At 47.3% G+C, this 143365-nt stretch overlaps 4 protein-coding genes across 17 annotated transcripts; all 4 read right to left on the reverse strand.

The window, feature by feature from the left end:
- Nucleotides 1-9620: 9620 nt before the first annotated feature.
- Nucleotides 9621-43993, reverse strand: IFT52 (intraflagellar transport 52). Its single transcript, XM_082645550.1, has 14 exons — nucleotides 43833-43993; nucleotides 40472-40596; nucleotides 39710-39797; nucleotides 35348-35477; nucleotides 34979-35054; nucleotides 33852-33923; nucleotides 28323-28449; nucleotides 24917-25003; nucleotides 23549-23617; nucleotides 19036-19190; nucleotides 15048-15135; nucleotides 13958-14066; nucleotides 11713-11858; nucleotides 9621-9891 (listed from the first exon to the last, which is right to left on the reverse strand). Exons 1-14 carry the CDS (start codon nucleotides 43851-43853, stop codon nucleotides 9844-9846), a joined length of 1341 nt encoding a protein of 446 aa, XP_082501676.1. The 5' UTR covers nucleotides 43854-43993; the 3' UTR covers nucleotides 9621-9843.
- A 3689-nt stretch (nucleotides 43994-47682) lies between these two features.
- On the reverse strand, nucleotides 47683-67958 carry SGK2 (serum/glucocorticoid regulated kinase 2; the record flags this gene model as incomplete). The annotated part of the gene is made up of 14 exons (XM_082644932.1): nucleotides 67761-67958; nucleotides 62197-62442; nucleotides 61019-61078; nucleotides 60169-60218; nucleotides 59605-59662; nucleotides 59315-59398; nucleotides 58282-58413; nucleotides 56862-56974; nucleotides 56530-56566; nucleotides 55407-55493; nucleotides 52659-52754; nucleotides 51821-51976; nucleotides 49462-49551; nucleotides 47683-47847 (listed from the first exon to the last, which is right to left on the reverse strand). The coding sequence occupies exons 3-14, from the start codon at nucleotides 61052-61054 to the stop codon at nucleotides 47683-47685; spliced, it is 1104 nt and encodes a 367-aa protein (XP_082501058.1). The 5' UTR covers nucleotides 61055-61078; nucleotides 62197-62442; nucleotides 67761-67958.
- Nucleotides 67959-75964: 8006 nt separating this feature from the next.
- On the reverse strand, nucleotides 75965-114774 carry L3MBTL1 (L3MBTL histone methyl-lysine binding protein 1). 14 transcript variants are annotated; one of them, XM_082644820.1, is made up of 22 exons: nucleotides 114749-114774; nucleotides 108404-108549; nucleotides 108006-108232; nucleotides 107531-107672; nucleotides 107059-107209; nucleotides 106795-106930; nucleotides 106039-106120; nucleotides 97539-97627; nucleotides 96720-96824; nucleotides 95724-95859; nucleotides 95294-95385; nucleotides 93659-93810; nucleotides 91537-91613; nucleotides 90889-90974; nucleotides 90595-90705; nucleotides 90003-90117; nucleotides 89109-89208; nucleotides 88730-88927; nucleotides 88590-88639; nucleotides 84199-84356; nucleotides 83704-83766; nucleotides 75965-76607 (listed from the first exon to the last, which is right to left on the reverse strand). In XM_082644820.1, exons 2-22 carry the CDS (start codon nucleotides 108537-108539, stop codon nucleotides 76410-76412), a joined length of 2604 nt encoding a protein of 867 aa, XP_082500946.1. In that variant the 5' UTR covers nucleotides 108540-108549; nucleotides 114749-114774; the 3' UTR covers nucleotides 75965-76409. The 14 variants fall into 14 exon arrangements, with proteins under 14 accessions (XP_082500946.1, XP_082500952.1, XP_082500954.1 ...); XM_082644826.1 differs by having other exon boundaries at nucleotides 95294-95520; XM_082644821.1 differs by having other exon boundaries at nucleotides 76482-78764.
- An 8765-nt stretch (nucleotides 114775-123539) lies between these two features.
- On the reverse strand, nucleotides 123540-129406 carry SRSF6 (serine and arginine rich splicing factor 6). Its single transcript, XM_082644816.1, has 6 exons — nucleotides 129142-129406; nucleotides 128768-128916; nucleotides 127350-127474; nucleotides 126991-127199; nucleotides 126667-126750; nucleotides 123540-126568 (listed from the first exon to the last, which is right to left on the reverse strand). Exons 1-6 carry the CDS (start codon nucleotides 129246-129248, stop codon nucleotides 126205-126207), a joined length of 1038 nt encoding a protein of 345 aa, XP_082500942.1. The 5' UTR covers nucleotides 129249-129406; the 3' UTR covers nucleotides 123540-126204.
- Nucleotides 129407-143365: the final 13959 nt, after the last annotated feature.

A 143365-nucleotide genomic window follows, 5' to 3' on the forward strand; every position in this document is an offset into this window, starting at 1 on the left:
GGGTTGTCTAGTTCCAGAGTATATGCTATTAATCACTACACTGGTACCTACTTTGTGGGGTGGTTTTAGGATTAAATAAACTTATATATGTAAACCACTGAGAACAATCTCTGGTACATAATAAGCACTATATTACTTTTTGTTGTTATTATTATAACTCTTCAGCTGCTCTCATGCTTGTCCTTTGAGGTCTAGGAAGCTGCTTTGCACACAGCACACATTCTCACATGGATTATTAGTCCCATTTCAGGAGAGAGACAGGACCTGCTAGCTCAGGCAAGGTATTTGCCCAAGGCAAGAGACAGGGAGCAGCTGTCTCCAGTTGCTAGCCAGTTGACCAATACACTTATCGACTGAAAAAGAATGCACAACCTAGAAGTTGAGAATTTTGTTTTCTTCAGCAGTACTACTGAGGACTTAAGCCTGGGATATAGCATCTCAGATAGCTGAGGGACTGTTCCGAAGAGGTAAGGGTGGAGCCAGGATATATAGTAGTTTTTGCAATAACGAAACAAAAAAAACCCCAAGTAGTCGGAACATCAAAAGATTACTGCTAATTAAAGAAAACCAGACATCTTAAGTTAATGAATTTAGCACTCTTCTATGTGTGGGAAGATGCAGAAGTCTGAGCTTATTGAAATTACTTGTTTGATACACACCTTAACTATCTAGGGCCAGTATCCTATTTTTCTCCATCCTGAATCCTCTCAGGGCGCACCATCAGGGGTGGCTGCAGTGGCTGCTGGCTTGATGGCCACAACATCCTTTGTTTACTGAAGTGGCAGGTGATGTTCTTTGTCCATATCAGAGTCTAAGAAGCCTGGAGTCTGCTGCGAGGCAGAGAGCAGGGACGTCACCCTGGCACCAGATGGAATCTGGTTATCTGCACAAGTGTGTCTTCTCCAGTTAACATCATGCCAACAGATACCCCTGGAGAGAAGACTCCAAGTGTCCTGGGTGCAGCCAGGAGTGGTCCCTGGGCTCAGGACTGATAACATACAGACTGCACTCTACCAGGAACCTTTTCCCGCACATGCCCACCTTGGACAGGGAGGCTTCAGTCATTTGGTCATTCCACAGTTTGCCCCACCCCAGGTTCCAGACCCAGGGCCTGCCCCCGTCTTGGGAAGGCAGCATCAAATCTATTAAATGCTCGGGATGCAGCATCAGCCTGGACACAAAACAAACACGGATTGATGACAAATAAATGATAAGTAGGATCACATGTCCCTCTGCCTGGCGTCTTCCCCTCCACTTACTGAGCACCTCCCTTTTCACCCTTGTCCTCCCACCACCTACTTCCTCTGCCCATAATTTTACTGCTCACTCAAGAGCAGACAGCCCCACATTCACATTTCAGCTTCAGATGTTGACCATAATGTTTGGCTCCAGGCAGGTACTCACAGAAGGGGTTTTACACATTTTTAATTGAATGAATGAAATGTTAAAGATAACATTTGGGCTGGAGAGTTGTTAGGAAGGCACAGAACTGGGGGAACTTGGAATGCTAGAGTTTCGACTGTGCCTTATAAGGACCATCAAAAGAGATTTTGAAACAAAGGAATGTTTTTCAGATACTTCTGCCCAAGGAATTCCCTGGCGGTCCAGTGGTTAAGACTCTGCGCTCTCAATGCCGAGGGCTCAGGTTCAATCCCTGAAGGGAACTGAGATCCTATGAGACACACCGTGCGGCTGGAAAAAAAGAAAAACGTTTTAAAAAAAAGATAACGTCTGCTGCATCCCCAAGGGCATCAGTGTAGAGGACAGAGTCATGGCAGCAGGTAAGTGGCCGGAGGCATGAGAGGTCCAGGACTAGCAGTGGAAATGGGAAACTTTCAACAACAGGGTGGATCCCAATGCAGGGAAGCAATTCAATTAACTGATTCAAGAAATCAGACCTCAACAGAGAAATTTCCTCGCCCACTTCTCAAAAGATTGAGATTTTATGAATAACTATTTGCAAAGCACCTATATTTGAGTTCCAGCAAAGGACCTGCAAAATACTCAGGTCAGAAAATAATAGCTGGATTTTACTGCGGAAGACACCATGGGCCAGGCACCATACCAAGAGCTTTGCCTTCATTTTCCATTTAATGCTCATCACTATGTGAGGCAGGTATCAATCAATAAGCTCCCCATTCTAAAGATAAGGAAACTGAGGTACACAGGTGTTAAGTTGCCATGATCACACAGCTAGTGGGCTGGTGGCTTGAAGCAAAGCACCCATACTTTGAAATGTAAATTGAGAGTACAGTTTGTGAAAATATGTCGAAATGATTGAGGCTGGGCTGCACCAGGAGCTAGTCATCAGGAGACAATCCAACATCCATACTCTCTAGAACCTCACCAGCTGATAGGAAAGACAGTGAGTAGACAGAAAACTAGATCTATCAGGGTGAAGATAAAAGCAGGGGCTGTGGGTATCAACCAAAGGGGTCACTGAAGGCTCTTCAAAGCTGGGTGATTTAGGAATTTGCAAGGTGGCCAGAGGGAAAAGCCAGTGCCTATCAAGGAGAGAAATATTAGGAAGTACTCAGACTGCCCAGAGTTGAAGTCACTTTTTTTTTTTGATTTTTAAAAAAAATTTTATTGGAATATAGTTTCTGCTGTACAGCAAAGTGAATTAGTTATGCATATATCCACTCTTTTTAGATTTCCTTCCCATTTAGGTCACCACAGAGCACTGAGTAGAGTTGAAGTCATTTTTGATTCTTCTCTCCCATCATTTAATCTGACCCATCTGCAAATCCTATTGGCTCTACTACCCTCAAACTCTACCTTCAAAATATATCCAGTGGCAAAGCACACGAAAAGATGCTCAATACTATTTCATTTGGGAAATGCAAATTTAAAACCACAATGAGATTTACACACCTATTACAATCGCTGACTAAAAAGACTAATCACGTCAAATGTTGAAGATGGGGAGTAATCAGACTTCTCAAATACTGCTGGTGGAATGTAAAACTGTACAACCACTTTGGAAACAGCTTAGCAGTTTCTTAAAAACATATACACCTACCATATGACCCAGCCATATGGAGCCAAGAAAAATGAATGCACATGTTCACACAGAGCCTTTTACATACTTTTATTTGTAATAGCCCCTAACTGGAAACACCCCAAATGTCCATCAACAGGTAAGTGGATAAACAAATTATAGATATAAAACAAATATATCCACTCTGACAATAAAAAGGAATTACTTATACAATGTGAATCTCAAAATAATTATGCTGAAAGAAGACAAAGAGTACACACTGTGTGATTCCATTTAAACACGACTCCAGAAATTGCAAACCAATCAACAGTGACAGAACCAATCTAAAGTGACAGTGGTTGTAGAGAAGGGATGACAAAGGGACACGAGGAAGTTCTGGGGGAGTGATGGATATGTTCCATTTGCCTGACTCTAGGGGTCCCTCTTCAATCACTGGAAGAAGTGTGGGGTCATTGACCACAGAACAGGGCAATCAACCCTGCGTGGGCTTGTCCAGACTCATGCCTGCCCCAGCTGTGTCCTCATTTATGCAATCGGAAAGGGTGAGAGTTTGGTCTCTTAGAAACCTCCTGGGAATTCCCTGGCGGTCCAGTGGTTAGGACTCCACACTTCCACTTCACCGGGCACGGGTTCCATCCCTGGTCAGGGTTCCATCCCTGGTCAATCGGGGAACTAATGCAAATCTCTTGCATTCCTGATGAGGGGGATGAGACTCCAAGAGAAGAGCCAGGATCCTGGACTGCTTTAATACACACACCACGTCCAGCCCACACCTCTGACTTCTTATCCTGGGCCTTCTGGGGCATCAGCTTTCACAAACATTTAGTTCTTCCTTTTGTAACATGGCCACTTGCAGTTCAGCAATCAAGCCGGAAGGAGTCGCGGATTAAGGAGTTAAGGCACAAATTCAGGGAGGGAACGAGCGACGGACACCAAGGTCTAGTCCAGAGGCGAGTGGAAACCACCTGCACGGCCCAGCCCGGCCAGGCCCCGAGGCCGCACTTGAAGGTAACATCACCCACCTCTGTGAAGATGAAGAGGGAAAATCAGGCCTTGGAGTCCACCTGGCAGTCTCTCGCCGCCCACAGTGACCAGGGACAAGAGACGTGACCTGTTTCGAGGGGTCCAACTAGTGAATAAAGGCCGAAGATCCCAGGCCCTCTGACCACAGAGCCCGCGCCTCCGCCCAGAGCGGACCCACTTGCAAGCCCGCGCTCCGGCTCAGGCTGCGCGAGAGGCATCACGGGAGTCGCACCGCCTGACGTCACTATAGGGCGCGAGCTTGGGGTTAGGTTGGAACCCGGCTGCTGGGGTGTGGAGCTCCCGCAGACTTTCTCCCGCGACGCGGTCTCGCCCGGTGACCCCGCCGGCCCCGCGCCCTCTGAGCCATACTCCCTGGGAGCCTGATCGTGAGAGGATGGGTGAAAAGCCCAGGGGAGGAGAGGGAGCAGGGCAGGTACGTCGCCGGCCTCTGACACTATGGCGGTCACGGCCCGGAGCCCGGTTGACCCCCTTCTACCTCGAGCCGTCCCTGACTCGCCGTGTGGCTCAGCAAGCCCTGCACAAGCCCCCGACACTGCAAGTTTCCTTCACGCTATTTGTCACCGTCAGCAACTCTTACGAGGTTAATTTCTCTCTCGCATTGTGAGCTGCAGGAGCGCAACCCTAGGATGAAACAATAGTGGGCTTCGTGTTAAAATTTGGTATAAGCAAGATTTATTACTCTTTTTAAAGTATATATTTCTTCCTGTCTCTTCAAGGCAGCGGAAGAAATTAATAACATTGGTTGCAGAAAGAGGAACTAAATGGCTAAAGAGGGTGAAATTCTCTTTCAACATCCTTCAGCGCCGTGCTTACGTATTACCTAAAATTTTTTAAATTAAAAAAATTTAAATTTCCTTAAGGCATACATAGCGCTCTAGGACCTTTTACAGGAGAGTTTGAAAACCTCTCATGTATGATTTTATGAATAAGAAGTAACTTAGCAAAAGCCACACAATGGATCTATGATCTATCATAAGGTAGTTCAAGTTTTCCTCCGTGCTCTTGGGGGAGGAGAGAGACCTTTTGTCACCCATACATCTCTCTCATTATGTTATCACCTCTTCGGTTTTTTTTTTTTTTTAAGATTTATTTACTTATTATTTATTTTTGGCTGCATAGGGTCTTAGTTGTGGCACACCGGCTCTTCGTGGTGGCCCGCAGGCTTCTCTCTAGTTGGGAAGTGCGGATTTTCTCTCTCTAGTTGTGGCACGCAGGCTCCAGAGAGCATGGGCTCTGTAGTTTGTGGCATGCGGGCTCTCTAGTTGAGGTGTGAGAGCTCAGTAGTTGTGGCCCGTGGGCTTAGTTGCCCTGCGGCATGTGGGAGCTTAGTTCTCCAGGACAGGGCTCGAACTGGCGTCCCCTGCATTGCAAGGTGGAGTCTCTACCACTGGGCCACCAGGGAAGTCCCTCCTCTTCGGTTTTTTTTTTTTAATAAATAAATAAATTTATTTATTTATGGCTGTGTTGGGTCTTCATTGCTGAGCGCGGGCTTTCTGTAGTTGTGGCGAGTGGAGGCTTCTCATTGTCGTGGCTTCTCTTGTTGCAGAGCACGGGCTCTAGGCGCGCAGGCTTCAGTAGTTGTGGCACGTGGGCTCAGTAGTTGTGGTGCACGGGCTTAGTTGCTTCGCGACATGTGGGATCTTCCCGGGCCAGGGATTGAACCCGTGTCCCTTGCATTGGCAGGAGGATTCTTAACCACTGTGCCACCAGGGAAGCCCCCTCCTCTTTGTTTTGATAACAACATTTCTCTGATGAGAGATTTTTTGAGTTCAACAAAGTCTCCAACTATTTTTTTTTCCGCTCCTACCTGCTAGGACTGGTACTACCACTTTATTGTTTTGTGTGTATGTGTGTGTGTTTTTTTTTTAAAGAGTAAAGTTGAAACACCTGTTCGAGTCAGTTAACTTTTTCATCTCAAGTGGCTTATGTGCCAGAAAAAGTATGTGCACATAGGTGGACAGCATCTGGGATAAAGGGCTCATGTTTGAATTTAAAAACAGCCCTGCTCGTTATCTTAACCAATTGTTTAGACTTAACTTCACTAAGAGTGGACCAATCTGACATTATACATAGCATCACCTATGAAATATTCTTGCCAAAAATGTTTAATTCAAAGCTAGCCTTTTATGTCTAACTTCCAGTATGCAGGAAATAAAGGAAATAAAGGGACAAGTTAATAGACATCAGATAAATCTAGAATGTGGGACACCTAATTTAGTCTCTTCAAAAAGCCAATGTCATTTAAAAAAAAAAAAGGAAAAAGGAACAAAAGAAAGAGGTAGGGAGACTGTATTGGATTTAAAGAAACTAAAGAGACAAATCCAATATGTGAAACTTGACTGGCTCCTGGCTTGAAAAAATATCTATAAAACATTTTGGGGACAGTTGGGAGACATCTGAATAAATATTAAATATTAGATATGATAATGGTGTATTGTAGTTATACAATGATGTATATTAAGGGGTAAAGTATTATAATGTCTGAAATTTAATTTCAGATGTTCAGTAAGAAAAATTACATACACAACAAGTATATATGGCAATATGTTAACTTGAAAGTAGGTGGTGGGTACTGGTGTTTACTGTACTATTCTTACCACTTTTCTGTATGTTTCAAGTTTTTCGTAAGAAGTTGGGGAAAAACATACATCCTTGCCACAGGTCACCCACAGACGAAGGGGAAAAGGCAGCTGACGCATGGCAGGACAGGCCTTGCTTCCTCCGAGGAACCTTCTCGAGTCAGGAGTGTAGGGGGAGAAGCTCCAGGTTAGCAGGCAGGCAGTGCTCCTCTGGACCTAGGTTTCCCTAGTCCTCTGTGTCCCAGTTGGAAAGTGAAGTTGGATTAGATTCAGATCCAAAAAGTTGCTCTAAAATTGTAGGTATGGGACTTCTCTGGTGGCGCAGTGGTTAAGAATCCGCCTGCCAATGAAGCGGACACGGATTTTAGCCCTGGTCCGGGAAGATGCTACATGCTGCAGAGCAACTGAGCCTGTGAGCCACAACTACTGAGCCTGCGCACCACAACTACTGAAGCCCACGCACCTGGAGCCCGTGCTTTGCAACAAGAGAAACCACTGCAATGAGAAGCCCGCGCACCACAACAAAGAGCAGACCCCGCTCACCGCAACTAAAAGCCCACGCACAGCAATGAAGACCCAACGCAGCCAAAAATAAATAAGTAAATTTATAAAAAGATAAAAAATAAAATTGTAGGTATGAACACGTAGATACAAAGAACAGAGCAGTGGTTACCAGAGGGGAAGAGGCAGGGGGGAGGGCAAAATGGATAAAAGGGATCAACTGTGTGGTGACAGATGGAAACTAAATTTATGGTGGTGAGCACACTGTGGGAAATAGAGGAGTAGAAATGTAATGTACACATGAAACACAGAATGTTATACACCAATGTTACCTCAATAAAAAATAAAATTGTAGTTATCTATTGCTGCATAACAGTTTACTCCAAATTAATGGCTTAAAACTGCCATTTTATTATGTTCATAGATTCTGTGGGTCAGGAATTCAGGAAGGTCAGAGCAGGGACAGCTTGTCTCTGCTCCATGATGTCTGGGAACTCAACTAGGACAACTCAGAAGACTAGGGGTGACTTCATGTTTGGAGTCCTCTTCATTCATGTGTTTAGCAGGTGATGCTCGTACAGGTTGGGACCTCTGGCTGTTGGCCAGACCATCTATACATGGCATATCCACGTAGCCTATCCAGGTGGCCACAGACTTGTATGGAGGCTCCAAGTGCCCCAAGTAAACCAGGCAGAAGCTGTATAGCCTTTTATGACCTAGCCTCAGAAGTCACAGTGTCAGTAACATAGTGCCAGATTGAGAGGGAGGGAACAGAGATCTCACCTCAATGGCAGGAGAACCAAAACCACAGTGTAAGAGAAGAGCACATGGGGGCTTCCCTGGTGGCGCAGTGGTTGACAGTCCGCCTGCCGATGCAGGGGACACGGGTTCGTGCCCCGGTCCGGGAAGATCCCACATGCCGCGGAGCGGCTGGGCCCATGAGCCATGGCCACTGAGCCTGCGCTCCGCAATGGGAGAGGCCACAACGGTGAGAGGCCCGCGTACCGCAAAAAAAAAAAAGAGCACATGGGATGGGAGGTAATTGTTGAGCACATTTTTGGAATGTATTCCAAATACATTTCCATGACACTCCCTGCTGTTCCACAGCTGCTTGTTCTCAGCTGGCCCCTAGGTTCTGCCCTTTGAGCAAAGTGGGCTCCCCCATCCCTAACACTGTGTTCTGGCTTGGCTACTCTGAATAAGCCCTGCACTAGGGCTTCAGTGAGAGAGAATGGAAGCCTACAGAGCCTTAACATGAATAAATCATTTGAAATTCAGGATGTGACTTGAGCCTTCCTCCCCAAGGTTTTAAATTTCCAAAAATGTATAAAATAGATAACTAATGAGAACCTACTACGTAGCACAGGGAACTCTACTGAATGCTCTGTGGTGACCTAAATGGGAAGGAAATCTAAAAAAGAGGAACTATATGTATACGTATAACTATTCACTTGGCTGTACAGCAGAAACTAACACAACACTGTAAAGCAACTATACTCCAATAAAAATTTTTAAAAATGAACTTCCAAAAATGTTAATTCCTCGACAGACTATTTTCCTGGCTTCAATTATCAACTCCATGTGAACAACTCAGATCTTGAGACTGGACACCTTTCCTAAGCCTTAGTTAGGTATTTCTAACTATTTACTGGTTATTACCACTTGCACGAATTGCCATTGTCTCAACTGGTTCTTATGCTCTGAAACAGCTCACCCTTCAGAATCCCCGTCTTCCAAAAACTCCACCACAGTCCCAGGCAATCAGGCGCAAAATCTTGCCAACCTGACCTCTAACGCCCGGACCAAATCTATTTCAGAATGCCACCTTTCCTACAACAGCATCTTAAATCCGTGCTCTCATTACTTCCTCTTGGAGTTATACGACACTCCCCCTAAGGGCCTTCCTTCCAAAGTTCTATCTTTACAGAACCCACCAGCTAAGCTATTCCCATTGCACCATATCCCTTACACACTGGCAGTGGTTCTGCAATCTTCTATCTGGCTTTCAGGCTTTCCCCAAAGCTGGTTCCCAGTGTATCCAGTACATTTGCACAATGCACAAATGCTGTGCATTTCCACATCAACTGCTCCATTCAAGCAGGTACAGTCTCTCCCATTGTCCTTGGGACTGATGATCACATTTTGCCCTGCATTATAACCTAAAACGATGACAAAACTGAGTGGTTCAGGAGCTCAGAGGAGAGGGACAAAGTGTGGGTGAAGGCAACAGCCTCCAAATGGTTGTGCCTGTGTGCAGCTGGGAGATGGAGTGAGTGAGCTATGTAAAGAAGATACCTATCAACTATTTTACCTTTTTCATTAGGTACAGTGGGGCAAACAGACTGTGGGTTAAGTTTGTTTTCTATCCTTTTGAGCTAGTCCAAAAGCTGTACAGCATTCATAAGCTTGAGAGTTATTTATGCTTCTGATAAAAGAGACTCAAATCTACAACTGGAGTCAAAAGAAAAGACTTCAATGAAAGACTGATGCATAAATTATAAAAGTACAGATTCAAACAGATTTAATTTTAAAAATGGAACATACCTTACAGAAGTTAGAAATGTTATCCCTCTCTGGGCACTATAGAAGACGCACAGACCTTCCACAGCTATTAGAAGAAAGACTGTATAGACAATTTTGATAAAGAATTGAGGGACAATTCAAAAAGAGTTTATAAAGAGAATCAGGAGGCAGAAAATGCTTGAAGAGGCTTGGTCCTCAGAAATTGTTCTGGAATGCCGTTTCACTTGTATCAATATCATGTTCCTGGATGAGGGAATAAGACATAGAATTTTAGAATTTCAGTTCAAAACCTGAAATGTGAACTCTTTGTTGTTTTGGACTTTGATTAGAGATTCTAAATCATCATTAATTGGGACACATAGCTAATCTCTGGGCTTTAAGGCTAAATCCAGCCCGAGGATTAAGTTTTCATGACCAGGACAGGGCTTTGACCACAGCCCACCACCCACCATGATGAATGGGAAGCAGATACATTTGAAGGTACTGATGCAGACACCACACCAGACTTCTTACCTTGGCCTTAGGGGCCTGACCCTGCCTTGCCACCAAGGTAAGTACTGTTGGGAATCTACCTGGCCCCCATCCCACATTTCAGTGCTGAGCAAGTATACCAATACCTTGCCTCTGAGTTGCTTTCCTGGTACTGATCTCAGAGCACTCTAAATGCCCAGATGTTCCTGTCTCGCTCACTGCACGTAGCTCAGGCAGACAGCAACGACTGCATTCACCGCCACAGCCCTGACATCTAGCGCCAGGCCGGCACATACGAGGTGTATATTATAGTATGAGTACACAGCAGAGCCAGCCCCCGCCAGTGGTGGCTCAGATCCTGATCAGTCTTTCTGTTCAGCATCTAAAATCGTGTGTGTGTGTGTGTGTGTGTGTGTGTGTGTGTGAGAGAGAGAGAGAGAGAGAGAGAGAGAGAGTGAAAAATGGACTTTCTCTTTATACTGTTTTATAGTCCTTTCCCTGTATCATGAATGTCTTCCTAAGTCCTTAAACATCCTTCTAAACATTCTTAATCTTATGGATGCACCCTAGGTACTTGTTCCCTACTGATGAAAGTTTTTCTTCAATTAAAACAATGCTTCACTGAGCATCCTGACTGGTAAATCTACACACATTCAGGAATATATATATATATATTTTGGCCATGCCACATGGCATGCAGGATCTTAGTTCCCTGCCCAGGGATTGAATCTGTGCCCCCTGCAGTGGAAGTGTGGAGTCTTAACCACTGGACCACCAGGGAAATTCCAGGATTATATTATTAAGACAAATTCTAAGCATTAGAATTGCTGGGTCAAAGGTATACATATATATATTTAGGGCTTCTGAACGATATTATAAAAAAATCTCCATAAAAATGGAACCAGCTTATTCTCTCATCAGTAGTATATAAATGAATGCCCATTTACCAACCTTGGTTGGACATTTAACTTTAGAAATCCTGTCCAGGGATACGCAAGATGAAGGCCAGGCATAATTTTTAAGTTCTTGGTCCTCAGCCCTGGGCATGATGATTTCTAACATAAGGCGCTGACCTCACGTCCTGCTGCTCCATCCTTGGTTCAGTTACCTCCAGCCACACAGGCATTGCTGCTGTCCCTCAAACAAGCCAGGAAGAGCCCAGCCTTAGGGACTCTGCACAGGTCTTCTCTCTGCCTGGGACACTTGTCCCCCAGCTATCTCCATGGCCAACTCCCTCGACACCTTCAAGTCTTTGCTCCCATGTCAGCTTTGTAGTGTGGCCTCTCCTGACCACCCTATTTAATATCACCACATTCAGCACACTGATCCCTCTGACCCTGCTCTACTTTTTAATAGCGCTTATCATCTCCTAGCATCCTATGTGATTCACTTATATGTTTATTGTTTACTGTCTCCTCCAGCTAGATATACATCCCGTAAGTGCAGGGAACATCGTCTGTTTTGTTCACCTAGTAGATAGTGAAATGCCTGCAGAATGAATGAATGAATGGCCTGGAACATGAGAAGTCCAGTTTATGGATGATATCACCACTGGAAGGGCTCCCACTTGAGTGGGCCTTCTGGGTTCTGTACCTGGTTCAATTTCTTGAATTCCACCACTTGGAAGAAGATGTGCTCGAGGATATGTTTGGCATCTTGCTGGTCCTTTGTTAGTTTATTGGTGACTCCGAGGATGTCGCCACACTTCCTGATGTAGAATTCCAGGTCTTCTTCAGTACCTAAGCACAGTTGGGGCAGTCAGATTCACCCTTGACTCTGCCCTTCCCCAAGTACAGACTTACTGTGGTTTGGGTATCCCTGTCAGGTTCCTACATCTCTCAAGATCACTCACCTCTCCCTTGGGTAATGTGACCAAAGGACTTAAAACAGTGACAAACTGTAGAGATCTCTGATGTGCGGTTTTTGTAAATCAGGACAAAAGTGTGACACTCCTAATTAGAATAAAGCTAGCCAGGTTCTGGCTCGCTATTCCCAGATCTGGCATTCCTACATTACAAAGAACAGGAGCAACCAGCAGGGAATCAAATTACCATTCTCTGATTGCCACAAGGATCATTATGTGAAGGACATATGGGTATTTTATTTTATTTATAGTATTTATTTAAAAAAATTTTTTGGCCGCACCATGCAGCTTGCAGGATCTCAGTTCCCTGACCAGGGATCGAACCCATGCCCCCAGCAGTGGAAGCGTGGAGTCTTAACCACTGTATTGCCAGGGAAGTCCCAGGGGTATTTTAAATAGCATTTACTATAGCAATATTATAGGAAAGGAAATAAAAGAAACAAAAACTTATCCATAATTCTCTGTGTAACTATCCCCAGCCCTGTATCAAGGATGGACGGCCATTACTGCCCTACTTACACTATACTGTAATTTCTTTTCTTCCCCTCTGATCTGCATTTTTAAAGTTGTGATAGAAATGATCTCTCACTCTAGCTCTACCCCCACCAATACTTCCTAGGGTAATTACTGCCATGTATGCCTACATGTCTGCATATGTGTAAAAAAACGGGATCAAACTATAATAGTTCTGTAAGTTGCCATCATCATTTAACGATGTAACATGGACATTCCATGTCAAAGCTAATGCTCCACATCCTTCTTTTAACAGATGTATAATATTCCACTTTGTCTCATATTTTTTTTAACCAATTCTCCTACTGATGGACTGTTAGACTGTTGTCTATTTTTTGAATGCTACAATTAATATCTCTGTATCTTTTCTGTTATGCATTTCTACTAGGATTTCTGCAGGATAAACCGCTAGAAACAGAAACGCAGGGTCAAAGGGTCTGATCCTTCACAGGTCTATTATTCCCACTGGACTAATTACTAGGTCTTGCTAATTTCTGATTGCCTAGCACCTACCACAATGCCTGGCATGGAACAGAGATGCAGTAAAGGTGTCTGACATTGAACTATTTTCATTTTTGCACATTCCTTTCTGGTCTTCGAGCACATATAGTTGTTCACATAGTTGGGATCCTACTCTAAGTACAGTTTTATATCTTGTTTTCTTCATTTAGGAATCTCAGTGTCACCCCCTGGCCTTTGTAAACCTCTTTTATAATGACTGCATATTGTCCCACTGATTGAATGTGGTGCAATTTACTACCATTTCCCTGCGAGTGAACACTAAGGCTATTCCCAATTGTATTTTTTTTTTAATAAGTAATGTCGTAGTCATCTGTGTACCTTCATTTATCTCCCTAGGTTAGATTCCCAGGAGTGGGGTCACTGCCTCAATTTTCTGTCTCTGAGTCCATGTGTGCAGGCCCACCTGCTGTGCTGGAGGAAGGGCATGTCAGGAGGAGCACGGGGCCGAGAGTCGGGAGCACCACTCACCCTGCAGCTGTGCGGCCCGGAGCCTCATTTCCTCACCCACGGGTCAGGGTGGGCACACTTGACTCTCTCTAGAATCCTTTCCAATTTGAAGTCTCTGTAATTCTCTTAGCCCTGACTGAATTTTTTTATTCAACGGCTCCTGTGACCAATGGCCTAGATTTGCTAAGAGGCAGCCGGAGTCAGAATTCATCCTGGGGTCACCCAACAGGTCAGAACTAAAGACACACAGGAATTAAAGCTGAGACCCTGGCCTCTGCCTGGCACCATGCTCTAGCTCACTGAGCTAACTGACCCCTAGGGAAACAAGCCACATCATTCACATGAAGTAAACAAAAACTGTGCTTTTATACTTCCATTCATATTCTGTTCTCCCTAAACAAACTCTTAAGCTTTCTTTCACGGCAAATCTCAGAAATTCACAATTTAATAAAACTCACAAAAGAAAACAAGCAAGAATTTGACCACACTCACACTTATTGGTGATCTGAGCAAGCCGGGCCTTCTCAGAGGAGAACGTCTCATCTAAGTCAAACAGCTCCAGCGGAGGGGGTGATAATTCCCTGAAACTAGGAGGGAAAACCTAAAAGGCAATAAGGTCTTTCATGAGAGAGCGCATCCAAAGCCATAACTGACTGTGATGAGACGACGAACCGCCCAGCGCCCATCACCTCCTTCCGCCCTAACCCATGAGACCACAGCAAGACGGCGGCCCAGTGCAAGCAACCCAGCAGAACCAGCTCCAAGCACGCCGCCAAACTCGCCAAGCTGATGAACCAGCGCCCGTTAACTCATGCAAGGACACACGGCTTGGGGCTTCTCCGGCTTATTTGCATTTTGTGCAAATTTGTGTTGAACATTTGATTGCACGAGTCGTTTCTCATCTGATGATGAGTTCTTCAGGGACAGAAATTGGGGAAACAGATGTAGATCAATGTAGAAAGTGCTGAACTTATAGCCAGAATTCGCAGGTATGAAGCAGTGGTGTGCTGATAAATGTTGAGCTATGACTCAAAACAAGAGGCCTGATCTGTAGCATTTGTCATTTCCTGTTTTGTAAACACTTCCACTGTGGCCGATTTTCAGGTTACCAAGGTGAAGCCAACTGGCTCATAACATTCCAGAATGTGGTGGGATAAGACAATTCTGAAGGCAAGTGGAGCTCACGCTGGACTGGAATGTTGAAAAATAACCTAGAGACACATGACTGTCCCCTGGGCTCTTAGAACTGTGCTGTGAATCTTAGTGCCTGTTGCCTGGAGAGCTCAAAGCTTTCTAGCACAAAGCTCTTCCTCCTTTTCAGCCAGGTATTCTCATATATGCCCTTCAACGCCACAAGACAGGAAACGTTTAACAGCCAGAGAGGTCCACACCCATGATTCTTCGGTTGGGAACGACACCAAATGAAAGTCCCTGTAGGATACTAACAGGTTTGGTCTCTATGCGTGTTTCGAGCCAGAGAAACATGACCCCATGAGGAGGCCAGCCCCACACGAGGACAGCTGGTGAGGGAGAGGCAAACAGCGGGGCTCTGCGGCAGGATGCCCCCCACACACCCACTCACTGCTGGCTGAAGGGCTGGCAGCGGCGTCTCAAACTGAGGTTGGATGAGCTGGAGAGGTTCATGTTTCACGTTTAGCTGTTCGTGAGCCCTGAGTTAAGAAGAAGATAAAGAAGCAGGAATCAAGATGAGACACTGATGCAGAGCATGTCTAACTGATCTCACGGTGCTAGTCTCCAATGATCAGGAGGCTCAGCACTTTGGCAAAAAAAATAAAAATCACACAAAATGTATTGTTACATGTAATGTAATGATCCTTTCAGGAATCTTCTCTACTGCAACAGACAGCGTGACTTTATTGAGAACTGAAAGGGAAAGGTCATTCAAGTTTCCTTTCGGGCTTCTAAATAGGCTTTTCATTTTTACCCACTGGACACCGTGAATCTTGTAACTCACTGTGTTTCCTTACTTGTTTTCACCATCAAGAGACAGGAGTCAAATCTGAAGTCTGCTTCTGGCGACTGAACAGATCCACAGGATATGCACTTCTATGTGCTCATTCACTCCACAAACATCTACTGAACACCCACTGTGTACCAGGCAGTTTTATCTGCCAGGAGTACAGCAGCAGGGGAAAAAAGAGACCAAGGCAGGCCCTCGTGGGACTGACATTCTAGCGGAAGAGAGACACACAATAAACAAAAGCCAGGATGCCAGGGATTAATAAGCATTAGGAAGAAAAGCAAATCAGGAGAGAGGGACAGAGACAGGGAAGGGGCAGGGAGTGGGGCTTTGCCAGAGCAGCCCTGAGTGAGCGGAGGGGCAGGTCAGGCAGTCTCCCTCAGAGGCATCCCAGGCAGAGGCCAGAGCAAGGAGAAGAGGGAAAGGGGAGCGAGACATTTTCACGGAACAGCAGGGCAGCCAGAGCAGCTGTGGTGGAGTGAGAACGGCACGAAGGAGTTAATGGAGTCAAGGGCTGACCTTCCCCCACGGTAGTTTTTTTATTGCCTCTTCCCCTTTGCCTCCGTTCTCCCAAACCTTAATTTGACCTTTTGCATCGGGGTACAGATTGTACAAGCTCTGTGACCTCCTCTGGGAATGAGGCAAATTAAAATATACTCACCCACCCAACTTAAATTGTGTGCTCAGTTGTGGCCTTTCAAAATTCATCTAAGCAAGCAAATGCCAAGGGGTGTGGACAAAGTTCATGACCGTTTCTCTGTAGGGGTGCTTTCAGAAAGGAGACAGGTCTATGACCGCAGAAAGATGGCTAGCTGAGCTTATGCCGTCGCCACCTCCACTAGTCCCAGATGCTTGGGGAGCGTCTTTCCTAGCGATGAGCAGATGATCCCCACGGAGAGAAGAGAAATAACTTTTCTTGAGCATCTACCACATGCCACGTGCTGTGCCTGACCCTGTGCGAGGCACTTATTTAATGTAATCCTCAAAACAGCCCTGGACAGTGGGTGTAATCTCTTACAGAAGAGGAAACTGAGGTATAGAGTTGAAGTAGCTCCCCAAGGTCATGTGCTTAGGAAGCAACAAAGGCAAGGTCAGAACTCAGACCTGGCTAATCCCTGCCAACCAGAAGCCCCACGACTCAGTCTACCCAGATGGCAGAATTAGAGGCAGTTCTCAGCTAAAGGTCCTAGTACCCACAGACAAAGAGCCCTGATGCCAAGTCCTGGCCTTGGTCATTCTAGCCATGACATTCTGTTTTCTGTCCCTAGGTACAGCTGACTGTGCTGAAGCCCTGTGTAAGTAATAAAATAAATTCCATTAAGTCTTCCCTTTCTCCACTCAGCTCACCACCTGCCCAAATCTTCCTCCTACTAGTAGCCAACATGTACTTGATGGGGGTGGGGAATGGGTGAAGAAGCTAATCTTAAAAGCAAGCAAAACCTAATTCAGAAAGATGATCAATATGGGAAAAGGGGAAGAATAAATGCCATTGCTATACACAAATCTGTGATATGGGGCTGCTCTATATTCCAGGATACTCTGGCCTGACCTTTGGTGGTGCATTTTCACCGCCCATGTCTCACTCTCCATCCCACCATGAACTCTGACAGCAGGGACGCCACACTGTTTGTCTCTACCTCACACCCCACAGGCATCAATAAAGACCGGCTGGACAAATGAAGTCACTTCAGAGCAATACCCTACAGTTGACATAAATATTTAATGACGAATGCAATTTTTACTCAAAAAGAGAAACTGCATTCAAAAGTTGTTACCTGTGAATAAAAATACCTAAGAGCTCCATACAGAAACTGTAAACCAGTAACTCCTGCTCTTTGCTGTGGTATGAAAGACAAATACAATTAAAGGAGCCATCCAAGCCTCTGAAACATCCACTACCTGACTCTGCCGACACTAAAATAGCAGACAGTTCCAATCAATCTCTCATTCAACACTGAAGAATGATCGTGATGGCCTGGTCCACCTGCATCAGGAGAGAAGCAAGTCAAAACGGCAGGAGCCGGTTGGACTGGAAGCAGCCAGCGGGGCAGCCTGACGGAACTTTTGTTATTCTAAGAAAAGCCCTGAGTTAGAAGGAGAACATCAGAGCTCAAAACCAAGCAAATGAAGAGCCATATGTGCAGCCAGGATTTACAACCTGGCTGTTACCTGCAGGCTGCAGGTGGTGAGGGGGTGACAGAGATGCCCTGGCAGCTCTGGGGGTGTCAGTGTTGTTCTCTTTTTTAGACACTCTCTAACTTCCTACAGTAATAAATCTCCAGATAATTTCTTCCCAGGTTCAGGGTTAAGATGGCTGGATTCAAATTCAGGTGCCACCAAAAACTAGCCGTGTGACCTTAAGCAACTCACTTATGTTTTCTGTGCCTCAGTGTCCTCATATGTAAAACAGGGGTAATAACTGTATTATGATTATTACATGATAAAGCAACATACATAAAAAAAATAAACATGGTACTTGTTAGGAGTCAAGGCTAAATGCAGTTCAAATGGCAACTAGGAATGAACTTCCTTGCCTGGAATACCTGCCTTTGCTCAGAAAGCAACCTCCCTGCAGAATGTTCTCTCCCAACACCCCAAACCATCTCCTGAAATCCTCTCACCCCTTAAAGTGCGCCATCCATCAGAGGGCCAAGCAGACACAAGTCACCCAGAAATGTTTTTTGAAATCCTCAATGCCTGGCTAAAACGGCCCCTCTTTCTTAAAGCCTTCCCTGCTCACCCCAGTCAGGATCGAATTCTCTTTCCTCATTATGCCATGGCCTCCAGTTTTACATTTCACATTTAGCATTAGATTAACCTTGCATCACAGCTTTTGTCTGTCTCCTCCATAAAACCATACACTTTAGGTACGGTGCTCAGCACAGTCAGAGCTCTATGAGTGCTTGATGACCTTGAACATAAGTACAGGGCCAGGACGTTCGACAATCATCTGTAGCTGTGCCTTCAGCCTTTCTTTTATCCAGATGTAGATCCTGTGCCAGGCCAGAGATGCTCAAAAATGTTAGTCCCTGCCCCTGTTGTTAGGGATGCAGATCAACACCAACAAAGCCGGCATGAAACAGGGTCAAGGACTGGCCTGAAAGACACTCAGGCCTGGCTTGAGATCCCTGTTCCCACCGTGGGAGAATCCTTTCCCTCTCTAAACCTCAGTTCCCTCGGCTGGAAGTGAGGCAGGTAACTCAGAGGACCACTGAAAGTATTAAATGAAGGCACAGTGTGGAGTGCTTACAGGGTGACTGCCCACCTTGGTTTACTGAGGTGGGGGTCTCTGGGACGTGGGACTCTCTGTGCTCAGACCAGGAATGTCCTGGGCAAACCGGAACAAGTTGGTTTCTCTAAATGTCCAATACAGAGCCTGGAACACAGCAGGAAATGACAACTGCTGGCAGTTTCCTCTGTATCGAGCCCTGCCCCAAACTCCCAGCTGTCTCGGCCAACCTCATCACAGGTCTGAGAACACGTTTTGCACACCGCACTCACCGTGCCCCTAACTCCCGCCCCCAGGCTAGTGTTTTCAAACCGAACACCCAATGGAGTGCAGAGCAGCTGAGAGAGCCGAGGTACTGACTTGATGACCTTGGGGAGGGAAGTGGTATCCAGCTGGTAAATGGACAGGTCGAAGAGGGTGGTGAAGTCCCGAGGGTTCTCATCGCCCTCCTGGAGACACACTCGCAGCCGCTCGGACAGGGTGGCCGTGTCGGGCAGCATCATGTAGTCGGAAATCTGAAAGCCACAAGAGGGTTCCTTTCAGCATAGCAGGGGCAAGAATTTACTCTGTCTGGTCTCCAGCGCCTGAGGTCTAAATCTGCAATATTTCTACTCTCTTGCTAAGACATCTCACTGTTCATGACCACTGACAACTAAAGCTTAAATAAACCACTCTCGGTGGAAAGAGGGACAAAGGTCACCTGGGTAATCCCCAGCGCTGACAAAACCCAGCTCTGCGATGATTCATGCTGGTCCGCACACAGCTGAATATGGCTGGAGAAACGCACAACCCTGCTGACTGGTCTCCTTTTCGTTACACACTGATCTTGAGTGCTCAGCCATCAATTAAATTCTCAAGTTCATTCCCTTTTCCCATTCTCGTAGGCAACACTTTCCTTCGGTCACTTCAACCATCTAATATGATTTTCTATCTCTTAATTTTAGCTGATGACCTTATTTTCTACATCAGTGAGAAAACAGACACAATCATAAAAGAAAGTCTTCAAGCTACCATTTCAACATCTATCCTCTCTCCACCCACCAGCACTTGGGCCGTACACTCTGCTTTCTCTCCTGTCCTGTGTACGAACCACCTGTGACCCCAGCACAGACAACCCCTCCTTGGACACTAGACCCCAGCCCTTCTCACCTAGCCGAGGACATGCCTGCAGCACTGCTGAGAACCCTTAATGATGACATGTGCTGTCTGTTGGTAACAGTAAAAGACCGGGAAAACCTAAATGACCATCAATAGGAGACTGGTTAAATATACCACAGTACAAATAATGGAAAATTCAGTTTTCAAAAAACAAAACAATGGGCTTCCCTGGTGGCGCAGTGGTTGAGAGTCCACCTGCCGATGCAGGGGATGTGGGTTCGTGCCCCAGTCTGGGAAGATCCCACATGCCACGGAGCGGCTGGGCCCGTGAGCCATGGCCGCTGAGCCTGCGCGTCCGGAGCCTGTGCTCCGCAACGGGAGAGGCCACAACAGTGAGAGGCCCGCGTACCGCAAAAAAAAAAAAAAAAAAAAAAAAATCAAAAGAAAGCTCTTTATGAATGAGTATGGAAAAACCTCCAAGACGTACTGGTAATTGTAAAAAGCAAGGTGCTAGACAGTGTATATACAAAGCGTACATAGCACCATTTGGGTAAAACAAGGGGGAAGGAGAGCATGCACGTATGCATATTTGCTTATCTCTATATAAAATCTCTCTGGAAGAACATACAAGAAACTGCTAAGACTGCTGTCGCTGGGGAGGGGAACCAAGTGGCTGCGCAAAGACAGAAGGAAGACTGTTCATTGTGTATGCCTCTGAATTCCAAACTATGTGAAGGCATTACCTGGTCGAGCAATAAAGTTAAATAAATGCATGCTGGCAACCAGGAGTTTGTGTATTCCTAATTTCCCTTTGAACTGCATTTAGCCTTGACTTCTAACAAGGCCAACTTGGTGATAGTTTTAAAAACTGGTCTCTGAAGTCACCCACAACATAATCTTCCACATTCTCCAGAGCCAGCACTTGGGGAAACGTGCCTGAGCGTGACGAAAATGAGACGTCAAGACAAACAGGCTCACTTTTCCCTGTATCCCAAGCGTCGAAAACTCCCCCAATTCTCAAACTTTTTTTTTAGACAAGAAACAAGGGAGAAGCATCAACAAATAAATGCCCTTCCTAGCACTATTTGGCTGTTGTAGAGGCTTCAACCCTCTAATAGGACGGGGATGAAGGTGAGAGCAGTAACAAGGGCGCTGACCATGGAAGAACATACACCCGGGTCACGGCAGAGGTAAGTATGGGCCCAGCAATCCCAAAGGTCCCGTGGCTGATTCTTAGCTCTGCACAGAAGACTGCTACAAGATCCTAGTTCAGGCAAGTAGCAAGGCCTTAGATGTCCAGACAGAAACATAAAAAGAGTGCTCCCGAGGGAGATCAGCTTGGTGCTTTGTGACTACCTAGAGGGGTGGGATAGGGAGGGTGGGAGGGAGACATAAGAGGGAGGAGATATGGGGATATATGTATATGTATAGCTGATTCACTTTGTTATAAAGCAGAAACTAACACACCATTGTAAAGCAATTATACTCCAATAAAGATGTTAAAATAAATAAATAAATAAATAAAAATACAAAGAGTGCTCCCAAGATCACTGGTTTTCATGACTTCCTGGCAGATTTTGAGGTTAAAACTTGTTATGTAAATTCCTTCAGCTCTTTATCAAACTATTATTTTATTAAATATCATTTGAAACTGAGCTATTGTCTGGGTTTGAAACCCAGCTATTGTCTGGGTTTGAAACCCATTCCAACATAATAAGATTTGATCTGAAATCACAGGAAGTTTAGATTTTCAGAATTTCTTACTGTACAATGTTTCTTACTGTACAATGTACTGTCCAGTGTTTTACTTTCCAAAGCCTTACAATACCAAGAATGTTTTTCACCAGGTCTCACAACTGGAAGATATATGAAACTGCACGGTTTTAGAGAAAGGCCTTAACAACACTCCCCTCCTCTGGTTTCTACTGATGCCTCCCTTTGGAACCAGCCCAGTGTCACACGTGGTGGAGTGTGAACAACAGAGCAGCAGAAAAGGCTCAGGCTCCGGAATCAGCCTGAAGTGGGCGTTAAGAATGGCTTGAGCAGGTATTAATCGAAGTGGGAACCTTGAAGAATTTACTTACTTCAGTTTCCTCAGCTAGAAAACAGGAATGACAGAAACTTAGCAGGAGCAAAGTGGCCACACAGGACAGGAGCAGATGCAGCACCTCTTAGCGCTGCTTCCCTCGACCCACGACACCCTAAGTAGGATTGGCGGCTGTCAAAGATGCCGTCCACTCAGAGTTGGGTCCTGTGAGACCTGAAAAGCGAATTCCTGGCTGTACCCCAATTATTCTGTTTTAGGGGCGAACATCACTTTTCAGGAGAAATTTAAGCAAAATAGCTCCACACTTAATGTTTCCATGTAAGGGAGTATTTTAGACATAGGGCTCTCGCATTTGCTAACTCTAGTCAGCCCCTGGGTTTCCCAGAGAAGTCAGTCCTCAGCCGAGGGCAGAAGCAGTCAGCGGGCAGCCATTTCTGCTGGCCTCTGCCCACCTCCTGCTACCCATCGCCAAGAAATCACTTTCCTGACATTTCAGAGTTTAAGAAACACAGAACTAAAGGAAGAACGAGTAGACTTTGAATTAGGAGACCTGGGTTTGAGTCCCAGCTCTGAAATTGCTTGCTCTTTGGGCATATTACAATCCTACAGAATTTCAGTTTCCTCATCTGTAAAATGAGAATAAGACCATCTACCTCCCAGGGCTGTGGTGAGGTTTAAACAGGATGATTTATGTGGAAGTACGTGATATACAGTGCTTGGTAGATAATAAATACAAGAGTTTTTTTTTAAGTCTTGATAGATATACAGCCCTTTTTACAGCCTTTAGTTTAACAAGTAAATTTACATCTATTCATTTAGGCCTCACAATTATCCTGTGAGACAAAGAACACAGGTATTAGTGTCCCCAAAACTAATGAGAAAACTAAGATGAAAAAGGTCTGAAATAACCCGCTTAAGGTCCCAGGGCTCATGGTGGATTGGGACCTAGAATGTAGTTACTGGTTCCTAGTCCAGTGCTGGTCTCACCACTCTGATTTGTCTGATAAGTACTGTCATAATGCCCTTAGGATTGTTATTCCTAAAGGCAACAAAATGAGAGTTTAAAACTTAAATTCTGATGATCTTTGTTTCTTCATGAAAAAATTGTTTTTATATCCTTCATATTTTTGAAAGAAGTATTTCTCTACAGATACTGACTCTGAAAGTTTGGGCCAGAGAGCATACATTAAATTAAATTCCAATTATTACATATACAGAGAGAGGCTCCCACCCCACTGAACTCTACAATGAATTATATAATTCACTGATTTATTAGTTTTTTACAACATGGCCTTCATCTCACCAAAAAGCATCACTTCTTGGGCTTCCCTGGTGGCGCAGTGGTTGAGAATCTGCCTGCTAATGCAGGGGACACGGGTTCGAGACCTGGTCTGGGAAGATCCCACATGCCGCGGAGCAACTGGGCCCGTGAGCCACAACTACTGAGCCTGCGCGTCTGGAGCCTGTGCTCCACAACAAGAGAGGCCGCAATAGTGAGTGGCCCCCGCGTGCCACAACTAGAGAAAGCCCTTGCACAGAAACGAAGACCCAACACAGCCAAAAATAAATAAATAAATAAATAAAATTTAAAAGCATCGCTTCTTGCCTTCTGTCTAACACATAAAGGAAGAGACAGATATTCCTTTGGAACTGTTAGAAGTGGCGCTGAGAAGCTGGACCCATTTTTCATTTCAAAGCGGTTTTTTTTAATGATTCACAACCTCCTACCTCTGGGTCCTCAGCATCAATCTGGTTTAGGTGGATGTCTCCTGTTGTGAGCCACTGGAAAACAACATCCTAAATTAAAAAAAATAAACACAGAATTACCCATTTGGTTATCTGAGAAAGCTGAGGGCAGGACTAGAGAATTAAACCAATCAAGAAAAATGATAAAGGGAAAGAGAATACACACCAGTGATTTGAAAAAGGGTAGCCACCCTTATCTTGGTGAAATCATATGAAAACTGCAAAGTTTTCCTTACCCTAGTGCCATTTTTATTATTGGAAATTTATCATTTATCTTAGGGCACTCTAACCTTTAATCACCAGCCAGAATTTATTAAAATTTGTCCACTGTTCTGAAACAATCCCTGTGTAATGTGCTGATGACAGTCTGGACTTAAAAAGTACAATATAACAAGATGCCCCCAGAATGTGATAAAGACGTTGGAACTTCGTGTAGATTCTACAGAAACAAGATCGTTTTTTTTTTTTGGCTGCAGCTCACAGCTTGTGGGATCTCAGTTCCCCAACCAGGGACTGAAACCAAGCCCTCGGCAGTGAAAGTGCAGAGTCCTAACCATCGGACCGCCAGGGAGTTCCCAGAAACGAGATCTTAAGTCAATCTCTCAATAAGACAATAATCCTTAAGGCTGAAGGAACTTATTTCATTAATGAGAAAGCTCAGTGGGACCTCCTCCCTCTGGTTGAGGGAGTCACTGGCATCACACCAACATCCAGCTCTGGCCGGCACCCTGTCACCCTTCACGGGACATGTTTCCTTTGCACTTGCCGTGCCTTTCCCTCCTTCCCCGCCTCAATCAGGGACAGTCCTATCATAACCCCTCCTAAATCCCACTCGTGCTGGCCAGCCCCTCCCCCCACTCACACCTTCCCTGCCTTCATTCAGGTCCTTGTTCCTTCTCCGCCAGTCTCCTAACTGGCTCCAGATTGCCCTCTCCCTTCCATCTTCTGCACTCACAGATCTGACTATGCCCAAGGCTGCTGGACACTCTACAAGGGCTCCCCGTGGCTTTTCGAAGAAAGTTTGAGTTCCTAGGCTTGATACGGGAGGCCCTGCTTGGGTCTGCTCCTCCTCGCTTCTCCAGGGTGGCTCCCAGCCCGGGGTGCTGTGCTTAGAAACGCTCGCCACGTCCTTCTGGATTTACTTCTCTGTCTCTCACATCCTCTCTCAGGGTCCTGTATACTTTTTTAGAGCAGAGACTATGCCTGACTCGTCTTTGTATCCTTAGTGTCTGGTGTAGAATGGGTTCTGAATAGCTGGTTTTAAATGACTAGATGAACTCAGCAGTACTTTTTTTTTTAATGACAGGAAAATCATACATACTGTTCATTAGATAAAACAGAAGAGCTTACCATGATTTTGCTGTTTTCTTCTTTATCCAAATATTGGTCACTGAACATGTGACATGAGCCAAGCACTGCCAGTTTCCCACCTTGGTTCTGTTGATGACAAAGCAGTGTCAGATATTCAGATCCCCAAAGGTACCACGTGCATTTCAGTCCCCAAACACTTATCATTACAACCATGTGAGCAAATGTCTTATATACTAAGAAGTGCCAATTCACATGGGTATTTTAATGGTCTAGAAATGTCAATTATGATAATAACTATATTCCAACCTGCTTCTCAATTTAGACACCTCTATACCCTTCAATTTGACTTTAATAGAAAGCAGTGTGAATTCATTCGACAGTATTTCCCATTGTTAGTGAAATTATAAATGAATATCATAATCTTAAAGGAAAAAACAGACAAATCCATAGATAATCTATAAAGATTTGGACATTTATGAATACCAAAAAACAGTATTTAAGATCCAAACAGAAAACTAAGCCACAAGCGCGAAAAATTCACAAAAGAAACGACTGGTTAATAATAAAAACTTTAGTATTAGTAATTAAAAAAAAAATCAAAACAAAGTACTTTTTCCTATCAGATTAATAAGAAAAAAATGACTATAAACAGTGTTGGTCAGGTTTAGTGAAGTAACTTCTTTGACACAATGTTGCTGAAACTGTCAACAAATGCAACAAAGCAGAATATAAAATATACCAAAAACTCTGCACAACTTTATAGTCATAATCACAAAAGATTAGAAACAAATCCAAGTGTTCACCCACAGAAATATGCTTAAGAATAATGGAACCTCCCCCAGTTGTTAAATTATATATTAGGAAGGTTTCTCAATAATATGGGAAAATGCTTCTGTCATAACATTAGGCTAAAAAAAAGTGTACCATCAATTGTACAGCTACTGGAGTTTAAAGCCTGTGGGGCAAGTAAACAAAAATGAGGCACAAGCAAAAGTGGGAGAAAATGATCAAAACGTCGGCCTGGGCTGCCTCAGAGTAGCACATCTCTGCATTTAAAAATTTTTCTACAATGAGCATGTATTATTTTTGTAATGAGAAAAAAAACAGTGCAATATTAAAAACACAAAATGAAATCAGATTTTCTAGCAACATCACATACAGAGAACAGGCACAACTGCAACCACACCGGGAAAGAACAACACCTAAGCAGAGTTGTTGAGCTACAAATGCACAAATTCTGTAAATAAAACAAAATTTGCAAAACAAACTCTGACCTGTCCCACATTAGAAGCAAATGCTTCAGAGGAAAAATAATACAATTACTATACCATAACCACTGCAAACAGATAGGTTACTGAGAATAGGAAGTGAATTGGGTGGAATTCTATAGAAATAGCAGGGACGTGACTGAATGAACTGGGCTGCGATTTGAATCCCTGTAGATGAGTAAATACCTACACCTCCCACAGTCAGATTTATATTATCTTTTCCTTAGTATACAGTCGACACTTGAACAACATGGGTTTGAACTGCATGGGTCCACTTACTAGCGAATTTTTTTCAATAGTAAAGAGTACTGTACTACACGATCCGTGGTTGGTTGAATTCGCAGATGCACAACCGCATATACAGAGGACTGACTCTGTAACACACGATTTTCCACTGTGCGGAGGGCTGGCACCTCAAACCCCTGCACCGCTCAAGAGTCAACTGTATTTTCTTTTCCCTACCTCATTTATTTCAAATAGATTATACATTGTCTTTTAATCCTTTTATTCTGTCCTGACTGATTCTACCATTTTCTTCAGCTTCCTTTTCCAGCATCTGTCTATAATTTGTTCCAATTAAATAAGAGTATGTCTACTCAAGGACCAATGTGCTCCTTCAATGTTAATGAGTCTATCCCAGTAAACCAAAGACCTAGAAAGGACCATGATAAGCTCAACGAAGGCAATGGCCCTGGGCAAGAAGGCAGAACGCTGCTATGGGTTCCAGATGGAGCCTCTCCCTGGGATCACTGCTTCACCTCACCAACAAGAGTGACAGGCAACAACCTCTCTGAAAGATTGTGTTTATAAGGCAGGACTGAAAGCCTATCAGGAGGAGAAAATGGGCTTTAAATAGCTAGGCAATGAGCGCATGATAATCTCATGAATTCTAGAAGAATCACCACACTTAGCACAGAATTCTGTACCCAACAGATGCTCCATAAAAATCCACTGATTAAGCCACGTAAAATCTCTGTGCACAGTTAATAAAATCAAATAATTATAACAGTTCTAGTATTATACTACCAGAGGCCCCTTAAGATGGTGTCTCATTACTTTTGTGCCTATAAACAGACATTTAATGTAAAGTTATTTCCACATCTTGAATCATTTAATAACATGTTAATTTGGGTTTTTTTGGCCATGCCATGGGGCATGCGGGATCTTAGTTCCCAGACCAGGGATCGAAACTGTGCCCCTTGCAGTGGAAGCACAGAGTCTTAATCACTAGACCACCAGGGAAGTGCAATAACACTTTAATTTTAAAACAGTATTTCCTGCTGTTTAGGAGAGACTAACTACCATTAATAACTATACCAATTTTGTCTAAATATCATCTTTCAAACACAGCATAGACATTTATTTACTTCCTAATAAAAATGACGTCAGAGCTTTTAAATACGAGATGGAAAAGTAATACTTAGGTCCCACAAAGAAAAATAGAATCATGTGTAGCTAGAGCCATGCAAGTCTCTGGAGAAAAACTGAGAGGTCAGCTGGTGAATTCCATGTCTTGGTAGACAGATGAAGGTGAATTCAGCAAACATGAATTAAAAGGCAGTGGATACGTGGGGTGATAATGAGGACGGCTGTGTCCTCTGCGACCACCTGTTCCCACATTTTGTGGGGTTTCCAGGATGAGAACTGAACAACTAGTCTTCTGGTATGTTTTCCTGGGATACACTAAAATACCAGCAGCACAATTCTGTGCACTGTGGTACAGGTTGCTAACTCAACCTTTCTCTGAGTGGATTCTCTTACAGTGAGGGTGAGAGCTGGTAGTCAGAGACAGTTATACTACAGTAGCCTCATGCTACAGTGGAAAGGCTTTGGATCTAGAATAAGAGCTAGGTATAGTCTTGACTCCATCAATGACTGGACAATCCACTGTTTCCCCATAAGTAAAATGTAGTTCATTGAAATCCTACTTCACAGGACTATTGTGAAGACCAATGAGAAAATATGGGAGTTCCCTGGTGGTCCAGTGGTTAGGACTCCAAGCTTCCACTGCAGGGGGCACGAGTTCAATCCCTGGTTGGGGAACTAAGATCCCACATAGTGGCGCAGACAAAAAAAAAAAAAAGAGAAAATATATGAAACCCCATGGAAACTAAAGTAGTTCTTACTATTTCAGTAATAAAAATTACATATCCACCCTTATCTAAGAAAGGCTGTACCTTCGAGTGATAGAAAGCCAGGATGGGTCTGTTAAGTGGGAAACAGACAGAGCCTGTGGACAGAACAGCCACTGCTGGTTTCATGACATTCAATGTGGCACCAAAAGGATAGACAAAGGTGAGAGCCCTGAAAGAAATAAAGAAATATTCAAGGTTTTTTTTAATGAATAAAAAATTTTTGAAGATAATCTCAGTGTTTCTTGAGCAAGTCACAATCAAACAGAAAATATTCTATAAGCTTTGGTTTGTTAACTTAAAATTAGTGTCACTCTAGCTACAAGTTTAATAAAGCATTTTAAGAAATGTGAGTATACATGAAAGGATGCTCAACATCTTTACTCATTAGAGAAATGCAAATCAAAACTACAATGAGATATCACCTCACACCAGTCAGAATGGCCATCATCAAAAAATCTAGAAACAATAAATGCTGGAGAGGGTGTGGAGAAAAGGGAACACTCTTGCACTGCTGGTGGGAATGTGAATTGGTACAGCCGCTATGGAGAACGGTATGGAGGTTCCTTAAAAAACTACAAATAGAACTACCATATGACCCAGCAATCCCACTACTGGGCATATACCCTGAGAAAACCATAATTCAAAAGGAGTCATGTACCAAAATGTTCATAGCAGCCCTATTTACAATAGCCCGGAGATGGAAACAACCTAAGTGTCCATCATCGGATGAATGGATAAAGAAGATGTGGCACATATATACAATGGAATATTACTCAGCCATAAAAAGAAATGAAATTGAGCTATTTGTAATGAGGTGGATGGACCTAGAGTCTGTCATACAGAGTGAAGTAAGTCAGAAAGAGAAAGACAAATACTGTATGCTGACACATATATATGGAATTTAAGAAAAAAAATGTCATGAAGAACATAGGGGTAAGACAGGAATAAAGACACAGACCTACTAGAGCATGGACTTGAGGATATGGGGAGGGGGAAGGGTAAGCTGTGACAAAGTGAAAGAGCGGCATGGACATATATACACTACCAAACGTAAGGTAGATAGCTAGTGGGAAGCAGCGGCATAGCACAGGGAGATCAGCTCGGTGCTTTGTGACCGCCTGGAGGGGTGGGATAGGGAGGGCGGGAGGGAGACGCAAAAGGGAGGGGATATGGGAACATATGTATATGTATAACTGATTAAATTTGTTATAAAGCAAAAATAAATAAATAAATAAATAATAAAGGGAAAAAAAAAAAGAAATGTGAGTATAAATTAACAATTTACAATCGTACGTGTAAATGACTGTACCTGGAAGAAGTAAAGTAGCCCCAATGGAGGAAGAGGAAGAAGAGGGGGCCTCATCTCAGAACTGCACCAGAGCTACACATGAGCCTGCTCTGTGCAACGATGTCTTAGCTGTAAATTCGTTCCTCTCCCTTATAAATGTGACTGATGTTATCTCTAAGAATGAGTGTCTGTCATCAGAAGGGTATGCTACCTGTTGGGCGCTTATATCAATAGAGGCATATATTTATCCCACACTGGACACTTTTACACAGACCTGCTTTGGAGTCCCTCTACTCTCCACTGTCCTAGCAAAGACTGCGAGTGTCTTGAGTGAATCAGTACCTGGGGCAATGTACTCCTAGAAAGGGTGTGGGATGGAGGGGATAAGGGTGGGGTGCAGACCTAGGGGAGGCCAACCCCTGCAGGAGGGGCTAGGGTTTTGTGAAAGAAAAATGGAGCTCTGCAAAGGTATTTGTTGGAAGGAAGTGTCCTCAGAAAGGAGAGAAACGGGAATCTTAAAACCAAAGCATACAACTCGAAACCGGGGCGGGGGGGGGGAATGGGGAGAGGGAATACCCATGAAGAGTTCCTTATGAAGATTTTAATTTTCCTTTCTCTTAGACCATTCTTCTTAGCTTAAGTTTTAAATTATTTCCTTCCAGTGTTAGTTTTCCCCATCCCTTCAGTAAAGTCTCACCTACCGCTATGACTTCTGTGTCTCATCGTGGTTGAGAAGTGGTACCTGCCCCATGTTCCCCATTCTCCTCCTCCGCCCCCACCCCAGTAGTATCCCAGTAAGGGGGGTGCAGCCCATGATTTCCAGGACAAGAACAGAAAAAAATGAGCAGTTGCCAAGGAGGAAGAAAAGGTAAGTGGGAGAAATACTTCTGTGGATGTCAGGGCACATCCTTCCCCAAATGCACTCAAGGGAGATAATTCTTAAGGAGGAAGGTAGAATGGTTATATGACGGAAATTGTCAAGCTATCATTTACACTCCTCTATTTCTTTTATTATTACTAAGAAATCAATCAGACTGACATTTTGATAAGACTTTAAGCATAAGGTTAAACACCCTCCCCCAAAACAAATACAGGACTTTTCCTAACCAAGTGTGAATGAGTAAGATTAGCTGGGAGAGTGTATGCCTGGAAGAGAGAGCAGATATGTGAAGGCCCTAAGGTGAGAGAGAGTTTGGCACACTTAAGGAGTTAGAACAAAGTCAGTGCGGCTACGGCTGAGTAAGAGAAGGAAAAGGGGGGCTTCCCTGGTGGCGCAGTGGTTGGGAGTCCGCCTGCTGATGCAGGGGATGCGGGTTCGTGCCCCGGTCCGGGAGGATCCCATATGCTGCGGGGCGGCTGGGCCCGTGGGCCACGGCCGCTGGGGCTGCGCGTCCGGAGCCTGTGCTCCGCAATGGGAGGGGCCGCGGCAGTGAGAGGCCTGCGTACCGCAAAAAAAAAAAAAAAAAAAAGAGAAGGAAAAGGGGACATGATAAAAAATGGGGCTAAATGAGAGCTTGAGACTCCATTAGGTCAAGATATTTCAAAGCACAGAGCAGGACTGCTTATCCCACCTCAAAGCCTCCCAAGACACTGTGCTGCTTCCGGGACGACCCAGGAAATTAACAACCTGCCATCTGCCCTTCACGACAACTACTGAGGAAGTAATGACGGTCACATCACAGGTAAGGTACACTGCCCTCTACCTTACAGAGCACTTCCACAAGCACTGCCACACTGGAGTTTCCCAAGAACTTTGTAAGATTAATACTGTCCCCATTACACAGATATGGCAACTGAAGCTAAGAGTTACTTTGCCCTGGGTCACCCTGCAAGTAAGGCATGAAGTCAGGAACTTCTAAATCCTTCTAACTCCAAGTCCACAGTTCTTTCACTTATTCACCAAGAATCAGATTGTGATTCTTGAATGTCAAAAATGTCAACTTATGATATATGTTGCTATACATTTTCCCCTTTATGACTTTACCTTGGTTTCACACTAAGAAAGGTCTTTTGTACTCTAAGATTACAAAACATTCACCTATAGTTTCTTTTAGTGCTTTTTATGGTTTCATTTTTAATATTTAAAGATTTAATCTATCTGAAATATATTTTGGGGTGTGGCATGAAAATGGAAATGTTTTTCCAAATGATTAGCCAAAATTATACCAGGGCTTCCCTGGTGGCGCAGTGGTTGAGAGTCCGCCTGCCAACGCAGGGGACACGGGTTCATGCCCCAGTCCGGGAAGATCCCACATGCCGCGGAGCGGCTGGGCCCGTGAGCCATGGCCGCTGAGCCTGCGCGTCTGGAGCCTGTGCTCTGCAACGGGAGAGGCCACAACAGTGAGAGGCCGGCGTACCGCAAAAAAAAAAAAAAAAAAAATTATACCATTCATTCCCCAATAATTTGAAATGTCACTTTAACTATAAACTAATAACCCCTACCTTCCACATATTTTGGATCTGATTCTAATTTTTTAATTTATTTTTCACTATTTCTGTATTAGTATCACATTATTCTAACTACTAGAGCTTTGTAATATGCTTTAATTATATAAAAACATTCAACTTCTATGGGGCAAAATACCCCAAAGTAAAAAGGTAAACTGGGAAAAAACATTTGCAACACATGGAGGTCTTATAAGTGAATAAGAAAAGATAAACCATCAATAGAAAAACAGGCAAAAAAGCAGTGAGCAGGAAATTCACAGAATAAATACAATCAGCCAGTAGACTTTAAAAGCCATCCCATTCATAATAATCAAAGAATTGGGGCTTCCCTGGTGGCACAGTGGTTAAGAATCCGCCTGCCAATGCAGGGGACACGGGTTTGAGCCCTGGCCCAGGAAGATCCCACATACCGCGGAGCAACTAATCCCGTGCACCACAACTACTGAGCCTGCGCTCTAGAGCCCGCGTGCCTAGAGCCTGTGCTCCCAACAAGAGAAGCCACCGCAATGAGAAGCCCGCGCACCGCAATGGAGAGTAGCCCCCGCTCTCCGCAACTAGAGAAAGCCCACGAACAGCAACGAAGACCCAACGCAGCCAAAAATAAAATAAATAAAAATAAATAAATTTATTTAAAAAAAGAAAAAAGAATTGCAAGTTAAAATAAAGTGGTATCATTTTCAACAGAATATTCCATGCTGGCAATAGAGGGAAAGGGGGCACGTTCATAGGGACTGTAAATGTTACAAAAGCCTGGAGGGTGACTTGGCAATGCATCACATTTGGCAATGCATTGACTGGAAGACCTCTGACCCAGAAATCTGAATGCTAAGAATCTGGCCTACTAAGATATTAGCATTAAGTGCACAAATTGTACATACAAAGACGTTCACTTTGTGCTTTGTTATTTATAATATAAAACTGTTTATAATAACAGTAAGGAAAAGAAGTTAAGAGTACAGGCCCTAGAGCAGACTGCCTAGGTTTGAAACTCAGTTCTGACACTTACTAGTCAAGTGAGCTTGGGCAATTAAACTGTTATCTTGTCAACAACCTTATAGGTGGTTGTGAGGATTAAATGAGGTAATAATACATGCCTGTGACACAGTAAGCGCTCAATAAATGTTAGGTGGTATTATTAAAGCAAAATATTATCAACTACCTAAATGTTCAATAATAGGAGATTGATTAGATTAGGATACATCCAGTTTAATCCAGTCATAAAAAGGATAAAGTACCTTTTTTTTTTTTTTTTTTTTGCGGTACGCAGGCCTCTCACTGTTGTGGCCTCTCCCATTGCAGAGCACAGGCTCCGGACGCGCAGGCTCAGCGGCCATGACTCACGGGCCCAGCCGCTCCACGGCATGTGGGATCTTCCCGGACCGAGGCACGAACCCGTGTCCCCTACATCGGCAGGCAAACTCCCAACCACTGCGCCACCAGGGAAGCCCATAACTCTATTTTTATATATGAAAAAAAATCAAAAAATCTGAATACTTTTTTTTTTTTTTTTTTGGCCACACAGTGCGGCATGCAGGATCTTAGTTCCCTGACCAGGGATTGAACCCGTGCCCCCTGCAGTGGAAGCACGGAGTCCTAACTGCTGGACCGCCAGGGAATTCCCGAAAAAAATCTAAATACAGTTAAGAAGGATTATCTTTGGGGAGAGGGGCATGGATTTACACCAGAGGACTTCTATTTTCTTCCTTTTGAACTGATCAATCTGGTTTTTGGTGAGAATTACTTTTGTAATCAGAAATGAAAATGCTTCGCTTTGAAAAAGAAAACTCTTCAAATGGCAAATATGTCCCCTTCAGGTGGCCTCAGAAAACACTCACTGGGCATTGTTTCCACTGCTCTCCTCTTCAATGATCCCAGGCACTGCCTTCCCTGCAGCTCGGCTAATTTCCCTTGAAGAAAAAAATTAAAATCTAGTAAACAAAAAAATTTAGGAATTTCACAATCCATTCATTAATAGTAACTATGAATTAGATACAAGTACTGTGCAGACTTGCTCAAAATACCATTCTTAAAAATCAAATAAAGGTATTCCTACACACCTACATCTCTTTTGGGAAGCCTGCAAAAGTTAACATGAAAATATAAGAATCAGTTCCTCTTAATGAGTCCTGAGGGAAAGGTCCAAATATGTACTAGACCCGCATTCTAGTCCTGTGTTCTAGACTCTCTATCTTCAGACCCAGCAGAGTACCTGGCAAGTTCAAGTGTGGAATGAATCGTTTGGAATACAGGGAAAAGCTCCCAGAAGGCCCCTGTTGTTGCCCCCTCATGCATTCATTTCTCACTTTCTCAAAGCTCTTAATTTATGTTTTAGGATCCAATGGATGAGAAAAAACTGACTTCATCCTAGATTCCAGGGGTGGAGAATATGACATAACTGTGCCACCAGGGCATTCTATGCCCTCTGTCACAGCAAACCCCAGGTCTACTATTGCTGGGAATGCTGGGGCCAACGCATACGCTCTTGCCCTAAATGGTGTGGCATGAGGATACAAATTTGGGAACTGTTAAAACTGGTCAGCTCCCCCCCACAGGAGAGCAGAACCAAGAGAACTGCAGAAAAATGGAACTGGAGCCCTGATGACCTGACGAATATTACAGTCAATCCACACCCAAAGCCTGCCCTAGCTCTCGACTTTTCAATGACATGAATCAATAAAGTCTCTGTATTGTTTAATCCCATCCGAATAGGGTTTTCTTTACTTGCAACTGACTATATTCTAATCGTCAAAAAGGTGATGTGGAGTAAGGTTTCAAAAGATGGGAGGAATGTAATTTGATGGATGAGAAGTAACATAATAAACTATGATATAATAAAATTTTTTAAAAAGGCAAGAAAGGAAAAAGGGCCAGAGAAAGGAACGTGTGAGAAGGGAGAAGGGAAGAGTCACGTAGGAAAGAGGAGAGTCATTGGCAAAGTCATTTCTGTTTTCAATATGCTTACCTATTCAAGACTCCATTGGAAACTAGAGCTTCTTTAGGATGGAAATACTTATAATATACATTTCTAACCACAGCATCTTTAAGGGAAAAAGAGAGGAAGGCGCTTCTTAGATCAGAAGTAAGTTTGATATTATAGACACATACAAATTTTGACCTGAAAGGAATCCTGGAACTATATTCCAATCTCTCTCAATTTATAAATGGAAGAAGCCTAGCACTAGAAAATTCAGACTGCCGGTGAGGCCAGAATCCTGGACCATGGACCCTCACAGCCCAGGGCTTTTTCCATTGTACTATTAGGCCCAGAGGACTACGACATAAATAATAAACATGAAATCACTGCCTCTATTAAAACAATAATAATAATTACCATTATTAACCATGATTCCATATTCTTCTAGGAGAAAGTTAATGTTGGTGTCAAATCTGGATTCCCCACCCTCTCCTAGCATCACAAGGATATCTCCACCGCCATCAAGGTACTTCTTCAGGACTTCAAACTACACAAAGAAAAAGAAACAATCTATGAATATACCTCAAAGACTTTTATCCAAACTACTATGAATAAGACCTTAACTAGGGACTTCCCTGGTGGCACAGTGGTTAAGAATCCTCCTGCCAATGCAGGGGACACGGGTTCGAGCCCTGGTCCGAGAAGATCCCACATGCCATGGAGCAACTAAGCCCATGCGCCACAACTACTGAGCCCGCGCACCACAACTACTGAAGCCCGTGTGCCCTAGAGCCCGTGCTCTGCAACAAGAGAAGCCACGGCAATGAGAAGCCCGCTCACCGCAATGAAGAGCAGCCCCCGCCTGCTGCAACTAGAGAAAGCTTGCACGCAGCAACGAAGACCGAACACAGCCAAAAAAAAAAAAAAGACCTTAACTAGATGAAAAAGAAACAACTTCAAATTTATAAAAGCACTTAAATGTAAATCTATATTAAGACAATATAAAATTTACTCTCTGTGTAGGATTTCCACACTTGTCTTTAGTATAAAGCTCCAAAATACTCAAACTGAAATGACATTTTCCAAGTTGACTATCTGGACAGCAAACCAAAAGTGGAAAACTATTAGCTAAAGGAAGCTCACAGGTCTCCTCCAATCAGCAGCATCCCTGGTCTTTACCTACTAGATGCTAGTTGTACCCACCCTCTCCGGACAATCAAAAATGTCTCCAGATGTTGCCAAATGTCCCCTGGGGTTGGGGGAGGGGGTGTGGAGTGAGCAAAACCATCCCTGTTTGAAAACTATTGATAGAGATCATACCTTTTTCTCACTGCCAGCCAAGGATATCAGGAGAAAGGCATTTCATACCATCTCTCAGGGACGAATTCTGTTCAAGTCACTGACTGATCAAACCACATAAGAAAGGCATGCTGTCTACCTATCTCTTGGAAAGCTCTCTTGCTTTCACAAAGCTGGGGAGAGAAGAAATCTAGTGCTGATTTTGTTGACCCAGCCTAAGAACACCGGGGGTGGGCGGTCTAGACCAACAGTCTCTCAACTTTCTTCAAGCACCCCCTCAGAAAAAAATTTGAATGTGCACTCCAATACGTATAGAAAGTACGTATATTTATATCATTACAAAATATACCCCCCAGGGAATTCCCTGGCAGTCCAGTGGTTAGGACTCTGAGCTTTCACTGCCGAGGGCCCGGGTTTAATCCCTGGTTGGGGAACTAAGATCCTGCAAGCCGCGCAGCATGGCCAAAAACAAAACAAAACAAAACCCCCCAAAAGGACATTTTTAAGGATGATAAAGATATGAATAATTTCCTTCTGGCACCCCAGTGGCTCATCACATGCGTCCCACTTGGGAAACCACTGTCCCAGAGCAGCTCTGCTACAGCACGGCCCTCTTGCTCTTGCACACAACCTGGATTTGCTTCTCTCCCCCAATCCCCTAAATATAGAAAATACAGTGCAACAGTTAACATCGCCAAGATGGCTTGCTCCCAAATGAGACAAAACTTCACGGATTCTGGACTCCACACAATAGGCTGTCCCATTCATCGTGATTCTATATACTTAGATTTACATTTAGCCTTTGTTTCAAAATGGCAAATGTAAAGAAGTGTTCTAAGTGTATGTAAGTTCAAGGATTAACACACTAAAACATACACATTCTTCTAGAGTATATATGCCCATACATTTACAATTTGAAGTTCATATATTTTTTTAAATAAATCATCTCCCTTTAATATAGTTAGAGCATCAACTTTTCTTTTTAAATGGTGATGAGTTATACTATCTATGCTTTTCAATTCAGTATGATAAAGGGGCATTTGTAATAAGGTGGCCCTTGATCTGACGGGGTTGGGAAGCATGGCGTGGGCTGCTGGAGATAACTGAATACCACCGCTAAGCGAGTGTGATGAGCCAGTGGAGGTGAGGTGGGAAACAGGGGAAGACTCTGAACTCAGCCTCGCCTCTAGCTTGATTCTTGCATCTAATGTCAGACATATGATGTCTGTTCTGTCACAGAAGTTTCTGGAGGACAACATCAAAGAGGGATTACATAGCCCTTGAGGTGTGAACTGACCCTTTACAAGTCCTCAGAGACCAGCAACGATGACCAGGAAAGCGGTGATCTCTGCCCTGGATGAAGACCTCTGCTGACCACTAGGATCAGCCCAGTGGAAGCATAAAAACACAAGAGGATGTTAGTTCTTAGGAAGAAGCTAAACACTTTTCTCCCTTTCCTCCCCGCCTCACTCCAACTCTAAAGAGAAAACATGGTGCCAGGGGCTGGTCTGGTGAGAGAACATTAGGCTAAAGTTCCAAAGAACAAAATCTGCCTCTCAAGGGACCCTTGTCTTTTGGAAGCCACTGCTTCCCATCCCTGAAAGCCTGAAAAAAGGTTTGGCCTGGCACTCATCTCCTCTTGGAAAAAGGCCCAGGCATGGGTCTCTGGCCCTCTCTCTGGACGCCCTGGCTTTCCTGAGGCTGCTTGCTCCTTGGCCCAGACGGGGACACCTCTCTTTCCTCCCTAGCTGGAGAAGGGAGGTGGAAGAGAAACTATCGGAGTGTGGGACCAAAACCCAACCGTATTCCTTTGCAGGCCACTGCCCACTGTGTGTACTTTCCGAGGGGTCTCATGGGGTAGGAGTGGCTGGTCACCTCCACGTTCCCAATGATAATTCCTGCTCCTCCTCTCAATTAAGCTGATTAAATAGTTATGTCTCCCTCCATGCCCCTCCCAGATGAGAGGGTGGCCTTGCAGTCAGGTTGAGGAAAAAAAAGGACGACAGGGGCTTCCCTGGTGGTGCAGTGGTTGAGAATCTGCCTGCCAATGCAGGGAACACGGGTTTGAGCCCTGGTCTGGGAAGATCCCACATGCCACGGAGTAACTGGGCCTGTGAGCCACAACTACTGAGTCTGCGCGTCTGGAGCCTGTGCTCCGCAACAAGAGAGGCCGCGACAGTGAGGGGCCTGCACACCGCGATGAAGAGTGGCCCCCACTTGCCAAAACTAGAGAAAGCCCTCACAAAGAAACGAAGACCCAACACGGCAAAAATAAATTAATTAATTAATAAACTCCTACCTCTAACATCTTAAAAAAAAAAAAAAAAAGGACAACAGGAATGCTCTCCTGTGGACCACTCCCCGTGGCCTCACCCAAAGTAAGAGAAGGAGACCTTGGACACCTAAGTCTAAGGACCACACAGGGCCCACCCTGCCTCCTCCCCACAACCCTCCCAGAACACCAAGCACTTCCAAGTCTCTGTGAGAAAGGCTCTTGCTATGTTCTGGGTTTTTTGCTTTTTTAACTATGGTAAAATATACATAACACACAATCTACCCTCTTAACTACTTTTAAGTGTACAGTTCAGTAAAGTTAAGTACATTCACAATGTTGTACAAACAATCTACAGAACTCTTCACCTTGCAAAACAAAACCTTCATACCCATTTGGCAACTACCACTTTAACCTTCTCTCTACGAATTTGATTACTCTAGGTACACCACATGAATGGTACCATACAGCGTTTGCCCTTTTGTAACTGGCTTATTTCGCTTAGCATAATGTCCTCAAGATTCATGCATGTCGCGGCAAGTACCGGAACTGCCTTCTTTCTTAAGACTGAGTAATAATTCATTGATGTATTGATCCCATTTTATTTATCAACTGTTGGTGGACACCTGCGTTGCTTCTACCTTTTGGCTACTGTGAATAATGCTGCGATGAACATGGGTGTACAAACACCTCTTTGAGACCCTGCTTTCCATTCTTTTAAATATACATATCCAGAAGTGGGATTGCTGGATCATATAATTCTATTTTTAATTTTCTGAGGGACCGCCATACTGTTTTCCATAGTGGCTGCACCATTTTACCTTTCCACCAATAGTGCACAAGGGTTCCAATTTCTCCACATCTCTGCCAACACTTGTTATTTTTGTTTGGGTTTTACACTTAACGATTCTTTGTCTATCCATGAAATAGAATAAAAAACAGCTTAATTTTAAATGGAATTTTCCTATTTTTAAAGCAAAAACACGGCAAAGAAGTATGGTTAATATTGAGTTAGCCTGCACTATGTATTTGGCACTTAACATGCATTAACTCAGTTAAACATCACAACAACTCCATGATGAAGAAACAGATGAAGTGACCACCTTAAGGCAACACAGTCAAGTGGTGAAGAGGGATTTAAGCCCGGGATTTCAGAGCCCATGCTCCTAACTATCTCACTACATTTCTTCTTTATGGATATTTCTTACCTCAGCTGCAGTAAATTTTTCCCTTGGCCCCGCTGTAATCCACAGCTTCACCCCAGTTAGCTTCTCAGATGTAATTTCATCTTTTAAGCTAGAAATATGATTTTAAAAGCAAGTGTTAGATCCATTATTTAAACCAATTTATGAGCTATTGTAGCATCTAGACTGTATGGAATCAGAGGCTACAGAGGCACAGAAATGAAGGGATTTAGAGGTACCTGGTCCAGCCTCTCTCCCAAAGTGAGAATCCCCTCTAATAGGTCTGCCCCAGAGTCATCAGCCTGTGCTCAAGCACTACCTATAAGCCAAGGTGTCCAAATTAAACCACACTAGAGCGTAAAGAAGTCCTCCAACTACAAATTCAATCAGCTCTACCATTAGCTTGTATAATTACACATCCTTTACCCATTAAGAAAAACCACACACACACACACACACACACACACAGATATTTTCATTTTTCCTTTCCCTAAACTAAAGTACTGACCCAAGTTAAAATATGGGGAAAGCCTCTAACCTCTTAAAAACGTGCATATGTATAACTGGAATAATTACTTGCTTTGTGATTTGGGGGGACCACTTAATAATATGCTAATTGCCAATTTTTTAAAGATATGTTTTAATAATCATATTTATTTCTGAATGACCGTCAAATGGAATTCCTCCCACCTAAACAATCTATTTTACATAAGAAAATAAAGACTTTTCAGTGTTATCAGCAGGCTGTTATCATCACTTAGAAGGGAAAACAATTCACTCGGTCACCTCTGAATCTTCCAGTTACTCCGAAGTCTTTTCTGCATGGATTTATAGCCATTGCTGGTGGTAAATACTTCCTTTTTGCATGCATTGAAAAGAATGGTGCTCCGAAGCTCTTTCTCCATGGTCACCTTATGGAAAAAAGAAGGGATCAGAAAAAAGGGAAACAATAAACAATATTCCAAAAGAAAGACCCTAAAAGGAACCAATAGTCTACTTCTTATAATTCATTAAGAAAAGGTGGGCTTCCCTGGTGGCGCAGTGGTTAAGAATCCGCCTGCCAATGCAGGGAACACAGGTTCAAGCCTGGTCTAGGAAGATCCCACATGCCGTGGAGCAACTAAGCCCGTGCACCACAACTACTGAGCCTGTGCTCTAGAGCCTGCGAGCCACAACTACTGAAGCCCGCACACCTAGAGCCCGTGCTCCACTACAAGAGAAGCCACCGCAGTGAGAAGCCCGTGTAACTCAACGAAGAGTAGCCCCTGCTAGGCGCAACTAGCGAAAGCCCGCGTGCACAGCAATGAAGACCCAACGGAGCCAAAAAATAAACAAACAAACAAATTAATTAACTAAATCTATTTTTAAAAAAGGTACACAGCTGCAACTTAGCTACAATTTCGCTACAATTCAAAGGTTGAAAGTGAAATGAATAATCACGGCTGCAGAAACCCAAGGCAAACCCTGGGTTTCCCATCAGCCCACTTCCATGGCCCTGCCCTGCCATCACGCTACCATGTGGGGAACCATGTTTCCAACCTGATTCCTCACTGCTAACTACTGTTAAACGTGGGGTATAGTTTTCTAAATTGTTTTTATACATATGGTAACTCATAGTTTTATTTACTAAATAGGACCATATGCACTATTCTGCAACATACTTTTTTCACCTAACCTGTATCTTTCACATCTTTCCATGTCACTATATATGGATCTACCACTTTTTTTTTTAACTGCTGCACAGCATTCCATTTTATGGATGTACTGACATTTATGTAACCACTCATATACTGATTGACATGTTTTTTTCCCCAAATTTTTGCTAGTAAAAGAATACTACAAACATCATATTTGAACATGTTGTTTTTGTGCACTCTGCATATCTATAGAATAAATTCCTACCTGTTGAATGGCTAAGTAAATTATTTCCAAATTGCCCTCCAAAAAATTGTACTAATTTTTACTTCCACTAACGCTAATACATTTGTTTCCACACAATCCTATTTTTAATTTTTTTAATCTTTGCTAATAAGATAGGCAAAAAAAATCCTTATTATTTTAATTTGCACTTTGAAATTAGTGAGATGGCCATCTTTCACTGTTTATATTGGCCACTTGTATTTCTTCTGATTTTCTTGTTCATATACTCTGCTATTGGGTTTAAATTTTTTCTAATTGATCATTAAATAAAGACTTCCATAAGTTTATCTGTCTTTCGACTTAGCTGCTGGTAGTTTTTTTGGTTTAGTTTGCTTGAATGTTGCAAGCCACACAGAAAGTTTTAAATTAGAGTCGAAAGCATTAATTAATCTTTTCCCTTCTGGCTTCTGGATTGAGTGACATATTTAGAAGAGTTTTTATTTTTTAATTTATTTATTTATTTATTTATTTTTGGCTGCGTTGGGCCTTCGTTGCTGCACGCGGGCTTCCTCTAGTTGCAGCGAGTGGGGGCTACTCTTCGTTGCAGTGTGCCGGCTTCTCATTGCGGTGGCTTCTGTTGTTGCAAAGCACGGGCTCTAGGCGCGTGGGCTTCAGTAGTTGCAGCACATGAGCTCAGTAGTTGTGGCGCACAGGCTTAGTTGCTCCACAGCATGTGGGATCTTCCCGGACCAGGGCTTGAACCTGTGTCCACTGCATTGGCAGGCGGGTTCTTAACCACTGAACCACCAGGGAAGCCCTTTTTAAGAGTTTTTACCATGCTAAGATTATAAATACATCCAGGGGCTTCCCTGGTGGCGCAGTGGTTGAAAGTCCGCCTGCCGATGCAGGGGACACGGGTTCGTGCCCTGGTCGGGGAGGATCCCACATGCCGCGGAGCGGCTGGGCCCGTGAGCCACGGCCGCTGAGCCTGCGCTTCCGGAGCCTGTGCTCCGCAAAGGGAGAGGCCACAGCAGCGAGAGGCCCGCGTACCACACACACACACAAAATAAATAAATAAATACATCCAACAATGCTTTCTCCTAGTACTTTTATGATGTCAAAATTTTTAAGACTTAAATTTTAGTCCATTTGGACTTTATTTTGGTGCTTTAATTTTGTTATTGTTTTAATTACTAGCAAGCTGCCTGACACCAATCCATCCTTTCTATGCTAATTTATTTATTTTTTTTTTTTTTTTTTTTTTTTTTTGCGGTATGCGGGCCTCTCACTGTTGTGGCCTCCCCCGTTGCGGAGCACAGGCTCCGGACGCGCAGGCCCAGCGGCCATGGCTCACGGGCCCAGCCGCTCCGCGGCATATGGGATCCTCCCAGACCGGGGCACGAACCCGTATCCCCTGCATCGGCAGGCGGACTCCCAACCACTGCGCCACCAGGGAGGCCCTCTATGCTAATTTAAAATACCACCTTGCCTATGTAATAAATCCCTAAAAACTGAATTTTATTATTAATTCTATATATTCTATCTGCCTGTAAGTTCCTGCCCAGTTCCATACTATTTTAATTACTACAGGTTTATAATATGTATGTTATAATACTTGGTGGTGCTGATACGAGCTAATCTCTTTTATTACTCTTAAGTTTTAGAATTTTTCTCCTTAGTCCCACATATTTATTTTTTAGGTTGAACTTTAAAGTCATTTTGTCAGGTTAAAAAAAAAATCCCCCCATGATCCCACCGCAGCTATCTTTTCATGTTCCATTCCATCCATGCCTATGCTTATTTTCACAGTGTGTACATACAACATTGTATTCTGCCTTCTGATTAGGTTAGTGGTTGCGTGGTTATGCCATAATAAACTCAATCTTCATGAGCATCTTTTCAATTTTTTGCCATCGTAGACCCTACTGAAATGTACATATTTCTGCTTCTGCCATTAATTATTTTTGCCGTAGGACAGATTCCTAAGAGCAGGATTCCTAGAAAAAGGGGATGGAACTAGGATGTCACATTATGGTTTCTTGTCCAATGCTCTTTCATACTCAGCAGGATGACTAAACATCTCCCAGCCGAAGGCGAGTTAGATTCGAGCCCAGTCTGAGGTCCGGGATCCGGGCCTATATCTGCGCCCCCCCCCCACCCTTCTACTTTACCCTAGCGGACCTCGATTTTCTCTAAGACGGGCCCAGCGGCCTCGAGGACAGTCCGGCGAGGCCCTCGCCAATTCCCAACACCTCGGCCGGCCCACCACGGTAGGAATCCGTCTTACCTGAGGCCCAGTGACCACCATCTTCACCTGACGCCGCCCAGCATCCCGCGGTCAGGTATCCAAGGCCGCTTAGCAACTGCGGAGGCAAAGCTGCGCGCTGGAAGGGCGTGGACCCGAGCGTGGAACTACCTCCGGAGCGACGTGATGACGACAGGACGGAAGAGGCCTATTTACCTAGCTAGCGAGGAGGGAGAAGTATGGGTGGGGGCAGGGGGCGGGACTAATTTGGGGCTGTACCATTATTTTAAATGAGGGGTAAATCCAAATAGAATGTGGATTAACTTTAGGCCAAAGATAAACTCATTTCATTTTCTCTTTTAACATCCAGTCTCATTAAAGCCTGATAAAAATGATAGGCCCAAAGGGCCCAAACTTCGCTCCACCCTGAGGGAGGAGACTAGTGGAGGCTTCCGGCGGAGAGTGCGGAAGGCCCAGCCTTGATCCCAAGGGCGCAGGCGCAGATCGGTGGCCCGACGCGGGGCGGAGCTTTGCGGCTGAGCCTGCGGCTGTGGTTGTGGGTCCGTGTCACCCTTTTTAGAAAGCGGGACTCGAGGCACGGCGCGCGTTATAGGAGGGTTTCAGCGCCCTGGGAGGCCGGAGAGGACCTCCAGGAGGAGGGAGGGCAGGTTTAGTAGTGAGAATGGGAATGTGAGGTAGTTCTTTCTGTTTGATTAGCCCTGCATCTCTGAGCGCAACAGTGCCACGCCCAGGATGTGGCGGTGAACTAGCCTCTGGGCATCCCCTGGCGGCGAGTTAGACCTGACCAGATTCTACCAAAAAATAAAAATATAAACTGTTTTAAGGGAGCTGTGAGAGGCCGAAGCTGGGCAGACAGGGGTCCCCGTTGAGCAGAAAAGTGAGAGAAGAATGGTTCATTAAGGCAAGGGTTGGGGAAGGGCATTTGGGCAGAAGGAAGTGCTTATGCGGAAGAGCCATCACCAAGTACGGTTTGCCCTGCTGTCGTCGTGAAAATGAGAAACCAGACGCCGATAACCACAAACAGGCAACCCTTCTCCCCAGGGGAGGGCTCAGTGCCTGCCCTGAGGGAGCGTGGACGTGTGTGCAATGCAGCTGTCTCGCTGGCTCAAACCGATGTGAGCAGAGACTTTAGAATATTTGTTACAGTCTTCAGCGGGTACAGAGTAGTCGGAGTTTTAGGGTCTTAAAACACACACACTACTCCTGTTGCTTTTTCACAACTACTGTGACTGCAAAGTTAAAAAGTGAAGAAGAGGGTGATTGTGATTTCTCTTCCTGAGGATGCTGTCTTTTGGTACCAAATTGGGTGAATACAGTTTGCAGTCAGGCTTTGCCAGAAGACCAAAAAAGTAGCTGCCCAGAGCACTTCTTCCACTCTTGGAGGTTGTAGGCAGAGCAAGGGCCTTAGAATCAGCTGCCACCAAGTTCAGCTCCTGGCTGTGCCTTGTACCATCTGGGTGACCTTGGGCAAGTTGCTTACTATCTCTGAGTGAAAGTTTCTTACCTGTAAAGTGAGGTTAATAATTTCTAAATGCTGGCTTATTGTGAGGATTGTAGATAATGCATATGCAGCTCAGAATGTGCTCAGTAAACCGAGGTGTGAACATATCTGTTCTAATATTGAGCAGATCAATTCAAGATTCATAATTTTTCATTTTTATTTTCTATCCTGGTAAAAATTTTTTGATTTTACAGTCTTAGAGCAGATAGAACCATTACGTGTTTCACAACCCATAGCAGGTTGTATACTTTGACAATACTATCACATTTCTGACAACTACGCTCTGTTGCTTTTTGCTTTGGGAAGTTGGGGGGATTTTGGCCTCTCCCTCATCACAGTTCACATTTGTCTATTAGTAGACGCTATTAAGATGGAAATCAAATCATAGTGTTTCTCTCAGAATTCACAGCACATATCAAAGGATAATAGTAGCTCTTCTTGACTCAGCTTTGATCCCCAGTAGGTCAGTGTCAGTGTCATTGGTGTGTTTTCCATGGTCTTCCAGCTTCATCCCCCATAATTCCTGGGGCAGGGGGCTGGATAAACAAAAATGTAAGGCAAAGAGTGGGACTGAGTTAAGAGGAAAAGGCAGTAAAATCACCAGCACACACTGATGTTAAGAAAGTTCTCTTGTTCACAAATCAGAAAGCTAATGAGACCACCATGAAGTAGGTGATGAACCACAAGCTTGTGAAAAAGACTTTTGTTGCACTGAAGTAAGGCAGCAAGATCCATCAGATAAGTGCAGGGTGTCCTGGACTCATGGGGTGTTATATGCTCACATTCTGTCCAATCAGAATTGCTTTTAGAAATGGCTAATCACCAGGACTGTACCAGCCCCAGCCTGGGCTCCCTATGGCCCTAGACCTGCCAAACATACAGAGGTATGTGAGGTAGAGCATAGCATGAACTTGGCAGCCAGGCTCAGACGATGAGCATCCAGTTGAATGCCTCCTCTTCAAGACCCCATTTCCCATAACCCGGCTTTGCTCTCCTTAGAGATTTTGAAAGTCATTCTGCTTGGATCTAACAGAGTGAGAGGCAGACCAGTGCAAAGGTTACCTGTGAGAGCCCCAGAGTCAGCTTATATGGCTCCAAGTCCCAGCTCTGGCCCTTATTAGCTATGTGACCTCCAGGCAAGGTACAACTTCTCTGACTCTGTTTCTTCATCGGTAAAAAGGGGATAGTTCCTACCTTGGGGTTGTTTTGATGAAAACTGAGACTTGAAAAAGTCTAGCACAGAAACTGGTTCAGCATAGGCAGATGTTCTCAAGCTGACTTTGACCAGTTAAGCAAAAAAGGAGTGGTTAACAGGATCAGAATCTCTCAAAATCATTGGGAAAACTAGAGAATAAGACTCAAGGATTCCCAGGAATGACAGGAATGATGCTGCAGCGCTGATCTGTTGAGGAAACTGATGCTGCCACAAGTACTCATTGCTATGTCGTTGCCACTTCTACACCAGGAACTCAGTTTTGTGGGTGTTGTTACCGCAGCTACCACATGAAAGAGAGCTCCCAGTTCTTCCTTGAGTCAAAAATCTGGCACAGGTGCATCCTGAGGCCACATGCCTGGCCCGAGCCACAGGGTGGGCTGGGAAAGTTAGTATCTAGTATTTTCAGCTACTGTAAGTGGAGGTAGTTATTGCCTCTCATTATGGCTCATAAAACAGGAGATTCCCTGAATACAGCAAGAGGTTCAGATGCCAGGCAGACAAACCTAACAAATGTGCAATCCACCCACCCAAAGAAAGACTTCATCGACATAGAAAAATAAGGGGGTGTTGGGTGATACCCTATAGGCTTGTTACATCTCCGTCATTTTACACATTGAGATCAAACTCCAAACACCAAGAGACCCTCTGATAAAGAGGCACTGGTTGCCTACCCAACATTTCCCCCTTCTCTCTTAGTGTTGGAACCCCTGTGTTATTGTAGGGAGTAATGTGCCCAGTTAATCAGACATATATCCCAACCTCCATTACAGGTAGGGTGGACAACCACTGAGATGCAAGCAGAAGTCATTGGGTGGGGCTTCTGGGGACGCTCTATAAAGGTGCCCTTTTGCCATTTCCTCCTTTTTCCCTGCCCAGGACACAGAAGCAGTGGTTAGAGCTCCAGCACCATCTTATGATAATATAATAATCCTAATAGTAGAAGCCACTTGCCAAGGATGGCAGAGCAGAAATACAGAAAGCCTCTGATGACCTGTCATACCAGCCCTGGACCACCTAACATCACCCTTCTTTTAAGGGCTGGGAAAAAAAAAATCTTATTTAAGCCATTGTTACTTTGGGTCACTGTGAATAGCAGCTGAAGGTAATTCTTACAGATACAAGCTGGCTTCAGTGGTTTCACAGGTGCTTCTCTTCTAGCAATCTAAGATGGCATCATCCTCCGGTGCATAGGAAAATCCCAGGAAGGCACTTGAGGCCCCAGAACTGCTGGCCATAGTGTCGGGAGTGCAGCCAATGGACTTTGACACAGCTTCTTGGGTGAACTCTGGGTCAAAGTGTTTCAAGTCAGCAGGTCCTGCCTGTGAATATAAGCCAATGATAAGAAGGGAACACTGGGGTCAGAGCTGCCAAAAGAGCCCACAGCCACGAGAGAGATGTTAGTGCTCCCCTCTGAGTGCCCCAGGGGTACCCTTACTTAATTGTCACTTATTCACACATTTACATTGGTCATTGTACTCCATGAGGTCCAATAACAATCTATCAATTCCTCCATCCCCCACCCCAGCACCCTACCTGCTCCACACCAACCCTCCAGATGCTGCCGGTAGGAAGTAGATTGTGACATGAATGCAGTATGAATCAAGGACATAAAAAATGTGCACAACAGATACAGTACAGAGAACAAACTAGTGGTTCCCAGAGGGGAGAGGGATGGGAGGAAGGGCAAAATAGGTGAAGGGGATTAAGAGGTACAAACTACTAGGTATAAAATAAATAACTTACAAGGATGTAATGGACAGCACAGGGAATATAGTAATACTTTATAATAACTTCATATGGAGTATAATGTATAAAAATATCAAATTACTATGTCGTACACCTGAAACTAATGTAATACTGTAAGTCAACTATATCTCAATAATAAATAAATTTTAAAAATACATTCACATTCTTTGACTTGGTAATTCCCCAATTGGAATCCATCTTAAGGAAATAATCACAACTGTGGGCATAGATATACACTTAAAGCTATTCATCAGTCCATTATGATAAAGAAAAAATGGTACTAACCTAAAGTTCACCATTAGGAATGTGGTAGAATAAATTATGTTGCCCACATAGGGCTGAAATATTATACAGCCACTTAAAATCATACTTATAATGTCTTATATGACAGGGAAATAATGACATCGTTTTTAGCAAAAAGAAAGAGGGAAGAGATGATATTTATATGTATGAAGTGTGACCTATGTAAAAAACATAGAAAAGACTTGAAGGAAACATGCCAGTGGTGCTTTCTCTTGGGTAGTGAAATAATAAGCTTTTTCTCCTTGATGCTTTAAACATCTGTTTTACACACTTTCTAGAAAGAATACATGCCATTTTTATTATCAGGAAAAAAGCTAAGCATAGAAAGAAAATCTTTACAGGGCTTGGCTCTGTCTGGGTGTGCTCCATGACACAGCGCTTTAAAAACTGTAAAAAGCTCTGCGATGAGGGTTATTGGTGTTAAAAGTAAAGAAGTGCAGCCTGGGGCTTCCCTGGTGGTGCAGTGGTTGAGAGTCCGCCTGCCGATGCAGGGGACGCAGGTTCGTGCCCCGGCCTGGGAAGATCCCACATGCCGCGGAGCGGCTGGGCCCGTGAGCCGTGGCCACTGAGCCTGCGCGTCCGGAGCCTGTGCTCCGCAACGGGAGAGGCCACAACAGTGAGAGGCCCGCGTACCACACACACACACACACAAAGAAGTGCAGCCTGGCTCCTCACACAGAGCTGAACTGGCGGTCAGGACTTCTGGGCTTTAGACCCAATTCTGCCTCTAACTTATGGGGTGGCCTTGGACAAATCACTGAGCCTCTTGGACCCTTGGTTCTCCCATCTGTAGAAAGAGAGCAGGCTCAGATACCCTCCCCAGATACCCTCCAAACTTCCATTAGCCCTGGGAATCCAGAGTCTAGAATGTGAAGACCTCTTACCACATTAGGGTTGAAGGGTGGAGTCAGCCTCTTGTGGTACAAGTCGTCCCAGTTTATGGGGCTGAAGAATACATGGTTCTTTATCTCAAGCTGCAGGAAGAAGGTGCTGATCAGAAGTAGCCCTTTCCATTGGCGTTCCCACCCCACCTCACATGCCTCGGAGCTCCAGCTCTATTGGCAACTGGTTGTCAAGTCCTAAACTCTTCACTAGGAAGGCAACTTGCCATTCTGGCTGGTTTCCTGGGACAAAGGAGTGTCTGCAGTTAGACTTCTCCCCTTCGCCATTATCTTGAACTCCAGCCTTCTCCTCGTAGCAGTTGTTTATTCCACAGCTATTTAGTGAGCATCTACTCTGTACTATACTAGGCTGTAGAGGTATGTCAGTGAACAAGACAGCAGAACCTGCTCTTGCGGGTGCCGGGGGATCTTGGGGACCCCCTGTCCCCCATTCTGCTTCAGTGCATCCTGACTCTTCCAGAATTCTAACCAGAGAAATAGAGCAAATAGACTCACTAAGGAAGATTTGGGAAATAAAGCCCCAAGAAAAGCTGCAGTTTCCCAAAGATCCAGAATTTAGGATTCAGCCCTGGGCGTGACTCACCATTTCTTTCCTAATCCAAACCAGTGCTGGCACGAACTTCCACCTGTTCCAGCAGGACCCTCTCTTTACCTGTGTTTCTCAAAGAATGATTCTCTGGCTCCATATCAAACCCCCCCGGGGGGTTGCTAAAAAGCCAGATCCAAACTATTTCCAGACGCACACCCAAGAAACTGGTAACACTCATTGCCCCCAAATTTAAAAAACTCAGTGGCTGGAGGGACTTTTTCTGAATATCCTTTGGATTTTGATCTATGGGAATGTATACCTTATTTTAAAAATCATACATATTTTTTAAGATGAAAATTTCCTCTGGGAAGGAGGGGACCTGTCTTCATGAAAGCCCTGTTCTTTAAGCTGTCCAGGGATGGGTAGGCAAATGCCCTAAATGTTATTACACTTCACAGTATCTGGCATATAGGGCAGTTTGTACAAACACTTAAAAAGCACTACGTAGGGCTTCCCTGGTGGTGCAGTGGTTGAGAGTCCGCCTGCCGATGCAGGGGACACGGGTTCGTGCCCCGGTCCGGGAAGATCCCACATGCCGCGGAGCGGCTGGGCCCGTGAGCCATGGCCACTGAGCCTGCGCGTCCGGAGCCTGTGCTCTGCAACGGGAGAGGCCACAACAGTGAGAGGCCCACGTTCAGCAAAAAAAAAAAAAAAAAAAGCACTACGTGCCAGACACTGGCCTAAGTGTTTGTATATATTATTTAATCTTCATAAGAGCTATGAACTCGGTGCTGTTATTACAGACGGGAAAACAGGTGCACAGAGAGAGGTTAGCCATGTGCCCAGGGTCTTGCACCTAGTAATTGGTAGAGGAGGGATCTGAACCCACGTAGTTTGTCTCACAATCCATGCATCTCAACTTCTACGCTAGAAGAGCAAACTTCTAGGGAGCATGCACAGTTGGGACAAATTATGAACCATAAGATACAAAAAGGCCAAAGACCAACTGTCACTTCTGAGGTGCTGGGGGCAAAAGCAGGATACCAGGGCTTCCCTGGTGGCGCAGTGGTTGAGAGTCCACCTGCCGATGCAGGGGACACGGGTTCATGCCCCGGTCCGGGAAGATCCCATGTGCCGCGGAGCGGCTGTGCCCGTGGGCCATGGCCACTGAGCCTGCACGTCCGGAGCCTGTGCTCCGCAACGGGAGAGGCCACAACAGTGAGAGGCCCGCATACCACACACACACACACACAAAAGCAGGGTACTGGGCATGAGCCCTGCATACAGCACCACCAAGGGGCTGGGCAGACAACCTAAGCCACCCCTCCTGCCCAACCCACAGATCTGCCCCTACTCTCACCCCATTTAAAGAACAAGTCCACCCTCCTCAGAGAGCAAGCAAGGGCACCTGTTACTTTCTTTTGCCCCCTCGTGCTATATAGCACAAGTCCCAGCAAAGCCTCGCCTGAATTCCTGTCTGGCCTCTTATTGTATTGTCACACTCTGTAATAATTTGTGTTTGTTTGTCTGCCTTCCCCTCATAAACTTAATAAGGGCAGAGACCCAGTCTAACGAATCCCTAGCATTTAGCTCAATGCCTGGCACATAGTAGGTGCTCCATAAATACTGGTTGAATAAAAGTGTTAGAATGAAGGAAATAAGTAGGCAGCAGCAGCTGTGAATCTCCAAATGCGTGAATTAGCAGTGCCTGGTTTTACAAAATAGCTGGATGCATGTCACTGCTTCTGGGTTGCCTCTGCAGGAAGCTGAGAGCCCCACGAGGGGCCAGTGCTCCGCTAGCAGGTCACTTACAAAGTCTGTTTTGGAGCCCAGCCGCTGCCTCTGGTCCTTGTGAAGAAGGGCTTGCAGGAGGTCGCAGGCGGCCACTGTCAGGCCCCCAGTGATCCGTAGCGGCTGGTTCAGAATGTTCTCATACATCTGGGACAAATCTTGGCTGTAGAAGGGTGGCTGGTGAGAGAGAGAGAGAGAGAGAGATGGGAGGATCATCCACGCTAAAGTGGGCACAGTTCTCAGGGACACTTGGAGCAAAGTGGGCAGCTGGAAGGATTCAGCCAAACCCGTGTCTGTGCGATGGCTCATGTGGCAGATTGGAGAGAGACAGAGACCTAAGGGCATCCAGCACAGTGGACAGGCTGTTGGGAAGGCCGAGAAGTCTCTCCCCACCAGTGTGAGGCTTGTGGATCCCCCAGGTGCCTCCTCTATCCCATGTCTCTTAATCCAGCTTGTGCCACGACTTCGCACTTTGCAAAGTTAACAGTTTCCTGTCATCATTTCATCCCAGCCTCACAAGCATCCTTTGAGACAGGTTGTAATTTTTCAGATGAGAAGAGCAGGCAGCCTAGGATTGGGTCCAGGGGCTGGTTCCACAACCTCCCAGCACTGTGACCTTTCTGAGTCTCAGTTTCCTTGTCATGAGGCACCACAGGAGTAACATGTGAGACGGTATATTGTAAAGTGCGGAACTGACTTTATAGAAAAAATATATCTAATCCTTGTATTCACTTTGGCATCATCTCTTTTCAGCTCGGAGACCAGGGATGGCTCATTCAGTTCCTCAAGGAGCCTGAGGAGGCCACACAAGGGACAGATCCACCCCCATCTCTTCCAGAGTCCACTATACCCCACTCACCAGGCCTTGCAGCATCTCGTAGAGAACGGCCCCCAAGGACCACCAATCCACTGCCCGATCATAAGGCTCTTTACGAAGCACTTCTGGAGCCAGGTACTGTTGAGGGGAAATACATTTATCTGAAAGACACTCAGCCTCCGTCTCCCCATTTGTAAGCAAGGCACTTGGAGGAAAAGCTCAACAGGGGTTGATCCTGCTGTGATATTTACTTGTTTGTGCCTATGTTTATTCAGCATCCATTTGTCAAAGACCTGATTTGCGTGGGGCTCTTTGCCAGTGTGCTAGGGACATAGAGGAGATCAGGCAGGACTGCCCTGTACAGTTGTATGTGTTGTGCATCACACAAAAGTACCAGCCAAAGGGGTAAAGGGGGCTGCAAGCCTGGCTATGATCAACTTACCAAGCCATAACCCTAGTATAGGGGTGCATCTGACAACTGACATATATTTATTTTAAATATTTATTTATTTATTTATTTATTTATTTATGGCCATGTTGGGTCTTTGTTGCTGCTCAGGCTTTCTCTAGCTGCAGTAAGTGGGGGCTACTCTTTGCTGTGGTGCACGGGCTTCTCATTGTGGTGGCTTCTCCTGTTGTGGAGCACGGACTCTAGATGCATGGGCTTCAGTAGTTGTGGCACGTGGGCTTTGTTGTTACGCGGCGTGTGGGATCTTCCCAGACCAGGGCTCGAACCCATGTCCCCTGCAATGGCAGGTGGATCCTTAACCACTGTGCCACCAGGGAAGTCCCAACTGACATATATTTAAAGGGGAAACTTTTTCTAATTAGTCTGCACAAAGTGGGTGCCTTTATCGAATTTGCTCAAAAGCATCCAATCAGTGTCTTGGGACTAGGAAAGCCCTGGGAATACTCACGGGGCAGTGGGAAGACTAACGGATGAAGTGTAAGTCAGTGTGGCACATACTCGCTCTGGAAATCTTAGTAACAGATGAATGGAAAGGAGTCAGGAAAGAGGAGGTGGCACTTGCGTTCCTCCTGACAGCTGAATGCGTGCCTTGTATCTGTGCCTTGCGCAAGGAGAGAACCTGAGCTGTGCTTCCTGCCAAACCCGAGGGCTTAGTGGCCTCTTAGCCTGGTGTCTCTGCCACTGAGGAAAGGGGTCTCAGCAACAGACAAAGCCACTTCGAGAGACTGTGCGTGCGGAGAGGGGCAGGGAATTACGCAGACCTGAGCTCTACTGGGTGTGTGGTCACAAGCAGGTCATTGAACCTCCTAGAACCTTGGTTTCCTCATCCACATAATGGGACCACAGAATCCCTCCCTACGGGCTGTGTTAAGGACACATGCTAACATATGTGTTACCCCTTGAACAACGGGAGCAACTGTGGTTACTCCTGTCTGTGCTCCCAACACCATGGCAGTGGCTGAGTCATGGAAGAGACTTGTCAGGGCCACATGTCTCCTACATGATCCAAGGTGCCATATCCCCTGCTCCTTGCCTCAGCAGCGTCCAAGGAAGGGACGGCTGGGCTTTTAGGCTTTGGGAGGCCAGTTCTGTCTGTGGACACCCTGCCATACCCAAACACAGACAATAGCTCCTGCTTAGAGAGGCCGTCTGTCCATCAGCTCCCCTAAAACCAACTTGAGGAGACAGCTGAAATCTGAGACCCAGATTCTCAAGCACATGGAGAAAAACAAAAGCTGAATTCCTGTCCCATGCCAGTTCGGGAGGGCTTGCCAGCTCTGCAGCCCCAGTCCCCCACCCCCAATCCAGACATCTGTCCAAGCAGCTGGGAAACCCTTTGGGCCCAAGGTCCAAGGAGTTTAAGGAAAGGTTTTTAACCCCAAAGCTGCAGGGAGGCCTTGGCAGGACAGAGAGATGTATGTGAATTACTGCTGAAACTTGCAAATTTTAACCCTCCAGGATCTTGGTGGCTGGAGGAAGGAGGTAGACCAGTGTCTTTACCCTCGCAAACCTTGATCTTAACTGTCAGGCCAGGGCCTCCTGTGGCACATGGACTTCACCCTGTAGGGCAGTGCTGTCCAAGACAGTAGCCACTAGCCACGCGTGACTGCCGAACATTTGAAATGTGGCTGATCTGAGCTGAGAGGGACCATAAGTATAAAAGGCACACCAGATCAAAGACTTAGTTAGAAAAAAAAGAATAAAATATTTCAACAATTTTATGTTGATTGTATGTTGACGTGATACTATTTTGCCTGTGTTGGGTTAAATAAAATATATTACTAAAGTTGATTTCTCCTCTTCCTTTTTTTTTTTTTTTTTTTTGTTTTTTTGCGGTACGCGGGCCTCTCACTGTTGTGGGCTCTCCCGTTGTGAAACACAAGCTCCGGATGCGCAGGCTCAGCGGCCATGGCTCACGGGCCCAGCCGCTCCACGTCATGTGGGATCCTCCCGGACCGGGGCACGAACCCGTGTCCCCTGCATCGGCAGGCAGACTCTCAACCACTGCGCCACCAGAGAAGCCCTCTTTTTTCTTTTTAAATGTGCTTGCTGGAAATTTTTAAATTGCATACATGGTTTGCATTTCTGTTTCTACTTCTATCGGACAGCAGTACTGCAGAGTTTCACCAGCCGGGTCCCAGCAGCCCCTAGAGCTGGTGCCCCCATGACACGGAGGAGGGAACCAAGGCTGAGTGTACAGCCAGCTCGGGGAAGTGCTTGGGTGGAAGAAGTGGGTCCCTCTGGTATAACCTGGTGGCCCTAATCAGGAGCTGTGGCCTCGTCCACTCCCAGCCTTGCCCCTCCCAGGAGGTTTAGCTCACCTCGGGGGTGCCACAGAATGTGGACGTGGTCTCCTCAGGCTCTATACCTTCCTTGCAGAGGCCAAAATCCGTCAGCACCACGTGTCCCTATCGAGGAGGGAGGGCAGGGGTGGGAGGGCGGTCTGAGCCAAAGGTATACCCAGGTCTATCCCCAAAGCCCAGATGCCACATCTGGGGCAGCAGCTGTGGGGTCTGATGTCCCTGGCAAAGGCACGGGCTGGCCGCTCCACTCAGAGACTCAGTGCTTCTAACCTGGATGCTAAGAGCAGCACAGGGGCCAGGTGGGGAGATGGCACTGCACTGTCTACCCCCACTCATCACAAACTCAGATCGACAACCTACAACAGCAGCAGTTCCAGAAGGTTTTCGCCGGAGGGGCCTAGTGGCAGCAGCCCCCTTAACAGAGGGTTGGGGACCCAGAAAGCACACCTTGTGGCAGAGAGGGTGGTTGGTAGAGCAGTGTGGATGCTGCAGGGCTCTGTCCAGATCCCTCTTTAGGAGCCATCCCGCCCATCCCCCCATGCTGGGCCATTGCCCTCATCCAAAGTCATGCCCCCTCTCAAGGGGCAATCCCCATCCAGTGACTGGTCAGTGTAGGCGCACAGATGCCCAGCCTCCTTGCCTCAGTTTGGAACAGTTCTAAAAAGCCATCCCAGCTCAGGCCCACCCCACCCCTGTAAGATCAGCTGAGGAGGCCTCACTTACAACCACAAGGCAGGCGAGCTGCTTCCTCTGCCCAGTCCTGCCTCCTCACCCCCTTAAACGTGAATCTCTTGAGAGTGTTCTCCAGGAAGCTTCTGCACCCAGTGCTCCATCTCAGAGTCTCTTTCCAGGGAACACAGTCTATGCCATGGAAGGACTACAAAATCCTCGAGCCTCCACATGGCTCCATCCCTGCCCCCCACCCCGTATACACGTACATGCACATGGATACGTAGCCACGTGTACACATAACGCACATGCGTGTACATATATGCGTGTATGTGTGTATACAGGCATACGCACACATGCGCACACATACTTGAATGCGTCCTTAGCCACATGCACGCATGCACAATGCGTGCACACACACTCAAGGGCACACAGCACACACGTGCGCACGCACACACACATACCCACCAACCTGGCAGTCCAAAAGAATGTTCTCTGGTTTCAGGTCCCTGCAGAAAACGAGAGAAAAGGGCGCTGTGATGTCACAGCTGCTTAGTGACGTGAGCTGGGGACCGGGGTCCTGCAAGAGGACTATTCATGGAGATGCAGAGATGCTCAGGGAGAGCCCGAGGAGGATGGGCACTCAATCCCAGGACGGAAGAGGCTCCCACTTGCTGGCGGGCCCTCCTCCTCAGACAGAGGACCAAGTTCACCAGGATTTCAGCAGGATCTGGGGGTCCATACGACGCCTGGCTGTTGGGGCAGAAGGGCCAGGCCTAGCTCTGAGCCACAGGCAGGCCTCACCTGTAAATGATGTTGAGGGAGTGCAGGTAGCCAATGGCGCTGGCCACCTCGGCGGCGTAAAACCGGGCCCGGGGCTCCAGGAACCGGCGCTCCCGCTGCAGGTGGAAGAAGAGCTGGAGGGGGAGGAGACATGTGAGCGGGTTCCTGGGGGGCTCCAGCTCCTCGAGTGTGGGGTGGGGGCAGCTGGCCAAGTAACCCACTCCCTAAGCTGCAATGTCCTCATACAAGGAAGGGCATGCTGGCCCCTGCCCCACAGAGCGGGCAAAGTGTCAGCAGGAAAGATGAATTAGCAGGGATGGAGCACCTATTGAGTTTCAGTCTCCAGCCAGACCCTTTCACGTCTCTAATCTCCTTTAATCTTCCTGACTACCTTCCAGGTATCAAGTAGGAGGTCAGTTTCACAGAAAAGGAAACTGGAAGAGTCAGAGCAGTCAGGTGACTTGCCCAAGGTCACGTACTGTAATTGGCAGAGCTGTGATGTGAACCCGGGTGCGTCAAAGATGTGTTTTTCGGGCTTCCCTGGTGGCGCAGTGGTTGAGAGTCCGCCTGCTGATGCAGGGGACATGGGTTCGTGCCCCGGTCTGGGAAGATCTCACATGCCGCAGAGCGGCTGGGCCCGTGAGCCATGGCCGCTGAGCCTGCGCGCCCAGAGCCTGTGCTCCGCAACGGGAGAGGCCACAACTGTGAGATGCCCGCGTACCGCAAAAAAAAAAAAAAAAAAAAAAAAGATGTGCTTTTCCTCCAGCCCAGGTGATAAAATGATTATGATGGTCAAACTGAGCCTGGGTTAGATCTGCTCCCGGGCCAGTTGCTTTGGTCTATTTGGCTGGCAAAGAAAGCCCTTTACCTCCAGCAGGGAATTTAGGGATGCAGGACAAAAACTTCCCTCTTGGCATCAGGCTAAAGAGCATGAGGTCACACAGGTTAAATCTGGGGTCACTGAGAAGGGCCATCTTGTCATCTTGCTCAGAGTGGCAGAAGAGGGAGCCCAGCTTATCCCAGCTGTGCTTCTGGGTCACCAGGTGGCCTCAGATCATTCCCACAGGGACTGGTCACTCCCATGCAGTGGTCTTTGGTGTAAGATGGGGGCATTAGAAATACTGACCACAGAGCTCCTCTAACAGTGACTTTTCCCAGGTCCACTGAAGGGATTCTGGGCAGCTCTGCTTGGAAGTCAAGTAATGATAATGGCTGGGAGTTAGATAGACCCGCCTTCAAATCCTGGCTCTGCCAGGTACAGGCTGAGTGGCCTTGAGCAAGTGAGTTACCTGCCCGAGCCTCGGTTTTTTTCAGCTGCAGAATGGGTCTGTTGTAAGGATGAGGGGAGATTGTTCCAGAACCTGGGGCACCATGAGCATGTGGGATGGAAAGCTCCTGCTGAGAGCCGGGCAGGGAAGGCGCCAGGTGGACCTATACCCACCTCTCCCCCATTGACATAGTCCAGCACAAAGTAGAGCTTCTCCGGCGTCTGGAAGGAGTAACGCAGGCCCACGAGGAAGGGGTGGCACATGTTCTTCAGGAGGACGCTGCGCTCCGCCATGATGTGGCTCTGCTGCAGAGTCACACAGACAGGCCGTGTCACCGCCTACACGGCCACCTCACCCAGGACCTTCTCGTGCCCCTGCTCAAACACCCACTGTGACTCCTCACTGCCCTCAGAGCCAAGCCCAGCCTCCTTGCTTAGCATCCAGGACTCTGTGTGGTCCACCTCATCCCCAACCAGTCCACGTGGGTGCACCTCCAGCCCTGGATCCAAATGCCCCGCCCCCTTCCCTGGGACAGTAAGCAAAGCTATGTTAATACCGCGTAAATGAGTCCCAAGGACAATCTTGCAGAGGGAAGAAGCTTAGCACTATCCACATTCAGCCTTGGTTGCTGTTCCCCTGCCTGGATGCCGTTTTCAGACCATCAAAATCCTATCTTCAAGGCCAGCGGCAAGGCCACCTCCTTCAGCTTTCTGAAGGACACCTTCCCTTCGATGTCCTTGTTCACATTAATTCCCTCCCCTGAGTCCTCCAACTTGACATTCAGTTCTCTCTCAGGGCCCGCTCTGTCCTTCTCATGGAGTTGGTGTTAAGAGACTCATGTCAGCCAAAGTATCTAGATCTCCCCTTTGGCTGTAGCTTGAAGGGCCTTTGGAGAGCCTGAAGTGTGACCCCCACGTTGCACAGATGGGGAGGCCGGCACCTGACAGAACAGAGGACTGGTCCACCATGGAGCCCTGAATCTTTAGGGGAAAGCAGAGAGCCGGGCCGGGTCACCTGCAGGCCCTTGGGGTAAGGCGGTTAGCCTGCCTTCCTGGAGAAGGGTCAGCATCCCGGGCACCATCTGGCCCCCATGCTGGGCCACCTCTGTGCCCAGAGTTGGGACGCATCTTTGGAAGCCACCTGAGGCTGGGGGCGAGGGACCGTCAAGAAGCGGGAGAGGAGATGCTTGGGCCCAAGCCCTGGTACCTCTTTCTTCTTTAAGATGGACTTTTTCTGTAGCACCTTCACTGCGTAGAACATCCCGTCGGACTTGTGCTTGGCCAGTAGGACCTGAGCAGAAAGACAAACGCAGAATCCATGGTGACTACTCCTCCAGGCTTTGTATTTCTCGATGGCAGTGCAGGCCTCCAGCCCCTGCCCTGCGCCCATGATTCTGCAGGTTGTAAGCTCCCTCTCTGCATGTGCAAGTAACAGCAGGGGGCAGAAGAGGCCGGAGAAGGGGAGACCCAGGCCTTCCATGCTCACGGGTCACTCACCTTCCCGTAGTTTCCTTTGCCAATGACTTTGAGGAAGTCGAAGTCGGTGGGCCGGGCACTGCGGGACGAGGGAGGAACACGGGTCAGCATTTGCAAGCTTGGGAAACTTGATGCTTTAGTTCAAATCAGAGCTTCTTTTTAACTTTGAAGCTGGAGAAGGCAGGGAGCTTTCTAAGAACGCCATGTTCTCCCAGCCAAGAGGGTCTTATAAGACTGGCCCCTGCCCCTGGGGATCTCACAATCGTGTAAAAACAGACAAGGTCCGGAGAAAACCAGACGCAACAGCATAGAAGGCAAAGGAATCTGACCTCCAAAGACTCAGAAGGGCCTGGAGGGTGGGGAGTTGCTAGTAATGCAGACTTTGGGGGGATACTTCAGCCACAGGGCTCAGCATGGGCAGAGGCTGGGGAATTAGTGGGAGATGAAGCTAGGGGCCGGTCCTAGGCCCAGATGGCAGAGGATCTTGACGCTGGACCAGAGAATTGGATTATATTCCCAAGGTGAGAGGGGAGCCAGGTATGAGGGCAGCTGGGGAGGAAAGTTATATGAGAGATGAGAACTCACTTTGGGTTGGCGGAAGGCCCCAGGTTGATATTCCCATTGGCCCTTGTGGGCTAAAGACATTTAAAGAAAGAAGTGATTAAAATCAGAGGGTCCCTAGTCCTTGGCCCCCTCTCTTTCCCCTGGTCCAAGGCCTGCTCCTTTTCCAATATCTCTACTAGGCTTCCTCCCTCCCTCCCTCCTCCCTCCCTCCTCCCTCCTCCCTCCCTCCCTCCTCCCTCCCTCCCTTCCTTCCTTCTTTCCATCCACCTGCCAACCCACCCACTATCTCACCTGCTTCACACAACAGCCTTGGGAGGCTGCTGGCCGTTGTACCACATGTGAGCGTGAAGAAACTGAAGCCCAGAGAAGAGCCATCCAGGATGCCCCACTGGCATGAGAACGCAGGTGTCCTCAGGGCCAATCCCATGATTTTCCACCCCATTTACTTCTTTTTTTTTTTTTTTTTTTTTTTTTTGCGGTACGCGGGCCTCTCACTGTTGTGGCCTCTCCCGTTGCGGAGCACAGGCTCCGGATGCACAGGCTCAGCAGCCATGGCTCATGGGCCCAGCCGCTCCACAGCATGTGGGATCTTCCCGGACCGGGGCACGAACCCGTGTCCCCTGCATCGGCAGGTGGACTCTCAACCACTGCGCCACCAGGGAAGCCCCCCATTTACTTCTTGAAGCCCTTGCCCAAGTCCCTTCTCTCTTTACCCTGCAAACGGCCCTGTTCTGGGGGCTCACAGGGATCTCTGCGGGCACCCCCAGTCCTGGGACCGCCCACCTGGCTGACTGGGACTTCCAGGGCTTTCCTCAGCCTTGGGAGGAAGTGAGCCCCCTGTTGGTGGGTGGGGGAACCAAGACCCACTCACCTGCAGACTGGGGGTCCCAGCCGGGCTAGAGTCCATCTTGTAACAGTGATCAGGTGGGCTCTGGGGACACAAGGAGAAACAGGATGAGAGAGCTGACGTTGGGGAATTAGTGTCACTTGTCTGGGGCCTTAGGCACTGCTGCCCTCTCCACCCTTCCCCAACCCAGACACCTGCCCAAGGTCAGCAACCCCCGCATGGGACAAGAAATGATATCCCCTGGACCCAGCCTCTCCCATCAAACGTCTCAGGAGGTCTCAGAGGGAGGATGGTCAGGGGTGGCCCCTCCTAGGCTGAGTCTTTTCAAGGGTTGAGGACGGCCAGGGCAGCAAGATCCCCGGGAGCCAGGGCAACTCTGGATATCTGGGGTGGCCAAGGCTGGAAGGAGTCTTGCAGAGCATGAAGTCTGAGCCCTTCCCCCCATTTCACTGGTGGGGAGTCTGAGGCCCAGAAAGGGACTTGCCTAGGGTCCCACAGCTTGTGAGGGGCAGACTGGGCTCCCCTGGATCCCTGGGGACAGCCCCGGGCTGGGCTCTGTGCTGGCTATTATCTCTCTGCCACAGAGACTTCCGCCTAATGTCCCTGGAAGGGCAGCTGCCCTGGGGACCTTGGGCCAGAGCCATGGACAGACCCACTGACCTATGTCTATTTGAGATGAAACAGTGGAGAGTGTGACCAGCGGTCTATGTGGCCAGGAGCATATGTCTTCCCTGCGCCCAGCCTGCAGGGTGGAGGAGGCCGGTATGTCCAGGCCCTGGCTCAGCATGCCCAGTAACCCATAGCCCTATCCCTGCTTGGAAGATCAAGGCCAAGAACCGAGATCTCACCTGAGAATCCAGTTGCTCGTGTGGGTTGCTGGGCACTGTGCATGCCAGGACCACAGCTTTGGCCTAATGTGGGACCTGGGCTGCCGTAGAGACCACCTGTCTTTACAAGGGGATCCCTGGAGCAATCACCCCCTGGCCTTCTTGGGAGCTGAGAAAGTGACCACAGGGGAAGCGAGGGAATGGCCCAGCCCTGTGGAGCCCTGAGAGAGTGAGCCACAGGACTGGCCAGATAGGGAGTGCGGCCTGGCTTCAGCCAGTGCCCCGTGTCTGTGCTCCCGCAGGCAGCTCACACCCCCTCCTGGCCTGTCCCTGACAGCCCCTCTGCCAGGCCCCGGCCTCCCCAGCCCCACGTACCTGCACAGCCTGAGGAGAGGCCGCTGGGAGAACCAGTGGTTGGAGCCGGAGGATGGGCAGTGGACAAGAGAGCCTCTCTGTGTTCTCCCAACAAGGGCCGAAGTGTCTGTGCCTGGCGCCGGCCCGGCCCCGGCACCCAGCTCGGAACTCCCGGCCGCAGCAAGGGGGCTGTTGATGTCACGCGGATGCCAGCGGGGCTTAAGAAGGGACCGAAGACCTCTGTTCCCTCGGGGACATCGCCTCCCCCTGGGGGGTGTGGGTGGAAGGCGGTGAGCGACAGCTGCCGGAGAGCCTGGGCGACGCTGGGGCTTGTTAGAATGCGTGTGAGAGTGTGGGGCAAGGAGTGTGTGTGCAGGTGTTTCGTGCAGAAATGTGTGTCAGTGTGTCTGTCTGGTGTATCAGTGTGTCCCTGTATGTCAGGGTATTTGTGCATCAGTGTGACCATGTTTGTATAATTTTGTCGGTGTGTCTGTACATCTGTGACTCTCTGTTCTCACTGTGTGGAGATGTGCTTCAATGAGTCTCTGTGTAGTGTAGTGTGTGGACATGGCAGTGTGTACCTCTATATATGTTAACGTGCTGTGTGTATGTGTGTAAGTGTGAGTCTGTGTGATACCTGTGTGTGACAGTCGTCATTGTGTGTCTGTGTTCATATTGGTGTATATCAGTAAATTGTGTGTGTGTTGTATGTGTGTGTGTGTGTTTGTGTGTGTGTGTGTGTGTAGGGGGCCTCTCTGTGAGGATACATGTTCCCCGGGGCCTACCAAGGCCTGGTGCAGACCATCTAGGGCTGAAGATGAGGTTCTAGAGACCTCACCGTGGCAGCCAAGAGCCCTTTGCCTCCCAAGAACCTGCAGGTGTTTCAGAGCCCGGGTGTCTGGTTCAGTCAGCGTGGCCTTGGTCTTTGCTGAACACCTGGCCCTTTAGGCCTTTCCCTGCCGGCGCTCCGGGGCTCTGGCCGCTGTCTCCAGGGCAGGGCTGGTTGGCTGTGTAAGAGCCAGGAAGCAGGGTCCCGGTGGCACCCTGGTGCATGAAGGCCTTGCTGCCTGGTGCGATAATCAGGTACTCACAGGGTCCCTTCCTCTCTCTCGCGGAGGTTATATGGGGTGTTCTGGGGAATGAAGGAGTTGACAGGGCCTGACTCAGCTCCTGCCCTTCTGGAACTTTCTGTGTGGTTACCACATGCCACACCCAGACCTCTGTAGTTCACCACAGGGTGGGTATCTGTGCAGCTGGGGCTGAGGGGTTGGTCAGGGAGGGACCTAAGCCCAGTGGCCTTGGGAGTTCTCTGTAGGCTCTGAAGCGGGGGTGTCATACAAGGAAAACCCAAGACCAGTATCAGAGCTCTCCATTTTTTAAGAACAGAAATGTTGAACCAATACACAGATGGACAGGATATCATGTTGGCAAAACAAATGCCCAGAACAAGGACATTTCTTTTCAATGACAGGACGCTGATGCAGCCTTCATTTAGGAGCACTGCTTAGAACAGGAAAACAATAATAAAAATAATAATAACCTCAGTGTCCCACCGTAGGGCACTTCAGAATACCCGCCAGCTGTAATAGCTCCCTCTCTGGAACTTACATCCATCTTGAGAGACTGTCCCACTGCTATGTTCCCTTCTCAGTTAAAGTCCTTGAAAGAGTTGTCTGGACTTAGTCCCCACTCCCCCTCCTTTTCTCTCTTGAACCCATTCCAAAGAGGCTGCCATCCCAACATGCCTCCAAGAGACTGGACCAATGACCTCCTGTGCCAGAGCCAGCGATGGATTCTTTGTCCTCACCTAAGTCAGTGTCTCTGAGGACATAACCTGCTTTTCGCAGCTGGCTTTAGGATCTCCCAGTTTCCCTCCTGCCTCGTGGATTGTTCTTTCTTCAGATCTTCCACTGTTTTCCCCTCTTTTTTTACCCTGAAACGCTGGCCCGGCCTCTACCTATACTTGTTCCCCAGTTGACCATACCCAGTTTAATGGTTTTAAGTGTCGACTAAACGCCACAATTTCCAAACTCATCTCTCTAGCTCTGTTTCTCTCCTGACTCTGGCTTCTCCGACACTTCACTAGTTAGATGCCCAGAGGCACTTCACTCTTAACACGTCCAAAAGGAAAGTCTTGACCCTTATTCCTTCCACTCTGCCCCAGACTACTCCTCCCTCGGACATCCATCTCAGTCACGGTACTGCCACCTACTCAAAAGTCCAAGCCACCAACTCGGAATTCATTCTAGAAACTCTGCATCCTCATCCCTCCTCCATCCCACCATGAAATCTCATTAGACTCCACCTTCAAAATATATCCAGAAACTACTGCAACCACCCTGTCCTGAGTCACCATCATCACTTGCATGAATTATTGCCTTAGCATCCCTACTGTGTCCCTATTTCTTTTTTTTTTAATTAATTTTTATTGGAGTAGAACTGCTTTACAATGTTGGGTTAATTTCTGCTCTACAGCAAAGTGAATCAGTTATATGTATACATATATCCCCTCCTTTTTGGATTTCCTTCCCATTTAGGTCAGCACAGATCATTGAGTAAAGTTCCCTGTGCTAAACAGTAGGTTCTCGTTACTTATTTATTTTATACACAGGAGTATATATATGTCAATCCCAATCTCCCAATTCATCCCACCCCTCTCTTCCCTCCTTGGTATCCATAAGTTTGTTCTCTACATCCGTAATTCTATTTCTGCTTTGCCAATAAGTTCATCTGTACTATTTTTCTAGATTCAGCATATAAGCGATCTTACACAATGTTTGTTTTTCTCTTTCTGACTTACTTCACTCTGTATGACACTCTCTAGGTCCATCCACATCTCTGCAAATGATACTATATCGTTCCTTTTTATGGCTGAGTAATATTCCATTGTATATATGCCTGCGTCCCTATTTCTATCTTGAGCCTCTACAATCTTTCTTCACCAAAGCCAGAGTGACTCTTTAAAACTGGAAATCAGATCATGTGACTTTTTTGCTCAAAAACTCCATTGTTCTTCCCACCACACTTAGGATTCAGATCCAAAGTCTTTACCATGGTCAACAAAATTCCACGTGACCCGGCTCACATCTCCATCTCCACCTGGGTCTCCAGGCCCTCCCTCTCACTACGCTAGAACCTGTCTGGTCTTTTTGCTGTTCCTCAAACACACAGAGCACCCTCTAGCCTCCTGTCCCTTGCACTTATGTTTCCCTCTGCTTAGAATATTCTCCCCCACCCCCACCCCACCCCCCGATGTCTGCATGGCTGGCTTCCACTAAAATCACAGAGGTCTCTGCTCAAATGTCACCTCTCAGAGAGGACTTTTCTGATTGCACATAATTGATTGTCCCAGTTTGTCTCAGACCTAGGGGTTTCCTGGGATGTGAGACTTTCAGTGCTTAAACCAGTACAGTCCTGGGCAAACCAGGATGGCTGACCACACCACAATACAAGTCCCACTGGTTCCCCATCCACATTTTCTGCTTTATATTTTACTCTGTAACACATCACTCTCTGACACCTTATCCTGCAACTCTTTGTTTATTTTCTGTCTTGAAATAGAACATCGGCTCTGCAAGGGCAAAGACTTTTTTTGTTCACTGTTGAATCTCCAGCATCTAGATCAGAACCTGGAATATAGTTGGTGCTCAGTACCTATTTGACTAATGAATCAAGGGATGAACTGATAAGATAAATTATAGTACATACATAAAATGGAAAATTACCCAGCTAAAAAATGGTATACAAGGGCTTCCTTGGTGGTACAGTGGTTAAGAATCCTCCTGCCAATGCAGGGGACACAGGTTCGAGCCGTGGTCCAGGAAGATCCCACATGCTGTGGAGCAACTAAGCCTATGCGCCACAGCTACTGAGCCTGTGCTCTAGAGCCTGCGAGCCACAACTACTGAAGCCTGTGTGCCTAGAGCCCGTGCTCTGCAACAAGAGAAGCCACTGCAATGAGAAGCCTGCGCACTGCAATGAAGAGTCGCCCCTGCTCACTACAACTAGAGAAAGCCCGCAGCAACGAAGACCCAACGCAGCCAAAAATAAATAAATAAAATAAATAAATTTATTTTTAAAATGGTATACAAGCTTATGTGAATCAAAACGGGAACATACATGTGATACAATGTCAAGGCAAAAAGCAGGTTTCCAAATGGTAGGTGACCAGGAATACCATCTTTGTAAAGAAAGTAAAGACATGCACATAACCATCAAAAAAATGGCTGGAGGGACATGACCCAAGGTGACAGTGGGTTAGGTTCCTTTTTATCTTTGTACCACTGTGTAAAAACTCTCAAAGTGTTGCCGTTCACTTAATACTTAGGTACTAAGTCCTGGTGGGAGCTTTGACATGCTTGCTGCCCCCAAACACACTCTCCCATCCGCTTGACTGTGACTCCTACACCTGAGCAAACTCTCAGCATCTTTCTCTCCTGGTACCACTGCCCTCTGATTTTTCTGGCCAGAGGCTGAATGAACATCGATATTTTTTCCCCGACTCTTCAGACCTACAGAGACCCCTGCAAACTCCCGGCGGGTGCGGGGTGGGTAGTCCAAGCTCCTCCGTGAACCCTCCAGCCTGTTCCTCCCCTAACTTGCCCCAGCCGAGACTTGCACCCCTTTGCCCCATCACTACACTGACCTGCCCCCATCTCCTTGGACCTGCTGAATGCGGTGGGAGTGTGGGTGGTGTCACACAGCTCCCTCTTCTTGGAACACTCCCCTGACCAATCTGGTCTGCTCAGCTATAACCTTTGCATCTGTCCTCGCTCGCCTTCCCCAGAAGCCCCGCCAGACCACCCCCAGTGCCATGAACCCTAGCTCCCTACTTTGGGCCCACTTCTGTTATTACACTGTCTTCACTCTACCGTCATTTATTCCTTGACAAGCCTGCCTGCCCACTGCCTAGCAATGACATACCAAAGACAGTGCATACCAACTGGGTCTTATTTTGTTCCTGCAGTGCCATGGGTTAGGAACTATCATCATTGCTGTTTTAAAGAGGAGGAAACAGGCATGGAGAGGCCAAGTGACTTGACTGAGACATTTAGGTAGTAAATGATATAACTGGGTTTTGAACCCAGGCAGTCTGACTCCAAAGCCCATGGCCTGGAATTTCAGGAAGAAGTGAGGAATTTAGAAAAGAAAGGAATGAAGTTAGTGGGAAGGAAGTTAGGATTAAATGGGTTAGTTAGGAAGGAAGAAAATTAGGCAGCTGAGAAGGCAGAGAATTAGTTGAGAGGGAAGGAAGGAAAGGAGCGAAGAAGGGATGGAGGGGGACTTCCCCGGCGGCCCAGTGGTTAAGACTCCGCGCTTCCACTGCAGGGGGTGCGGGTTCGATCTCTGGTCGGGGAACTAAAGATCCCACAAAAAAAAAAAAAAAAAAAAAAAGAAAGAAAAGGAAAAAAGAAGAAGAAGAAGGAAGGGAGGAGGGAAATGATAGAAAAAATGAAGGAAGGGAGTTAGGAAGGAAAGAAGTCCGTAGGGTAGTTAGAAAGGAAATTAGCTAGGTAACTAGTTCCCCAGTTTGGTAGACCAACAGGCCGGCAGGCAGGTGCCCTGCTCACGGCTGAGCCGCTCACCTGAGAAGGCTGGATCCCAGCTCAGGTCCTGGGCAGCAGTCCCGTGCCCAGCTCTGCCTTCCGGCCTCTCTGCATGGTCCCTCTGACCTGAAACCCAACCCTGACTTGCCGAACAACCTTCCCGGGTCAGGAGCGACCTGTCACCCAATTGCTCAGGCTCCCAAACCAGCTGAAGTTCAACCTCCCAGCCCTGCTGGCTGGGAACCGGCTGCAGGGCTTTCCAGTTACTAATTAACCGCTGGACCTGAATCACGATACTGGCTCCTTCACGGGGCCCTGCCCTGGGGACCCTTTTGAAAAAGGTACAGCACAGCTTAAGTTGTGTGACCTTGGGCAAGCGACTCCAGCTCCCTGAGCCTCGGTGTGTGTTCTGCCATACAGGGAGGAGCTCTGAAGTCCCTTTAACACTGTCATATTTCACTCTCTGAAATCTTCCCTCGGCCCCCCTCCACCGCTCCCCACCTCCAATTCCAGCTCAAATGCTGACTCTCCCACATAGCCTTCCCTGATTCCAACAGCGGAGTCACTTTCCCTTTCTCTTAGAGCCTGGAGAACTGACCGTGGAGAGGGCTTGTCTTGCACAGCTCTCCCTGATGGGGACCACCCGCCTCTGGGATTAGCCCAATCGTGGATCCATCCAGGGAGGGGCAGCTCATTCCCTCCGGAGCCAGTCTCATCACCTGATACCTCTGGCACTCTCTTGTGTTGAGCCAAAGCCAGGGCACAGAGCTCACCTTGTCTTGCACTGCCTGGGCACCGTCCTGGGAGGAGAACCACGGCTGAGCTGAGACCCATGCCCCGCTCTGCTTTTTGGAGAACTGAGGCTCAGGCACCAGGGCTCACCTCGCCCCAGGTTTTCTCCTGCTTGATCTGAAGCTGCCCAGACCAAGGGTTCTAACTCAGGGCAGGGGTAGGGCCTGGCCTGCTGGACAGGTGAGAAAAGCTCCGCCCAGTGCCCCCTTCTTAGCAGGCAGCTCAAGAGTCTGACTGCCATGCTGCCTCCTTCGCTGCCTTTTTATTAAAATGTCAACAACTTCCCAGTCATTCTAGTGCCTTAGAAACTGGCTGCTCTAATGCGCTCTGGAGGAAACCTGCACACCTCATTCCCAGCCTCCACCAACACACAGCGGCAGGTGTCTGGCTCCTGCCCCGAGAGAAGTGGTGGCTGGCCAAGGGCACCAAGCAAACCAGGGCGGAGCCCCGGGTCCTGCCTCTTTCCGGACAGAGCTGCCCCTGCGCTGCCAAGCTCCTCCTCCCCTACATCCCTCCTCCCACACACTCACAAAGCCAGTTTAAAAAAAAAAAACAACCCACATAATGGTGTTGCATAAACTGTAGGGAAGAATTCCAACATACCCAAGACTTTGAAATAAACAGTGAAAGCTTCTCCTCCAGCCCACCTTCAATCTCATTGCCAGGGGTAACTGCTGTTAACAAAATGGTGATTCTCCTTCCAGACTTTTGTCTGCGCCCTCATCTACATATCGCATCCATTATCCCCCCAGAAAAATGGGCCGTACTATACATATTGTTCAGCAACTCACTTTCTTCCCCTCACACACAGCTTTCCATGTCAACACGTACAACATTTTAAAAAACATCTGTATCACATTGTATATTGTGGGATTAATTTCCCATTCCTATTTCCTATTCACTGTTCCTTTGCTGATGGACACTCACACTGTTAGCAAAATCGCAGTAATTCTAAGTGAGGCCGCAGAGCATATCTTTGTGTTAATATCCTGTGACCTTGGGCAAGTGTTTCTGTCTGATAAACTCCTGCAAGTGGGAGTGCTGGGTTAATTTTGACCTATCTACCAAATTACTGTAACGAGCTGTACCAACTGACGTGGCTATCGGCAGTGCTTAAACTTGCCCTTTCCCCTCAAAATGCTGCAGAAAATAGCCAAGGCCACCCCTGCCCTGATGCCACTGCAGTAATGCAATCCCTCTCCATCTTCATCTTCCTTCTTCTTTCCCCTTCCAATCTCCCTGTCTCTTCTCTCTCAGCTGGCTGGATTCTGTAGTTGGGGTGCGAAGGTCAAAGATTTGTTCTCAGGGATGAGAAGGGGAAACGAGAGCCTGAACCAATAGGAACCCACCTCCGTAAATATTCCCTCCACCTTGACATTCCTCAGCCCACTTTTCTGTGCTTTATCTGGCCTCCTGTTCCTACTCCCACCAATACCCCCCACTTGCACACACCCTCTCACACCTGCAGATTCATCCATAGGCAGAGGGAATAACAGGCATTGGACTGAAAAATCTGTTACCCACGTGGGCTGGGCGCAGGATGCTTGGGCCAACATCATTCACACACAGGCCAGAGATGAACCCCCCAGTTTTCTCTTAGGAAAAAAGATTTTAGAAAGATTTTTAGAAAGTGATAAATGTAGAAAATTTTAAAAATCAAGCTGGACTATGAGGTGGATAATGAAAAACTTCAGTTCCTTGTCTCATTCCTCATCGACAAGGAACGCACTTTAGCTGTTTCCTTTGGTAATTACCTCCACGTGTCTAAATAGCATGATTATACTGCGATTCCTCCATCTGTCATTTTTAGAAATTCTCAAGTGGCTTCCTTCTTTTTCTTTTTTTAAACACCTTTATTGGAGTATAATTGCTTTACAATGCTGTGTTAGTTTCTGCTTTATAACATAGTGAACCAGCTATACATTTACATATATCCCCGGATCTCCTCCCTCTTGCGTCTCCCTCCCACCCTCACTATCCCACCCCTCTGGGTGGTCACACAGCACTGAGCTGATTTCTCTGTGCTATGAGGCTGCTTCCCACTAGCCATCTATTTTACATTTGGTAGTGTATATAAGTCCATGCCACTCTCTCACTTCCTTCTTACAATATTTAGATCTTGCTCATCCAAATACACACTTCTGCTTTTCCTAAAGTTAATTAGTAATTGCCTCAGTTGATGGCTTGAAATATTGAACATATACCTCTGTATACATACACACACGTATATAAATTCTCTCTCAAACTCTCTGATAGAGTTGAAAATAGCCTCCTAATACAATAATATATCGATTTCAGTTTGTTTGGTTGTTTTATTCTCATCCTTCCTGGAGACTTTCATCCTTCTGTTCTCATCTGGGCAGCTGCTCAGTTGTCAACTTAGCCCTTCCTTTCCCATCACTCTAGAAATTCCCTTTGTCCCTCTCCTTTTATTTTAAATTAAATTAAATTAAATTTTTTTGGCCATGCCACATGACATGCAGGATCTTAGTTTCCTGACCAGGGATTGAACCTGCGCCCCCTGCAGTGGAAGCACAGAGTCTTAACCACTGGACCACCAAGGAAGTCTCCTTTTTGTCCCTATCCTTGTTGGAGGTCCTATTTCCTGGATCCTATGTTGTCCTCTTTTTTTTTTTTTTTAACATCTTTATTGGAGTATAATTGCTTTACAATGGTGTGTTAGTTTCTGCTTTATAACAAAGTGAATCAGCTATACGTATACCTATATCCCCATATCTCCTCCCTCTTGCGTCTCCCTCCCACCCTCCCTATCCCACCGCTCTAGGTGGTCACAAAGCACCAAGCTGATCTCCCTGTGCTATGCGGCTGCTTCCCACTAGCTATCTATTTTACATTTGGTAGTGTATATATATGTCCATGCCACACTCTCACTTTGTCCCAGCTTACCCTTCCCCCTCCCCGTGTCCTCAAATCCATTCTCTACGTCTGCGTCTTTATTCCTGTCCTGCCCCTAGGTTCTTCAGAACCACTTTTTTTTTTTTTTTAGATTCCATATATATGTGTTAACATATGGTATTTATTTTTCTCTCTCCGTGTCCTCTTTTTTTTTTAATCTTTAAAATTGTGGTCAAATCTATATAAATAAAATTCGCCATTTTAACCATTATGAAGTGGACAATTCAGTACCATTAAGTCCTTTCACAGCGTTGTACAACCACCATCATTATCTATTTCCAAAACTTTTTCATCACCCCAAAGAGAAACTCTGTAGCTATTAAGCAGTAACTCCCAATTCCCCCCTTCACCACAGCCCCTGGTAACCTCTAATCTACTTTCTGTCTCTATTGCCTATTCTAGATACCTCATATAAGTGGAATCATACAATATTTGTCCTTTTGTACCTGGCTTATATCACTTAGTAAAATGTTCATCCACGTTGCTTAGTCCATTTTATGGTTGAATAATATTCCATTGTAAGGATGGTTATACCACTTTTTGTCTACCTATTCATCCATCAGTGGACACTTGGGTTGTTTCTACCTTTTGGCCATTGTGAATAATGCTTCAATGAACACTGGCATACAAATAATCCGTTTTCAAATCTTTTATGTGTATACTTAGGAGTGAAATTGCTGGGTAATATGGTAATTATATATCTAGCTTTTTGAGGAACCAAACTTCTCCTTGAAGAGCCAAAGTTTTCATGGTGGCTGCACCATTTTACATTCCATCCAGCAGTTTCTCCACATCCTTGCCAACAATTATTATTATTATTTTTTTTTTCGATTAAGGCATCCTAGTGAATGTGACATGGTATCTCATTGTGGTTTTTTTTTTCTTTTTTTCTTTTTTCCCACGGTACGTGGGCCTTTCACTGTTGTGGCCTCTCCCATTGCGGAGCACAGGCTCCGGACGCGCAGGCTCAGCGGCCATGGCTCACGGGCCTAGCTGCTCTGCGGCATGTGGGATCTTCCTGGACCGGGGCACGAACCCGCATCCCCTGCATCGGCAGGCGGACTCTCAACCACTGTGCCACCAGGGAAGCCCTCTCATTGTGGTTTTGATTTGCATTTTTCCAATGACTAATAATGTTGAACATCTTCCCATGTGTTTATTAGCCATTTGTGTCAATGTATCTTCTTTGGAGAAATGTCTAGTCAAGTCCTCTGCCACTTTTTATTTGGGTTGCTTGTCTTTTTGTTGTTTAGTTTTAGGAATTCTTTTTATATTCTGGATATTAAACTATTGTCAGATATAAAATTTGCACCTATTCTCTCCCTACAGGTTTTCTTCTCACTTTTTTGATAATGTCCTTTGATAGACCAAAGTTTTTAATTTTTAAAAATAAATTTATTTATTTATTTATTTTTGGCTGTGTTGGGTCTTCGTTACTGTGCACGGGCTTCCTCTACTTGCGGCGAGCGGGGGTTACTCTTTGTTGTGCTGTGCGGGTTTATTGCGGTGGCTTACTTTGTTGCGGAGCATGGGCTCTAGGCACGCGGGCTTCAGTAGTTGTGACTCGTGGGCTCTGGAGCATAGGCTCAGTAGTTGTGGCACACAGGCTTAGTTGCTCCGCAGCATGTGGGATCTTCCTGGACCAGGGCTCGAACCTGTCTCCTGCGTTGGCAGGAGGATTCTTAACCACTGCACCACCAGGGAAGTCCCCAAAGTTTTTAATTTTGATGAAGTTCAACTTATCTATATTTTTTCTTTTGTTGCTCGTACTTTTGGTGTCACATCTAGAATCCATTGTCAATTCCAAGGTCATAAAGATTTGCCTCTATGTTTTCTTCTAAGGGTTTTATGGTTTTAGCTCTTACACTTGGGTCATCGATCCATTTTGAGTTCATTTTTTATATAGTGTAAGGTAGGCATCCAACTTCACTTTTTTCACACGTGGAAATCCTATTGTCCTGTTCTTATCCCTATTGAATGGACCTGCCACTCTTATCAAAACTCAATTGGCTGGGGCTTCCGTGGTGGCACTGTGGTTAAGAATCCACCTGCCAATGCAGGGGACATGGGTTTGAGCAGTGGTCCGGGAAGATCCCACATACTGTGGAGGAACTAAGCCCGTGCGCCACAACTACTGAGCCTGCGCGCCTAGAGCCCATGCTCTGCAACAAGAGAAGCCACTGCAATGAGAAGCCCGCGCACTGCAACGAAGAGTAGCCCCCGCGTGCCGCAAGTAGAGAAAGCCTGCATGCTGCAACTAGAGAAAGCCCACATGCAGCAACGAAGACCCAACACAGCCAAAAATAAAAATAAATAAATTTATTAAAAATATCAATTGGCCATAAATGTATGGGTTTATTTCTGGACTCACAGTTCTATTCAATTGGTCTTTAGGTCTGCCCTTATGTCAGTATCATACATTTTGATTACATTATCTTTGCAGTCAGTTTTGAAATCACAAAGTCTGAGTCCTCCAACTTTGTTCCTTTTCAAGATTGTTTTGGCTTTTGGGAGCCCCTTGCAATTCCATACAAACATGAGAATCAGATTTTACATTCCTGCAAAAAAGGCCATTGGAATTTTGATAGGGTTTGCACTGACCCTATAGATCACTTTGGGTAGTATTGACATCTTAACAATATTAAGTCTTCCTACCCACGAATATTAATTCTTTCCATTTGTCATGTTGAGGAAGTTCCCTTCTATTCCTAGTTTTCTGACAGTTTTTATTGTGAAAAGGTGTTGGGTTTTTGTCAAATGCCTTTTCTGCATCAATTGAGATGATCATATGTTTTCCCCCTTCATTCTAGTAACGTGGCATATTATATAGGTTGGTTTTCTCATGTTGAAAAGACATATCCTTGCATTCCTGGGATCTTCCTCCTTTTTTATATACTCTCTCATTTTGATGGAACACACCCTCCAGTGGCCTCCCGAGGAAAGGTGCATAGGAGGTAAAAGTTTGAAACCTTGTACGTTTGAAAATGTTCTGCTTTCATATTTGACCGATAGCTTGGCTGGGTACAGAATTCTAGGGTAGAAATAATTTTCCTTTGGAATTGTGAAGACATTACTCCTTTCTCTTGCTTCCAGCATAGCTATTGAGATGTTCAGTGCTACTGTAATTCTTGTTCCTTTGTATGTGACCTGTCTTACTCCCTCTGGAAGCTTTTAGATCTTCTCTTTGTTCTCATTATTCTGACATCTCACCATAATGAGGCTTGGTGTCATTCCTTTTACATCCATTGTGCTGGGCATTCAGTGTGGTTTTTTAATTTGTCTCTCTGTGAAATTTCTTTTTCTTTTTTTTTTTTTTTGCGGTACACGGGCCTCTCACTGTTGTGGCCTCTCCCGTTGCGGAGCACAGGCTCCGGACACGCAGGCTCAGCGGCCATGGCTCATGGGCCCAGCCGCTCTGCAGCATGTGGGATCCTCTCGGACCGGGGCACGAACCCGTGTCCCCTGCATCGGCAGGCAGACTCTCAACAACTGTGCCACCAGGGAAGCCCCTCATCTCTTTTTTTATTCCACTTTTGCAGCAATATCAACTTTATCTTTCAACCCTTGTATTGAAGTATCTCTGCAATCACATTTGAAATTTCCAAAGGTCCCTACTTGTCACTCAATGTTTCTTTTCCTTTTATAGCAGCCATGGCTGGTAGACGATTAACTTTGGACAAATGGAAGGATCAATTATTCCACTATGATAGTAGAAAAGAAGTAGGGATGGATGTAGGTAGGAGGGGGCTGGACGATGAGGTGGCTGGAAGGTGGGGTATTCCTTCTGAGGACCCCCATTTTCTCTGTGACATAGATGGTGAGGACATCTATTGAGACAACTAGGAAGATGATGGGATAGGAGGTTTGAGGAGCATGAAAAGGGAAGTCAAACCTAATCCACCACCCGCCCCCCCAATTCCAGCTGCTTCCTGGGCAGCCCTAAGGGTTGACATTGAAGCCAGAGATCATCAGTCAACCATGGCACCAATCGACTCGGTAAGTTCCTGGTTAAGGTGTGGAGACGATGGGCTCTTGGACAGCTCCACGGTTGGTATTCTAGCCAAGTAGTCTGGCTACAGCAGTGGGGCAAAGGAACTAGGGATGTTGACAGAAAGGCATTGATGTGATTGAATATTTCTGCCACTTCCCCATCAGCTCATACTATCTCTGGGAACCTTAACAAATTCTAACTGTTCAGCTTGACATTTCCCCACCCCAAAATTTGAGGTTATTTTAAAAACCAGAGGCTTCATTGAATTTTCTGCCCTTGACCATTTATAAACTGTCAAGGATCAGGCCATTTTCACACTGTTTTCACGGGGTTCCCATTGTTTACATTTCTCGGTGTTGACAAGTATACCCATTTATCTTTATCCTTTGTTTTTTATCTTTAAAATAGAATAAAAATCAGTTTCTTTAGGACCCCTAACAGCAAACAGAATGCTTTATTCTCTTCAGTAATGGCACAATATTCATTTTGTGTTTTCTGGATGTTGGATCATGAAAAGAGAAACAGACTCTGATAGCAAATCATCCCGTTCTTCAGGTTTATTTATGTTGTTTCAATACACTGACAAAATACACCACATTTTGTTTGTCACTTTTTCTCTCTCAAGAGTGACTTTATCTTTAACCAGAGGATTCTCTTAAAGAACACGCACATGTGTGTGCACACACGAACACTCTCACACACACACACACTCTCTCTCTCTCACGAGGCAAGTACAAAAAACATTAACTCCACCAAAGTGCATGTGAATGAAAGTGCAAACAGGCTTCATTTTTGAACTCTGGGATCATTCTCTCTGCTTCATAAATTAAACAGAAAGCGTCTCACTGCCCTAGGCCGGGGCTGGGCAAGGGCTGGGAGAGGCTGCCGGGGCCAAAGGGTATGTGGTTCCTGCCGCGGGAGAGCAGGGCGGAGGGCACAGGGCAGCGGTGCCAACTCCCTCCCCTCACCCCTCACCGCGAGCCCCCAGGTCAAGGTGCAATGATCTCATTTGGGGAAGGGATAGGGGTGAAGGGGCGGCGGGGTGGACAGAAGGCAGATTTCTTTCCCCCTTTTTTATGATTTGGTTTCTTTCCAGAGTTTGATGTTGGCGCAGACAGTGCTGAGGCCTCCAAGTTCGGAGGCTTGGGGGTCCTTTTCTCCAAGGCCCTTGGTCCATCCTGTCTCTCCTGTAGACAAGCATTAGGATGGTGGTGGACAGACCCACATGGCACAGCCGTCCCAGCTGCGCTCCTTAGAAGCGGAGAGGCCCCACAGCACAGCTGGGTGTACTTGCTGTCTTCGCCTCACTCCAGAGTCAACGAGCATCTCTCCCCAGCTTCACAAGAAGCAGAGGCCACGGAGCTGGTGGGTTTTACTGCCACCCAAGCAACCAAGAGAGAGAGGCTCAGCTCGCTCCTCCTTACTCCTGGCCAAGGGGGCCCCAAGCCTCTGTAAACCCAACCCCCAGCCCGAGGCAGGGCCCGGCCGAGCCCTCCCAGGAAGGCAGGGCCTCTGAGGACCGTCTGCAGCCCTGCGGCAGCTCAGCTGGGAGAGCTGAATGGCTGCCCTGGCCAAGCTGCCTCTGTGACAGAAGGTTCCCTCCTGGACTGGGGCAGGGACTCAACAGAGCTTTGGGTTTCCCAAAGATAAAGCTTCATATTTTAACAATAATAGCCCTTGACATTTTCCCAGCACCGAGCCTCACACCTGCACCCTGTCAAACACTTCCAAGGGTGCCCTACACGCACCCGCACAAACACATCACATGATGGACAGGAGGGGTCTGGGGAAGGCCCCCGGCTCCACAGGAGCTTGGCGGTGGCTCTGCACCTCCATGTGTGGGGCTGGCTCTTGCCGTGGCCTCTGCCCCCGCCCCTGTAGGCTGGGAGGCGGGTTTGGCCATGGCTCAGTGGAGGCTAGGCCCCCTCTTGGACAGAAAGGTCAAAGTCCCAGAGCGCTGGCAGGCACCTGGCTGGCAGTGCAAGACAGATGGAGAGTGGTAAGAGAGGCTTAAGGGGCATGGAGACTTCGAAGATAGAATTCACCTTCTTCCCAACTCCCAACTTCAAGGGGTGTTTGTAAGACTCCCCAGGAGCAAGACATTTAAGGGACAGGTTGAATGTGATGCCATGGGGTGTATGTGCCAGGCAGAGTGCTACATCCCCACGGCAGGAGGCCTGGCAGGCATAGGGCCCTTACCCCCCGGGCAACACATTGGCTGAGACCCATGGCTGCAGAGAAGGATGCTATACCCAGCTTTGAAAGCCACCATGCCTGCCGGACTGCCCTGCTGGCCCAAGGCCCGAGGTTATATGATGTATCCTGGGGCTGGCCTCACCCACCTAGCCAGCCAGGGTGCCTCCTCTCCACACTTGACACAGAAGGGGTGTAAGGGGGGACATCGTGGAACCTTAACCTCTGCTACAGAAGTTAAACAGGTTCTAACCACCCACTCTACTGGAAACAGGATGGGGCGTGGGACACTAAAATACCATGTGGTCCAGAACTGGGCGTGTTGAAGAAGGCATCCTGGCTCAGAATCCCCCACTTCCAGGCAAAAAAGAGAAAGGCAGCCAAAGCCTCCCAGTGGATCCTATGAAGACATATCTCTGGGGCTCACCCATCTAAGGGGTAAGAGCCAGCGGGGTCTGGCTGGGCTGTGCCCAGGAAACCAGGCAGCAGGATGTGGGCAGCAAAACCAGCAGACAGAAAGAGGGGAGGTGTCTTTTTGAATAAATACATTTTCGGCAGGGTCGCTTCCTGATAGGAGGAAAGGAAGCAAGAGCGTAGAGAGATGGCAAAGAGAAAAGGGCCTCAGATTGGAGGACTCCTGTTCTACCAGACTGTTCTTAACGGCTGAGAGAAAGACCCTTTGGTGATGAAACAAGTCGCTGGAGATGCGGGGCCGCCATGGGTGGGGCACCTTCAAACTTCTCCATCAGTGGCGCCCCACCCACCCCGCCCCGCCCAGTCTCACCCTCACCGCTGTGCCCGGTGGCAGATGAGCTCTAGGACTCGGGGGCTAGGACTCCATCCTCCCCAGGGTTCCTCTGCTTCCCTGTACCTCGTACAAGGCAGCCCCGGAGAGAAGGACCACCCCTGATAAGGGACAGAGGGTGGCAGGGGCACGGATGGGATGTGAGGAGCTCAAGCCGGGAAGGAAGCAGCCGCTGCAGAGGGAGATATTTAAGAGACCGGCCCCGGGCCAGTCACTTTAAGGTGTCGTCGGCGTTTTTGAACATGAGAATGGCGTTATAGATCTTCAAGGCTGGGCCCAGCTTGACACTCATGATCTTCACAATGTCCGCCTGTGTCAGCAAAAGGAAGGCCTCGCCGTCAATCATCTGAGGAGTTGCGGGAGGGAGGTGGAAAGCGGAGAAGGTGGGGAGGGTCACGGGGAAGGAGCGGGTGTGCGTGGGGAGTGGAGAGGGAGAAAGAAAACAGGAGTAAAGGACAGATGGGGGGAGGGAAACAGGAGAGAGGGGGAGGGGAGGAGGAAGGAAAACAGGAAGAAGCAATGGGGAGAGAGAAGGAAAGAAAGATATCCACTGGTTTCCCCACGTCCACACACAGACACACACACACACACACACACACACACATGCACGCACATGCGCTCTAGCTCTCTCTCTTTCTGCTGGCTGGTCTGGATTTCAGTATGTGTTTACATAATGTCCTCTGAGTCCTCACTGACAGCGGCTTCAAAATACCTGCTGTTGCTGTCCCCACATAAGGGACAATCTTGGCACTGCGAATAGTAAATAAGCAGACACCGAGGGCATTCCCACGTGCTGCAGGCTGAGCGCTACCATGTTACCTGTGAGCTATTCTTGAGAAGGGGGGGCAGGGAAGGAAGAGAGGAAGAGAGAAAAAGAGAGATTAAATCTGAATCTAACCAACCTCTGCACCTGATGTCCAGTTTATAAGAAACACAGGGGAGGGCTTCCCTGGTGGTGCAGTGGTTGAGAGTCTGATTGCCGATGCAGGGGACACAGGTTCGTGCCCCAGTCCGGGAAGATCCCACATGCCACGGAGCAGCTGGGCCCGTGAGCCGTGGCCGCTAAGCCTGCGCGTCCAGAGCCTGTGCTCCGCAGCAGGAGAGGCCACAGCAGTGAGAGGCCCGCGTACCGCAAAAAAAAAAAAAAAGAAACACAGGGGAGAGTGGGCCTAGTTAAACGACACCACGAGGAACCAGTGAGACAGATCTAGAAGTTCACATTCACCAAGACTGTTTCCAATGTTGCAAAAAAATAAAAAATAAAAAATAAATTAAAAAAAGGAGAGGAAACTATTCTAGAATAGAAGATATTTAAGAGACATAACAACCGAAACCAACTGTGTGGACCTTGCTTGGGTCCTGGCTCAAAAACACCAATTGCAAAAGATACTCTGGGCATGAGCAGGGAAATTTGAATACAGGCTGGGTATTAGGTGATATAAAGGAGCTACTGTCCACTTGTTCAGTGGGATAACAATGCTGTGGCTATGCGGAGATAGACTTTAGTTTTTAGACATGTGTGCTGAAGTACTCAGGGGTGAAATGTGAGGATGGCCATTATCTACTTAAAACTACCTCATCTGGGACTTCCCTGGTGGCGCAGTGGTTAAGAATTCACCTGCCAATGCAGGGGACATGGCTTCGAGCCCTGGCCCGGGAGGATCCCACATGCCGCGGAGCAACTAAGCCCACGAGCCACAACTACTGAAGCCCGTGAGCCTGGAGCCCGTGCTCCACATCAAGAGAAGCCACCGCGATGAGAAGCCCATGCACCGCAACGAAGAGCAGCCCCTGCTCGCTGCAACTAGAGAAAGCCCGCGTGCAGCACCAAAGACCCAATGCAGCCAAATAAATAAATAAATAAATAAAATAACCTTTCTTAAAAAAAACAAAACAAAACTGCTTCATCTAAAAATAGGTGAAGCAAATAATTGTTAATTCTCCGGGATAGGGAGATGGGTAGGGAAAGGGAGGGGAGAAGCCCATTGTGGAGGAGGGAAAGAGATGCAGAGAGCCAGGGCGGGAGATGGGGCTGGGGTGGGGTATGGTGAGCACAATCGCCTTTTCTCTCAGCGGGTGGGCCTGGCTGGGCTGCGGAGCCTCTGGGCAGGAGGGCCATGTGGCTCCTGGTCCCACCATTTGGCTTGAAGAATCCCCTCCTCTGGGTACTGGGACCCCTTTTTTGAAAAGGTGTCATCCCTCCTATCCTCCCTCCTTAAGAATCACGGCAAACAAAACACTTCTATGGTGTTTCTTACGTGGCCAACACTGTTCTTAAACACTTTTCGTATATTAACTGATTTAATAATTCTCACAACACCCCTCTGAAACAGTACCAGTATTAATTACCCCCATTTTACAGATGAGGAAACTGAGGCAGAACGACTAAGGAATTTGCCCTCATCACATGATGCTGGGCCAGGCACACAGCAGACTTCAATAATTATTTGCCGAGTAAATTAAACAAATACATGAGAGCTACAATAAAGGTGACAAAGGGAGGACTGGGCAGACTTTTCTTAGGCCCATCAGTGCCAACCAGCAGACTGAACAGACTACCCCTAAGACCATCTATCCGATATGCTCTGATTTCTCACTCATGAAGCATCCCTCTAATGAATGGTCTGTGTCCTGGCTGGAAAGAATCCTGACTCATGTCCCTGAAAGCATCAGTTCAGCCAGAGAAAGCCCATTCCTTGGAGCATGGTCCTCCCTGGGGAAATGGATGACATGGACCAGATCCCGGAGAAGGTAATTCTCAGACCCTGCAAAGGTCCTCCTCCACCCTGAGACTCTATTTGATGCTGGTGGGCCACTACCACACCTTCTCCGCTTTTGCCATTGCTTTTTTGTTTCACAGATCACGCTGAACTGAGATACACAGCAGATGTTCCTGGGAGAGATAGACCTTTTCCTAAAAAGGGGAGGATGCCCAAGGATCAAGCTCTGGGGTGATTCCACAGCTGGCTAAACCACTGCACTCAAAGAGCGTTGATTTGTGACCTGTTGTCACCTACAGGAAGATCTCTAATGGGTGGCACGTGCTTCTGCTCTGTCACATTATACACATGCGGTGAAGACTTGGTGGAAGACACAGAAAGCTTAGTTTTCAAATGTACAAGTTGGATGAGGCTGGAAAGCCCTATGAATATCAGAGATGACAGAATCAAGATTTAAAACAATGAGACTATGAAACCAACGAGAGAACATTTAATAGGGATAAATGTAAAGTTTTACATTAGACTGAAAAAAAAAAAAAAACCCCAGTGGTACAAGTAACACACTGGAAAATTTGGTTAGACTATAATAGATAATCGACAGAAAAGGCACTTGGGGGACTTTGATGAACTCCAAACTGGTGTGATGTGGCTGTAATAAAGCTAGTGCAAACTTAAGTTTTGCCAACAAAAACATAGTGTTCAAATTTGGAGAAGGAGGAAACAATGCAAATGCCCACTAACAACTGTGGGATTTTCACAAAACAGAGCACGGCTCAGAAATAAAAAGGAGCTAATTACTGGTGTACACTATAACATGGATGAACCTCCAAAACATCACACTGAAAAGAGACAAACGCAAAAGAGTACGTGCTGTGTGATTCCACTTATATGAAATTCAAGAACAGGTAAAACTAATTTATGGTGCTAGAAATGAGAACAGTGGTTGCCTATGAGAGCTGACGGAAGGAGCCAGGAAAGAACTTTCTGGTATGATGGAAATGTTTTATATCTTGATTGACATATTGGGTTCAGGGTGTATACAGTTCACAAAACTTGTAGGATTGTACTTTTAAGATGTGTGCATCTCACTCCATGCATATTTTAACTCCATTAAGAAAACAAAACATCTAGGTGTCAGTTCATAGGTTGTAACAAAGGTCCCACTCTGGTGGGGATGCTGATAATGGGGGAGGCTGTGCATGTGTAGGGGGCAGGGGGTACGTGGGAACTCTCTGTACTTCCTCTCAATTTTCCTTGAACCTAAAACTGCTCTAAAAAAAATAAAGTCTTTTTAGAAACAAAAGCATCAGACATACAGGGGAGCAGCAGCCCAGTGTGTTCTGTGTTGGTCAGACGGCATCTGAAACTCGGGGCATAGACACATTCTGATAAGATCATCAACCCAGAAGGCAAGCACCCAGAGTGGGGAGGAGTTTGGGAGCGCCACCACCCAAGGGTCGATGAAGAAACTGTCTGTGTTGGGCCTGGATAAAGAGATTCTTCCAGGGAAAGAGGAATATACTTCTTTCTCCTGGGCACCTGACCTGGAGGTGGCATCTATGGGGAGCTGGAACTATGCTCTCTTGGGTTAAGGGGTGTGTGTGTATTCTTTGGAAGGAAGACCTAAACAAACTGAAAGGTCCCTTCCAATTTCAAACTCTACGAATTAGGAGAGTCATGATAAAGCCCTTTATTTGAGGACAACTACACATTGAAAGCCAGAAACACCATGGATTGAGCTCTCCCTGTATCAGGCATGTGGCTACAGTGATGTGATTTGTATATTACTCTACAGCATTGGTATATAATAATATAGATGCTGATGATATATTTACACTAGACATTCTGGTATAGTGATCCACTCATCATTTCCAGCACTCACATGGCCCTGCAAGACAGTCATCATTATACCCATTTTATCTCTATTTTTTTGGCCATGCTGCATGGCTTATGGGATCTCAGTTCTCCGATCAGGGATTGATCCTGGGCCATGACAGTGAAAGCGCCCAATCCTAACCACTAGACCACCAGGGAACTCCCCATCTCTATCTCACGGACGAGAAGATGCAGACTCAGAAGAGCTCCAAGCAGCAGAAATGGGATTCAAATCCACCTGTCCACAAAACTAGTGGTCTTTCACCTACAGCTCACTGCTTCTCAACTTTGGTAAGCTTTTGGGTCTTAATTTTAAGTGTGTGTTAGGGTCCTTGCAGTAAATGGCAATAGCTGTGCCAGTCAAAATACACTTTAATTGACTGCCATCGAGGAAGTTAAGTTTGGAAAACAAAAGTTCGAGCGGAGAGCACAATTTTTGTTGTGAATGGAATCCTGTTTCCAGGATGGTTTCCTTCCTGAGGATGGTCTGAACAGAGGGTTTGGTTCCCAAGCTGGGCCACGGTGCGTACCAGATTTTTCCCAGAGACGTGGGTCACTATGACTGGTCCCCCTAGGTGGGACGACAGAGGGCCCTCTCTAGCTGGGGGCAGTGCTGGGGAGGGCTCCTGCGTCCTGCTATCTCAACGATGGTGACCCTCCTCTGTCCCCACACTGCGCTTTGCACCTTACCTCATCTTTGAAGAGCCGTGCTTGGTCCTCACAACCTGTCAGGGTCTGAACAAAGCCGAAGACCTTGGAAACCAAAGAAGACGTGTTGCCAAGGGGACGGGGCTCGGGAGAGGAGGGAGGAGGCGGGCCTACCCGGCCTTGGTGCCTCCTGGGCTATGGCAGTGTTGCTTTTTCTTATCAGCCTAAGAGGATCTTGCATCTCTATGCTGCTGGGTGAGGGAGGTGAGGCCCGTTGCTCCCGAGGCCCAGGCCTGAGCCTGTCTCTCCTGCTCGACTAGCAGCATGCCCTCCTCCCTGTGCACTAGGATGGGCCTATCAGAGAGTCCCTCAGTAACCCCCCAAGGCCCCCACTGAGCAGCTGGGAGGGACTGTGGACCGCAGGAGGTTGAGTCAGGAGCGGTGTGGGCCTCTGCCCGACAGGGGCCTTTCCTGAGCCCTCCTGCCAGGGTGCGGTGAGGGCAAAGCAGAGGGGGAGGAAGAGGGAGGGGCCCTCACCTCATTGATGGTCCACTTGGCGACCGTCGAGGCCGAGATGCCCGCCACTCCTGGCAGGAGCTTGCAGTGCTGCTCCCAGCACCCTGACAGCGACCGGTCGGGGTGGGCCGACAGGGCCGACATGAAGAGGGACTGGTGCATGACGTCAGCGGTCAGTGCTGGAAGGCAGAGGCAGAGGCAGAAGCAGAGGCTGGCGGCCGAGGCCGAAGGCTCACCTGGTCCCCGAAGCCCGCTCATCCCCAGGCCACCTGAGAGGCTGGCTGGCAGAGTGGGCAGGACCATGGCTCCTTTCGGACAGCCCTGCAGAGCCAAGGCAGTGATCCAGATCTCCTGACTCCTCATCCAGTGCTCGCCCCTTGGGGTAAAGTGGGTTCCTCACGTTACAGACTGCGTAGAACGACACCACCCCCATCCTTCTGAGGCTGTATCACCCTGGGCCCTTCGAGGACGCTCTTCTCTCCTGGATCTGCTGCAGCATCCCAGAAACACCGCTCTCTAGATACCGTGTATCAAAACGGCCCCCAACATCCAAGCAACCTCAGCCCGGACATCAAAAGTCCATTCTGGGGCTTTCCTGGTGGCGCAGTGGTTGAGAGTCTGCCTGCCGATGCAGGGGACACAGGTTCGTGCCCCGGTCCGGGAAGATCCCACATGCCGTGCAGCGGCTGGGCCCGTGAGCCATGGCCGCTGAGCCTGCGCGTCCGGAGCCTGTGCTCCGCAACGGGAGAGGCCACAGCAGTGAGAGGCCCACGTACTGAAAAAAAAGTCCATTCTGCTTGCCCTCCTTTTCCTAAGTCCTTTTGGGCCCCCATTCTTGCAGCCTCAGGGGGATCCTGTTTGAGAATCAGGATCAGCCTGCCCAGTCTGACACGCACCCCCTACCCGCTGCCTCTGTCTCGAGCTCCACTCCTCCCCGCTACGTCCCCAGCCGGGTCTAGTTTATTCTCTGCGTACCAGACCCCGGTCTACTCAGGCACATCTGGGGTGACCCCTGACCCACTCGCCATGCTTCCTGTCCCTCTGCTTCCTGATCTGTACCTGGAACCCCTGGCTCCCGACTCCAGCCTCCAAGCGGCTCTTCGATTTGGTGAGTGACCCTGTTCTACCTGGCTTCCTCTTTGGCCAGGCTTGGTGGCTGTCTGCTTGGACTTCATCTACTTCTGGCCACTCTGGCAAACCTGGCCCCTACCCACCTTACCTGCCTTGGATGGGCCACATGGCCACTGTCCCGTGGGGCTTGCCCTGCCTCTGCCCAGAACCCAAGACAGCTGGCTCTATCCTGTTCAGGTGGTAATTCTAGACTCCCGTGAACGCGGTACCCCACTGCCCTCTTGCAGGCCCACCATGCTCATCACATCGTCCTTGCATCCCTCCTCTTCGCTTCAGCCTTTCACCCTGACTCCTTGCACCTCACAGTCATCCTCAGAGCCTCTGGGATCCCGTTTCCAGCCCCACTGACTGTTCTTCTGTAACTCGGCCCACCTGCTACCTCTCTGCTCATCAGCCCAAACCCGTTTGGGGTGCACCCCGGATCTCCCGTGACAGCTACTGCCACCAGCGCTTCATCTACCTGCCCTCAGGTCTGGCCTCCTGTCCACCCAGGTGTCCCTCTTTGATGCCCTGTGTCTGGTGCTCCATGTACGCTGGCGAGGAATCTGGGAGCTGTGCTGCTCCTTATCTTTCTTCCCCAGAGCACAGGACAGAAGCTTTTGCAGGCACCCGTGATATCTTATCTAACTGCAAAACATCTAGCTGCAGGTCAGAAACAGCTCCTCTTGTTCTTTTTTTTTTGGCTTAAAAGCAACAGAAATGTATTCCTCACGGTACAGGCTGGAAGTCCCAGATCAAGGCACCAACAGATTCGATATCTGGTGAAGGTCTGCTTCCTGACGCACAGGCTGCCATCTTCTCACTGTGTCTTCACATGGCAGAAGGGGCAAGGGGTCTCTTATAAGGGCACTAATCCCATTCTCAAGGGCTCCTTCCTCATGACCTAATCACCTCCCAAAGGCCCCACCCCAAATACTATGACACTGGGGATTAGGTTTCAACATATGAATTTGGGGGGGGATACAAACGTTCAGTCTATAGCACTATTATTATTATTATTATTATTGGAGGTTAATAACGGTGTGCTGAATAGGCACTGCGGAAAGGCAGGGGGACCACAGTGGCAGGGGGGCAGTGGGGGTAATGCAGTATAATAGAAAACACAAACTGGACTCAGAATCAGGAAATGGGGTTAGTTCCTTACTAACTTGCTCTTTAGTCCCGGGCAGGTCATTTAACATGGGCCTCAGTTTCTCCATCTGTAAATAAACTGCTTGGGGAAGGAAATCACTGCGGTTTCCTCATTCTTTCCAACAGCTGACGCTCATGGGGCGTGAATGGCCCTGTGAACAGAGTGAGCACAGCTGAGGCCTGTCCTCTCCAGGCAGTCTCCCCCAGGGAGCTGTTTCCCAGCAAACCCACAGGGAGGAGGTCTACCCACGGATGCGTGAGAAGTCTCCTCCGGAACGAAATCCAGAGTGACAAGTGTCCCCTCTGGGAGAGCCAGCTGGTGGAAACGGGAGAGGCCACAACAGTGAGAGGCCCGCGTACCGCAAAAAAAAAAAAAAAAAAAAGAGGGAGTCAGGCAAGACATCAGGACTAATAATTCCTGCAGTTTATCAAGCACGTCACATGGACCACCTCATTTAAGCCTCTCACCACCTTTTAAGATTGGCACTATTATTATTAGCATTTTACAGATGAGGAAGCTGAGGCTCAGAGAGGTGGCTTCACCTGCTCAAGATCTCACAGCATGTAAAAGGCAGTCTGCCTCGAGGTTGTGCTTTAAATCTCTGTGCTAATACTGCCTGGGTTACAGAGACTGTTCCTGAAGAACTGGAATAGTCTGGGTCCTGCCCAGAAGTTGTGCACTGATCCAGGTGATTTCTCAAGGTCTCTTCTTGCCTTAAAGTGATGTGCATTCAGGGACTTCCCTGGCGGTCCAGTGGTTAGGACTCTGTGCTTCCACTGCAAGGGGTCCAGGTTCGATCCCTCGTCGAGGAACTAAGATCCCGTGTGCCCCCAGGCGTGGCCAAAAGAATTATCTATCTAACAAAAAAAATGATGCGCATTCAACTCAACTGAAACAAGATCCCCAGCATCACTGCTGTGTATCAGGACCTATGCCAGTGGCTGAAGATACAGATGAATTCATCATGCAGTGGAGGGCTCGGTCACCTTGTCCCTCCCCTTGGAGCCGTGGGCTGAGCTGTGTCCCATGCCCCTTAAAATTGATATGTTAAAGCTCTAATCTCCAGTACCTCAGAATGCGACTGTATTTGGGGAAAGGGCCTTTAAAGAGGTGATTAAGTTAAAATGAGGCTGATAAGGTGGACCCTAATCCAATCTGTCTGGTATCCTTATAAGAAAAGGAATTTTGGAGACATGGAGAGACCCTGGGGGCACACAGGCATAGAGCAAAGACCATGTGGGACACAAGCAGGAAGGTGGCTGTCTGTACGCCAAGGAGAGAGGCCTCAGAAGAAACCAAACTTGTTGATCCTTTGAGCTTGGACCTCCAGCCTCCAGAAGTGTGAGAAAGTACACTTCTGTTGAAGCCACCCAGTCTGTGGTACTTGGCTGTTGCCGCCAAGCTAAGACAAAGGAGGTGGAAAAGCGAACTGACGTGTAGGTCAGATAATTTACATCTGTTGTACCAGCAGCGATAGCAGGAGAAGTCAGACCCGAGTTTGAAGCCCAGCTCAGCCCCTTATGAGGCGAATGACCTTGGGCAAATGACCTCACTCTACCAACCTCTCACTCCTCTTCTCTCAGCAGAGAATGACATCTATGTTACAGACCACTTGTGAGAGTCAGCAACGGTATAGGTAAAGCATCTGAAACGGTACAGGGCCCATAGTAGGTGCTCAATAAACAGCAAAGTAGCCATTATTATTTCAGGTAATTGACACCGGAAAGGCAGATACTATTCATGTTTTCAAATGAGGAAACTGAAGCTCAGAGATGTTAACTAAGTTGCTCAAGGTCACACAGCTAGAAAGTGACAGCCATGGCCTCCCTCCCTGGAAGCCTAGATTGAGAAAAGCAGAGCTGGAGGCATCATCCCACCTCACAGTGAACCAGAAGTCCAGAGAGGCTCTGTGTCTTTCCTGGAAAATCACAGCAAAACCAGGGATGAAAAGGGGCTGGAATCTGAGGTCGCTCAAGGCCCTACCCTGTGGTCTTGCCACTGCTCTGTATCCCCAAGTATCTCGAATGCAGAGGTGGCCTGCCTGCCAGCTTCTCCGGCCCTGGGCACCCCTGGTGACTCCTCCCACCAATTACTAAGTACTCATTGTGAACGCGGTGGAGGACACAGGAATAAATGACCCAGGACTCACTCGGGAAATCTTCCTGTGGGAGCTTCTGATACTTTGGAGGGCGTCCGATCCTGGAGAGAGAGGGACCAGGTCCGTGGCAGGGAATCAGGGCCTGCCCTGGCCCAGGAGGACTCGAGGCCCTGCACCCTTGCCCTCCGCACCGGCTGTGATGGCGAGGCTTCTTCCTTAGGGAGAAGCCCGAGAGGTTCCTCTTACGGGCCAAGGCCTCCGTGTCGGACAGCTCTGCCTTCAGCCGGCTCTGGTTCCTCTCGGCCAGTGGGCAGCCCGAGAGGCAGTGGTGGGCTGTGAACTTGCCTGTGACGTGGCCAGAGCCATCACAACCAGGAGTGGGGCACTTTCTGGAGAAGAAGAAGGCTTAAGATGGGCTGAATCTGATTGTTCCCACTTAGCTCTTCCCAACCCTGGCCCCAGTAGGAGAGCGGCTGGGTGGGCCCTGGTCGGCCACCCGTAGTGGGTATAAAACAGACCCTCTCTGAGCAACAATGCCCGAGGGTCTCTTAGCAGGAGCCCTTCGCTCACCGGTGGTGAAAGCTGTACTTGGAGGTCCTGGTCTGTGGCAGGCTTCGACAGCTGAGAGGGGGACAGCCCCCAGGGGAGGCAGACCTGGGCTCTCTGGGTCCTGGAGGGGCAGGAAGAAAAGGGTCAGCACAGGGCCCTGGCGGTGGGGGCGGGGCTGGGAGAGGAGTCATGCAGGGCAGGGAAGGTCAGCACTAGGAACCAGTTCCCCAGGTACAAGGGGCTCTGAACCAGGCTGGGACACCACTTCCTGGATGGATATGGATGTCAGCCCCTCTTGGGGGAATGAGGGCTTGTCTCTCATATACTTTGTGGAAACCTGCAGGCCATACTCTCTGAAAGGAGGAGAACCCTTGGGGAGATCAACTCAGAGCCGGTGTGGGCACAGCTGCCCCCGGAAGCCACATCAGGCAGATTTTCATGGTACTCTTGTTTCTCAGTTTTATCCCCAAGACTTTGGTGACGTTTTTTAGGCTCTGCCCACGTGCAGAGAACAATCAAGAAGAATCAACACCACATGTGAAACAGATGTGAGTGACCTCTAACCCCTGCCTGCTGAGGGGACCAGGATTTGATTTAGGGAGCCACACTGCCTTAGCAAACACAGCGCATGCTCTGTGTGGCTCTGCTACTCGCTGAAAGAACTCCCCAGGGGTACACCTACCTCCTAAGCATATGCTCCCAAGTGAGCTTGGCCCTCCACACCTCCAGGCTCCAAACCCAGCAAACTGGGGAGGCCAGAAGCACTGCTATGTGTAGCAGAGACCCCCAGGGTAGGGAGGATGAGGGACCCCAGAGCTCACTGTGGGCATGCTATAGAAGGGAGAGGGGTGCCAGAGCTCGGGGGCAGGGCTGGACATCAGGAGGAGAGGGTCAGAGGGCCCTAGGGGTACACACGGAGAGGAGGCTGCAGGGGATGCCCTGTCTTGGAGCACCAGCCCGCGGGGTGGATGTCAGGGTGATCGGCATCGATCCAGAAGTCATAGGTGTGACTCCAGCCATCAAAGTGGAGCTGGGGAGGAAAGGCCCTTGGAGGTCAGGTGTTCCTCGTGGAGCCCAGCTCAGCTGGGAGGTCCTCCAGGCTCTAGGAGGCTCTCCCCATCCCTGGGGCCTGTCAGAAGCAAGATCCTGGATTGGAAGAACCAAGGGGCCAACCCCACAGGAATCTGTCTTGGCCACCACACTTGCCAAGCGTTTCACCCTTTAAGTTAGTGGCATCTCCCATCAATCCTTGGATAGGACAAGGATTATTAGGCCCATTTTATAGGCTCAGAGAGGGGATGTGACTTGTCCAGACTCACAAAAGTAAGTCACAGATGAGGCCAGACTGAGACCCAAGATCTTCGGCCTCAAGTTTAGAGCTCCCTTCCCTGCAACGCACAGCCTCCCTCAAGTCTGGCTCATGCCATGCCCTTGACCTCAACTCAGCCTACAGAAGTCCTGCCCAACTGGCCTGTCCACTCTCCCAGCCTGAGGCGCCCAGAGCCACCTTTATCCGATGGTCCTCCACATCCTCCACGCTGGCCACACGAATTAGGGCTGGGTTTCTGCGGTCCACGGCCTCCAGTTTCATGTTGACCAGGAAGCTGTGCGGGGGTCGCTGCAGGGGGACAGCGGCCTTCAGGCCAAGGCCCATCTCAGCAGAGCTGAATCCCCAAGAGGGGAGCCCAGGTGCTGTGCCTGGGGAAACCACAGCCAAAGGGGGAGGCCAGGGTCCCATCCTGGCTGGCCGAGGGCTCCTCGCCTTCCCGAGCTCAGCTCAGGGCAGGGAGAGATGACTCACCACCTTGAAGGCCCAGGCGGGCACAGCAGAGGCCCCAGTTTCTTCCAGATATTTCTCCCAACAGAAGCTGTCAGGGTCTGGGTAGTCTGGAGGAGAGGATGAGCACAATGTCCAGGCACCCAGGTGTACTGGGGGAGCTCTCCCTTCCAAGCAGGACCAGGGGCATGGAAAGGACAAAGGCCCGTGGAGAGAAGTCCCCTGGCATCACCACAGCCTGCTCCTTGCAGGGGGCTCCTGAGGCAGAGGGGTGCCAGGCAGAAGCAAGCACACCACCTCACAGTTCACAGGGCTTTCTGGGAACCCTGGCCCCTAGCCCCCTCCTCGGCTGTTGCTCGAGCCCCGGTCCCATCTGAACCCCTACTGCATGTGGGCCAGCGTAACACCCCGACAGGGAAGGATACACTTTCTTTGCTCTGGACTCCTGCTCCCTTGCTGAGGGGGGTGGTCAACTAACTTCCTTCCCTTCAACCTTAACAGAGTCAGGGTTTGACAGGCCTCTCCTAAGGTCAGAGGGTTCTCAACTCCCAGGCAAAGAAGCTAAGGCTCCAGGCCACATCTGTCCCCTCACCCTGCCCCCTAAAGACCGAGCTAATGAGATACTGGTAAGGGACCAGGGAGAGGGGGGCTTGGCTCAGGCTGCAGGGTCACCTTGTGGAGGGGTGAGGGGCTTTCCTTGCTTCTGGCACCAGCCCACCGGGTGGATGTACGGGCTGCTGGGATCACACCTGAAATGCAAGCATTATTCACTGTCCCAAGAATCAATCTTGTGAAAATGACTCTACTACCCAAAGCAATCTACAGATTCAATGCAATCCTTATCAAATTACCAGTGGTATTTTTTACAGAACTAGAACAAAAAATTTTAAAATTTGTATGGAGACACAAATGACCCCGAATAGCCAAAGCAGTCTTGAGGGAAAAAAACGGAGCTGGAGGAATCAGACTCCCTGACTTCAGACTATACTACAAAGCTACAGTAATCAAGACAATATGGTACTGGCACTAAAACAGAAATATAGATTGATGGAACAGGATAGAAAGCCCAGAGATAAACCCACGCACCTATGGTCAACTAATCTATGACAAAGGAGGCAAGGATACACAACGGAGAAAAGACAGTCTCTTCAAGAAGTGGTGCTGGGAAAACTGGACAGCTACATGTAAAAGAATGAAATTAGAACACTCCCTAACACCATATACAAAAACAAACTCAAAATGGATTAGAGACCTAAATGTAAGACCGGACACTATAAAACTCTTAGAGGAAAACATAGGAAGAACACTCTTTGACGTAAATCACAGCAAGATCTTTTTTGATCCACCTCCTAGAGTAATGGAAATAAAAACAAAAATAAACAAATGGGACCTAATGAAACTTAAAAATTTTTGCAAAGCAAAGGAAACTACAAACCAGATAAAAATACAACCCTCAGAATGGGAGAAAATATTTGCAAACGACTCAATGGACAAAGGATTTATCTCCAAAATATATAAACAGCTCATGCAGCTCAATATTAAAAAAACAAACAACCCAATCCAAAAACGGGCAGAAGACCTAAACAGACATTTCTCCAAAGAAGACATACAGATGGCCAAGAAGCACATGAAAAGCTGCTCAGCATCATAATTATTAGAGAAATGAACATCACAGCTACAACGAGGTATCACCTCACACCAGTTAGAATGGGCATCATCAGAAAATCTACAAACAACAAATGCTGGAGAGGGTGTGGAGAAAAGGGAACCCTCTTGCACTGCTGGTGGGAATGTAAATTAATACAGCCACTATGGAGAACAGTATGGAGGGTCCTTAAAAAACTAAAAGTAGAATTACCATATGATCCAGCAATCCCACTACTGGGCATATACCCAGAGAAAACCATAATTCAAAAAGACACATGCACTCCAATGTTCATTGCAGCACTATTTACAATAGCCAGGTCATGAAAGCAACCTAAATGCCCATCGACAGACGAAGGGATAAAGATGATGTGGCACATATATACAATGGAATATTAGTCAGCCATAAAAAGGAGCAAAATTGGGTCATCTGTAGAGACGTGGATGGATCTAGAGACTGTCATACAGAGTGAAGTAAATCAGAAAGAGAAAAACAAATATCGTATATTCACGCATATCTGTGGAACCTAGAAAAATGGTACAGATGAACCGGTTTGCAGGGCAGAAATAGAGACACAGATGTAGAGAACAAACGTATGGACACCAAGGGGGGAAAGTGGCGGGGGTGGTGGTGGTGGGATGAATTGGGAGATTGGGATTGACATGTATACACTAATATGTATAAAATGGATGATTAATAAGAACCTGCTGTATAAAAAATAAATAAAATTAAATTAAAAAAAAAGAATTATTCACTGTCCCAGATGAAACTTTGAGGTCCTAAGTCTGCTGTCCTATGAGATCATGGCGACAGGGCACACCCTCATGTTACTTCTGAATGAGTGTGAGACAGATGAGGTGAGAGAGTCAGAAAATTCCAACAGTAACTAAAAACTCTAACAGAACCTTAATATCTCAGGGACAATCATGGGTCACAGGGGTTTTCTCATCTTAACCTTGGTACTTTTAGATGAAATATTTAATTGCCATCATATTAATAAATGATGTAGATCAAATCCACAGGGCAGTCAATTGTCCCCCAAGCAATATGTCAGGGCTGGGCTGGGTCTACGTGAAGCCTCCCGCCCCCGCCATCCCCTCCCCATCCCCGTCCCCACCCCCCAGGGCCAAGACTGGGTCCTCCAACTACCAGTAGTCATAAGTGTCATCCCAGTTGTCAAAGTGCACCAGGAAGCGGCTGTCCACCACGTCGGTCACACTGGCCACACAGATGAGGGATGGGTTCATGCGGTCCACGGCCTCCAGCTTCATGCCCACCTGGAAGCCCAGGGGTGGGGGACTCTGGGGGCAAGAAGAGGGGCTGCCACGGCCAGGTCCAGGCTGGCTTGTGCTGGCCCAGGACCCACTGGCAAAGGAAGAGGAGTAGGTTCCCTGAGGGTCGTGCCTGGCGGGTGGGCAGGGAGGAGGGTGGGAGAAAGAGGCTGAGAAAGACGGTCCCTCCGGGGTAGAATCATAAACCCCAGCCCTGAGCCACTCAGGGATTTCTGGCCTCCAAGGGACTCTCAGAGGAAGTCTCACTGTGGCAGAAGATGACTGACTAACATGAGGCTACACACTCACCCAAAGAGTCTGCCAGGCTGAGCACAAGCCTCCCCTCCCCAGACAAGCCTGGCCCAGGTTGGGCTGAGGCAGGTGGGTCCACAGTGGGGTGGCCAAGAAAGAGGAGTTGACATGTGAGGCAGGGAGCGGGGAGGGAGGGCAGGGAGGCACCTGCCACGTGTCGGGCATGAACTCCAAAAACCATCACCTCCCTCAATCTTTACCACAGCCCTAGGGAGATGGGTATTATCACCCCCATTTTATAAATTAAGTGACTTGCCCAGGACCACAAAGCCGGTCAATGGTGGGGACAGGACTTAAACAGTTTGATTTAAAAATCTGCATCCCGGGCCTCCCTGGTGGCGCAGTGGCTGAGAGTCCGCCTGCCGATGCAGGGGATACGGGTTCGTGCCCCGGTCTGGGAGGATCCCATATGCCGCGGAGCAGCTGGGCCCGTGAGCCATGGCTGCTGAGCCTGCACGTCCGGAGCCTGTGCTCCGCAACGGGAGAGGCCACAACAGTGAGAGGCCCGCGTACCGCAAAAAGAAAAAAAAAAAAAAATCTGCATCCCCCGTCACAATAGCTGGTAGAAGCCCACCGGTCACATGGGAACCTCTAAGTATGATCTCTGGGGCTGGACTGGGGCTGGGGGTACCTGCCCATTCCTGGACAGCATGGTATAGCCCCTGGCCCACGGGGACCCTGGGCTTTCCATATGGTAACAGTTGTACTGGGAGTTCCCTATATATCTCTCAAACCTTTTGCTTGGGATTAGGAGATATTTTAGCTGCGGGATAAAGTTGCTGGCTGCCTTGAACAGAGAGAAAGACAAAGGGGTGAGTGTTGGAACCAAATGGGAAAGCCTCAGTGTTGGTCAAAAGGAAGGAAAAAGCCACTCCCAGAATAGAGGCTTGGACCTGACACCAAGAACTTCAGAGAAACCCAAGCCAAAAAGAAGAATGACACCTCAGTGCCCAGGCTCGGAGGGGGATGTGCGGAGGAGAGGATTTCAGCGGTAGGGAGGAGGGAGGAAACTGAGGGAACCCCGTAATCAGCTTCCTCCTCTGGCCCTGGGCCTGCCCAGTGGGCCCCTCCCATCTGGTGAGGTCCAGAGCCCAGCTGGGGGCACCAGTAGATGAGTGCTTGTCTGCTGAGTCAGAGAGCCTGGCCGGCTGCAGTGACTCTATCCTGGGAGGCACATGTCCGCTCGCTCAGGGGCACTCACGTGGCTCTGGTTCACAAACAGGTGCTTGGGGGCAGCCTGGGTTCTTGTGCTGCGCAGGTAATGGCTCCAGCTGAACTCCTCCTCCTTGTAACCTAGGCCCCTCGGGGGGAAGAACAGAGCGCCGTGCAGACAGAGGCTGGGCCATGGCGTGCGCACCCCACACTGAAGCAGCAGAATCAGGCAGGCCTGAGGGCCCCACAAGCCTCGAGAACCTGCCCAGGGAACCCCTGCCGAAGCAGGACACAACCTGGGTGGACGTCTGCTCAAAGGGCAAGGGCAAAGCAGAAGCCCTGGGGCCGAGGCATAGCAGGATGAGATGCAGAGAGGCTGGCTGTGCAATGGGAACAGGGAAGGAGGTACCACCAGGAAGGGGTGGGGGCAGGTCTGGGAGGCTCACTGCCTCACTGGGACCAACCCAGCTAGGCCTTACCTTTGGGGGGTTGCAGCTTGTGCCCCGTCTTCTCGAACCAGCCAGCGGGATGAATGTCAGGGGAACTGGCGTTGATCCAGAAGTCGTGGCACTCCGAATACCCATCGAAGTGCAGACGTAGGCGATAGCCACATACCTGGCCCCACGAGGGGGAGGGAGGGAAGCAGTTGCTGCACTTCCCTTCCCTCACCTCTCCTGGCCCAGCCTGGCGTCTCAGGGGCTCTGGTGCTAGCAGGTTCCCCACTCCACCCCTCCTCACCCCCAGGTTTCCCTGCATCCTGCACTTTGCCCCACACCCTCCCATCCTGCAATGAGGATGGTTCACATACTCATGAGCCCTGAGCTCTGGGCACAAGACAGGTAGATTCTAAGGCACTCTCTGGTCCCTTTGAACCCTGGAGAGAATCCCAAGGGCAGTGACCAAGGCTCAGGCCTGCTCAGGGCCCCCGGGGACCTTTCCTTCTGCTACCTTCTCTCACTGCTCAGACCTCAGCAAGCTGATGGCGGCTCCTTGAGCATGGCGCCCTTGAACGTGGCATTCCATGCCCCAGTGCTTCTGCTCGCTTTGCCTCTTGTGCCTGGAACATCCTATCCATTCACAACTCATCTCTCAAGACTCAGCAGTGGAGGCCCTTCCTCTCTGAAGCCGCTCCTGTCCCCTCAGTGCCCCCCTGCTCACATCTGTCATCACCCCTGTGGGCTGTGGCTGTTTATCTGGCTGATTCCCACACAACTGTGAGCTCCTAAAAGGACAAGGGCCTTGTTGGACTCATGACACCATCCCCGCCCTCAGGAGCGCACCTCCTCAGTAATTTCACCACCCCGACCCTTCGCCTGCTTTTTGTTCGATTTTTAGCTTTCTGCGCGTTCCCCTCTCCTTTCTGAGGGCAGTGCAGTGCCCCCCTCATCTGAGCCCGGGCCCTCCGTGCCCCTGGCTGGCTCCTTCAAGCCATCCTGAGAGGCATCACCAGGATGGGGGTGCCAGCCTCAGCTCACCTCAGCCACGGTGAGGATGAAGTACATGCTTGGGTGCTGAGGGTCAATGCCTTCCAACTTCATGCCCGGTTTGAAGCCATTCTTGTTATGAGTGACCACCTGGTACTGTCAACGCACAGATGGGAGAGGGCTCAGCTTTCCTCCAGCCTTACCCTTGCTTAGTGCGCTTGGGGCAAAGGAACTGCCTTTGGGCTCCACCTGCCCTGTACTACCAAAGGGGTAACTTATTTGGGGCTCTTTAGTGCAGGGATCCAAAGCAGGACAGACTAGCTCCTAGGTCCCTCGAAAAATGGATTTCAGGGCTTCCCTGGTGGCGCAGTGGTTGAGAGTCCGCCTGCTGATGCAGGGGACACGGGTTCGTGCCCCGGTCCGGGAGGATCCTACATGCCGCAGAGTGGCTGGGCCCATGAGCCATGGCCGCTGAGCCTGCGCGTCCGGAGCCTGTGCTCCGCAACGGGAGAGGCCACAACAGTGAGAGGCCCGCGTACCGCAAAAAAAAAAAAAAAAAAAAAGGATCTCAGGGCTCTCTCTTACCCAAGTCATGGAAAGATCAGAACTGATTAGAAAGCACCAGAACTCAAAAGTCTGCAGGCCCAGTGATGGGTGAGCCTGGGTCCCACTCCCCTATTTCTTCCCACCGAGGAAGCCCCTTACAGTGAGCCCTTTTCTACTCTGGGCCCCTAACGAGTCTTTCCACCTTCCATTCTGCAAGTCCTTTGAGGGATGTCAGACACAGAAGACACCAGAAGGCCTGAGTTTGGTGGTGAGTCCCTGGACTGGGAAGACAAGCTCTTCCTAGGGGGAAAGTACGTGACTCACGTCCTGGAAGAGGCTGACGGGGGCGGTGACGGCCTTCTGTTCCTCAAGGTAGGATTCCCACGACCAGCCTTCCTTCTTCTCCCCTGAGGCTGTGGGCAGGAGACAGACAGGCTGACCTCTGGGCTGCTCCTCAAATACTATCTTCCAACCCAACTCTACCTTAACCTCCAAAACAAACTTTTGTCTGTGATTACGTGCTGCCCTCGGGAACCACTCAGCCATGAGGCGCCGCACACAGCGGGCTGTACCAAATTCTGTCCGCCCCGTCCCACCCCAGTCCACTGTCAGCAAAAGCACTTCGGATTAGGGAGCGACTAACAGAGGTTAGAGTCTCAACCACAGAGGGACGAAGCTGCGTGACAAATCTTGAGCCAGAGGACTTAATCACAGCGACACCTAAGCTCACCGGGAAAGAAGAGGAAAAAGGGAGATGGGAGGAAAACATGCAATGAGGAAGAAACAGAAGAGACCACACAGAAAGAAGCAACCCCCTGTTCCCGATTCTTCTTCCTCTGAGCACTGATAGGCTCACACAGAGACAAAATGGATGTATGTGTGCTTGGCGTGCCCACAGAGTAGAGACTGATTCCACACACACACCCCAGACATACACACAGAGTGCACACAAACACACACTCACACACACGTACTTTGGTCAGAGCCTACAGCCCTCGGAGTCTCCAGGTCCTGGGGAGGGGGAGCTGAATCCCCCCTGTGGGACCTTCAATTTAGCCTGAGATGGAGTCCTGGCCTCCAACACAGAGGCGAAACATCCTTTAAAGATGGGAAAAGCTGGCAACATGTAAGGTAAGCTCCCAACGTCAACCTGAAAAAATTTGCCACAATCAATTCATATCGCTTGGGTGAATAGCTCCAGCTTCTTCTAGAAACTTCCGTGCCTCAATTTTGTCATCTGTCACATGCAGATCACTTTGTCTACCAGAGAGGGTCATCAGGAAGAGCGAGTGAGATGCTGTGCGTAAAAGATCCTTATGAAATACTGGATCCTTCCTAGGTCTCCACGACGTCTGTCTGATCTGGATTCTCGCTCTGCCTAGCTCTGGCTCGCTTGGCTATTGCTCTGGGTCATTCTGGTGTGGAGTGGTTTGTCACTCAGGAAGAAGCTTTTTTTTTTTTTTTTTTTTTTTTTTGCGGTACGCAGGCCTCTCACTGTTGTGGCCTCTCCCGTTGCGGAGCACAGGAGGCTCAGCGGCCATGGCTCACAGGCCCAGCCGTTCCGCGGCATGTAGGATCCTCCCGGACTGGGGCACGAACCTGTGTCCCCTGCATCGGCAGGTGGACTCTCAGCCACTGCGCCACCAGGGAAGCCCTAGCACAGGGTTTTTACACAGAATAGATGCTCACCAAATGTTTGTTAAATGAATGACTAGAAGGATGGTTGGATGCATAGGTGGATGCATGGATAAGTGGATTGAATTCACCCACCTACCCCGTAGAGCCTTCCTCGATTACATGAGGAGGTGTTTCTTCTTTGAAGGTCCTTTGTATCTACATACCACTATTACAAAATAGCTCTCTCTGCAGCTAGACTGTGAGCTCTTTAAGGGCTGGTATTGTGTTTTGCTTACTCTGAACTCTTAGTACCTAGCCCAGTGCTTGATACATAGTAGGCACTTAGTGTTTGTTAAACAAAAGCACAATAATGGAAATACTACATATCAAAAACTATGTGGGGATGTAATGTACAGCATAGTGACTATAGTTAATAACACTGTATTGTAGGGACTTCCCCGGTGGTCCAGTGGTAAAGAACCTGCCTTCCAATGCAGGGGGCCTGGGTTTGATCCCTGGTCAGGGAATTAAGATCCCACATGCCACGGGGCAACTAAGCCTGCCCGCCCCAACAAGAGACCCCGTGTACCACAAACTACAGAGCCCACACACCCTGGAGCCCGCGCGCCATGACTAGAAAGAGAAAACCCGCAAGCCACAACTAGAGAGAAGCCCCGTGCCTCAATGAAGAGCCTGCGCCACCGTGAAAGATCCCAGATGCCTCAATTAAGACCCAACGCAGCCAAAAAAACAAAGAAAAAAAATCAAAACACTGTACTGTGTATTTGAAAGTTGCTAAGAGAGTAGATCTCAAAAGCTCTCATTACAAGAAAAAAAATTCTAACTATGTGTGGTGATGGGTGTTAACTAGACTTATTGTGGTCATCATTTCACAATATATATAAATATCAAATCATTAGGTTGTACATCCAAAACTAATATCTCAATTAAAAAAAAAAAAAACCTCTGTGAGATGCAGCCAAAGGAGTATTTAGAGGGAAATGATAGCCATAAATGAACATATTAAAAAGAAAGAAGGCTGAAATTAATTAAATCTGAAAATTAAAATTAATCTGTCTCATGAAGTTAGAAAAAGAAAAGTAAAATAAGCTCCAAGAAAATCAAAGAAGGGAAATAAAAAAGAAAAGACAAATAAAATTAATAAGGCTCTGGCCAGACTGATTAAGAATCTTTGGGGGCTTCCCTGGTGGCACAGTGGTTAAGAATCTGCCTGCCAATGCAGGGGACATGGGTTCGAGCTCTGGTCTGGGAGGATCCCACATACCACGGAGCAACTAAGCCGTGTGCCACAACTACTGAGCCTGCGCTCTAGAGCCCGTGAGCCACAACTACTGAGCCCACGTGCCACAACTGCTGAAGCCCGCGCACCTAGAGCCCCTACTCCACAACAAGAGAAACCACCACAGTGAGAAACCCGCGCACCGCAACGAAGAGTAGACCCTGCTCGCCGCAACTGGAGAAAAGCCCGCACGCAGCAACAAAGACCCAATGCAGCCAAAAAAAAAAAAAAAAATCTTTGGAAAAAAAAAAAAGGAATCTTTGGGAGGGGGTAAGGGGAAAGGGAAGATGTTGGTCAAAGGATACAAACTTTCAGTTATAAGATGAATAAATTCTTGGGACCTAATATATAGCATAGTGATTAGAGTTAATAATGCTGTATTATATACTTGAAAGTGGCTAAGAGAGTAGATCTCAAATGTTCTCACCATAAAACAGAAATGGTAATTATGTAATGTGAACAGGTAATGCTATAGTGGTAACCATTTTGCAATATATGAATATATCAAATCAACATGTTGTATACCTTAAGCTTACACAATGTTGCATGACAATTATATCTCAATAAAGCTGGGGGAAAAAAGAAACAGAGAGAAGGCACACGTAATAATAGGAGAAATTTTAAAAGGGATATAACTACATATCCTGCAGACTTCAAAAAGATAAAGGGATATTGTGAAGAACTTTAACGTTCTTTTGACGAATTCCCTTCTTAATCTCCCAGTCTTAAGCCCACTTCTACACATGAATGAAATTGCTCTCTTGAGTCACCAGGGCCACAATCCAATGATCTTGTCTTATTACTCAACTCTCTTGATCTCCATGTGCTACCAACCACCTGTTCCATCTCAGCATTTCCTTCTTGCTGTACCTTCTTGGCTGTATCTTCCACCTCTTCTACTTCCATTACCGGTTTTTCTTTCTCCCACCCTAACCCTGCTCATTAATGGTGGATCCCTAGAAATCAATATAGTACTTCCCTCCCATCTTCTCTCTGGAAGCTTCTTCAGCATGGTTTCAGTTTTTTCAGTAGAGATAATTCCCAAATTAATGGTTCTAGCCAGACCTTCCACTGGAAGGTCAACAGGAAAGACAAAAAAATGTAAAGAGAAGAACAGAACACCATGGTTCAAGAACAACTGATGGGGGCTTCCCTGGTGGCGCAGTGGTTGAGAGTCTGCCTGCCAATGCAGGGGACACGGGTTCGTGCCCCGGTCTGGGAAGATCCCACATGCCACGGAGTGGCTGGGCCCGTGAGCCATGGCTGCTGAGCCTACACGTCCAGAGCCTGTGCTCCACAATGGGAGAGGCCACAACAGTGAGAGGGCAAAATATCGCAAAAAAATAATTAATTAATTAATTAATTTAAAAAAGAAAAAAAAAAGAACAACTGATGACAAGCAGTCATCAGGATGCCACCATTGGCTGGGTCTTTTCATTTTAAATTGCTACAGATACATCTCTGTATTTACCTACTTCTTAGAGAGCATGGTTAGCCAATTCATAATCAGTTCATTTTAAGACAGAATGCTTAATGAAGAACCTGTTACTTGTGTTCCAAAAGTATAAGGGATCTATGCCTGGGAATACCAAACTTAAGAGGCTGGGCTCCATAATGCTGTGCTCTACTGTTTATCCAGCCCTCAGTTTCTACGGAGTATAAATGGACTCTGTGGGCTTCCCTGGTGGCGCAGGGGTTGAGAGTCCACCTGCCGATGCAGGGGACGCGGGTTCGTGCCCCAGTCCGGGAAGATCCCACATGCCGCAGAGCGGCTGGGCCCGTGAGCCATGGCCGCTGAGCCTGTGCGTTCAGAGCCTGTGCTCCGCAATTGGAGAGGCCACAACAGTGAGAGGCCCGCGTACCGCAAAAAAAAAAAAGAACTCTTTTCAAAATCTAATGAAAGCCATGGACCACCTCCCCAGGAGAATGAGCAATTCACAGAATTTTGCATGTAAATTTAAGAGGGCACTGCTGCAAGCGGCATACTGATCAATGTCTTGTACTGAATCACACACTTATATTCTCAACTTGTTCCCCAACTCTGCATGGCACTCCTTGTATTTTGATAGGAAATGTGTTTCTTATAACCAATTTGAAAATGGCAAGGATCTGAATGAATATTTCTCCAAAGAGAATATATAAATGGCCAACAAGTATATGAAAAGATGTTCAACATCATTAGCCATCAGGGAAATGCAAATCAAAACCACAAGGAGAGGAACTTCCCTGGTGGTGCAGTGGTAAAGAATCCGCCTGCCAAAGCAGGGGACATGGTTCAAGCCCTGGTCCGGGAAGATCCCACATATCACGGAGCAACTAAGCCCGTGCACTGCAACTACTGAGGCTATGCTCTAGAGCCTGTGAGCCACAACTACTGAGCCCACGTGCCACAACTACTGAAGCCCACGCACCTAGAGCCCGCGTTCCGCAACAAAGAGAAGCCACTGCAATGAGAAGTCCACGCACTGCAACGAAGAGTAGCCCCCACTCGCTGCAACTAGAGAAAGCCTGCGTGCAACAACGAAGACCCAACGCAGCCAAAAACAAACAAACAAATAAATAAATAAATTTATTTTTAAAAAAACCACAGAGATACCACTCCATACCCACTAGGATGGCTATAATCAAAAAGACAGTTAATAACAAGGCTTGGTGAGAATGTGGATAAACTGGAACGCTTATATGCTGCTGGTGGGTATATAAAATGGTACGGCCACTTTGGAAAACAGTCTAGCAGTTCCTTAAAAGGCTAAACATAGGGTTACCATATGACCCAGCAATTCCACTCCTAGGTATATACCCAAGAGAAATGAACACTTATGTCCAGACAAAACTTGTACACAGATGTTCATATCAGCATTATTCATAATAGCCCAAAAGTGGAAACAACCCATATATCCATCAATTGATAAATAAAGTGTGATATATCCATACAATAGAATATTGTTCAGCAATAAAAAAGAGATGGAAAAAAAAGGGATGAAGTACTGATACATGCTACAACATGGATAAACCATGAAAACACTGTGCTAAGTGACAGAAGCCAGTCACAAAGGACCACATGTTATATGATCCCATTTATATGAAATGTCCAGCATAGGCAAATCCATATATACAGAAAATAGATTGGTGGTTGCCTAAGGCTGGATGGGAATTGGTGGTTTGAGGGGAATGTCAATTAATGGGTACAGGGTTTCTCTTTGGAGTGATGAAAATGTTTTAAAATTGATTGTGATAATGGCTATACAACTCTGTGAATCAACTAAAAACCACTGAATTGTACACTTTAAATGGGTGGACTATATGGTATGTGAATTATATCTCTATAAACCTATTAAAAAGCTGTTTCTTGGGAGTTCCCTGGTGGCCTAGTGGTTAGGATCCCAAGCTTTCACTGCCATGGCCTGGTTCGATCCCTGGTCGGGGAACTGAGATCCCACAAGGTGCGCATCGTGGCAAAAAAAAAAAAAAGCTGTTTCTTGTAAAAATATGTATAAAGCACTAACTGTAAAAAAAATGGATATGTCAGACATCATCAAAATGAAAACTTTCTGTTCCTCAAAAGACATCATTCAGAAGAAAACAAAAAAGCTAGCCAAAGACTGGGAGAAAATATTTGTAATATAATCTGACAAAGGACTTGTATGCAGAATATATAAAGAATTAATAACAATTAATTCAAATAATTAAGACAATAACTCAATTCAAAATGGGTAAAAATATATGTCTAAAGTAACTATAACGAAATAGAACAGGATGCTTGTAGCATTGCTCTGAATCTGAAAAGGCTATAACAAGTTGACCCCAAAGAGTGCCACTGCAGATACTTGACCTGGATATGGGCAGGTGAGAGATGAAATGAGAATATCAGTAACTGTTAAAATTATCAGAATAGCTATTAACGACTATATAAATTATAAAGACTTTTGCAATGGTGTGTTAGAAAATGATGCTTCATTGGACTTCCCTGGTGGTGTAGTGGTTAAGAATCTGCCTGCCAATGTAGGGGACATGGGTTTGAGCCCTGGTCCGGGAAGATCCCACATGCCATGGAACAACTAAGCCCGTGAGCCACAACTACTGAGCCCACATGCCACAACTACTGAAGCCTGCGCACCTAGAGCCCGTGCTCCACAACAAGAGAAGACACAGCAATGAGAAGCCCACGCACCGCAACAAAGAGTAGTCCCTGATCGCCGCAACTAGAGAAAGCCCACAGGCAGCAACAAAGACCCCAAACAGCCAATAAATAAATAAATAAATAAATACATTTAAAAAAAGAAAATGATGCTTCACACAAAACAACTGAAAAGGTGAAGGAGATATATGGGAGATAAGGCTGAGTGTGTGTACGTGAGTTACATGGTTCTAACTCTTAAACTATTGGAACATTCCATCAGGACTAGATACGTCAGGTCTGTAGAACATGAATCCAATAGGGTAGCCATCAAACTGCCAAACAGAATGTAGATAAAGTACAGATTATCCACACACACAGGACATGCAAGCAGCCCTGCCACCTCCACCTCTACCTCTATTCTTCTCCCAAAAGATCCCAAAAATGAGTGGAAAAAGATTTTAGCCATAAATGCAAACTTCTGTCTACTGACAAAGTTTCTTCCCTTGAAAAAAGGCGGAAGGGAGAAAATATCCAGAAACCAATGCCACACTAATGTTCACAGTTGAGATGGTGAAATGTACGAAGCAAAAGATAACTTTAGACTGGTCAACAGGACCCAGCTAAAAAAATGCTGGTTTAAGAATGTATTTCTGGGGAGGGAATTCCCTGGAGATCCAGTGGTTAGGACTCCACGCTCTCACTGCCGACGGCCCAGCTTCGATCCCTGGTTGGGGAACTAAGATCCCACAAGCCACACAGTGCGGACCCCCAAAACAAAAAAAGAATGTATTTCCTTAAGAAAGATGGAGCAGTTGAGCCAGCAGCAGTTAGACACTAACTCCTTCCTCTAGTTAAGACTTAAGATGCCATAAACCAATGAGAGCTAAGACTTTGGCTTCTGATGTGACAGCCTCGGGTGAGAGAGACAGCGGTGAAAATCTGGTTTGGCTAAGATGGGCAAAATACGGAATAGGCACTATAGTGTTCAGAGCCCTGGACACAGATTGCGCTCCTCTGTATGGCACTGGATCCGTCAAGGCAGAATGATGTCCTAGAACTGACCTCGCTCTCTGGTTCTCCCTGGGACAGGAAAGACAGTGAACTCATGCAACTGAGCCATGGTCCAAGGGGAAGCACCAACATACAACTCCTCCATTCATCCACTGAACAAACATTTATTGAGAGGGTACTCCACACCAGCCTCTGGACTAAGGACCAGGGATACAAATGTTTAGTAGAAGAGATTCGGTTTTGAGGGAGGAAGACAGACATTGCTACCCAGTATCTAGGTGATTATAAGTGTGATAAATGTTACTTGTTTCCAGTTGGCTGTTGTAACATGGCAATGTGGAGATGGTAATGGAAAAGACCTGAGGGCCAGAGCTAACTATGAATGATCTTTGTTCCATTTTTCTTAGAACTGAAGGGTCAGAATGGGGGCCCAAATAGCAAGGTCAGACCAATGACCAGTACAGACTTGCTCACACCACCACATGGTGTCATTAAAGGCTGCTCAAGTCTTTGGATATTGTGAGGCCTACTCACAACTGGATAAAAGAGGATAAACAAACACATGATATAACCCCCAAGAACACACATATACTGATGCACAAACCAAAAACACTGTCTCTCTCTCTCTCTTTCTCATTCTCTCTGTCACACACATGTTAACTCATGGTCATCTGTATATGTACAACACACCATCACAATGGTAACCCACACTCCCAGCCTCACACTTCCAAAGGTGTACACACACATGAATATAATATATACACAGGCCATCATACCAGGCTGGCTGCTGTTCCACTCCTCACTTTCTGGGGTGCTAGTGGTGGGTTGTCCCTCTGGATCCTTTCCTTCTTGCTTCTCCTGTGGAAGGCAAGCCAGATCCCAGCTTCCTGTCCTCATGGATTGGCGTGAAGCCTTAGCCTCTATTCCTGGCCCCTGCCTAGCTCTCTGGTCACATGGTGTTCTTCCCCAAACAGATGGATATTCTTCTAGGCTACGAGCAGGAACACAGCTCTGGCAGACAGTCCCTTACCACATGGGCAGAGACTCACATTCGCACCCTCCCCCTAGTTACACAGCCTGACTACAATTCTCCTCATTCCCAGGTGGGGAAACTGAGGACACAAATACTTGCCCTGTGCCAATTTTGCCTTCCCAGTGGAACTTTCATGCTCTGTGTTTTCCAGCTTCTCTGCAACTAAAGCCCTGTGCTCCCTGGCCTCTGGCTCAGAGATGGGGCTCCAGTGATGAAGCTTTCCATCTGCCTGCACATCTACTTGGTTACTGATTCATGTCAATGTGACTTAGCCCTGCCACTAGACTGAGATGGGAGCTCTAGAAAAACAGGAGAGCGGTTTATTTATTTCCCTCCAACCAAGTACAGGATCTGACTCAGGATGGGACCCCAAAATATGATGAGTGAGTCACTATGTGTCTTCTCTAGCCCAGCCCCACGATCTGGATTAATGGAGGGGATAGTGGAATTGAGGTATAGCCTCTAGCCTCCCCCTACCCTCCCCATGCCCTCTTCCTACCATGGCCTCCGGCTCCGACTCCTCCTCAGATAGGCTCTGATATTCCCTGTGCTTCCTTTTCTTCATGGGTTTGAGGAGCTCAGAAGCGCTGGTGCAGGAGTTGTTCTGGCCTGAAGAGTTCTCCACTATGACTGACCTGAGGGAGGGGCAGCCTGAGGGAAAGAACTACCCACCCTGCACCATCCACACTCTCTCCTAAGCCCTGAACAGGCGTGGGGCTTTGAGGCCCGAAGGCAGAGAAGAGGTGAGTTCCCTCCCCCTTACCGCTCCTGGAACAGCTGGGGGCAGCCATCATTGGAGGCACCAGGATCTGGACCAGCGCCTTGCTGAGGCCCACACGCCTGGCATTGGCAGGTGCCATCATCCTCTGGCGGGTCCTGAGGGTTATCTTCTGGAGGGTCCTGGGGGAGGTCTTCTGCAGGGGGCCAAAAGGGTCTCAGGCCTCCCACCCATCACTTCCACACTCAGGCTCCGCCCACCTCGGAGTTCACGCTTGGCCTCCCCTTTGGTCCCCCCACCTTGGGCTCCCCTACTGGACAGCCCCATCTACTTCCCCTCCCACCCCGCCCCACCGGCCCACAGCCTTCTCCGCCCCAAGACCGACCCGTGGGCGTGGGCACATCTGCTGGCACCCGGGCCACGCCCCCTCGGGCCACGCCCCTGGCCTTGGCTCCTCAGGGAGTTCAGGGCTCCTCCTAATCCCGCAGGGGCCCAGCTTCGGGCCTGGGGCTCCTACCCGGCTGTTGGGGGCCCGCATCTCCACCTCCCGCCAGGGCCTCGCCATCTTCGTACTCGGCCACGCCTTCCCGCCGCAGCTCGGGGCTTGGGGGCTGCTCCGCTCCTACCATGTTCGGCGGTGAGTATTCGCTTATCTGGAACTGGAGTGCGGAGGGTCAGAGGACCACGGCTCCTGTACTGGCCCTTGACCCACCCCTACTCAGCATGGTCCCTCTCCAGCCGCCTCACTGCAAGCCACGCCCCCGGAACCCATTCCCCATAAGCCACGCCCCTAGGGCCCCGCAAATGTCTCGTTTGGGGAGGTCTGCACTCCAAGCCACGCCCCCAGAGTCCCTCACTCCAAGTCCCACCCCCAGAATCCTCCCTCTCGTCCAGCTTCCCCACCTTCCGCCTCAGGCCCCGCCTCCGGGCCCGCAGGCCCCGCCCCTCAGCTGCGGCTCGCTGGACCCCCCCCAATCCCCACAGATACTGACCCGCAGGCCACTCCTAGAAGGCGGGGCCGCGGCCTCGGTCCACTCCAGGAGCCGCACTGTGCTGGCGCTGGGGCTGGCCGCCGGCCCAGCGCTTAACTGTGGCAGAACGGTGGCGGTGACAGGTACGCTGCCAGCCACTCGCTCCGGGGTGCCCACATGGATCTGCTCCCGCGGAAAGCAGGACACATCCAGGGCACTGCTGGGCAGACCAAGGGTGGCCGAGCTGGCTGCGAACAGATACACGGACAGACGCAACACAGATGAACCTGGTGGCCCTGCCCCAATCCTGCCATGCATGTGTGCAGGCAGGTGAAAAGTATCATCTCCTCCGCAGGACCCACACCTGCTTGGGCAGGTATGTGGGTGCTTCTCTTCCCCAGACCCGTGGCTATGCCCACCTGGAATGATAAAGGCAGCAGCGGGCAGGTGAGAGCCCGAACCTGGGCTGTCTCTGGCCACCAGGTGCACGCTGACCTCCCCTGTGGAGGGCCCCTTCAGTGTCCTCAGCATCTCTATTTCAGCATGGCCCTCCATCCTGGTAGGCCTACAAAAGGAACACAGCCCCCAAGGCGATCAGGGAGGTAAGAGGCCTCCTTGAGGAGGAGCCGCCCACCCACAGAGAAAAGCCTCAGTGCTGAGGGGAGTAGGGTGTTTTAGGAGCCCAGCATCAAGTTTGGCTCCTGGCTCTATCCAGGTCACTCAGGTGAGGGCTCTGGCCAGGCCCTGCACCTCCCCCAGTCTCTGTAAGACGGGCATGTGTGAGGATGCTTTATAGACTGATGTGCACACTCCAGGGAGTCTCAGGCAGTGTGTTTCAGGCCAAGGTTCTGTCTGGCCAGCTGTCTCAGCCAGCTGTCTCATGGCACAGCCCAGGCCAAGTCCAAACTCCCCTCTTTCTCAACCCCCACCTCCATCCCCAATAGAATCATTCCCTTCTCCCTCTGGGGATTCAGAGCCTTCAAGTACCAGATTCTCCTTCACTCATATACGTTCATTTTCCTGGGAGATGATCTTTCCTGATCGTGTTCTTTTATGCCCCCTGTCCACCACTCCCTCCAATCCCAGGCACAGAGTAGGCACTCAAACATCTGCTTAAGAAATGTATGCATCTGAAGAGCAAAGAGGTAGTGTATGAGAACGCAGGCAGTGCATGATTTTGCTTTAATAAAGCCAGGGCAGTAGAGACATTTAATTAAGAGTTAGTTGAACAGGTAAGTTTATAAGAAAGAAGACCTAGTGACATAACAATGTGCTTAATACCTATCATTTACTTAACTCCTAAAATGTGTCGGCCACTGTCCTAGATGCCCTCCCAGCACTGTCCAGTAGAGTTTTCTGTGATGATGGAAATGTCCTATACCTATACTGTCCAACACAGTAGCCACTAGCCACATGAGGCTACTCAGCACTTGAAATGGGGCTCATATGTCTGAGGAGCTGAATTTTAAATTTCGTTTAACTGTACTTAATTTTAAGTAGCTACCAGGGCTGGCCATAGCTATTGTTTAGCACAGAACAACTTTATACATTTTCTTTTTTTTTTTTGGCTGCGCAGCACGTGGGATCTTAGTTCCCCAACCAGGGTTTGAACCCGCACCCCCTGCAGTGGAAGCAAGAAGTCTTAACCACTGGACCACCAGGGAAGTCCCTACATATTCTATTAGCCCGTCACCTCCACCTCCAAAACACATCTCAGAGTCTGACCACTTCCCCCATCTCCATCACCACCATGCTAGTCCCAACCACCATCAGCTCTCCTTGGACTTCTGAAATTGCCTCCTAATTCATCTCCCTGCTTCCTCTCCAGCCCCTGCTACAGTCTATTCTCCACTAAGAGCCATCTTTAACAATGTAAACCAAATCACATAATTTCCCTATCCAAAATTCCCCAAGGGCTCTTGGCTGCCCTTAGAATAAAATCGAAGTGCTTTACAGTGTAGAATCCAACCTCTGCCTTCCTCTCTGACCTCATCCTCCACCACCCTTCACCTTGTTCTCTACCCTTGATAGATTCTGGTTTCCTTCTATTGCTTGACAAACGTTCGCACCTCAGAGCCTTTGCCCTTGCTGTTCCTTCCACCTGGAATGCTCTCTCCCAAGCTCTATGTTTGGCCGCCTCCTTCCCCTTCAGCAGGCCTCGGCTCAGCGGCCACGTCCCCAGAAGAGGTCTTTCCTGATTACTCAGTTTAAAGCACCACACCCATCACCCTATCTCTTATCTCATAACTGTGTTGATTTCCTTTATGTCCATCACTATAATCAATAATGATCTTCATTTATTTATTTGTGTTTGATCAGTCATCCCCACATAAATGTAAGTTCCACAAGGGCAGAGACTTTATCTGTCTTGTCCATTGCTATATCCCTAGCACTTAGAATAGTCCCTGGCACACAGTATGTACTGTGTTGGATTTCAGTAATTTGAACTTGTTAATAAAAAGCAGTATAGGGGGGCTTCCCTGGTGGTGCAGTGGTTAAGAATCCACCTGCCAGTGCAGGGGACACGGGTTCAAGCCCTGGTCCGGGAAGATCCTACATACCGTGGAGCAACTAAGCCCATGCGCCACAACTACTAAGCCTGTGCTCTAGAGCCCGCGTGTCATGACTACTGAAGTTGGCACGCGTACAGCCCGTGCTCCGCAGCAAGAGAAGCCACTACAATGAAAGGCCTGAGCACCACAACGGAGAGTAGCCCCCGCTCACCACAACTAGAGAAAGCCCGCGTGCAGCAACGAAGACCCAATGCAGCCAAAAATAAATAAATAAATAAATTTATTAAAGAAAAAAAACAGTCTAGGGAATTCCCTGGCGGTCCAGTGGTTAGGACTCCATGCTTCCACTGCTGGGGGCCGTGTTCAGTCCCTGGTCGGGGAACAAAGATCCCACAAGCTGGCGGTGCAGCCAAAAAAAAAGGAAAAAGGTGTGTATGAGTAAGTGATACTTGGTTTCTTTAAGGTGTTAAAGCAATGGCTGTTGACAATGGCTTTTGACAATGGTTTTGACAATGACAATGTTAAGGTGTTGACAATGGCTTTTGGCATACAGCTTAAAGGAAAGAACATAGATGTAGGCTTAAGACACACAAGTCAGTTTGAATCTCAACTCCCCCTTAATACCTGTGATTCTGAGTAAGTAGCTTACCTTCCCTGAGCCTCAGTTTCCTCATGTGTAAAATGAAGGGGGTAATGGTATCTATCTTGAAGGGCTCTGATGAAGATTAAATGGAAAAAATATGTAAAGTCTTGATACCGGCAGGCCTTCAATAAATACCAGTTCACTCCCTTTTAACAGAAATTTTGAGGAGCTTGGTAGCTCCAGTAACAAATAAGCTGCTTGCTGGCAAAATCAGCTTGCAATGGTTGCTATCTTTCCCACCTTTCATTCCTCCCTCCTGCTGTTCTTGAGCACTGATTTATCTTCCAGCTTTTCCTCCCTAAAATACAGAGTAGGTCCTATATAGTAGATAGAGAGTGTATATTCAGGTAGGCAAAGGCTTAGACATATAACCTGATTAATTAAGGCAACAGTCAAACCAAGGTTTGTTCTCCCCCCTTCCCCCGCTTCAAAAAAATGTTAAAATATAATAGCATTCCCTGAATTTCAATTCCAATTATTTTGCTTTGCACAGCTGACATAGTTGTACCATTTTAAGTTCTTTTAAATAGAGTTAACCATTTTATTCAAAACATTGGCAGTCTTTAGGAGTGAATATAGTTACTCCTGAAAGAATTCCATTCCGTCTGAAAGCCTATCATATATTTCAGGTCTATGAAGGGAGGGTGGTTGAGAGAGTTGCCCTTCTGTTCAGGTTTCTGCCTTTTTTTCAGCAGACATTGGAGGGCCAACTAGGTATCAGCATCCTTCTGTGCCCTGCGAATAGTCTCAAACAAGAGAGTGCTCTCATGAAGCCTACATTCTAGAAATAAGGGATAAAGTTAAGGCTGGAGTTATAATTTAAAAACCATCCTGTACAGACGGGAGGAAAAAATTATAGAACCCAGTATAAAGAAAAAGGTGGGAGCCTTGGAGCTCACCAAAATTTATAGGTTGGAAAGAGGAAGAAGATCTAGCCAAAGAGACTGAGAAGGAGCTGGCAATGACATCAAAGCACAACCAGAAGCATCTGGGCTCCTGGAGGGATTTCTGGAAGAAAGTTTTCTAGAAAGTGGGACTGCTCAGTGGTGTTCAATGCCACTGACAGATCAAGTCAGATGAGAGCTGAGCGTTGACCATTTTAGCAATAAAGAAATCACCAGAAATCTTGACAAGTGCCATTTCAGAGGAGCTGTGGGCACAAAAACTTGATCAGAGTGGGTTCTAGAGAGATATCATTGATTAGTTCAATATTTATTGAGCATCTACTATGTGCCAGGCACTGTTCTAGGCAATGCAGACTTGTAATGAACAAAACAGACAAAAACCTCCATTATGGAGTCTGCATTCTAGTGGGGAAACTGACAGAAAGAATTGGTCCTTGTAGGGGGATGGGAGAAAAGGTAGTGGAAACAACAGGACTAACAACTCTTTCAAGGAGTTGTGATGGGAAGGAGAACATGGATGTGGGGGATGGTATTTGGAGAGTGATGAGTTCTCAGGGAAGGGGGAGTTTGTTTTGTTTTTTTGTTTTTTAAATAGAAGATGCTACAGCATGTTTGTAGTTGATGAAAATGACCCTATAAAGGAAGAAACTGACAGAGCAGGGGAAAAAGAATAATTCTAGAAGACAAGTCCTTGACAGTGCAGGAGGGGAGAGGATCCAGGGCATCTGTGACGTTTGGGACCCGTCGCATGTGGCTGTGGGCTCCTGGCTAGCAGCACCAACTGTGTGTGTTTTTCCCCAGCTGGACCATTAACTTCTCTGAGACCTGGAACTACCTTCTCTGTGATTTGAATTCACTTCTCCTCTACCACTACCAGCCCCCAAATTTGCAGCTCACACAGAATTTTCATAAGCTTTGTCCCTCTAGGTCCACACAGCAACACAACCAGTCTGACACGGCTCCCAGGCCTGAGCCAGATGCCAGGAATCCATCCACTCCCTGCTGCAGCTTGGTCACAGATTCAGAACCCCACTTCTGTGGCCTTCTATGTGCACATGCTGATCCTTCTGCTTGGTACCTTAGCAGATCCCATATGTCTGGAAAATTCCTGATCATCCTTCAAGATCCAGCTTGATACCTCTTCTGTGAAAGGTCCAGAATCCACCCCCCAAAACAAAGTTCATCGCTCCCTCTACTGTTCTCCACTACACCACAATCTAACTATACATTAACTTGTGTCTTCCCCGGGACAGAACAAAGCACCAAAGAGCCTGATCCAGAGCCTGCACCCACACATAGTCAGTGAATGAATGAATGAGAGATGCGAGTACAGAGTGATCAATAACATAAGAAGAAACACATATTTCTGAAATCCATAAATGGCTTAGCCATTCTTGCCTTAGGGGCTAGAAGACTATTTCCTCCTTCTGTGTCTCTCAGAGCCTGGAAGAGGAGGGGATAGAGTGGGAGGCCCGGGCTACTGCGAAGGTTGTCACTGGCAGCCCTCAGCTGTCAGATCCTCTCTGAACTGCCCTCAGCCAGGGGAAGCAAGTGCCCTCTCCGGGAAGCAGCCATCTGCCCACTAGTTGATACAGGGTATGAAGGCCCCGCCCCCTTGGCTCAATTTGGGACATCTCTGCAGGGCCTTCTTCCCTCCAGAACTTCCCTTGGGACAGGTGGAGCCCTCTGTTCAGACTACATCAGCAGTTCAACTTCTTCCTCCGCCCAACCAACCTGCTGTCTTCACTCCCCTACAGGTGATGTTCCCAAGGGCACCCCGATAAACCTACACTCAAACCTCCCTCTCAGAGTCTGTTTCCAGGGAACCCGACCTAAAACAACCATTGGATTCCCAACCCAGATTAGTGTCTAGAACATAGCAGATGTTCAATAAATATTTATTGAGTGAATGTGTCCGTGTTTATTTTCTCTTGGACTGTCTGCCAAGGCATCGCACACCCCTTGCCCGTCAAGACCTCACATACAACAGACCCTCAATAAATGCCCTCGCTCTAGGTGTTGGGGGTGGCGAGCTACCGCCCCAGACAGATACCCCCAACACACACTCTGAGCCCCAGCGAGCCTGAGCGCCGCAGACTTGGGGCCTCGGCCCCGCCCCCCGCTGCAGCTGCGGCCAGAACTCGGGAGGATGGATGCGGGCTCCAGGGTACCCGCCTTCAGGGACTAGTGTAGACGGCGGCGGGCGTGGCAGTCACTGACCAGTCAGCCCAGCAGAACGGTTACTTTTTAAAACGCCAAAATGGCGGAATTCTTTTTATTCTTTCCCTTTATGGCAAAATAATAATAATAATTCAATTTTCCGTTATAAAAATTGGAAATTAACGGTAGGAAAGAGAAAGTTTGCCAAATGACCCATTTCAAGAAAACCAAAGCCCCGCCCTCTACACCCTCTCTTCTATTAATGAACAACTCTTAATTGACTGCATTTCTCTAAAAACCAAGCCGCCTCCCTCCCCACCCTCCCGATCGCCGCCAGCAGCAGCACAGCGGACGCGCTCGCCTTGCCCTCGAGCCCCGCACCCGTCCAGACCCCCTTGCACTCAGGCTCCCCGAACCTCCTCCTGGGCCCCTGCACCCCGCCGGAGGCGCTCTGGAGGAGCAACGCCCCGCGGCCGCAGACCCGAGCGCTCGCTTTGCCGGGCGGGGCCGGGCGGCGCGGCGCCCCGCACCCGGGGTCCCTACCTGCAAGGCCCGCGTGCGGCCGCCCAGCGCCGAGCTGCGGTCCGAGCCCCGCGCGGCGCGCGCCTGCGCGCTCAGGGGGGCGGGCCCGCCTCCCCGCAGGACGCGGAGCGCAAACCGCGCGCGGAGCCCGTTTGGGGGACGCCGGCCGGGGGCCCTCCTGCCAGGCCCCGACTGCGTGGGCCTAATGACCCCTAGCCCCGGGGTCGGATTGCTGCGCGGGCGGGTCGGGTCGAGATTCTCCCTGTCCCCCACCCCCTGCCTCACAGCTAGCAGCCCGCAGCGGGGCGCGGGGACCACGGCGCCGGAAGAGAGAGCCTGGTGGGCCCCTGAACTGAGTGGTCAGTGACAAGACCAGGCTGCACTCCCGTACGCACCCCGGCCGGGTCGCTGCGCTATCCAACGCCTTCCCACGGCGCCTGCTCCTCACCTGAGGAAGGAGAGCCAAGGAACGTCAGAAAACCGTCTCAGGGCGGGCGAAGGGCCATGCGACCAGAAGAAAGGAGCCCCCCGCGAGGTGCGGGTTCCGATCCTGGCCCGATGGCCTAAAGGGCAGCATCAGCCGCGCCTGCGTTTGGATGACCACATTGCCATTGGCTGCTGCTGTGACCTGGGGCATATCACTTTATCCTCCTGGTCCTCCATTTCTCCATTTATAAAGACTATAACCTACTTCATGGCGTAGGGTTTTTGTTTTGGGGTTTTTTGTTTGTGTTTTATTTTGAATAATGGGTTCCCGTGGTGGTGCTGCCTTGTGCAAATCATTGCCTGTCTGGGCTTCGATTTTCTTGGTTGATCTAACTAGTCAAACCTCCGTTACTGGTTCTTGTAGCACAAAATGCCTCTAAACGTACTGCAGCTGTAACTTCACATAGATTTGTGTTATTGGAGAGGTTAAGAGACTGCAAGCTCCGAGAGGGAAGGAAACACACTAGTTTGTGTATCCCCAGCACCTAGCACAGGGCTGGACACTTGAGTGGGTGCTCAATAAACGTCTGTTGACTAATGATGTACTGCATGCAGATGAAAACAGGGCAACTCTTGGTACAGTCGAGTTGTGCCCCACACCCACATTAGTGATTTAATCTAACCTCTTATTTTACAGAAAAGGATACTGAGGTCTATCTGGCCTAAGGTCATGGCCACAGGTCAGACCTCCAGGCTCCTGATTTCCAGTGCAGATGAGAAAAGAGTTCCTAATTAATTGTAGGCAAATTCCCCTAATTGTTGTGATCGTCAGGTTTAAATTTATGCAGACTTTATTCTGGTTGCCACACCAACGCATTACATGTGTCCCTCCTCGCTGCAGTGTCGATTTTTAATCACAACTCATATTATTGGGAACAGGATTACATCAGTTGAGGATGCTGGTTGCCATAACAATGGAAGTCTCTTTATACACACCAACATACACACCATCCACTCATTTTTCTCTCATTTCTACCCAGACTCTGCTTGTTCTAGATTCCAAAAGGTTTATTTTAGGTATTCAGAAGATTAAAAGAAAGTGACTGAACTACACAAACACATAACTTCTCAATAAGGAATGCGTCTTTTAGACTAGTGGAGTCTGAGCTAGTGGGACTCAGGAATAAACGATGAATGCGGGTGTGAGTTGCCGATATATTGTTTTTTCCTGCTCGTTAACAGTATTTTGGTGGTCTTGATACCTTTGGTGGGCCTGCTTTCCTCCACACCTTCAGGGATGGAGAGCTCCTCCCAAGTGGATGTGTTTGGGGAAGGTTCTCCCTCTAATATAGCCAGAGTTTGCTCTGCTGGTCCAATCTGCCCTCAGGAGAAAGTGATCAAGTCCAATTCTTCCCTCAAGAGACAGCCCCCTCTTCTACAATAGCCCCCAGTGTCTTCTCCAAGTTAACCCCCTACCCAAGAGTGGACCCAAAACTTTTTGAAATGTTGATGAATAGAAGCACAGAGAAAACTGTTGTTTGTGAGCAGCCCACACCTTTCTGTTCCTACAGGAGATTTTAAATTCAGCATTGGGGCAGTCCATGTATTTAACGAAAATCATCAGGATGTGCCCTTTTGTAAGTGGGAAAACACTTCTGGTTTCAGCGGTATGGCACATTTTGCTAATAGGGAGCATTCTGTAGCACAGACACCCCAAAATCCTGGATAAAATATTACAAGGAAGGAAGGAAGGAAGCAGGCAAGCCAAGAAGGAAGGAGAGTAAATTCATGGCTGAACTTGAAAGAAGGGGAAGTCAGCAGGAGTCAGAAACAAAGATGGAAACAGAGCAACCAGGGGGTGGCCTGATGTCTCTCTTGTTCTGGAGGTGGTTGTTGGATAGGGATTTGGATTTCATCACACACATAATGATGGAAGATGGGATCTTGGGTCCATGTGGTACTGGGAGTTGAAACTGAATCCCCTGTATAAAGACTGGATACCCCTGACCTGGGGGGTCCCACGGTGGAAAAGGCAGGGGAGGTGCAAGTTTCCAAATATGATTAGCTTCAGGTCCTGCTTTCCCCCTGGACATAGGTGTATGGGTGTATGTTTTCCAAAGCATCAGAAGCTGACAAAATTTATACTTGGCTTTGGGAATTGAAGCTTATATTTGCAACCACTAGGTAAATTTGTCTCCGTGAGGGCCAGAGCCTCGGCTATTTCTGTTACCCCAACCCTGCTAAATATCTGAATCTTGTTCTCAACATACTGATAGAATTCATTTCTCATGATGCTACTGAAAAACCCAATGGGTGGGCTTCCCTGGTGGCGCAGTGGTTAAGAATCTGCCTGCCAATGCAGGGGACATGGTTTTGAGCCCTGGTCCACGAAGATCTCACATTGCCATGGAGCAACTAAGCCCGTGCACCACAACTACTAAGCCTGTGCTCTAGAGCCCACGAGCCACAACTACTGAGCCTGCGCACCACAACTACTGAAGCCTGTGCACCTAGAGCCCATGCTCCGCAACAAGAGAAGCCACTGCAATGAGAAGCCTGAGCACCACAACGAAGAGTAGTCCCTGCTCGCTGCAACTAGAGAAAGCCCGCGTGCAGCAACAAAGACCCAACGCAGCCAAAAAAATAAAATAAATTAAAAAAAACATTAAAAAAAAAACCAATGGGAAAAAAATCACTGGATTAAGCTTTTTTTTTTTTTTTTTTTTAACTTTTTGGTTGTGTTGGGTCTTCGTTGCTGCGTACAGGCTTTCTCTAGTTGCGACGAGCAGGGGCTACGCTTTTGTTGTGGTGAGCTGGCTTCTCATTGTGGTGGCTTCTCTTGTTGCACAGCACGGGATCTAGGCGCGTGGGCTTCAGTAGTTGCAGCACACAGACTCAGTAGTTGTGGTGCACTGGTTCAGCTGTTGTGGCTCACAGGCTCTAGAGCACAGGCTCAGTAGTTGTGGCACATGGGCTTAGTTGCTCCACGGCATGTGGGATCTTCCCAGACCAGGGCTCGAACCCGTGTCCCCTGCATTGGCAGGTGGATTCTTAACCACTGCACCACCAGGGAAGTCCTTACTAGTTTTTAATTGGTGCTGAACAAATGATCACAAAGTTAGTGGCTTATAACAATACAAATTATCTTGTAGTTCTGGAGGTCAGAAATCCAAAATGGTGGTGCTGAACTCTTTTATCTTTTGCTTGTCCCTAGAACTCTTTCTCTCTCCTTCAAATGTAAATGATAGACGTGCTGGGTAGAGTATTCTTGGTTGTAGGTTTTTTTCTTTTCATCACTTTAAATATATCACACCACTCCCTCCTGACCTGCAGCTTCTGCTGAAAAGTCAGCTGACAGCCTTACGGGTGTTCCATTCTACTTCCCTTGCTACTTTTAAGATTCTCTCTTTGCCATTTTAATTACAATGTGTTTTGGTGTGAACCTCTTGGATTGATCTTGTTTGGGATTATCTTTGCTTCCTAGACCTGGATGTCCGTGTCCTTTCCCAGGTTAGGGTAGTTTTCAACTATTATTTCTTCAAACACATTCTCTGCCCCTTTCTCTTCTTCTCAGACTTAGTACATCTGATGTTGACCCAGAGGTCTCTCGAACTATCGTCACTTTTAAAAATTCTTTCTGTTCAGCTTGGATTTCCACTACTGTCTTCCAATTCACTGATCTGTTCCTCCATATCATCTAATCTACTGTTGATTCTTTCTAGTGTATTTTTATTATTGCATTCCTCAGCTCTGTTTGGTTCTTCTTTATATTTTCTAACTCTGTTAAACTCCTCCCAGTGTTCATCCATTCTTCTGCTGAGTTGGTTGAGCATCTCTATGATCATTACCTTGAATTCTTTATTGGGTAGATTGCTTATCTCCACTTTGCTTAGCTCTTCTTCTGGAGTTTTGTCTTGTTCGTTTGGAACATATTCCTGTGTCTCCTTATTTTACCTAAATCTCTATTTTTATTTCTTTGTATTAGGTAGATCAGTTACATTTCCCTTTCTTGGAGAAGTGGCCTTATTAGATGTCCTATGGGGCCCAGCAGCACACTCCCCTCTGGTCACCAGTGCTATATGCTCTAGGGGTGCCCCCATGTGGGCTCTGTGGCCCTTCTGTTGTGGCAGAACTGATTACTGTGGGTGCAGTGGTAGGTGAGGCTGACCCCTGGGCCACAGTTGGCTGTGGGGCTGGGATGTTCTGGGACTGATGCTGGCCTGCTGGTTGGTGGGTTAGCACCAGGCACTAATAGGCCACAGGGAGGACTCCAAAATGGCGCTTGCCAGCACCAGTGACCTCATGGTAGAACGAGCTCCCCAAAATGGCTGCCACCCATTTCTGTATGCCCCGGGGGGAGTCCCTTGCCTCCTGCCTTGCCTCCTGCCTTGCCTCCTGCCTCTCTGGGAAGCTCTCCAAGGTCAGCAAGTGGGTCTGACTCAGGCTCCTGGGAGAAATGCCTGACTGCAGGTTTGGGACTAGATATATGAGCCTGGAAATCTTATACCAGAATGCAAAAAAACTGCTAAGATTATTAGGGTTGTTTCAAAAGAACTCAGGAAGCAACTTAAATTGACTCCCACTGATCAAAGATAGAATAAAGCAACATCAAAAAGAACTGCAATGGGTTGAAAAAAAAGTTTTAACATCAAGGGTTCATGGATTAACGGATCTTGACAAAGATCCTGACAAAGATCAATGGCTGCCAATATGAACAACAAGAGATGAATCAGAATCTTATAAAAAGCCTCCAGAATAATGGGTCTCAAATTTGAGCGTGCCTCAGACTCACCTGGAAGGCTTGTTAAAACACCTATGGCTGGACTCCACCTACATAGTTTGATTCAGTGAGTCTGGGGTGGGGCTTGAGAAATTCCATTTCTAACAAGTTCCCAGGTCATGCTGATGCTACTGATTCAGGAACCACACTTCCAGAACCACTGCTCTAGGTTTATTCACAGGGAATGCAGGGGACAGAATATGCTAAAGGATGCCATGAGAATGCAGTCAGCGAAATCAAGACCAGGAAACTACTCAACAGTGACCTTCAAGAAATACACTGCAAAAACAAAAAACAAAAAAACTCCAAATACATTGCAAGGAAAAAAACCTGGAGGACCCTATAGATAAATGGGACTTAAGATGTCTTTTTAGAGGTACGTATTGAACCATCTTCAGCTGAAATGTCTAGGATTTTCTTCAAAAGTATCTATAGGGGCTTCCCTGGTGGCACAGTGGTTGAGAGTCCGCCTGCAGATGTGGGGGACACGGGTTCACGCCCCCGTCCGGGGGGGATCCCACATGCCACGGAGCAGCTGGGCCCATGACCCATGGCCGCTGGGCCTGCGCCTCCGGAGCCTGTGCTCCGCAGTGGGAGAGGCCACAACAGTGAGAGGCCCGCGTACAGCAAAAAAAAAAACAAAAAAAACAGTAGCTATAAAGTGGATAGGCATATAGATAGTTAAAGCTGGATGAGTGCACAGGAGGTCCATCACACTATTCTCTAGCCGGTGTTTGAACTTTTGCATAAAAGTAGCAGCACTATATTTAAATAGTACACGCAAGGCTGTTCGTGAATGACTGGAAAGGGGTAGTGACATTTCTAATACCTGGGCACCATATTCAGCAACTCTGCTTTACCTTTTTCTCACCTGGCTAGAACAACATTAAGGTTTGACTATTCTAACCATGGAAATTTTTATTTTATCTTTGGCTGCAGTGCGGGATTCTAGTTCCCCGACCAGGGATCGAACCCGAGCCCTTGGCAGTAAAAGCACAGAGTCCTTAACCACTGGACCACCAGGGAGTCCTCTGGAATGGTTTACAACACAGGCAGCTACTATTTCACAAGTGGCTATGCCAGCTGCTCTGATGATCACACTCAATGCCTACAATGTGGGAAGACACTGTTTCATAGCTGAGGACAGTTTTCTATTGCATATTCCTCTCATCCATGTAAAAGTTACCTCCAGCTCCCTTTCGGCCCTTGGCCAGGGGAACCACTGTCCTCGTTTCCACAATAATGGAGTACAAATTGATGCCATCAAAGCTCTCCCTTCAGCAACTTTGTCAGTCTCCAAAAGGATTCCTTCCCCTCCTAAAACCCAAACACCCCTTCTTTAGATCTGACCTTTAAAACAGTCTACCCCCCACAGAAAACGCCCCCTGACAGAATGCCAATGAACAAAACTTAGAAAATCAACAAATGTTAATAGTGGGTGACAGTTTGATAGGAAGTGGGTATTTAATAGGCTCTAGTTATCTCCCACAAATTATTGACTCTAAAGGGAAAAAGCAACTTCATAAGTGATTCAGGTTATTATCACAATGTGCCACTAGATATAATGCACTGAGGACAGTCTCATTCTTGTGATATTTCTGCCAAAAATGCAATCATGAGGAGACACCAGACAAACCCAAATTGAGAAAACTTCTACAAAATAACCACCCTTTACTCTTCAAAAATGGCAAGGTCAAGAAAGGCCAAGGACCTGTTCCAGTTTAAAAGAGACTAAATAAAATCATGACAACTAATTGCAGCAAATGATCCTGGGCCAATTGAAAAAAAAGTACAAAGGATGTTATTAGACAACTGACAAAATATAAATACTGTGGATGAGACAAGATTATATCAAAGCTATTTTCCTGGTTTTGATAGGCAGACATTATAGTTATATGAGAATGTCCCTGGAAATACACAAAATTTTAGGGATAAAACAGAAAGATGCAACTTACCTTTCAGAGGGTTTAGGAAAAAACAGCATAAATGAAACAAAATATTATTGGTGAATGGCAAAGGGTATGTATTTTTTGTACTATACCGCAAGTTTTTCCTAATTTTGAAATTTTATCAGAATAACTATAAAAGAAGCCTGCTCATTCATGCCTCTTCAATGCTTTTCACTAAGAGGAATTGAGTATCTTAAATAGATATTGACACTTTAGGGCTGTTAAGAACTGAACCAGGATTTAAATCCTGCCTCTGTTAACAACTTCCCATACAAATACCATACCTTTCTCAGTAATGATCTCAAAAATGGGTGCAAGTTTCTGGACATTAACAATAAATAATATAAATTACACATGAGAGTTTCTTAGTAGAAGGTATAATACTTATTATCACTTGACTTTGTAAAATTCAGATGAGCTATGATCAAACTACCTGGGAAACATTAATTTTACCAGGTTAGCATCTCCAGAAAGATGCATAAGAAACTAGTAATCCTGGCTTCCTCCAAGGGGTCAAGGATGGAATTTTCTGTTTATTAACTTTTTGTATTTACCTTCTGATTTTTGAACCATGATTCTTTTCTATTCACTTTATCACTTTATTAAGTACTATGCTGGGGGCCCATCTGTGAAGTTGTTATAAGAGCCAGGCAAATCTAAACAAGCTATTTAGGATCTAGAAGACCAATTACACAACTGCAGATACACATCCTTTTAGTGAATGGAAGCATACATGGTGTCAGGGACACAAAGATGTATCTTGTTCAAGATGTGGTTGCTGCCTCAAAAAGCTCAATATTTTGGGACTTCCCCGGTGGTCCAGTGGTTAGGACACCTTGCTTTCATGCTGAGGCTGCGGGTTCGATCCCTGTTTGGGAAACTGAGATCCCACAAGCCGCACAGCTTGGCCAAAAAAAAAAAAAGCAAGTCGCAGAACACACTCATGGTATGAATAGCTTACTGAAGCACATAGGAATTATGACTGGAGAAGTCTGGGCAAATACAGTGTGTTAGAAGCAGCTACCTTAGTAAGTGGACTCTAAAAGAGTGATACTTTATATTCCAAGTACATACTACTTTTGTAATTAAAAATTAAATCAGGAACTTAAAACATTCCACAAGGTTTGTGTACAACCACAAAAACTGGATGAAGTGTAGAAAACAATGCTTTCTGAAAGCAAGGTAAATAATAAAAGTGAAATTAGGTGGGAAAAGATGACTGAGCTCCCTAGTTTATATGAGTAATTGTCACAGAAAATGTTCAAACTGCTACAAGATAACAATGGGTAAATTCTGTGTGAAAACTAAAGCAGGGCAACAGGAGAAACTTAGCATGTTTAGACCTTCGTAACAGCACAGTTACTTATTATGGTATTGTTCTAAGTACTTCTTACATATTAACCTTTCATCTTCACCACCCATGAGGGGTTATCCCTACCACTTTGCGGATGACACTGAAGCACGAATGTTAAGTACCTGCCCCAGTCGAGCCATCTACTATGTTGATCCTAACCTAATGTTTCTGAGGAGCTAAAAACAAGACCTTTCCTCATACTCAAATCAGGAATGAAACTTGCCAACGGCAACTCCAATTCAAAAAACCATCTGCCAAATATCTGGCGCTAAGTGGGAATACACAATAAACTCAAAACAAGCCTTTCCCTCAGTGAACATTTTATTGAAGCAATAAAGCACAAAGCAGGTTAACAAAGTGGGAGAAAGAAGATACCAAGAGAAAAGATGGTAACAACACAGGAGTGGAACGTTAAGTCACAGGAGCAGGAAGGACTGGAACTGGCCATAAAGGCACTATGGCATGTCCACACGCTATCACATAAAAGAAAGGGGGATCCAGTTATCATTCACTTCTAGTTTGCTCTCCACCAGGTTAATACTCCATCTAGCCACAGATGAACATGTGGCAAGTTGTAGAGACTCAGATTCTACTTCAAAGTTAGCAAGGAACTAAACATTTCACTGGTCAAGTGGGCCAGTGTTATAAATACAGTGGTTTAGCACATCCAATGATGTAGGTCCACAGGTGTGGGATAGGAACCAGAATTTTTATAAGTTGGCCTTTGCTGCTAAATTCTTATGGGTGCAGACATTTACCTATACAATTACCCACGGCGGGGGGGAGCTAACAATGCAAACAAACCTGCCTATTACCATGCGATGGAATATCAACACACGAAGGCCCAGTTGAAGGATGCTACATACTTTTAGAAAGCCTAATATCACATTGTAGTACTCCCCTCATTCATTTTAACAGGCTGTGGTTTTAAAAGCTTTTGTTCTTTCGCTGAAAACAAGAGAACTTTGGTCAAGGCCAATTCTTAAAAGTAACTTGTCCTTAAATGTAATTTGAAAGGCAGTGGAGTCTTGCTTCCTCATGTAGGAGTCCTAACTTTTGTTCTTTCAAACAGGCAAAGCAATGAACTATAATTACAGATACCAGTTTCTTCTCTCAAAATCTAAAGTTTATATTGAAAAAAAAAAAGCCAAACAAACCATATTTCTTATGAACACCTAAAAAAAAATATATCAAAAGCATTAAAGAAAATAAGGTCTTGGAAGAAGCATCAACCTTCTGGGGCACTATGTTCCTAAGATTAGGCTCTAAGATTTCATAACAGGAAGCCCCGAAATTATTAGAACAAGTCTTTTTACATGAGCAAACACTAGCAGTTACAGTGTCATTTTGGCATCTAGATCTTTGACTCAACCTTTTCCACGCAGTCTCAATTTTATTAGGCTTGTCTCCTGGATTATCTGAACCTACAGACCAACTCTAGATTATGATGCTTTCTAGTCCCCCCTGCAGCACAATGAGTGGTACCCACCACACCCTAACACTACCCAGCCCGTAACACCTTATATAGAGTGACAGCTCCCAGGAAGATGTTAGAGCTGAGCCATATAACCTACATCTTGATTTCAGACTAAGATTAATGAGTGCTTTTAATGAAATTACCTTATTTAAAGAATCTGGAGAAAGATATATATATATATATATGGTAATTCATTTCTCAAACTGCAATCTCAACTAACTAGGCTTAATGGATGTATGGACTAATTGGTAACCCAGTAACTCCTACAAATTTGCAGTATTATAAAATTTTGTTTCCACAGTATTCATTACCCTTCATGATGAAGTTCAAAAGTTTAGGGTTAACCCATTTAAACTTTTTCCAAGCCAACCACGTAAAGTTTTACAAGGATGATCTAACCAATTATCACAGAACCCCACTAACTAAAGGGGACTGTTAGGTGGAATTTTACTTTAATCAGTAAAACTGATTTATCAAGCGATCTGTTTTAAGTGCCTGTTAAGGATCTTTCAGTAGAAAATGAAATATTTGCTTTTCCATTTTGAATAACACACGAAATTTCTGATCAAAGGAAGGTTACTTCCATTTTTACATAACAAACATTAAAGACCACGGAACCTTATTCTAACAAAACACTAATTACAATGACCACTTCCAGAAAGTGGGATTACCAGGCTAGATAAGATCCCAAGTAACAGGAACTATTTTTTTTAAAAGTTCAATCAATTTAAGTTTGAAAAAGATTTCATTATTTAAAAAATCTATTAACTTAGGCAGAATTGTGTAACAGATCGACTATAAAATCTTTTATTTTTAACTTAACCTGTTTAGGGGGCCAATATGACTTTGGCAAATTTGAATAACAGGACAAAATAATGTTATCCAAATTGAATAATTTATTGCTGGTCTGAGACTTGCCTTGTTTTACACTTAAGTAGAATTTACATTATTTCCACAGATAGCAGATAATCAATATTTAAAGGAATTTAAGAGTGACCTATTCAAAAAGGCAATCATCTTGGTAGCAAACTTTTATTGAAATCTTACATAACTCAAGCTTTATAAAAAGCCAACATAATTGGAAATTGGGTTCTCCCTCTAAAGCCTTAAGTGTTCAAAGCTTGAAACGGTTAATTTAAAATTAAGCAAACAAATATAACAATGACAGAAACCCCTGCAGCAGATGCTGCTGAAATACTTAAAAAAAAAAAAAATCTAAATGAGCTTAATCTTTACAAAAGTTATTTTAGCTCAAAAGCTATAAAATCAAAGTTATCTTAATTCTACAAAGGGAGAGGATCTTTGACTTCATGCCATTTCTTTAGTACCTCATCTTTTTCATCAAATTTGGCTACAAATCCAATTTTTGTATGCCCCTGTTTTCGGGAGACTCTTCTTGCAGAAGAGGCCAAGTACAAACGTGGAAGAGTAACTGCCTAAGCAAGTAGGAAAGTGTTCCGTAATAGTGTGCAAAGAATGTAGAGTTCTGGGTTAATCTCTGGAACTCGATCTGGATCGTGACCTTGACTTTGAACGAGATCTAGAATGGGATCTTGAAGCTCTTTTTGGTGGAGGGGACACAGAACGGGCCTTTGAGGGTGGAGCAGGTAGGGGTGAATTGGAACGAGACTGGCTCCTTGATCTGGATTTTGACTTTATATCACCTTTCCCATTTTCTTTGGGGGAACGAGATCGAGAACGAGACCTGCTTCGAGATTTCTCATATTCATCCTTCGATCTGCTCCGAGAGCGCGAACGGGAGCCTCGATCAGACTTAGGTTTAGATTTGCTTTTTGATCTAGATTTCCTGCCTTTTGAACGAGAACGTGATCGACCTTTGCTCCGAGACCTGGATCTAGACAATAAAAGCCAGATTTTTTTTCAGTACCTTGCCAAACACATAAGCACTCTATAAAGTATGTAATTCAGAAAAACACTCAAGGACACATTTACCGGGAGCGACTTTTTGAGATGCTTCGAGATCTACTGCGGCTGCTCCTACGACTCCTACTTCGTGACCTTCTTCTAGACCGTGACCTGTAACAAGAAATATGACAATAAATCTTTATCTCAAGACATCCTGATGTGAATGTTTGTACAATTTACGAAAAACAGACAAACCAACAAAAAAACCTTAATTGCTCCAATGATGCAACAAAAGAATCTAAGAACTGACCTAATTTAAATTAAGCAGCAATTGAAATACTGCTGTTTGAATTTTCCTTTATTTGTGGCAAATACTGTTTTCTCCCTTCTCCATATCCTTCAATAAATTACCTTGATCTGCTTCCAGAATAAGACCGCCTGTGGCTTGTTCGTGGTTTATCTTCAATTAGTCTAATATTTCTCCCATTGATTTCCGTACCATCCAGCTTATCCAAAGCACGCTTCATGTCAGAGTAGGAGCGAAACTCAATGACGCCTTCATTTGTGCGTTCTTTGTGAGCATCCGCATAGGTTACTTCACCTGCTTGTCTCATGAAATCCTAAAAAGAGCAACAACACTGGTCAGGCTCAGAAATCTAAAGAAAAAACAACTATGCGTTAAATCCGATCCTCAGAAATAAAAGAGCAATACAAAACCCTACCTTTTAACCATTAGTCAGATCTTTTTTATCTCACATTATAGCACTCACCTTTAAATCTTGCCAACTGCAACGACTAGAAAGATTTTCTACAATAAGCCTGAATTCTGTGCGTACAGGTGGTCCATATTTGTCTCTGCCAGAGGTTCTCCGACTGCTGTATCCACCTCCACCACCTTTATCACATGAAGAGAACAATTAGATGCTTTGTAGTGATAGGGATACATGTTTTTGAAAGTTAGTACAAACATATCAACTTTTATTTACTGGAGTAGGACTTTGCTACTATATTGCTAAACCTTTGATACAGTTGTGATTTGCCATAAATTAAATTAAGGGCAAGTCAAATAGACTAAATCCAACTAAACTCTCCTACATTCTGTTAGAAAGTGACTGCTCCTTTATTCAATTTACCTCGCTAAGTTTTATTTTACAGAACATTGTAAAATATAAAACTTAACTGATTACATGCATTTCTACATTTTACAAAAATGTTTACTAGTTACACTAAGTACTTACATCACAGTGTGAGGTTTTTGGTGGTGGTTTGGCCACAAAACACGCAAGGTAACAGTCACCTAGTTCAGATTAACCAGTTTTGTCTAACCCTTGGAATCCTCACCATCACCCTGCGTCTAATGGCAAAAGGCTGCTGTCGTCATGGCTTCCGGTAAGGTCAGCCAAAGGGTCATAGGGCAAGGGTCACACAATGTATGGAAAAGCCAAGGCCAATCAGGAAAGGCAGTCATCTTAGCCTCAGTGGACACAGCCTCAGCCCCATTGGTCACTTTCAAATTGAAACATCAAGGACTTGTTAAAAAGTTTGAATTCAACATGCAACAATTTCAACATCAAACATTTAACATAACCAAACTCCCCCCACCTCCTCCCAATAACATGCCCCAACTAGTTCAAATACAGCATAAAGCTTATTTAAATCTACTTTGTGGTAGACTACCACATTACTTCTAAAGCATATTTCCTTTGGCCCCCGCCAATTTGAATAACACTAAAATCTACTCTTAAAACCCCACCCCCTTTCCCGCCCTGACCCCACCTCCACCCCAGCCTGTCCCCAAACTTCTAGGCTAAATCATTCACATTCCCAGCTAATGCACTGACAGGTAAGTAAGGGGCATTCAACAAATAACAGCCATCCCTCACTTCCTCCGTAGGCAGAGCCCACGACAGTGCTGACAGGGGCCCAGCACGTCACCCCCTCCCAACTTAGCAACCCCGCCCCCAAACATCCAAACCCTGGCTAGGCAAAACCCACCACCCAATCCCCGCGCTCCGGCGTCCCGTGTCTTCACCGGGCAGGCGTGAAGGCAGCGGGCCCCGGGGACACCCGAGTCAAACGACCCTGGCCACCGCGCCTGCCCGGCAGGGAGGCCCCACCCCGCCCCCCCTAAGCCTGCGCCCGCCCCCCGGGGTCCCAAGGACGCGGAGCGCGCGGGGGTGGGACTCACTGCGGCTTCCGTAGCTGTAGCCGTCACGATCGCGGCGCGGGCCCCGGGCGTGCTCCACGATCACGCGCTCGCCGCAGAGCTCCTTGCCGTTCAGCTCGTAAACGGCGTCGTCGGCGTCGCGGGAGTCCTCGAACTCCACGAAGCCGTACCTGGGGGGCGGTGCGAGGGCGGGAGACCGGCGGGAATAGTTAGGCCGGGGGCGCGCACGCAAGCGCCCCCGCTCCCCCCGCGCGCTCCCGCAGCCCCGCGCCGCCGCCATCTTGGCGGCCCTGCCACGCGGCGCCGCGGCCTTGGCCGTCTCCTCCTTCCGACGGGCCCTGCCGCCGCAGGCCCGGGGCGCTGCGGACGGACGTGGGCACCCAGGCCCGACTCACCCATTTTTAAGGTCTATTTCGAGAAGGCGGCCATAGCCACTGAAAAAGCGCTGGATGTCCTTCTCCCGGACGTTGTAGCTCAGGCGTCCTATGTAGACGCGCGGCATGTCCGTGGCGGGCGAGGGGCCCGAGGGCTGGCTGTCGAACGGCGGACCGCAAGGCAGAAGCCGCGGTGCGGGTGCGGGGACGGCGAGAGCCCGGACGCACACCTCCCACCGCAGCGGCGGCCGAGTCCAGCCACACAATGGTGCGCGCGCGCCTGGGCTACGCTATAAGGGCGCGCGGATGGGGGTGGGGCCCGGCGTGTGGCGTCAGCGCGCTGCACCTACCCTCCCGCGCTTTAACCCGGAGCGCTGGGCGCGATGGTGACTTGCGAGTTCTTCGCCCGCCAAGTTTCAGGGAAGTGAGGTTCTACCAGCTCATCGAATTTTCTCCACACATCCTTGTAAACGTCGTATTCCGTCTCCAGCCGCGGACTTGTTTTCTAATTTGTACTTAAAATAAAAAAACGAACCGTTCCTCTGTGTGATCTCTCCAGGACTGGCGCTAGGAGAATCCCTTTTTTCATTGGTTCTCATGGTTGTCATCATAGGCCTCCGCGGTCTCTGATTGGTCCCGGGAGACGAGGCTCGAATTTTCTCCGCGGGTCGTTCGGCTCACGCTCGGCTGGTGGGGAAGGTGCTTTCGGACACAGTCGATTAGGTACCCTTTTCCACAGCGTCCGAGGTTTGCGCTCCGAGGTCGTGGGGACCCGGCCGGGCGCGCAAGGCCCTGCTGGCTTCTATCCCTCTTGGTCTCACAGCCGTCATCGTGTTCTCACTTCACCGCCTCCCTGTACGTCCACCTCTCCTTCCATGGGTCTTTCTTGGAGCACTGGCACCTGGAGTCACCTATAGATTGAGGTGTATATGGCAGTCCCACGCTCGCTGTAATTGCCGACGAAAGGAGCAGGGCCAAGGCCTCTGGCCCAAGAAAGTTGAGCAAGACCTGGCAGTCCTGCCCCAGAGGTACGCTCATGTTCTCCCCACTGTGGAGAGTCCGTTGTCCCAACGCGATCCCTTCCCTCATTGGTTTGGAAGGCATCTTATCTATGTGGCAGAAACGCACATTTTGGAGTTTATCACTAGAGATGCCATTTAAAGCTGGAGAACTAGATGAAAACCACAGAGGAATAAGTTTAAGTGGAGAGCAGAAGACCCTGGAGTCCTCTGAAACTTCAGTTTAGGAAAAGGTGCTGGGAAGAAGTGACCAGAGAGGTGGGAAGAAGAGCTGGAGGGCATGGTGTCATACAAGCTGAGAGGAAATGGCATCACAGGGATAATACTGGCTGTTTAGGTATCTCCGTATATTCCAGCTCTTCGTGAGTGGGGCAGCCTTGATATTCTACAGGTTCTGTTGAAAGGGGGCGATTTTGCCCCCACCAGGGGACATGTGGCAAAGTCTGGGGGACTGTTGGCTGTCACGACTAGGGGAAGGGGAGTGTTAATAACTGGCATCTGATGGTAGAGGCTACACTGTGCTTAAAAGTTAGGTAAGTAAAATATATAGGTGGATCTTAAAAAAATTGTGTGTGTGGCATATAGTAATTAGGGAAAGAAGAATTAATGGGATAACATTTTTTTCCACTCATTGAATTGTCAATATTTAAAAGTTTGTTCAAAGTCATTGTTGGAGGGAAATTCCCTGGCTGTCCAGTGGTTAGGACTCCATGCTTTCACTGCCTTAGGGCCCAGGTTTGATCTCTGGTTGGGGAACTAAGATCCCACAAGCCATGCAAAAATTCATTGTTGGCAAGAGGTGAACCAGGAAATGCCACTCTGAACATTCCCTTTGGGAAGGTAATGGGGTGGTATTTAGTAAGAAGCATATGGGGAGTGGGGTGTCACCTCCTCTCTCAGTTCATTTGCCCAAAGAGAAAGATGCAGCTGACGTTGTCCTCCACACTCTCTCACCTCTCTTTCTCCAGAGCCCAGTGACTACTCTTTTTTTTTTGGTCATGCAGCAGCATGCAGGATCTTAGTTCCCTGGCCAGGGATTGCAACCATGTCCCCTACAGTGGAAGCACAGAGTCCTAACTACTAGACCGCCAGGGAAGTACCACCCACTGACTACTCAACAAAAAAATTGAATTGCCCAAGAGGAAACAGTCTCAAATAGCATCATTGAAGGGAGTGTTGGGCCATCAGCTTTCTGTGGAGTCTTGCTGATAATCTAACTCACCTCTGCTGATATTTTGGAAGAACAACTCAAAGGAGAAATGATGGATGTACAGCATGTGGCGGTGTCTGAAGTGTCTATGAACATGGTGGCAGATAAAGATCACTGCTCATTTGAAAGTTGTGGAGCGCTGACAGGAGTCTGTCAGAAAGAGTGGGAGAGGAGCCTCAATCTGATACAGAAGAGAGTTAATAACTTCAAATCCATAATTACCCAGATTGTAAAGTACAGTCTGGAGCAGGGCATAGTTGTGATTTTCAATTCAGTGGGTATTCTTACTTTTGGAAACCAAAAGTACTTCCCAAGCTTTGAAGTGATGTAAGCTGGATTCTGATAGGCTGTCTTATGTTTGAAAAATTTATCATTCCAGAGGCTGTCAATTTGAATGGATTTTGGGAAACCATGGCAACTCCAGAGGGTGGAGTGCAATGACTGGCAAACTATGGCCCCAGGCCAAATCAGGCCTGCTTTCGGGTTTTGTAAATAAAGTTCTGTTAGAGCATCGCCACACCCTCTTACTTACCTAGTGTCTGCTCTTAAGCCACAACAGCTGTATTGAGTAGCAGAGACTGCCCGCAAAGCGTAAGATATACACTAGTTGGTTCTTCACAGAAAAAGTTTGCCTACCCCTGGTCCATGTTAGGGACTTGGAAAGATGCCTGTGGTATGTTGTTAAGTGAGAACGGCTAGTTTTAATATATGCATGACCCTATTCTTTTTTGTTGTTGTTGTTGTACGCGGGCCTCTCACTGCTGTGGCCTCTTCCGCTGCGGAGCACAGGCTCCGGACGCGCAGGCTCAGCGGCCATGGCTCACGGGCCCAGCCGCTCCGCGGCATGTGGGATCTTCCCGGACCGGGGCACGAACCCATGTTCCCTGCATCGGTAGGCGGACTCTCAACCACTGCGCCACCAGGGAAGCCCTACTCTCAACCACTGCGCCACCAGGGAAGCCCTGACCCTATTCTTATAAACAGCAACAATCACCCCAAGCCTCAACCCTATATATGAACATATATGTGTGTAAGGGTTGGGTTTTGGTTGTCTTTGAGCATCCGTGGGGGTGAGTCCTACCCAGTCATGTCCCCGCTAATCCTCTCCTAGCATTCCTCACTCCTCCTCCCACTTGCTTCTTACTGTGCCTTGAATGTGCCAAGCACCCACCCACCACAGGGCCTTTGTCCTGACTGTCTCCCAGTATCTGGAGCTCTCTTTTCCAATGGTTTGTTCCCTCATTTCTGGTTTCTGCTCAAAATCACCTTATCACTCCTCTAACCACTCACTTGATTTTATTTTTTCCCAGTTTTATTGAGGTAGTATTGACATATAATACATGTAAGTTTAAGATGTAAAATGTGATGATTTGATACATGTATATGTTGCAAAACGATTACCACAATAAGGTTAGTTAAGACCTAAATGTAAGGCCAGAAACTATCAAACTCTTAGAGGAAAACATAGGCAGAACACTCTAGGACATAAATCACAGCAAGATCCTCTTTGACCCACCTCCTAGAGAAATGGAAATAAAAACAAAAATAAACAAATGGGACCTAATGAAACTTAAAAGCTTTTGCACAGCAAAGGCAACCATAAACAAGACGAAAAGACAACCCTCAGAATGGGAGAAAATATTTGCAAATGAAGCAACTGACAAAGGATTAATCTCCAAAATTTATAAGCAGCTCATGCAGCTCAATAGAAAAAAAAACAAACATCCCAATCCAAAAATGGGCAGAAGACCTAAACAGACATTTCTCCAAAGAAGACATACAGATTGCCAACAAACTCATGAAAGAATGCGCAACATCATTACTTAGAGAAATGCAAATCCAAACTACAATGAGATATCATCTCACACAGGTCAGAATGGCCATCATCAAAAAATCTACAAACAATAAATGCTGGAGAGGGTGTGGAGAAAGGGGAACACTCTTGCACTGCTGGTGGGAATGTGAATTGGTACAGCCACTATGGAGAACGGTATGGAGGTTCCTTAAAAAACTACAAATAGAACTACCATATGACCCAGCAATCCCACTACTGGGCATATACCCTGAGAAAACCATAATTCAAAAAGAGTCATGTACCAAAATGTTCATTGCAGCTGTATTTACAATAGCCAAGGGATGGAAGCAACCCAAGTGTCCATCATCGGATGAATGGATAAAGAAGATGTGGCACATATATACAATGGAATGTTACTCAGCCATAAAAAGAAACGAAATTGAGTTATTTGTAGTGAGGTGGATGGACCTAGAGTCTGTCATACAGAGTGAAGTAAGAAAGAGAGACAAATACTGTATGCTAACATATATATATGGAATCTAAGAAAATAAAATGTCATAAAGAACCTAGGGGTAAGACAGGAATAAAGACACAGACCTACTAGAGAATGGACTTGAGGACACGGGGAGGGGGAAGGGTAAGCTGGGACAAAGTGAGAGAGTGGCATGGACATATATAAACTACCAAACGTAAAATAGATAGCTAGTGGGAAGCAGCCGCATAGCACAGGGAGATCAGCTCCGTGCTTTGTGACCATCTAGAGGAGTGGGATAGGGAGGGTGGGAGGGAGGGAGTTGCAAGAGGGAAGAGATATGGGGACATATGTATATGTATAACTGATTCACTTTGTTATAAAGCAGAAGCTAACACACCATTGTAAAGCAATTATACTCCAATAAAGTTGTTTAAAAAAAAGGTACAGGGCTTCCCTGGTGGCACAGTGGTTGAGAGTCCGCCTGCCAATGCAGGGGACACGGGTTCGTGCCCCGGTCTGGGAGGATCCCACATGCCGCGGAGCGGCTGGGCCCGTGAGCCATGGCCGCTGAGCCTGCGCGTCCGGAGCCTGTGTTCCGCAGCGGGAGAGGCCACAACAGTGAGAGGCCCACGTACCACAAAAAAAAAAAAAAAAAAAAAAAGGGTACAAACTTCTAGTTATAAGATAAGCACTAGGGATGTAATGCACAGCATAATGAATAGAGCTAACACTGCTGTGTGATGTGTAGGAAAGTAGTTAAGACAGTAGATCCTGAGAGTTCTTATCACAAGGACGAAACATTTTTTTCCTTTTTTCTTTTTCTTGTACTTTTATGAGGTGATGGATACTAAATAAACTTATTATAGTAATCATTTCACAATATATGTAAGCCAAAACATGATGTTGTACATCTTAAACTTCTACAGTGATGTATGTCAATTATATCTCAATAAAACTGGGGACAAATGAAGTAAATTAAAAACAAACAAAAAAATAAGGTTAGTTAACACCTCCATCCTCTCACATAGTGACAATTTTGGGGGACTGTGTGTGGTGATAATTTTTAAAGTCTACTCTCTTAACAACTTTCAAGTTGTTAATACAGTATTGTTAATTATTAATTATAGTCACCATGCTGTATATGAGATTCCCCAGAACTTATTCATCTTAGAGCTGGGAGTTTGTAACGTATGACCTACATCTCCCAATTTCTCCCACTCCCCAGCCCCTGGCAACCAGTATTCTACTCTGTTTCTATAAGTTCGACTTTTTTGGATTCTGTGTATAAGTGTGAACACGCAGTATTTGTCTTTCTCTGTCTGACTTACTTGGCTTAGTATAATGCTCTCAGGGTCCACCTATGTTGTAGCAAAAGGCAGGGTTTCCTTCTTTTTTATGGCTGAATAACATTCCACTGTGTGTGTGTATATATCACGTTCCTCACATTTTTTTTTTTGGCCACACAGTAAGGCACGTAGGATCTTAGTTCCCCGACCAGGGATCAAACCTGCACCCCTGCAGTGGAAGTGCGGAGTCTTAACCACTGGACTGCCAGGGAAGTCCCTCCCCATGTTTTCTTTTCTTTTTTTTTTTTTTATTAATTAATTAATTTTATTTATTTATGGCTGTGTTGGGTCTTCGTTTCTCTGCGAGGGCTTTCTCTAGTTGCGGTGAGCGGGGGCCACTCTTCATCACGGTGCGCGGGCCTCTCACTATCGCGGCCTCTCTTGTTGCGGAGCACAGGCTCCAGACGCGCAGGCTCAGTAGTTGTGGCTCACGGGCCTAGTTGCTCCGCGGCATGTGGGATCTTCCCAGACCAGGGCTCGAACCCGTGTCCCCTGCATTGGCAGGCAGATTCTCAACCACTGCGCCACCAGGGAACCCCCCCCTATGTTTTCTTTATCCTTTCTTTCACTGATGAACACTTAAGTTGTTTCTATGTGTTGGCTACCGTGAATAATGCTGCAGTGAACATGAGAGTACAGTTATCTCTTTGAGACAGCACTTTCATTTCTTTTGGATATACTGTATACCCAGAAGTGGAATTGCTGGATCATATAATAATTCTATTTTTAATTTTTTAAAGAACCTCCACATTGTTTCCATAGTGGCTGCACCAATTTACACTCCCACCTTCTCCCCGCATCCTCACTTTTTGATCATAGCCATTCCAACAGGTGTGAGGTGATACGGTGATCACCCACTTGAAAACAGCATCCCTCCCTGTACTTTCTCACTCTGTTGTATTTTTCTTTATCAAACTTTCACCACGTGACATGTATTTATTTACTCTCTCCCCACCCCCACTAGAGCATAAGTGTCATTAGCACAGGGATGTCGTCTGTCTCTTCACTGCTGTATCCCCAGTATGGAGGAAAGTGCCAGCCAGGCCCACAGTAAGTGCTCAGCGTGGTAACTGTTCAGAGCCCAGGAAATGAGGCTGTCCATCCAGCAGATACCTGCGCTGAAAGGCTTACTGGGACATGCTGGTGGGATGGAATCTTCCTCCTTCTGGCTCGTGCTCACCCACTCGTGTTGCCCATACACTCACCCCCTCTGAGGGCTGAGAGGTGTGCAGAGATGTCCACTCCAGGTCCCACACTTCCTCCACCCAAACTTATCTAGACAGAGGGTGGAAGGCTGGGGTGCCCATGGAGACGCCAGAATTCTCATACATTGTCAGTAGGGATGCAACTTAATACAGTTGTTTTGGAAGACTGGTTGGTAGGGTCCACTAAAGGGGAAAGCTGCTAGTGCTTACCCCAAGACCTAACAATCCCACACGCAACAGAACCATGTACATTTGCTCTCCTTAGGGAATGTGCTAGAAATTCATAGCAGCATAATGTGTAGCAGCCCCCAAATTGGAAATCACTCAGATGCCATCAACAGGAGAATGGACAAATTAGTTGTGGTTTATTCACACAGCAACGAGAAGGAATCACAACCATACACAGCAAAATCAGTGGCTCTCACAACGATGTAACCCTCTAAGCGAGATGCACGGGAATCCATACTCTATGATTCCATGTATATAAAACTGAAAAAAACAACCAAAACTAGGCCATGGTGTTAGAAGTTAGGACCGGAGTCTGGGGAGTGACTAGAGAGGAGGCTTCTGGCGTTCTGGTCATATTTTGTTTCTTGAGCTGGGTGCTAGTTACACAGTGTGCTGTGTTTGTGAGAATTCATTAAGCTGTACGCTTATGATTTGTGCACCTTGCTGTATGTGTGTGGTACTTCAATGGAAAATTTAAAAAAAAAGATAATCTCTCGCAAAGAAAATTGTAACTTACTTGACCTGGAGCCCTCTGGATCCTGCTGGGGACTAAAGGTCTACTGAGGACTTGATTCATAATTTTTGCCCATGAATGTTGATTTGAATCCATTAGTTGCTGTGTTTGCTTCCAAATGGTTTTCTGTAAGCTAAGCGCTCCTTGGCTGGGAAGATGTGGCTCTGTCGCCACCTGGTGGCTATTTGTTATTACAGTGGTAGATGAATTCCACCTGCTGCGTCGTCCACGCGTCTTGAAGCGCAGTGACAAGGTCTTTGAAGGTCCCTGAATCCAAATCTTCTAATTGTCAAGCCCTTACCCAGAGGTTTTCTGACCCTTACTTGAACACCTCCCCTGATGGAGAGTTCACTGCCTAACTGGGCAGCCGAGTCCATTCTTGGACATCTTGCACTGTGATTAAATTCTTTGTAGAAAGTAAAAAAGTTGCTGCCTTGAACTGTCTACCCACTGGTTCTGATTGTGCCTCCGAGGCTGTTCAATAACCACATCTGTTTCCCACACATAGGTCTCCCAGATATTTGGGGGCAGCACACAGACCCTCTCCCTGTTCATGCCCCCTCTTTTGGCTAAATGTCTACAGTTTCCACCAAATCTTTCCTGGAGCCTGTTTTCAAGTCCATTTGTCACCTTGGCTGCCAGCTGCTCGTGTGTTGAGACTCATCTGTGGTCCTCTTCAGGTGCGGCCCTAAGAGCCAAGCTCGCTCCCTTGGGCTTGTCTGGACGTGCCCATTGCTGCTGCCGCCATACTGTTCTCTGGGCCAGTCAAGAGCTGTGGCCGCTGTTGGCATAGGTGGCGGCTGCTGTCTTATTCCTCACTCAGCCCTGCCTCTCTTGCTGTGCGGAACCAAATGGGGATTGAGAAGCTCCTGGAATAGCCCACTGTGGCAGAAAATGTTTGTCTTGGGAATGGAAGCAGGCTAGGCAGCAGGATGGAAATCCAGTGCTCATAGGCAGGTGGACTCAGAATCATTGCTCCACTTTCTGGGGCAGCCGGGAGGCAGAAGTGCCGATGAGAAAGATCCAAGTTGGCCACGTGTCCGGTGAAGAGCACGAGGCCGTGGAGGAAATCCGAAAAGAATGACTACAGAACCCACAGCAGACTTCAGCCAGCGCTGTGGGCTCCGAGCCTGTCAGAGTCCCGTGAGAGGCAACGCTGGGTCCCCTCACAGATGTTCCCCGAGGCTGCTGCATGTAGGTTTCTGTTCTTTCACCTGGCACTGAGCTTGGCTTGCAGACATTTTACCCATCATTAGGTCCACATGCTGTTATTTGGAAAAATTTAAGCTGAAGCTGATTGCCTTGTCAGTGTTCATGCTTATCACTACAGCTCTTACCCTGGCAGCAAAAGCTGCATCTCATGGTGGCCCTCTAACGTCGTAGGGCAGAGAATTTGAGTGGAACATGCTGGAGAGCATCCAGGGGTGTGCCCAGCGCATGAAATCCACTTCCTAGCAGAGGGAGGGGAAGTAAGTCTTTTTAAAGGCATCTTGCATGGTCCCGGCACTCTGCGAGGCTCAGGGGACATAACCGGTGTGAAAACAGACCCCGTCAGGCCCTCCAAAAACGAGTCCCAAAGCAGTGATCCTTGGACATTGGCCAGCATGATTTCAACTCAAAGCTATGCAGGCTCCATCCCTCAGAGCTGGGGTCAGTGGGTATGGGGCAGAGCCTGGGAATCTGCATGTTTAACATCCTCCTGCGTGATTGTAAAGCAGATGGTCAAGTGACCATGCTCGGGAAATACTGGCCTGGGGTCTTACTACTCAAAGCGTGGTCTGTGGACCTCCCTCCCATCAGCATTCCCTGAGAGCGTGTTAGACAGGCAGAATCTCAGACCCCATCCCAGACCTACTGAATCATAACTGACATTTTAACAAGATTCCCGGGGGATTCGTGTGCACATTCAAGTTTGAGAAGCATTGCCAGTGCAAGGTGCAAGGGAGTTGTTCTTTTGACCCTACTTGTGTATTATTTTGATAAGAGGAAGAGTGTATTCATGCATTACTTGGTAATTAGAATAAATGAATGAAGATCTTTGCCCAAACTGGGAAAATCTTGTACGTGAATGTTCACAGCAGCTCTGCCCATAATAGCTCCAAACTACAAACAGCCCAGGTGAATGGATAAACAGATTCACAAAATAGAATACTACTCAGCAGTAAAAAGGAACAATGTGGATTAATGCATTATACCATGTGGAAGGAGCCGGACTCAAAAATCTACATGCTGTGTGAATTCACTTATATGATATTCTGGAAAAGGCAGAACTAAAGGGACAGGTTGTGGGGCCTGGTGTTTGGAGGGGACTGCAGAGGGGCAGGAAGGAACTTTCTGGAGTGAGGGAAATGTTCCATGTCATGACTGCGGTGGTGTGTACACAAACGTATGCATTTACCAAAACTCATTGAAATGGATGCTTAAAATGGGTGTATTTGTACGTAGATTATATATCAATAAAAATGATTAAAAAAAAAAAAGACACGTAACAAGACCAAGACCATCAAGTGCTTCCTACCAACTGTACTGTGTCCAGAGAGCCTAGGTTAAGCCTCTCCCGGTTGCCCTGCACCCCACCCCACATACCTGAGCTTCCTACTCACCCTGCCAAAAATGAGTACTGGCCCTCCAGGCCTGAAGGGGGCGCTGTGTCCCGCAGTGTCTCACTGTAATAGTCCACTAGGGGACTTTCCTGGTGGCGCAGTGGTTGAGAACTCCGGGTTCGAGCCCTGGTCCGGGAAGATCCCAAATGCTGCGGAGTCCCCTGAGGACTCTGAGAGTCAGTGCAGAGCACACACCTCAGACTGGCGAAGGGAATGGCCTTTGCGCAACTGAGAGGTTTCGCAGCGGTACATCAGCTGGCCAGCCGTGTTGGAGGAGGGCTGCTTCCAGGAGCGTTCACTCCCTGCCACTTCCAGCTTGCCCAAGGGGCCAGCTGTCTCCTACAGCCAGAAATCAAGCCCTGGGGCAGAGAGGCTCAGGTGTCGCCAGCACTGCAACCTTGACTGCGGAGGTGAGTGTTGAGAAGGCGAAGCAGCTAGCTCGGCATCTGCCACGGGCATGTCGACTTACCTCCCCTTGCAATTCCGTTTTCAAGGCATCTTCCCCTGATAAGAATGGATTGATGTACGGTTTCTTGTGAACTGATCTGGGCGCTTTTGTCATGCAGCACACTCCAGTCCCCCCACCCCTTCCCTGCCTTCACCAGCTCCACCTTGACATGCCAACCCCAGTGGTTGTTGCTCTGCCCTTCTCATAAAAGTTTAATAATAAAACCAGTAGAAATAATTACTCGGGACCTCAGACTTTGGATACTAGCTGGAGAAAAGCATGATACAAGGCTGCAGACCAGATGGGCTTCAGCTGTAGGAGCAGCCTGGCAGATGTCTGGAGGTGGGGAGGGTGGAGGTCAGGGAACTGGCCCAGTGGTACACTCCTGGTAGGGTTTGTGGGCTGTTTCAAGAGTGAATGTCAGGGGCCTCCCTGGTGGCGCAGTGGTTGAGAGTCCGCCTGCCGATGCAGGGGATACGGGTTCGTGCCCCGGTCTGGGAGGATCCCATATGCCGCGGAGCGGCTGGGCCCGTGAGCCATGGCCGCTGGGCCTGCGCGTCCGGAGCCTGTGCTCCGCAACGGGAGGGGCCACAACAGTGAGAGGCCCGCATACCGCAAAAAAAAAAAAAAAAAAAGAGTGAATGTCAGTGTTTCAAAACTTTGGCCACCAATGTTTTGGATGTGACTTGGAGGAGTGCCTAGAAGGAAAGGGTGGAGGGCTTTGGAATTATCCAAATTTCACCTTTCTGGCAGTGTGCCAAGTCATCTTGTGCCTCTGAGCCTTATTCGTCATCTGTAGAATGGACATAACTATAGGATGAAGTTGTGGAGTGGAGTTGAGAAGTAGTTAAGATGGTGCATCTGCAGTGCACAGCCCAGTAGACCAGATGTCAGCAAATGTTTTCTGTAAAGGGCGAGGCAGTGCATACTTTGGCTTCGTGGGCTAAATCTCTGTTGCACCTACTCCGATCTGCCCTTCTGAGGCTCAAGCCCCCAGCGCTGACCCCTGGGGTAGGGAATGGGCAGAATGGGGAGGTTTTTATTTCTCTCGCTCAGAGGGAAGCAATGTTTCCTATTCACCTTTGTCCTCCTTTGGGCTCAGCATAGGGCCTGGTGCATAGTAGGTGCTCAGGAAAAACAGCATATGACACTGGGAAGAGAATGGTCTTTGGAGTCAAACAGACCTGGGTCCAAATCCTGTGATTAAGAAAGAAAAGAAAAAAATTAAAGAAATGTGTCAAAGAAAAACACATTTAACCACCCTTGTTAAAAAACGGGAAAGCAGACTCAATTCGGGGGGAAAATTGAGATAGGTGTAGGGGCTACTGCAGTGGGGTTTTGTGGTAGGGAGAGAGATTTAGCTCAACTCCAAATACAATAAGGAAAACAAGTAATTTATAGCCAAAGAGCATGGTGTGTCAGGTTGACAGATGGAAAATTATCAAGAGGAAACATCAGGAGTAAGGGGCGATTCTGGTTAAACCAACTGAAAAGGATTCTTGCTGAAGGCAGGCCAGGGTGATTTGTCATCACCTGGGGGATGGTAGAAGATGAGGAACCTGATCAAATATTGACTGTGATCAGATATCAAGGGTGGAGAACTCCAGTGAAACCAACTTAGCAGAATTCTTGCAAAAATTGTACATATTAGCAGAGATGGACACAGAAGCTTCGAAATCAGGCCCTAGCTGGGAAGAGAGTTCAGAGGTTAAAGTTTGGTCAAGGAGACATTCTTTGTCACCTAAGCTAACATACTTCCCTTCTCTGAGCCTCTTCATCTGTAAAATGGGCGTGATAATCCTACCTACTGCATAAGGTGGTTGCAAGTGTGAATGGAGATCATGGGAAAAAGCGTGGATGCTGAAAAAATTTTTCCTAAAAAGGAAGCATAAAGTCTCCACCTTCCATGATTTTTGACTCAACCCTTTAGGCCCCCTGGATTGCGGGTCATTTCTTGTCTTTAGTCTTCACCAGTAGCCCTCTCTGGCCGCTCTTGGGCTCTGTGGGTGGGTGGGAGATGGAACCATGGGAGAAGAGAGGTTGTCTGTAAAGAGGGTGAGGGGAAGAATCATGCTTCCTGTTATGAATTCAGGGCCAGGCTGGCAGTAACAGCAGACAATCAGTTTTTGCCCCAAGGGCTCAGTGTTGGCTATGAAAAATTAATGGCCAGGAGAGGTGTCTGCCAATTATTTTTCCACTCAAGGTACAGAGATTACAGAAACACAGTGGAGCCCATTTCAGATCCAGGCCTCCCAGCGCTGGCTGGCAATTACCCCTCTACTGACTTTCCCTCCAGGAAGAGTGTGGACTTCCAGGTATATGCAGAACATTCCATGATTCCACAGAGAAGAGGGTAGGGGAAGAAAGGACACACGTGGATCTTGAAGCAGGCTCTGAGACGAGGATTTGAGTCCATGGAGTTTATTTGGGAGGCGATCCTGGGAAACACCAGGAGGGAAGGGAAGTGAGGTGGGGAAGGGAAGTGAGGTGGGGAAGGGAAGGACAGAGCTTAGAGGTGTATTATCAAGCCAGTTACATTGTGGACAATGGAGCTTAATCTCACCTGGGGACTCTGGAAATGGTGTAGCATATACACTTCAAAATTACCCCATTGGAGGGTGAAGGAGTGGGGGTATTTACACTCTTGTGGATCATTGGTTGAGGGCTGCTGCAGGGGTGTTAATTACCCAGTGCTTCTGGCCTATTTCACTTGGTGGCCAAGACAGTCCTCAGGCAGGAAATGCAGGTGTTGGCAGCTGGCATGCCTTGAAATGGTTAAGGCCTGGTGAATTCGAGCCAGGCACCCATAGAGACCTACTGTGGTCCAGGCACTTAACATCTGCCATCTCATTTAACCTCTGCATATATCCAAGACTGAATCTTAGTTTACCTCCTCTTCTCAGTCCTACTCCTTAGGACTGGGACTAGGGTGAGGAGAGTGAGGCCTTCGTGCCAGGCTCAACATTTAAGGGGGCACCAAAAAACGTGGCCATCAAATAATCTTTTAACACAATATTTAAAAAAGAAGGAATGAAGGGGGTGGGTGGGATGAATTGGGAGACTGGGGTTGACATCTATACAGTAATATGTATAAAATAGATAGCTAAGAAGAGCCTGCTGTATAGCTCAGGGAACTCTACCTCACTTCACCATACAGTAGAAACTAACACAACATTGTAAAACAGCTATGCCCCAATTAAAAAAAAAAAAAGGAATCAATGCAAAAAAAATCCACAATGAAAAAGATATCAGAATTTTAAATCTAGACAGGATCAGTAACAGCGCCAAGCCATATTGAAGCCTGAGGCAAAGGAAAAATCAGTAGTACTGATCTTGTTCATCATGGATTTTTTTGGACATTCATTTTGATTTAAAAAATATTGCACTAGAACATTATTTGTC

The sequence above is a fragment of the Mesoplodon mirus genome (assembly GCF_964341445.2).
Source record: "Mesoplodon mirus genome assembly, chromosome: 15".
Classification (NCBI taxonomy): Eukaryota; Metazoa; Chordata; class Mammalia; order Artiodactyla; family Ziphiidae; genus Mesoplodon; species Mesoplodon mirus.

Bases quoted from the DNA above. Each gene is read 5' to 3' on its own strand.
- IFT52 (XM_082645550.1), bottom strand. From the start codon at position 43,853: ATGGTGGTCACTGGGCCTCAG. The intron at 35,478-39,709 runs GTAAGAAATATC...TTCTTTGTGTAG, and splicing joins AAAAATTTACTGCAGCTGAG to TTTGAAGTCCTGAAGAAGTA. The intron at 15,136-19,035 runs GTCAGTACCTCG...TTCTTAACTCAG, and splicing joins TCCCTCCCCAAGGTCATCAA to GGCTCACGAACAGCTAAACG.
- L3MBTL1 (XM_082644818.1), bottom strand. From the start codon at position 108,539: ATGGAGGGCCATGCTGAAATAGAGATGCTGAGGACACTGAAGGGGCCC. The intron at 93,811-95,293 runs GTGAGTGCCCCT...TCTTGCCCCCAG, and splicing joins TGTTTGTGAACCAGAGCCAC to AGTCCCCCACCCCTGGGCTT. The intron at 90,706-90,888 runs GTGAGTCATCTC...GTCCCCCTGCAG, and splicing joins CCGCCTGGGCCTTCAAGGTG to CGACCCCCGCACAGCTTCCT.
- SRSF6 (XM_082644816.1), bottom strand. From the start codon at position 129,248: ATGCCGCGCGTCTACATAGGACGCCTGAGCTACAACGTCCGGGAGAAG. The intron at 127,475-128,767 runs GTGAGTCCCACC...CATGTGATAAAG, and splicing joins CTACAGCTACGGAAGCCGCA to GTGGTGGAGGTGGATACAGC. The intron at 127,200-127,349 runs GTGAGTGCTATA...TGCTCTTTTTAG, and splicing joins GCAGTTGGCAAGATTTAAAG to GATTTCATGAGACAAGCAGG.